Raw genomic sequence first — 144,179 nt, forward strand, 5'->3', positions numbered from 1 at the left:
AAAAGGTTGCGAAAGGAACAACGAAGACTACTAAATGTAGTGAAACAGCTCAGACAACAAATAAGGGTTTTAAAAATGGGGAGAATCTCAAAAAGAACCCCTGGAGAAAAGGATGCGGCCACCTAGACGAAACCCTAGAGAATGAAGACCAAAAGGATTCAAATTGAACCCATTATCATTCAGGACCGCAAGGAACAACATGCGGCTGTTACAAACACAGAGGCCCAAATAGAAAGCACACCAGTCTGTAATAAGGACGTCTAGACAAAGGCATTATCCTCTAGCATCACGACCGACCAGATAGTTCATGAGAAGGAAATGCAGACTATAGGAACCAGATGTTGCAATAAGGAGATCCAGGTAGATCTCTAGCCCAAAAATGTTTTGATGGACAATGATCAGAGGATAGTGAGACTTCAAAAGGATCTGGCACAGGCCCAGTAAACAATAGAAAAACTCACAGAGGAAATTGTCCCTCAGGAGAAATATCAGAAGTTACAGCAGCAAGTAAAGAACATCAATGCATCAGAGAGTGAGGCCTTCGATAAATGTCAGAGAGTAGAGGAAAAAGTTAAAAAGGTAACCAATAGACTAGACACAGTTATGAGTCAAATGGATACCCTATGTTCTCTATATACTGATGTTCTAGCATGTAGGGCACCTGCCAAAAATTACGCTTTGTTTTTGATGGAAAGGTACTTATAATTAAAAATTAAAGCTATCAAGGTAGGAGTACCTATAGAGTTAAACACTATTGATAATTTCATAAACTGCTGTAAGAATTCTGAGGTGAAAGTCCAGCGATTGCTATGTGAGTTTTATTTTCATAATCTTGTGTTGGATGGTGAAACGGAAGAGAACCCTAATCCTTTTGTGGGTGATATCTAGCTTCAGGCATTCATCTATTTTGTTGTTAACCAGATAAAGTTGCTTAAAGCCCATAATACCTTTCAGAGACAGGAGAACGGGTTATATCTATGGGTAAGGAGTGAACCAAGGAACCCATTACAACTGTGGAATAAGCATAGAAACTTAATGAGAAAGAAGGGTGTGATCCAGACATTGGGACCCATTCACACGATAGTTGTCCAGAAAGGGGTAGAATTCTTCCTAGCCATCAAAGACCTTGCCATAGCAGTAGCCAAACTTTGATACAAGACTTCCTATTGGAATGTTCAAGACAGAGATCCATTCAATTACGAAAATTTTAAGCTAGCTATTGATCGCCTGGTTACCTATGGTAACCTCATCTTGAGATAAGGTCCGTATTGGTTAGGCTGTAGGTTTCGAAGTCCAATCATATGGTATCCTGCAACATGATATAGGGCCCTATATGAATTGCCTGAAGGCCAGATAGGGCATATTTTTTAATCTTTAGCTAGAAATCATGGTTTTAGACCATTGCATGAAAATCCTTCTCCAGCCTATTCCCTAACTGCCTTGCATCTAAACTACAATGTTTTCATGAGGGAATGAAAAAGGGTAAGCAGGGGGGTGTGTTGAGCATTGGAAAAGGTATGTATTTACCATTTATTTCTTTATCTTTTCCTTTAAATCATAATCTTTACATTCTAAGATGGTAATATGTTAAAGAATTATGATAGAACTAAGGAGATTTTTGGTTGATGAAAAATGACTAATTATTGTCTTTTTCTATGCAGAAAGTGAAGAAAATGGAAAATCACTATTTAGGAGGAAAAGACAAAGCAGAACCAACTACAGTCCCTTTGACAGGAAACCGTATCCAGATGAGGAGATCAAGATCGGAGTGCGTGACCCAGGAAAAGGAAGAGGAAACACGATATCAGCGCAAGAAGACAAAACAATTACTAAATATCAAAGATATGGCGAATCCCTCAGGATCCTTTGATCCTGAGGGATTGCTACTTCAAGACTTATCTGCATTTTTGATACTTCCGCCTGGCCATTATAAAAAGGGACAATGCTAGTAGCCTAGGGGGAAGATTATTGTCAATTTGAAGAACTTATTGTTGTACTCTTAACTTTGATCATCGACTCTCTTTGAAGAGCGATAGTTGTAAACTCTGCCATTTATGATTAATATATAACCCAGTTGTTGTTCCATTATCTGATCTTGGAGTAACCACAACAGTGTTTCCTTGGTGGCTAAGGGCCCGACCCTAGTGGATCACTTGCTTCTTGTATCATTACTTTACGATTACAGTCGTGTGTGGTTTGATTTTCTTTGCATTTCCTTAACTTGCTTCACTCAGTAATCTTCTGTTCTAAACATTTCATTGAATTTCTTTGTTATATCGAAATCGTAATTAGATAGCAAGATTATTATTTACAACCGAAAATATTATGCTATTCCTTCTAAAACAATATTGCATTGTCTAATTCAGATTCTATTGTTTATTTACAATTGCTATTGTTGTTCATTTACAGATTGATATTTCTGTTCATTTACGGATTGATATTGTTGTTCATTTAGCTATGGTTCACTCACAATTGCGATTGTTGTTCATTTGATTACTGTTCCATTATAACTGCAATTGTCGTTCCTTTATAATTGTGGTTAATGTCCATTATGCTAGAATAAGATTACTGATTCTATCGTCGTTGTGTGTTTACACTTAATTAAGTTTGCTGTCCCATTTCTGTGGATTTAATTCGGTTTATTGTTCCTTTCTCAGATTGTTGTTCAATTCCTTTATTAGTTAAAGATTACTATTCAATTCCCTTTCGTTAAGATTGCTACTTAATTCATTCCTATAGATTAAGCTTTGATGTTCGATCTTTTCAATAAATTAGTTGTTGTTCCTTTTTTGTTAATCGAATTGTTATTTCCCGCATTTGTTGTGGTGTGGTAGAAAGATCTACAATTGTAACGAACATTGACTATTGTTGTCTAAGTTCTCAGATTGAAGATCTTGTCTATGATTGATTTTTATTTTCATCAATTTACAGGGGAAAGAGTTATCATTACTGTATCCTTGACTGATGATTGCTATAGTTTCTTGAGTGAATGATTTAGTTACAAATCATTTAAGTTCCTTGCCATTACAATTAGAGTTTGTTTCCAGCATTTATTTACTTTTGTAAGCACTATACTACAAACATTACTCTTGAAAAAGTGACCGCCTCAGACTGAGTACACTCTTGAGATAAAAAAAATCGTACCTAGATTGATAATTAATGTAGGGTAAATACGGGTTAAAAGACACCTTTTTATCGACCAACAACAATTACGATTTGACCACCATCTCAAGAAATAATTTTTATCCCTTGCATGAACAAGTATTATTTTGTCACTTTACTCATTTTCTTAATAGCTAAACAATATCAAGGTGCATAACTAGTAGTACCGCATACACCTTGTATGTTTTTCTGGATCCCGGATGGGACCTTTAGATTCATTATAAAACTTACACATTACATTCATCCTTAAGCACAAATTACAAATTGTGGAAAATAACTAGTCATGGCATCCAACCCATAACATTCATTGGTTTATCCCCACCAGCATTAATTAAATTAAGTTTATTGCAGTTAGCCTGGCCATGCATCAGGATCACAGTTCTACAAACATAGTCAAAACTCTTATACAACAAGCAGAATGGCTAAACATCCTTATTGAGTAAACATGCAATAAAGAATCTAACCATCACGGGCTATACAGTTGAATGAATTACGCCATAACTGATCTGCATGCATCTATGTCTCATGCACCAATATACTACCATTATCATTATCCCATTTCCTACAACGTAGTCAAAGGAATACTGACATATATCTTAGGCACAACAAGCCTTAGTAAATGAAAACATTCCAATAAGAAAAATGCATAGCATAGGTAATTTAAACCTTAAGTTACTTCATGTCAAGCGATATAACATAATTATATATAATTACTACTTCATGCATAGTTGTTCATCATAAGATGACAACATATCCATTATTGCCTCAACCCACATATTATGTTCCTCTACTAAATTTGACTTGGGCTACATTAATGTCACATGCATCAATATAAAAATATCTCATAAAAGCAATTAACACAGGTAATCTATTCATGCATAATGGGCACATGCAATCCATTATGTCCTTCTCATGGCGAGGAAACTCAATAAAATAGACTAACTGAAATTATAACATAGAGGGGAAGAACCAACATACAGAACATCCCATGCATATGGAACCAACTAGATCATAAGAAAGAGTGAACATCACTTGGAGAGCAGAGCACCACCACCCAACCATGAATCACCTCTGATTCCCCCTGAGTTGAGGTTCTTTCCATGGATCAATTGCCTCCAATTGATCTATGCAATGGGTATTTAATACCCTCTTTCATGATATGGTTTCCATTAGTGGCATCCCACTTTTATGGATTTTTATCCATTTGCCTAGGCCTTTCTCGTAAAATCTTGCCTTTATCTCCTGCGAGGCTTTTCCTCATAAAAGCTTGCCTTTATCTCCCACAAAGCTTTTATGTTTTTCTGATGTATATTTATCTCCAATCCATCTGATGGATATTTATCTCCAATCCATCCAGCTTATCTAGAATCACATCTAGGAGCTTTATCATGAAAGATTTATTCCCATCCCATTCCTCAATGGAATTTGGCAAGAATCTCATCCCTTGGTCTCTCGTTTTTACACATCACACCTAGCTTTCCCCAGCTTATGTTTACAATAGTCTAACACACAAGGGAGGGTTGTTACATTTTCGATGAGTATGTGTGGGGGTCTAAATATGAACCAGAATTTGTGATGAAGGATGACCTCCTTCCTCCCACGCCTCTTCCACATTATCCTGACGTTTTCCATGATTCTGTTACTCCTGTTGAATCTTGTGGAAATTCATTTTTTGTTGATGTTACTACTTTCAATCATTCTCAGAACACATGGAATGCCAATTTTTCATCTGAATGTGGAGAGGACAAATATTTTCTTCCTGATCCTCCCAATCTCTCATCTTATCTTTCTAGAAATATAGAGGGTGAAATTTCTCATTCTCCATCATCCCCTCTTTACGATTCATCGGATCATGAGGATGCCTCTTTTTGTAATCTTGAACATTTTTATCATGGTTGTCATGATATTTTCATTGATTCATTTGATCATGATTCTATTTTTTTCACTGTCGATCCTTCTAAGCCATCGGTCTTCGATGACCCATATTTTGATGAATTGGAACTTCCCCAAGTTGACGAGGCACTTCAGCCCCAGCTGATGGTTATGTCAAGTTCTCATAGTCTTGAGGTTAGTTCCATTTCTGATCCCAAATGTCTTGAATCTTTCCAGTGTCCTCATCACTTTGTTGCGCACACTAAAAATCAACCTGTTTTATAATTTTCACATCATCCACCTGTATCACATGATCCTTTCGCCTAGTCATTAGAGGATTCATATGTGGTGAGCACAGTTGCAAAGCGAAAATTTGTTTATTTCTTTATGTTCCCCAATCGAAACAGCTCAGTCGTACTTGGCTTGGTATGTGTGATGTCGATGAAGAGAATGGTAGGGACTATATCTTTAACTCAAGCTACGTAAAGAAGCCATGACAATCAATGAGTTGAAAAATAATTCTGGAAGAGTTAGACCTATTTTGAATATGAAAAGATCCATATAGAGAGTTGGAGTTCTACGAGTGTGTTTCCAGTGTTGTAGTGGCTGCAACCACCCTCCAAATTTTTTCATATGCTTCAATTTTGGAGCCCTCCTTCTTAGCCATAGCAACTAATCTTGCACTGATTCAGGTACTCATGCTTAGATTGAGACTTATCATTTTCATTTGTGCTTGTGTTAGTTTGTTTCCACACTTAGCTGATATTTCTAACTCACAAGTTGATTTCTCAACTTGGTTTCATACCAATTCTGAGCTTGCCTCTAGAAACTACACAATCCTTGTGGGGAAATGACCTTGATGATGGGAGTTGTTTAGTTATGACTGGAAGTCATCCTTGAGATGATAAACTATGCAGTCATGGAAGGAACTCCAATACTGATCCTAGAAACTATGCAATCCCTCACTGAGCTCAAAAACTGTGCAGTGCACTAAGCCAGAAAGTTGCCCAGTTCCCCAAAATTGCTCAGTATTTCCTAGTAGTGTGCATGGAAAGTTTCCTTAGGAAAAAGAAATCATTCCTAAAAAATAGGGATCTATTATTAGTATCCCGAAGGAGGAACTTTCATTATTTTTAGAAACTTCTACCAAGTGTCGCTTTTTCCTTGATTTTAGGCATGTGCGTCATAAACCTTAATTCTCTCAAATATATTTAATCAATGCCTCTAGATCTCATTTGAAAATTCGATCTTGGAGCTCTAGAATTCCCAAGTAGATCAAGGAACCTTCGACACAGTCCTCTTCGCTTTTCTGGGTGAGTTTCACTTTTTTCGTCTTTTGTCGTTGTTTCTATCGCTTTTTGTTGTTTCGCTTGTATGATTGTTGTTTTACTTATTTATCTTCATATTTGTTAGAGATTTAACTTGGTTTTCAGTTTTATACGTGTTTTTTTAATTTTTCATTTTATTTTCACAAGTGTTGCATTAATTTTCCTATTTTTGCATCGATGGTCGTCCCTACAGTGACTCTCTTCACATACTTGATTTTCCTTCTATTTGATTAATTAATGCACTTGATCTACATTGACTTAATAATACTTATTTAGTTTTGCACTCAATATCACATCATCGCTCACTTCTACTCGTTTTTCACACTTTCACTCGGCAGATATGCACTTGCTTTGGCTAGATATTTCCTTGTCCTGCTAGACACTTTGCAATACTAAGGCTCAAGCCATAGGCTTGGCCTTTGGAACTGTGCAATATAGGTTGGCCCAACTTCTCATTACACAATTCAAAGGCATAGCCTTTCACCTTGGCCACTAAGACTGCAAAATCTGCAACCTCTCCCTAGGCTGGGACTACACATTACCTAGTCTCAAGCCTCACGCTTCATCCTTGGCTACTAGGACTGCATAGTGCATAGTTCCCACAATGAGCTAGTCTCCTTTGTTGATAAAAATTGTGAAATCATTCTCTCTAGTTGCCCGGTTTGCTACTTAATTATGCTTTGAACGTAGATTTTCTAAAGCTAATGTTTGCTTTCCATGAGTGTCCTTTTTGTCCCACAGGTACCACACTTGTGAAGCACTTCTCCGTAGTAATCATTGTTACCATGGCACAAAAGAGAGTTGCTTTAAATAGACCACTGAAAGCAGTATTGGGGAAGCAATTGAGCAAACATCAGTAGACTTTCTAATGTATGTAGGCACTCAACTATTTATAGAAAAGGGGTCAACACTAACATGGAAACCAGTTCATGAATCCCTTTCAGCAAAGAGCCTTGAGGCATATCTAGAGTACCAAAAAGTGTATCTCAGTATCCGACAATCAAGACTCCAAGAGGTTGCATGCAAATATCCAGCCTTCCCAGGTGCAGATGTCATTAGCTGGATAGTCTCACACATTGGTGAGAAGACCATGACATTGAGAAGCAGCAGCAGACAATAGCTTGCCACCTTTCAGGGTAGACGATTATCAACACATGTAAAACTTGCCTAGAGGAGTGAAGCTCATGGAATCATTGTTCTATGCCACCAACAACTATGTGAACACAAGAGATATTGTCAAAGGCCGGTCAAAAGAGATATCAAAGTTTTGACAAACACCCACACATTTATACAAGAAAAAGTCCCTCACGAAGGCCTAATAGCTCTTGGTTATCTTATCTTGTAGGATCCATGGTCAGCAGAGCACAGAGACCTTTCCTAAAGGGTGGGAAGTCTTGTTGATCCAAGTTGTGAATGAGGGGAAGATGTTCAACTGGTCAAATCTGTTGGTTTGAAAGTTACGAGGCCATGTAGCACAGGCCGAGAGTCCTCCCGATGGTGAGAAACCAAGGTTCTATATGTCTGCATATTTGCTGGATGTGATCTATGCACAACATTAGTTTCCTGGCATGAGCTAGACATGGACACCAGGAGAATATGTTGTGCATATTTATTTCATTGCTTTCAGATCGCTGTCATCAAGGAGTAATTGAACAACTAACTGAAAACTTCATCATCTCACTTTACAAGCTTAGCTTTGAAGAGGATCCACCTTACATGTCGTGAGGAGAAATGGAGGCGAAAAAAGACACCACAGGTTGGTATGCCTTACCAGGTGGAATCTTCATTAGAGTGTTCAGTGAATAGAAGCCTCCACATGTTTTACCAAGGTATGCCAACGACAAGCTTTTCATGCAAGAAGTATCATATCATCTTTCCACAAGGTTGTGAGCAGCTTTGCACAAGAAGAAGAAAGAACCATGGCCCACTCTTCCTTTGAAACTTGGATTATACGAGATAAATAACTTGTAAGTTGCAGATATTAGGGAAAGAAGATAGTCAAACTTTCATTCGGTACTCAAAACTTTAATCCTTATGATCCCTGTGATATTTGTAGAGACCAGCATGTGAAAATTTAGTTTTAGTGGATAATCAGGGAATTTCATTGGCCAGAAGAGGACCCTTGGAGGAATTGCTACAATGCCTCTATAATCTTTGAGTTGGTCGGTTTATCAAGGACTTCATAGGCTACTCCACAGATGACAACAATTTCAGAAGAAACAATAGCAAAAGGCAGCAATACTAGGTAGGACAAGGGAAAGACAAAGATTTCTGACAATCAAGATGGAGAACAAAGCTACAAAATGAAAGCAGTTCCTATTCTCATGAAATAAGCTTTAGCATGAGAAGAAAAGAGAAAGTATAGGATATAAAGAGAAGAATGAAGGAAGGGATAAAAGTAGAGGTTATAGGAAGTAGAACTGCGGTTGGAGGAAGCATAGCATAGGTTGAAGGAAGAACAAGAGTGGATGAGGAGAAAAACAAGAAGAGAAGCAAAAGAAGGAGAAAGTACAAAGGCAAAACACACTAATAGAAGAGATACTTCTGATACAGGTTGAAGAGTAGGAACAAATCCAACCAACATCTAAGGGGGAAGGTGAACAGATGTAGGATCGGGAGATTTCTCAATTGATTGATCACTTGTTTGAAATGATAGACATGGACATGGAACTGGAGCCGCAAAATGAATATGTCGATCTAATGCTGAGTGTACCACAGGTCACCACTTAGTCTCCACCACTTCTAGTAGCAGAGCCAACCTCAAGTGAGGAAGGGGATGTTTTTCTCCTTGATTATGATCTAGTAATGGATGTGTACAATCTATCATTTGATGAGTTCCAAAAGAGGATTTTACAAACATAGAAAAATCATTTTCTGAATGATCTTGCATCACATGCATTTGTTATAGAAAGGGTGATAGTGGCAAACACTAGGAAGCATCCAAATGCCATTTCCAAAGCCAACTTGGCCTTTTTAGGAGAAACAAGATCAAACATTTAGTATTTAATGGAAGAGAATTAGAAATTGGCACAAAACTTGCACACTTCTAGTCAAGAGGAAGAAAACTCTGCGCAGTAGCACAAAGTGCAATTTCCGCACACATTGACTTGAAGGAGACGAGAGAAATGATACTTGCTGAAGTATTACCACTTGGAGAAACCATGTGGAAGCTCTATGAGGGGTTTGTGACTGTACATAAATCAATTGTCCATTTGCATGGCCTACAACATTAGATGAGATATTTTGGTAAAACTATGAAGAATCTACAAGCTACCATCATCTATGTGCAAGAATGGGCAATGTGATACAAAGGGGAACCACTTGACTTAGTGAAGAAAATGAAGCCACAAGCAGAGCTGGAGAAAGTGAGAGTTCAGATGTTGATTCAGAACAAAAGCGGCCTGCCTCATTTATTGGTAGCATTCAAGCCTCATATGTATGGTTGTTTAGTAGTTTGGATGTCTTGGTGAAAACACATAAGATCCCATCTGTCAGTTCAATCATCAAAGCCAAACCCAAGAACCAAGTTTGGTAGGAGATTTGAGTACTTGGAGCAGCTGAGACAAATTTCCACCAAGAAATACTTGGAGCTGAACAGACAGGATATGAAAAATTACATCAGTGGTCCTATCAAATCAGAACAATGTTATTCATGCTTCAGAATGAACTTGAAAATAGTTCCAAAAAATTGTACATGGATGCCATGGAGGCTAGAGTCTACTTCCAGCCAGACACCATCACGCAGTTTGGGGACATCATCGCACATTACCAAGCTTGTACCAATATGTGACTAAGAAGCAGCAAGCCAAGGTTTTTGAGCTAGATTTCTCCAAAACTCAAGCATCATAGTGTTATGTCTTGTTAGGTTTTCAAGTTGTCCCTACCCTATTTTGTATTATATGGGTACAAATTTAAATTGTAATATTATTTGTAATTATGTTGTAAGTGAAATTCCAAGTGTGAATATTAGAATATGAAGAGTCATGATGTAATGTAATGAGTCATTTTGTAAAGAATTTGAAGAGTCATGAGGGTAGTCTAGAGGTCACAAAGGGGAGTTGAAGAGTCACCCCCTCTTGTTATAAATAGAACCTCATAACTCATGTAAATGGATTTTGGGAGCCAATATTTTGGCTACGCTTAGGCTTAGAAGGAGATTGGAAGTATTGTGAAGAGCCTTGGCTTCTTTGTATCATATAGTGAGCATACTTCTTTGGATGTGCAGGTGTTATTGACTTTAATGTTCCACTATTGGGGCTAGTGGTTCGTCAATGGTGTATGTATGAATGGAACTTTCACTTATAATAGAGCCAGCACACTTTCATGTATATGTTTTGAATATAGTAGGACTATTCTTGTTGTATTTGTAATGTATGTTATTTAAGTTACACTTATGCTTATGAACTATTTCATTTGCATTTGTATGAATCTTGTTGAATGTGCATTGTCATATTAATTAATCACTTTACCTTGTGGACTATTATGCATCTTAACTTGTGATGTCATTACGCTAGCGTGTTCCTTTCAAGTTGCATACTATCATAGGCTTCTAAGGGGAGCACTTCCCTTTCCTTTCATGTGTTAGAACCTTCATGCATCACACTTGACTTTGTGCAAGTTCACATGCTTGATCTCACCTAAAGTTACCGTACTTCACCATGTCCGTTTTTGTAGTCAAGGCATAACATTACCACCCATTGTTGGGACTCCTACTCCAAATAGTGTGAGGTCTATTTGAGACTTCATATCGGGGAGATCCCTTGAACATTGGCGGGTCTAGCACCACCAACAAATCCAAAAAAAAAATTGACTTCTCACCATCATCGACTACACAACCAACTTTGACTCATCATATATGTTTAAGTTGTCAATAACTTTATCTTAACAAATGGGCATAAGGATGGTAGAAAATTATACAAAATTATTAAAATCCCTCAAAAGAAAAGAAACATGGAAAAAACCATGGATTTTGATTGTTGGTGGCAGTACAAGTTGGTAGGCCACTTGTCCAACCCTCTCAAGGATCTCAAAAGGCCCACAATACCGAGGTGCCTCCTTGGCACATGATCCAATTCTCAACGAGCTCCTCTTAGGCTTGATTCACAAGTACACATGCTCCGCAATATGAAATTCCTTTAGTGCTCTATGCTGATAGGCATAACTCTTCTATTTATCCTACAATGTCTTCAAATTCCTTCTAATGTCCTGAATCCCCTCCTCCATCTTAGGTATCATATCTAGTCCAATTATGACCCGGTTTAATATATCACTCTAGTTGGTAAGCTTATTACAATTGTGCCCATAAATAGCCTCAAATGAACTCATCTTCAAGGACTCCTAATACACATAATTATATGCAAACACTACTAGTGAAAGATACTCCTCACACTTCCTTTGTTAATGCATGACATACATCCTCAAAATGTCCTCAAGAATCATGTTAACCCTCTCTGTCTATCCATATGTATGTGGATGATAAGTTATACTGAAAGCTCACTGTGTCCCAAGTGTATAGATAAATCCTTCTAAAACCTGGAATTGAACTTGGCATCTCTGTCTGATATGATCTTCTTTGGAACACCATGCAATCTCATTATCTCCCTAATGAAAATACAAGTTACCTCAATATCTAAATTTGTAGACTTCACTACAGTGAAGTGAGCTACCTTACTTAATCTGTCAACCACAACCATGCTGGAATGATGCTACCTCGATGTACTCTAAAAACCTGTAATGATGTCCATGTAAATGACCTCCCATTTCCATTCTAGAATCAGAATAGGTTGTAACAAACCAAATAGGTGTTTACACTCAACATTCAGTGGTTGATATTCGAAGAAGTTCACAACAAACTTAGCCACCTCTTTCTTCAAGTTCATCCAATTATAGAACTTCTTAACAACTGTCAAAGTCTTATGGTATCCTCGGTGGCCTAAATACAACTTGACATGAAAGTCCCTCAACATAAGTTTCTTGAGCTCACTGCTATCTCACACATAAATCATGTTCCTGAATATGACCATGATATATGTGACAAGGTGATACTCCCTCACCCTATTTCAACCTCTACTTCAGCTACTGGTACCACTCATCATGTTTCCTTGCATGCAAGATCTAATCCTATAAATATGTCCCATAAGAGCTCATAGTTGAAATGTGATTCACCTGCACTCTCCTAGTGAGAGAATTTGCAACCTTGTTCTCCTTTCCATTGATGTACTTGTTGGGTGCAATATTTTAGGATATTTCAGGCATCCTTTTCCCCATTTTTTTCCATTTTCCCTCATTGAACCTACAATTTCCCTAGTACAATGTCACTCCCTCTGATATAGAATCAACCTTTTTATTTGACATATTATTATGCTATTATTTGCTAAGTATCGAATGAAACAATGCTTTCTTTGGGATCACTAACCAGGTTATCTTTGGAAGAGTTCTTTTGAATTCTTTTCTTTCAGATGTTTCGATATATGTTGATAGCCACGGGTGAAAAATTGTTTCTGTTACTTGCTATTACACGGTGTGAGTTATTGTTACACCCTGGGTTTACCATTTTCTGTTGATACACCACGAATCTCCTGTTACACTACGGATTGTCAAGACAGTAGCCTCCATTTTCAAAGACAGTTGTGAAGGGCCACATGAAGTAATTCCATGAAGACAGTTAAGAAGATCTAAGAAGTTACAATTACATCTAAACAAGAGTGGTGTAACCATAACAAATCTTTATTAAAATAAGTTTGTAACAATTTCTATCTTTTTATTTTTTTTGTAAGCTTAATCAACATGAGAATCACAGTTTCTCATGACTGATTTGTTTTCCTAATTTTCGGGATTTTTAAAGACTTTATAAAATATCTTAGTCTCATGTGATGGGAATGGAAAAAAGATAATACCAACATTTTTATCTTGTAATCTTCAACTAATTTTAATAAGAGCATATATCTGGTGATGTTATTGCTATTCGTGTGTTGAATCCTTAACTAGTTTTCATTTTACTCCTCCACGCTGCTAGGGAGGAAGGGCCCTCCTCTTTAGCATGGATCACAATATTAATAGGATATTTGTTTGTCATGTGTTAGATTTTATTTATTATTATTGTTTCACGCGTTTTATTTTGGGATATATACACTTATGCTTTCAGATTTATGGTGTGTTGTTACATAGGTTAATCAATTCTATGTTATTCAACTGTTGTTATATCTTTAACTGATAGAGTATGGAACGTCTATATCTATTCTAAAGCTTTCATGAAGTGTGGATTATTTCCCTCCCAAGTGTGTTCCATTTATGCAGTGTTCCCTTTAATTCCTGCAAGCTTGTATTTCCATTTTTCAAGAGTGCTTTAATTTCTGCAAGCGTGTTCAACGACATTTTTTTTGTTTTACCTGGATGTTACATGTATCGGTGAAAATAGTGCATACGCTTTTGAAATAAAAAGGCTTACCCTAGTTGATAATTAGCGATTATGGTTTAGTTACTTTAAAGAGTGATAAAATCACGCAAACATTTTGGTGTTGTCGATGGGGAAGGTTGTTAATGATACAATTAGCCAATGCTTTCTTTTGAAATTCCTTTTGACAGTGTATCTTTAATTTTATAGATGATGGGTGGTAAGAAGAGATGTAAGAACCAGCACATCACTCTAACATACCTGAGCGGGATCACCACTGTAATAATTAGGACTCTTAGGGTGTGCAAACTTTGGAATTTCCTTTTAATAGAGTCTTTAATTTTATAGGTGCTAGGCCGTAAGACAAGAGGTAAGAACTTGCACATCGCTCTAACATACCTAATCGGGCTCACACCTATAATAATTAGGACACTTAGAGTGTGCAAATAATTACACATAGGGTCCATGTGTAGGATGTATCAGTGAAGAAGAAGCAAAAAGTAGGAACTTTAATAAATCTACAAGCAAAAGGGGTCACAATAAGAACAAGAAAAATAATGACAAAGGGAGAGTAATGTTTATCCAAGAATTGATCTTAGAAATAGAAAGAGAGCAGTTAAAACCACACAAGGACGTGAGAAAAAAGGCCCACAAAAATTTGTTGCTTCTACATCAAAATCAGGAGTATCTATTTCCTTTGTTTTAGGACCCCATTTTCCTTAAACTAGCCTACAAACCCCAAAATCTGTAAACTCAACTCAGGAACAACAAGGAGAAACTAGTGGTCAGGATTTTGGATTAGAAGGACAATGGGAAACTAGTGGGAAATATCAAGAACTAGAATTGGAAGACCATTCTTTCACTTTCCCATACCCAGACTCAAGTAGTGCAATAAAATAACCAGCCTCGGAACAATCCAAACAATTATCAAAAGAATCCTTATCTAGAGAACATTTTCCCAAACAATATTTAGAAGGATACTCACTAGAACAAGAATTAAGAGAAATTGAAATTGGGGATAACAACAACAATAATGAGACAGATGCCACTATTACCACTTTTGAATTTCCAATAAGTGATATAAGGGGAGAATCCCATATGAAAAATATCCCTCTATTAGCCCTTCCATCTTTCCAGGGATTGACTGTAGAAGATCCTAATACTTTTATGATTGAGTCTGAAATTTTGTGCAGGAGTTATGACTACACTTCAGATGCTCAGAAGCTAAAACTATTTCCCACCACTCTGAAAGGAGAAACTTTAAGATGGTTTATGGGACTAGATTTCTCCACTATCCAAACATGGGGAGATATGAAGACTACATTTGTGGAAAAATACTAGGACTATTGTCAAACTAGATATTTAAGAGAAACTAGTAGAAAATGAGAAATTAGTAACTAGGTGACTAAAAAAGTTAGTCACCACAACTTTTCCAAGTGAAATACTACCAAAAATGAGTAAAATTAAGTGAACCAGCTAGAAAGACTAACATAAATGACTAATTTAGTCCTGGGTTAAAATATACAACTGGATAATAAGTATTACAACTAAAAATGACTAACGTGAATGACTAATTTAGTTTAGGAACAAAAATACGACTATGTTATCGGGAAATCTAGCGTCCACTCGGAGCTGCTAGTCCCACGAAGACTGGTAGCTATCTAGAAACAAACAAACTAAAACTACTTTCGTTTTCCTTTATGAGAAGTAGATAAGAGTGGAATGAAGGACACCAACCTCAGTCTTGCGCTTGGTTCCTTGCTCGGTTCCTCTCCCTTCTGACAGATCCTTTCTGCTTCTCCTTCATCTACCCAGCTTCAAAGAGCACCTGTGGAATCAAAGCATCATAATACTATCGAAGAACAGAGATCTACAATCATAAACAATATAGGACTATATATATATTGACCACACAAATGCATATATAATCAAACATACAAGAATGTGGAGGAAAACTTGAATAGCTTTATTAATATCAAGAATAGCAAAGAGGATTATAACCAATTGTTCTGACCCAGCGTCATCCTCCAGCATGAAATCCCTTCTTTCACCTCATGAAAAGCTTAGATCACCCAACACTATGATATTCCAACAAGAAACCAACATCACTTCCTTATAAGATACAAAATTCCAGCCCCTGGATCTCTGGGATGAGCGATCCATATATAGATGATTGCAGGGGGGTGAGTCAGCTTCTGGGATTTTTATTAGTGTCCTCTCTCTGATAGTTCTTGATTCCACTTGGAGATTGATGATCTCTTACTCATCCCTGGGCGAATTCAAAGAGGCAAGTGTCATAGGAGAAGTTTCTGGAAGATTCTATGATCATCCACCTCACAAACTGTCTCTGCCATTTGTCCACTCTTGCCCATCACACCCTACAGAAGGGCTTTTCAATATGCATCGCACCTTTTACACTGGGCAGGTGGGATGCATCGCACCCTTAGCACTGAGAAGCCTGTATGGTCCATTTTTGACCAGTTCTGAGCAGTTTCCTGTGGAGAACTTCTGGGAGATGATGTAATCAGTTGACCTTGTTCCTTTAGGGTATGAAACAACACTTTTAGGGACTTAGGAGCCCTTAGTTTATGGAAATGTATGATTGGGGTTGCAGTGCCCAAAAATGTCTATAACAATTGCCCCTAAAGCATGAGGTCGTTAATATTTTGATGTCGGGTGTGTTAGCGCTTGAAATTTCACCTCAGGCTGAAAAAGGTAAACTCCAAGGCAACATCAAACCACTTAGCCTCGTAGCTAGCCCTACGGGGCAGGAGAGGGCTCTCTCCGGTCTATCTCGGTAAATATCTTCAACGGGCGAGATAACCAATAAGGAAACACTGATTTTAGGCTAGTAAACTGATAAAAGGGTTTGAATTGGGAAGTTTTAGGATTTTGGTGGAAAATCGGGGAAAGGCAATTTTGGGTGCGGGGATTTGGACACAGTTTTTGCAGGGGGTTCTTTGGGGCAAGGTAGGAGACTGTATTGATGCCTTTGAATTAAGTAGATGGATAGGAATGACCGGTGAGGAGCTAAAGAGAGCAAGAAACCTTCAAGAGTTCTCTTTAGACAGATGAAAACATAAATATTAAGCAAACTTAAAAGCAGAGCATGGCAATCATGAATTCTACTTTAACACTTCATTTGCCTAATTTGCAGAAGGAAAAGTAAGAAGATGATTCACATAAAAAACTTACAAGTACAAAGAGAAACACACCATCAATACATGTAACCACAGGAATCCCAAAAAGGACTGCAAAACCCTGGTCTTTATTCCTTGGCCAAAACTACAGAGATACAATGAGTAATACAATAGAGCTTTCTCCCTCAAGAGTCCAACCTTCCAACCTCTGAAAATGACTAAGAAAATACATAATATAGGCAAGCCAACCTCTTCCCTTGCCTCTAGGGGTCGAGCTCACTATCTTAGGAGCTGTTTCAACCAATTCTAAACTGAGTACTAAAAACTAGGCAGTCAAAACAACCTCTACAAACTAGGAAACCAATTCATTCATTAAATTTTTACTATTTCATGAATGAATCTTCTAGAATAGGTAAATAAGTGTCATGTCAACATGAAAATACATTAATTACATCAAAGAGGGTGAAAAATCCCATCACAAGTCAAAACTGGTCAAAGCTGGGCGAATTCCTGAGCCGTAGATGAATTCCTGTGAAAACTGCCCAACAGGTCGCGCCCTCTTCCTGAACGGGTCGCGCTACTTTGGAGCTGATTTGGAGGTACTTCCAGGTGTTCAAATGAGGAAAAAGTGGGCTTGTTGGAAAGGTCTGGATGTCTAATTTCCAACCCAAGTGGAATTTCTGAATTTGGTGGTCATTTGCCCCTCCAAAATTGCAATCTCCCAAGACTGCTTCCTGTGTGTCAGAAAGGTGGCAGAAAGTCATTTTTTGCTTGTTTTTTGACTTTCTGGAGGCCCAAAACTTGGTGAAATTTCTTGGCAATGGTTGAGCAAGTGTATCTTTGCATGAAAAATCCAAAAAGGCTGAGTTTTCCCAAAAAGGAGTTTCCCAACGAAAAGGTCGCGCACGGCGCACGACCCGTTGGTGGAGAAAACCTGTTTTTTGCCCAAAAATTCACAAGTGACCAAAAATGCTCAATTTTTTTTGAAATTTGTGCTGGAGATAAGTCATTTAGTATCATGCTCCTTAAAGGAAGCCTCAGACAAGATGTGGAGGGGATCGGGCCTTTTCCTTCGTTTTAGTGCTTTGGCGAGCAACCTCTCCAAATGAGCATTGACCTGGAGAAGCATAGCCTCTCGAGAGATAAAATCCTCCCATGGGATACCCTGCTGTTTTGACTGTTTAAATGCTGCTCCAAGGGGACAAAAACACAAGGGAGATGTTAGGGAGGGGGACTTTTGAAGGGATTTAGGGAAAATACATATGAAAGGGGAATTTAGGGAAGCAATTATGAAACATATACCATCACATAATCATATTTTGTAGGGGTTTCATAGGAGGTAGGGTTTAGGGACTTTGATATTTTGGTAAGGAGATTAGGTGAAAATGACAAGAGAGGTGGTAATGGGATGTGGGGAAAAAATGGAAGTGGAAGGGATAACCTTGAGAGCAGCAAAACAAACCCTAGCCTTACTAACACTTTGAGTTTCTTAAGCAAATATACATTGGATTCATTATTTCAAAATGATGACTTTAAAATACATCCTCATGCTTTTCAAGCTTTGGCAAACAATGTATTTTAATGATGGGAGGCCTACCTGCAACCTTGAAGCAATCCGGAGTTGTTTTGCAGCTTGCAGGCGAATTTTGGTAGAAGAATCCCCAACAGGTCGCGCGCAAGGCTCAACGGGTCGCGCCTGTGTTGTTTTTGAACTGCAATGGGCACCCTGACGGGTTGCGCTCACCCAACAGATCGCGCGCAAGGCTCAACGGGTCGCGCGCGGGTACTCAATGAAATTTCGCCCAATTCCTCTTCAATCACTCTTCACTATTACTTTGAGGCACAATGAAGACTAAAGGGAGGGAGAGAGGAGCTTTATAGGTTTTGATTTAAATTAATTTCCTTTCAAACCCTCTTTCAAATGTTTTTGTCATGACACTTTTTCAAAATTTGAAAACTGCTGATTTTATGGTTTCCTTTTGTCCTAAAATTAGTTGAACTGATGTTTTTCTTGAAAATTTTTGCAGGGATAGCTTCTGAGGAATCTTGGCAAAGGGGACCAAGGCTGCATGCTCACTTTCAAAGAATTTTGAATTTTTACAATTTTTACAAAATTTTGAGAAAATGACCTTGGGCTTTAAAAACAGGGTTTTTAAATCCAAGGTAAAAATTAGTTGTACAAGATGAAATCTTTTGAAGAAACACTTTGATAATCATCCCTCTGGCCTGCTGGGCACTTATTGACTTTTGAAGACCTGACCTTAGAGACAAATTGGACCCAAACCCTAGACCTAGGACTTTTGACTTCAAGACAAGACATGTAACCTTAAAAGAGTTTATTGACTGAAACAACTTGATCCAGCAGTGCCAAGAGGGGAATAAAGACACCAGCTCCTCCATCAGGGTTATGGCATGCCTAATGGAATGCAATGAGATGACACTGATGAGACACCTACTTATGCAAATGCAAAGAGCTTTGATCGCTGATGGAGGGCTACTAGACCGACTCTAACATTGGCTCCAATGGGGATGGTAGCTCCTTGGAGGTGCCACGAACCGTAGATCTTTGGGAGAGCAGACCAGTGCTTTCATCCATTAGGCGATGGAGTCAAAAACTCAAGCTGCAATGCATGACTGAAAACTGATGACTTGACAACACAAATTGACTCTCACTCAACTAAAAACTGACTCAATACTTAAATGCAACCGACAAACTGAAAATCATGCTCAAAGAGGAGCTTATTCAACACAACCTACTCTAATAGTTTCATTCATCACTTGATCAAGTGAAATGAAACAACCAATGCAACCAAGTAAGTATTCTGTCTGCTGTTTGAATTCTCCACAAGTTCTTGCTTATGAACAACAAGAGAGAACTGCTGAAAGGCAACTCCCATGACAACTTAGAAACAGATCCGTTGAATGATATGAATTCTCTATCCACCTCCAAAAACACTACATAAGGATCTTGAAATTCAAGCACACTGGAACTTAGCTCATCCAATGGATTACTTCTCTTCTCCTCATACCATGAATGCAAACTTTGATCTGAGCCTTGTGACGAGACCTCTACTGAAAATGACAAAGAAACCGGCTGCTGGATCAAATTCATATCAGTACATGTTTCAAGCTCACATGTAGTCAATGGAGAAAGACTTTGACTGCAAACCTCATCCAAAACATCAGCTATTGGATCATGAAAAACCGGAAAAGACTGCTACAATGTATCCATTGAAAATGTATGACATCCTTCTCGTTGTTCATCTTTTTCTCGAGAGATTTTACGAAGATTCTGCCTTATAAACTGAAATGCTTCGAAACAAAAGGGTATAGAATCTTCCTGCATCATCAAATCATCTTCCACAGCTTCATCTGTAATCTGCCCTTCAATTTCATTTGGTGGCTGCAAATCTGATGCTACAGGTTGCTCAAGAATTTTGTTATCTGTCTCATCCTCAACAGTAACACTGAGAGATTGCTGTTTTGTTATAGGCTATTCATTTGAAGATTTACTATGCAATCTACCCTTCAAAAAATGAAATGATTCAAAACAGAATGGTACGGAGTCACCTTGAATCATTAAATCATGTGTGTCCACTTCCAAGTCTTCAGCTGCAACTTGACAATCAATGGCTTTCGGGGATTGCAAATCTGAATATGAGAAGTCTTGAACAAAATTTTCATTGCTCCCAAGATGATTCAAATCAAGACTTGTTGACATTTGATTTCTGATTGCATGGTAGTTATCTCTGATGAACTGAAACGAATCAAAACAAAAAGGCAAAGATCCTTCACTTACTTCAAACTTTGATGCACTTTCCTCGTCAATGTCATAGCTGATATGTTATGGTTGAACATTGTATTCAAGCTGCTGAAAATGAACTTCCTCCTCCCACAAACGAGCCGTTGGTTCGTCTGCAAGATTAGCGTTGGTTTGGAGAACATAATCATCATCATACTGATCAAACTGAGGCAAATCATTAGTATAAAACATATCATCAAGCATGCAGGTCATATCAACAGTTCTTTCTTCGCCAAGGTGATCTACAAAACAATCATTATCAGATCTACGACAACTAGGATAAGAAATAAGATGTTTTGGATCAGCAGCTTGTTCCTTTTCAATCAGCGCGCCATGAGCTTGAACATCATAATCATTCCTTGTGGTGATCCTGTGCATCATCTCTTCCACTGCACTTACCAAAACGTCAAGCTTTACCTCTAGAGATGTTGATTTCTCCGGATCTATGTTTTTCATCTCTTCTTCTTTCAACCTTGCCCTTCGGATCAGCAGATGCGCCTCTACATTTACTGCACTATTTTGCATCTCGTGAAGTGTTGCAATATCCCTTTCTCTCAGCTGAAACTCCATCTCCGGATCAAAGGCACCCAGATAGTGCAAGAGAGCAGATCTAGGAGAAGGTCTTATATCAACTGGCATCGAATAATAAACTTAGTTAAATCTGGCTAAAAACTGTTGTACTGTCTCCCCTGGCAATCTTTTCAGTTGATTATACTCTTCTACAATCAAGAAAAGGTTCTGCCCGATCATCCACATGTCGAGAAAAACTTTGACGAAGTGCTGGAAATCTGAGATGCTCGCATCAGGCAGGGCTTTGAACCAACTCTTCACTTTAGCTTGCAAAGAAAGAGCAAAAAGCCTAATACTAACATCTTCTTCATCAACTTCAAAAAGATCTAGAAAATTCTCAAAATTATGCACATGTTGCTCAGCGTTGACATTCTTACTCTCACCATCAAACCTCGGCAAGTATAGATCATAGTTTTTGGGAAAAGCATGGAGAACAGAGGGTAAAACAAGAGATTTATACCGATATGGAATTTTACAAGGTGTAGGGGTATGTACAGCAGGTATAGAATCAGTCTTGGTTTCTTGGGGCTCATAAGTTAGAAGATGGTCATCACAAAATTCGGAAAAAGGATCTTGATCAAGCTCAAAGGTATGCAAATCTTTGGTATTCACAATCTTCAAAGGGAAAGAATCAACTGTAGGCCGAGGATCTCCTCTCAAACATAGTATACTTTGCAAAGCCTTCTTGACATTCTTGGGAAAAGAGAAGAAATAATTTATGACAAAGAACAAAATGTCTTGAATGAAATTCCAACTTGAATACCTGATCTGTCCATGTTGTCCTTTCATGTTTCTGCTGGTCGGGATCATCCTCCAGTGGAGTCTTTGGATCTGATCTCAAAAATGATTTAGAGTCGCCAAGTGAATGATTTCAGCCTTTCAAGTGTCTGATCGTTGTCCACTATCAACAATCAGATCTGAACTTGATACATGTACTGGGGAAATTAACAAGTTAGATGTCACGATTACAAGCTAGACCGGAGATTGACTGAAGCAGCGTTTATCTACTTCCGCTAATGCAAAGCAAAAGTGGTTCGAAGGCTACCTGGCATAACTTCAGGCTCCGTCTGTAGCTTATAAAACAAATGACATCAACCAGCAAACCATTTTTTCTTCCCCAGTATGGTCGCCAATATTTTAGCGCTTGAAATTTCACCTCAGGCTGAAAAAGGTAAACTCCAAGGCAACATCAAACCACTTAGCCTCGTAGCTAGCCCTACGGGGCAGGAGAGGGCTTTCTCCGGTCTATCTCGGTAAAGATCTTCAACGGGTGAGATAACCAATAAGGAAAAACTGATTTTAGGCTAGTAAACTGATAAAAGGGTTTGAATTGGGAAGTTTTAGGATTTTGGTGGAAAATCGGGGAAAGGCAATTTTGGGTGCGGGGATTTGGACACAGTTTTTGCAGGGGGTTCTTTGGGGCAAGGTAGGAGACTGTATTGATGCCTTTGAATTAAGTAGATGGATAGGAATGACCAGTGAGGAGCTAAAGAGAGCAAGAAACCTTCAAGAGTTCTCTTTAGACAGATGAAAACATAAATATTAAGCAAACTTAAAAGCAGAGCATGGCAATCATGAATTCTACTTTAACACTCCATTTGCCTAATTTGCAGAAGGAAAAGTAAGAAGATGATTCACATAACAAACTTACAAGTACAAAGAGAAACACACCATCAATACATGTAACCACAGGAATCCCAAAAAGGACTGCAAAACCCTGGTCTTTATTCCTTGGCCAAAACTGCAGAGATACAATGAGTAATACAATAGAGCTTTCTCCCTCAAGAGTCCAACCTTCCAACCTCTGAAAATGACTAAGAAAATACATAATATAGGCAATCCAACATCTTCCCTTGCCTCTAGGGGTCGAGCTCACTATCCTAGGAGTTGTTTCAACCAATTCTAAACTGAGTACTAAAAACTAGGCAGTCAAAACAACTTGCCTCTACAAACTAGGAAACCAATTCATTCATTAAATTTTTACTATTTCATGAATGAATCTTCTAGAATAGGTAAATAAGTGTCATGTCAACATGAAAATACATTAATTACATCAAAGAGGGTGAAAAATCCCATCACAAGTCAAAACTGGTCAAAGCTGGGGGAATTCCTGAGCCGTAGATGAATTCCTGTGAAAACTGCCCAACAGGTCGCGCCCTCTTCCTGAACGGGTCGTGCTACTTTGGAGCTGATTTGGAGGTACTTCAAGGTGTCCAAATGAGGCAAAAGTGTGCTTGTTGGAAAGGTCTAGATGTCTACTTTCCAACCCAAGTGGAATTTCGGAATTTGGTGGTCATTTGCCCCTCCAAAATTGCAATCTCCCAAGACTGCTTCCTGTGTGTCAAAAAGGTGGCAGAAAGTCATTTTTTGCTTGTTTTTTGACTTTCTGGAGGCCCAAAACTTGGTGAAATTTCTTGGCAATGGCTGAGAAAGTGTATCTTTGCATGACAAATCCAAAAATGCTGATTTTTCCCAAAAAGGAGTTGCCCAACGAAAAGGTCATGCGCGGCGCGCGACCCGTTGGTGGAGAAAACCTGTTTTTTGCCCGAAAATTCACAAGTAACCAAAAATGCTCAAATTTTTTTGAAATTTGTGCTAGAGATAATTCATTTAGTATCATTCTCCTTCAAGGAAGCCTCAGCCAAGATGTCGAGGGGATCGGGCCTTTTCCTTCGTTTTAGTGCTTTGGCGAGCAACCTCTCCAAATGAGCATTGACCTGGAGAAGCATAGCCTCTCGAGAGATAAAATCCTCCCATGGGATACCCTACTGTTTTGACTGTTTAAATGCTGCTCCAAGGGGACAAAAACACAAGGGAGATGTTAGGGAGGGGGACTTTTGAAGGGATTTAGGGAAAATACATATGAAAAGGGAATTTAGGGAAGCAATTATGAAACATATACCATCACATAATCATATTTTGTAGGGGTTTCATAGGAGGTAGGGTTTAGGGACTTTGATATTTTGGTAAGGATATTAGGTGAAAATGACAAGGGAGGTGGTAATGGGATGTGGGGAAAAAATGGAAGTGAAAGGGATAACCTTGAGAGCAGCAAAACAAACCCTAGCCTTACTAACACTTTGAGTTTCTTAAGCAAATATGCATTGGATTCATTATTTCAAAATGATGACTTTAAAATACATCCTCATGCTTTTCAAGCTTTGGAAAACAATGTATTTTAATGATGGGAGGCCTACCTGCAACCTTGAAGCAATCCGGAGTTGTTTTGCAGCTTGCAGGCGAATTTTGGTAGAAGAATCCCCAACAGGTCGCGCGCAAGGCTCAACGGGTCACGCCTGTGTTGTTTTTGAACTGCAATGGGCACCCTGACGGGTTGCGCTCACCCAACAGGTCGCGCGCAAGGCTCAACAGGTCGCGCGCGGGTACTCAATGAAATTTCGCCCAATTCCTCTTCAATCACTCTTCACTATTACTTTGAGGCACAATGAAGACTAAAGGGAGGGAGAGAGGAGCTTTATAGGTTTTGATTTAAATTAATTTCCTTTCAAACCCTCTTTCAAATGTTTCTGTCATGACACTTTTTCAAAATTTGAAAACTGTTGATTTTATGGTTTCCTTTTGTCCTGAAATTGGTTGAACTGATGTTTTTCTTGAAAAATTTTGCAGGGATAGCTTCTGAGGAATCTTGGCAAAGGGGACCAGGGCTGCATGCTCACTTTCAAAGAATTTTGAATTTTTACAATTTTTACAAAATTTTGAGAAAATGACCTTGGGCTTTAAAAACAGGGTTTTTAAATCCAAGGTAAAAATTAGCTGTACAAGATGAAATCTTTTGAAGAAACACTTTGATAATCATCCCTCTGGCCTGCTGGGCACTTATTGACTTTTGAAGACCTGACCTTAGAGACAAATTGGACCCAAACCCTAGACCTAGGACTTTTGACTTCAAGACAAGACAAGTAACCTTAAAAGAGTTTATTGACTGAAACAACTTGATCCAACAGTGCCAAGAGGGGAATAAAGACACCAGCTCCTCCATCAGGGTTATGGCATGCCTAATGGAATGCAATGAGATGACACTGATGAGACACATACTTATGCAAATGCAAAGAGCTTTGATCGCTGATGGAGGGCTACTAGACCGACTCTAACAGGGTGAAATGCCTTATCATGAGGATCTGAAGTTTTTTTGAGCTGGAAGGTGACCTGTAATAAGATATAATACAAGACATTATCTTCATAATATTTTTCATGATCTAGCTAAGGTGGGGATTCCCATGCTCAGCTTTATAAATTCATTTTCATGTACATAAGACAGACAACTGTCTGTGCGGGAGACTGATGATTCTGATAGAGTCATCATCCTTTCATTCGGATGATCATCTGTGCAGCAACAATGTACATTTGATGTCTTTATTTTTCTGAATATATCATAGCCCGGATGGATGAAACTAGATCCAGGGTCTTCAAACTCGTCCAATCTTCACTCAGAGTACAAGTCAATCCATGTGAAAGATGTTCTGGAGTCGAACATGGAAAGACATCGCCTGATTATCAACCGATGTTGTAAGCTGTTAACAGCGCGAGAGGAATCACCAATAATGATGATGACCCTCAAGGTACTACAGTACAATTTACATGGTGTGAAAAGGGACTTGGCGTCGAACACCACGCAAAATCTTTCGGTCGAATGCCATTGATGTAAACCTGTCACCGGAAGTGAGAAACTTGCCATTGAGGCATGCAAGCTTTGAAGTATTGAAAGGGTTGTTCCTAAGTCGACTTCTTGGATAATGAGTTGATGTTGACAAGAAGCGACCCGTCGTAGGAGGCCTTAATGAATCCCACATCTACGACACGGAACGGAGTAAATTATTTTGGAGGTGAAAACGATCTGATGATACAGGGTTCAGGGTGGCGGTCATGAAAGAATGGAGCATGAATGTATTGCAGCGGATGAGACATAGGTGAATTCTCTGAGTGACTTCTCTTGAACATACCGGTGACACTGACATGGATTGGTAGCGTTAACCCCAAATATGGATGGTGCATTGGACCAATGGTGATATGACTGGTGAATGGAACAACCCAACCCGACTCGGATGCGGAGTGAAAGTGTCATGTTCAAGAGCGACTTGTTACCAATAAAGTTTCTTCAAGTTTTCTTCCCAATTTTTCTCCAGTCATTGCTGACCAGTACCTCTTAATTTTTGTCAAGCTTGAGGAGGATAACATATGCTTGTTCTATAATTTTCCCTTCGGGAAAACCCATCGCTATGTTTTAACGAGCCTAGCGACAGTGAAACTCATTCTTGTCTGTATGGACAAGTTTGTCGCTATTCGGTTTTAACGAGTTTAACGACAAAGATAACTCAGTCCTTTTCAATTTTAGAGAGTCTGAAAGGGACGTAAAGGAAACTCCAATAATCCTTTTTCATCATGTAATCCATTAAGTCCGAAAAAGTATAAAATAATACAAAAGGTATGAATTTTCGGTAATTTTAACGAGCCGAACAAAACAAGCGCTCGATCTTTTTGTGTAATAATCCCTCAGGTCCAAAAAGATTAAAATCTAGAGGAGGGATAGCACTTTTGGTCACTTTAACGAGTTGGAGAGGCCAATTGCTCAGCAATCTTTTCATGTTTTACAAGTTAGATGAAAAGAGCTTAAAGGAGACTTGTTTTTGAGGAACGAGTGATAATTTCAGATAGCAGGTGATTCCAAGTAAGGTTTGGAATTTTCCAATCACGACAGTGTCACAAGGATGGCTAACAGGATCACTCTTCACAAATGTTCCTCAAAAGGGGTAAACAATCAAATGGAGGTGAATGATCAGCTAAAACCGAGTGGAGGTGATGATGAGAACACAACCAGGGCTCAAAAGCTGATGATAATGCATTCACAATGGTTATTTATCAGAAATTGGTTCATTTTTTAATGGGCTTAAACTCTGGGGGAACGTTTTCTCATTGCTTATGTTTAATTTTTAACGAGCTTGAACTCCACATAAAAACTGCTCGTGCTAGTCATATAATAAGGATATCTCATCTAAGATGCCATTTTTTATGGAGCTTGCACCTTTCAAAGCTTTGCCCCGAATCCTTTATTTATGCAAGTTAGGAACGACCAATCCTACGAGTTTGAAGGGTTGAGAAACTACAAACTAAGAAAATAAATGGTCTCTCTTTGTTTGCATGAAAAAAGGTTTGCATGCCCCCAGGTATAGCGAAAAGTTTCCAGGCTACCATATGAAAGCTTTCCATCCGCGTTGCAGAAAAAATGCTTCCTTGGTGATGTCTACCGAAATAGACAAAGGTGAGTGGCGCGGTCGCCTCCAATCACATAAATTTGATGAGGGAATCTTATTCCAGTCTAATCCCATTTTCCTAAACGGACGGGTGTGTCAGACTAGTCATATATCCTCTGCGGAAACCTACCCTATACCCAAGGTTTTCCTACCGAAACAGACCATGGTGCATGCCCCCTGGGTTTCAATCATGTCCTCTCGAATCACTCGCACTCTTCAGGTGGACGGACTGGGGATTGATGAGACACTCCTTGCGTGAAAAGACCATTTAGGGATTGCATTTGACTATTAGTTATGTGTGAGCCGGGGAATGAAAGCTAGTCTACGAGCTTGACCACTTGGCCTTCATGCGGAAAACACATTACTCTAAAGAGTGAGGAGACAACGGCTCCCATGCTATAAATATAGTCGCATCCAAGGAGTAGATTATAATCTATAGGTCCTCGGACTACCATTACATTCACGTAAATGGTTTTCCTTCTCAATGTTATGGGTACATTGGGAAGGATCCCTAACGGTCAACTGGTTCCTTTGTCGAAGCCTGTCAAATTTCTCATCTCAAGCAGAAGCGATGGCGAGCCAAGCGCTTCCCAAGTAGTTGAGGAAAGGATAGTCACAGAAGCCCCTTCATCTACGATGGTACCAACCATGATCATTTTGTAAGATCGTACAATGATTCAGAATGGTACACTAGCCGGTACATAGGGTCTGCCTAGTAGATTCCAATCGAAGGAAACGACTAGGTTGCTTGGAGGTGGGACCGAATAGATGGCCGGATATGACTCTGACGAACCTCCTTCCTGTGGTAAAGGAACGGGTAGACTACCCCCATGTTCATCAGAGTCTGTGTTTACAAAAAGAAATTGAACGGTGTCGTCCTCATTCTCTTCGGTGATTGTGTAATCTGAAGATGGACCTTCCGAAGACAAGACTAGGTCGACTGCCGTCTCAACCTTTTGACTTTCGTCTGGTATGGATTCAGCGGGTTTATCTTCAATGACAGATGCTTCGACCAACCACAATGGCGTGTCAGTCGGATTTTCAACCAGTGACGGACTCGGTAAGAGTTTCTTATATCCAGGAGGAACCCGTAGCGGTGAAGCCGGACGGTCATCCAAAACTCTTTTAGCTTCATCTAGGAAGGGACAACGGTGGACGACGTGGTCGCCTTCACACTGTTTATAAGAAATTTGCATTTCCTTTTTTGTCCAAATGCTTCGCTTTCACTAGTTTATGGTGTACGTTCAACATGGTCTTCAAAGGTTGATGACACCGGGTTGTGCAAACGAGGAGACCAGTCCCTTAAGATCTGAGGGATGCAGGGACAATCTCGGTGATAGTGGTCTCCTTTGCAAATGACACATGGAGATTTAGGCTTAGATGGTGCAGTGTGTGGATTTTCACTAGACGATGCCTGGTTACCCCTTTTCGCCTTTGGCTCCTTCTTCTTCTTCTCTTTCTTCTCCTTCCCCTTCTTCTCCTTCTTAGTTACTTGATTTTTGGCCTTACCAGCTTTATCAAGCGAAGAGGAAGGAGGAGAGGGAGAATCGGATGAAGTAGAAGGTTGGGGGGTAACTTTAGTATCATCCAGTTGTTGACTTGATTGTTCAGGAATCACGGTGTTCTGAACAACGGAGGTCGAGAAGAGCCATATTGGCAAGCCAATAGTCAATCCTGGAAGTGACAACGTGGCCATATGAGGTGCACCAACATCTCCCCAAGAGGAGAAAGGACTAGGATTTCCTCTGAGGGGAACTCCTTGGTTGGTGGACTCCATTTTTCTCAACCTGAGACCAACACAGGAATGGTGATATTATTCCAATTGAAATAAATTTTAGACGCTTTGACACAACTTGTTTTTTTAATTTTTAAGAGTCGAGAAAAAACAAAAGGTGACTCTAGTCGCCTTCGATTTTTAATGAGCCTGAAGTGACAACTGCTCAGATGGACCTTTTCCTTTAAGAAGTCTGAAAAGGAACGAAAGATACTACTCTAGAAATCTAGAAAGAGGGATTACCAAACCAATTGCAAAATTGCAGAATACTTTTTACGGTACGGCAGTCAATCTTCCCGAATGTTGTGTTCAGTGCATTGCGATCAATAGGGCGGCAGACACAGCTTCCTATGGATAAAGGATATAGCCTATTGTGGTCTCCCAATATATACTCGACGGTACATGGGAGCACAAGTCTGTACTGGCACTTGTCGTCTTAGAGAGGAGGAATCACCCAACCAATAGTGAAAGCGACAATTACCAGGTTTTACGACGTCACAATACGTCTCTAGCCTAGACTTCTAGATGTTGTGCATTAGGTTCCAAAGCGTTTTTATGTTCATTGAATTTATTTACAGTTGATCTTTCTTAAGAAATTTGCCTTTCAGGTTCACCATGTGATTTAGATATACAATTCCTAAAATGCAATCTAAGATGATAAACAATTGTTTAATCTTCTTTTTGCAATGAAAATCCTAGCTACTAAAGAAAGAGAGACGGTATTCTTTCAACATAGAGCAGAGAGCACACACTAGATGCACTGTCCTAAATCAAACCAACAAGCAATCTAAATGCAAATGCACATGCATGTATTTGTTTTCAGATTTCTTAATGTGTGAATGACAAGAAGAATGTTAAGTACAAATCTGAATTATCTTTTCAAAGCAACAATACTAACAAATTTCTCTTCAAAAACGAAAGGAAGATAATGACGACACTTTACTATTTTGAATTGAAAACTGCTTTCGACACTTGAAAAACTACTAATTCAAATCAAATACAAGAGTAACTTTATAATCAACCATCAAGAATAATAGAATTCTTTTCTTTGACTGAAAATGACACTTGCGACACTTTCAAATCAAAAGACAACAGTTCGACTATGCTACTACTTTATAAAAGAGAACTGAAAATGGCGCAAAATACATAAAAACATTCACAGTTATTTTCACAATGGAGGCGGAATGATGGAAAGGAAGGGGGTTCCCACAGTGGTATACTGATCACAGACAGCAAAACTCTTGAATAGAGCTTAAGAGAGCGAACACAGAAACCAAAAACTGAGAGCAGAAGAGGTCTTGTCTGATCAGCGCACCTATAACACAGGGAAAGTGTGATGCAGCGCACCTACTGCACATAGGAAGTGCGATGCATATGGATTCCCAATAGTAGAAGGTGCGATGGTCCAGGGACGAGACTTCAACTGGGTTCCGGGTCACAGTTTGCAGCTTAGTTCAGGGATTTAAGTCGAGCAAGTGATGTACAGTAAATAGAAATCACAGGGACTTCTCTAATGAGGTTACTAGAGCCACCACTAGGGCAAATAGAAGGTTTGCAAATCGATTTTTCAGTTTATAAACAAAACCTAGAGATAGACTGAAGCAGCATTGATCTACTTTGCACTTGCATAGCAAATGCAGTTCGAAGGCTAGCTGGCTTGGCTTCAGGCTCCGTCTGTAAGTTTATAAAACAAACAAATATAGACAAGCAAACAATCTATTCGCTCCCCAGCAGAGTTGCCATTTTGTTATCGGGAAATCTAGTGTCCACTCGGATCTGCTAGTCCCACTAAGATTGGGAGCTATCTTAGAAACAAACAAACTAAAACTACTTTCATTTTCCTTTATGAGAAGTAGATAAGAGTGGAACGAAGGACACCAACCTCAGTCTTGCGCTTGGTTCCTTGCTCGATTCCTCTCCCTTCTGACAAATCCTTGCCACTTCTCCTTCGTCTACCCAGCTTCAAAGAGCACCTGTGGAATCAAAGCAGCATAATACTATCGAAGAACAGAGATCTAAAATCTTAAACAATATAGGACCAGATATATATTGACCACACAAATGCATATATCATCAAAGATACAAGAATGTGGAGGAAAACATGAATAGATTTATTAATATCAAGAATAGCAAAGAGGATTACAACCAATTGTTCTGACCCAGCGTCATCCTCCAGCATGAAAGCCCTTATTTCACCTCATGAAAATCTTAGATCACCCAACACTATGATATTCCAACAAGAAACCAACAGCACTTCCTTACAAGATACAAAATTCCAGCCTCTGGATCTCTGGGATGAGGGATCCATATATATATGATTGAAGGGGGTTGAGTCATCTTCTGGGATTTTGATTAGTGTACTCTCTCTAATAGTTCTTGATTCCACTTGGAGATTGATGATCTCTTACTCATCCCTGGGCGAATTCAGAGAGGCAAGTGTCATAGGAGAAGTTTCTGGAATATTCTATGATCATCCACCTCGCAAACTATCTCTACCATTTGTCCACTCTCACCCATCGCACCCTACAGAAGGGCTTTTCAGTATGCATCGCACCTTTTACACTGGGCAAGTGGGATGCATCATACCCTTAGCACTCAGTAGCCTGTATGGTCCAGTTTTGACCAGTTCTGAGCAGTTTCCTGTGGATAACTTCTGGGAGATGATGTAATCAGTTGACCTTGTTCCTTTAGGGTATGAAACAACACTTTTAGGGAATTAGGAGCCCTTAGTTTATGGACATGTATGATTGGGGTTGCAGTGCCCAAAAATGTCTATAACAGACTACCTAACAAATACTACAATAATACAAATTAGTCATATATGTTAGTCATTTTAATTGTGTCACTTCAACAATCTAAACCTACAAGTGATAGGGGGTTCAAAGGCTATTATAGATTGATTGAAAGATTATACTCCCTTAAACACTTCTTTATTAGATAAATGGATGATTAGAGTTATGGAGATGATTAGAATCTTCAGGGTTATATCCTTTGATCACATTCATAGAGAATTAAATTCAAAGGTTGACAAATTATCCAAAATGGGAGTGGTATTACAACTAGGTCAAATACATTATGAATAATATCTACAAGGAGAAGTTTTGTTAGTAGAGGACACATTTCCTTTAGTTGAAGACTTAAGTTCTCATGCACATCTACATATTTCATTATTATGGTCCTATCCATTGAGCTTAGGATACTAGTTTTTAACATGGATATCAAGTTGTTTATCAAGTTTCAAAGTACATTTTGAACATAGCAATATTAGACTCTTATGAAAAAAAATTGAATCCTTGGGGATTTTGATATTGTCCAAAAATTAGATGTTGCACATATTAGAATATCATGTCATATATGTGAAACATATTTAGAAAATCCTACTATAAATATCTTATAGTAGCCTGTAATTCCCATAAAGGATCTAATTTCCTCTACATTTTAGGGGACCGACCACTCCATTATTGCCTTTTTCTTTTTAGAATCAACAACAAGTCCGTCTTCTAATATAACATGTCCTAGATAATGATTTTGTTTGGGGTAAAATGAACACTTGTTGAATTTAGAATATAATTCATTATTGCTAAGAGTTTGAAATACCATTTTCAAATGTTGGTCATGCTCTTCTTTATTCTTCGAGTATACCAAAATATCACCTATAAAGAAAATTACAAACTTATCTAGGAATAGTCTAAGTACATTATTCATAAGGCACACGAAAGTAGTTGGTGCATTAGTGAGTCCAAATTGAAGTACCACAAATTCATAATGCCTCTAGCATGTGTGGAATGTTAACTTTTGAATATCTTCATCATTAATTCTAATATGGTGATATCCTAATCTTAGATCGATTTTAGAGAAAATAGAAGCTCCTCTGATTGACCAGACATGTCATCTATCCTGGGTAAAGGATATTTGTTTTTCATGGTCATTTTATTAATTTTTGTTTAATATATGCACAACTTATGCGTAATATCCTTCTTTTTTACAAACAAAATTGGTGCCCCCCAAGGAGACACACTTGGAGTTATATACATTTTATCAAAATGTTCCTGTAACTGAATCTTCAACTCCAATAATTCGGGAATACTCATTCTATATGGGTTCTTTGGTACTAAAAAAAGTCAAGGTATAAGATCAATGGTGAAATCAATATCCCTCCTTGGAGGAAGTCTTGGTATTTATTTTGGAAAAAAAATTGTGTACTATTCTAATATAAGATATTCTTCTAGCGATAGTTTCTAATTATAATAAAAAATATTTTGCACTTGGACAATGAAAATTTGACATCCTTTTCTAGCATATTTCATCATTTGTACTGTAGAGATTTATCTGACATAAATCTTTCTTTTTATTCCTTAGATCATGCAGGTTTCCCCCTTATCATCGACATAGGTAAAATAGTTTTCTAAATAATTTAATATCACTCTATGTGATTGCAACCAGTCCATACCTATGATAAGGTCATAAAATCCTAAGCGTAATATTTAGATTCAGTGTGGTATGCATTCTATTGATATTTATTATGTAATTTTTACTTATTTCAGTCACTTTTCTTTTAGTTTCGATGGCCAATGGTACTAACCAAGGCTTTCTTTGTTTCTCTTTTACAATATTACATCTTTCATCTGCAATAGGGGAAATATAACTTAATGGATATCCTCAATCTATAAGTACAGACACATCATTTTCAAGAATTTTCCTTGATCTTCCACCATGGTGGACTAATGATTTGCTTGCCTCCCATCTAATGCAACACTGATTCTAGGTATGTTACAGGAAACATCATTTAAATAAATGCTTCTTGAATAGTGTTTAATGCTACCTTCTTATTTAATGGATTATGTGGACAATCCCTCCATAAGTGATTTTCATTACAACCTCAACATTTTATTGGTGGTTTTACTGATTCACTAAAAAATTTATTTCCTCTTCATGATCCTCCTTTCTGCCCAGATTCTTTTGTTGCCTAACATTTCTAATATTTTTCCTGCTTGGATACTCTTAGAAAAGGTGAGTTTATTAAACCTATTTCTCTTAATATTGAATCTATCATATTTCTTTTCCACCCATCCCTTATAACTTTATCATTTTTGTTTTGTCTAATTAAAACAAAAAATTTCGTTTCTGGCGGCCTCATCTATAATCTTCAGGTTGTCAAATTCAATCCTTTATCTATACGAAAAAGATAGGCAGTTGATAAATCTCTCTATTTTTTCTTTCTCCTCTTTAAAATAAGGTACATATCTGAATAAACTCTTGAATTTATTAACAAACTCATCCATGGTAGATTGTCCCAATTTTAGTTCATGAAAATCCTTGGCCTTTTCATGAAAGTACCTCTCAGTCAAATAGCTCTCTTTGAATTCTTTCTTGAATAATTTCCATGTCACATTTTTTCTTCTGATCCTTTTTACAACTTTATTTTCTTCCCACCATCAAGTTGCCTTTCTAGTTAACTGGTATGTGCTTAGTCTTGTATTCACATTGTTAGGATAGTTATATACTTAAAAACGCTTCAATATATTTAGGAGCCATGCCTCCACTCCCTCTTCATATTCTAGGAGATAAAATTAGGGGGCATAATATTTTTAAAATCTCCTTGAAACTAAGAGATATACCTTCTTTTCCTAGGCATAGAGGTACTACTACATGATTTTTGTTAATTTTTCATAGGGCTATATTGTTATTTTCTTTGATAATTGTATTTATTCATTAAAACATTAAGTTCACCCAAAAAAATCATAACATTATTTGGATTTACATCATTATTCATCATCATATGAAACTATGCAGAAAGAAAAATATCATAATCATCAATGCAGTGAAACATAAAGGAACAATAGAATAAAAGCATGCACACATAGAGACACTAGGATTGGTTAGAAACTAGGGCAAAACCCACTATGGGGAAAACCCTTGCAAATTCTTCTTCTTAGATTGTCATCAAATAATTCAGCAAAAGGGAGTACATTGATCCATATCTTTATCTATGCAAATAACAAAAAAAAACAACTACAACATCCATGAAATGAACCGAACACTATATATACTCAAAACGTTGATTCTAAAGACTGTAATGAATTGTCACTGTCTGCAGTCAACTTCCAAACCCTCTGGTTGCTGAGGGAAATCTTTGGAAGACTAAAATTTCATATTTTAGATCCCGGTGACATGGAATAGGTGTCGTGTGAGCAACTATAGATTCCCCAGTCACTCCCTTAAGCCTAACATATGAGTGACTGGGGTCAAAAATGGACAGCGAAAACCCTAAGCTCTCAGCCGCATGAATGAAGGGTTGTTTGTGCCACTAGAATGCTCCAGTCACATGGATGAGCTTTTGTGCGTGTGGCTAGAGTTGAATAATTCCTATTATGTGCTTTTGACTGGGGCCCAAAACCCTAAATCAATGATATGAGCTTCAGACCCTGTAATTTCACCTCAAAGCGAACCTGATCCTCCGCAGACAAGTCTCCTACATGTGTGAGCCAAAAACAAGATATAAGTGTGTCTCATTGATGGTGTCCAAATAAGGTAGAGGTCACTTGTATTTATAGCCTTTCAAGGTGTTCCACTTTTCTTTAGGGCCGACCTTATCAAATGTGCACATGTGGGATTTTCTTCATAAGTACACTTTCCCTTATCCGATTTGAGTGATATTTAGGTCGATTTTGGTCTTGTCAAAAATAGGAATTCAATGCAATCATGATATCCATCAAGTGAGCTTTCAAAAGTGGAATTTGATCGTAGTTGCATAATTTTAACACTCCCTCTCAATTAGGGATAATTCCACTTGTATCATGTCATGTGTATCCTGTCATCAAATCATATCAAATCTCAAGTATCTCATCATCTCATATCATCACTGATCATCTCAATTCATCTCTTACTCATTCATGCTTATCTCTTGATTGTCCCTTCTCATATCCTAAATATTCTCAAATCTAGAAGAATAATTTGTCATAAGAGGGGAGCCTAAGCTACCACCCTCTATTCATCGAGCTACTATCTATAATCTTTATTTCCAGTGGGCTACTACCTAGTAATATCTGTCGGTGGGCTACTACCCTATAATATATGTCGGCGGGGAGTCAGATCTATGATCTGCATCATCATCGAAGAGCATATGATTAGGGAGCACGTCTCAATCTATAACGACATCAGGGAGCTACTACTCAACCTAGAATTTCATGGGGGAGCTACTACTATGACCACATATCGAGCAATAGGTGATATACGGGAGCTACCACTCAACCCATCCTATTTCCCACTAATCTTCCCAACAATGACCCTCAATAGTCATATGGTGGAACACCTACATCATAATCTAAACTTGGATGAGGTACCTGACTTACCAAGAGGTAAGGATCACACGCCTACAAGCCTCCTCAACCCGATGGCCAAACAAGAAGGGACAATCCCAACAGGCCATGCTTGTGGGTATGATGCCAACTGAGGTATACTCTGCAAATACCAAGACAGGGTGAGCTACTAGTCCAACCCTAGGGGTAATAGATAGGGGTGATACCTTATTGTCTAGAGTTCCCTCAACCCCAGTAGCCCTCTATCTCAATTCTACACCCTCGGAGCTCAGATAGGAGAGGAAGAGTTGGCTCAGTGTTCTTGATCCATCTTGCTATCTGCAGATCAAAAACATATCATCGTGCTCATATCTGGTAATCATCTTATCCCAATAGGATTTATCTCCTATTCATATAGGACATCAAATCAAATATGATATTAGAACATATATATATCACAAAAAGTATACAATATTCATCCTCCCTCTCAAGGAGGTGTTAATCACAAGATTGAGCATGTCTCATATAGCTGCATTGACCTAATATATGAAGGTATCTCATTCCCAGTTATATGTGGTATTCTCTACCAATCAGTTTCCACTTTTGTCATCATAATGTATCCATGTCATATCCAGATCTGTCTCTCTAAGGAGCTTCTTCATCCTGCCACATGGCTAGTCATGCTAGCAACATCGTACTCAACCTCGGTCATGCTACCAACCTCCCATCTAAGATATTAGTGAATATATCATACTAAGGAAGCATACAAATGTGCTCATATCACTAATAAATAACCTAATCATCATCAATACACCCAAGTAGTCACATATCATAGGAGGATTGTCCCATGCAAGTAATTTTAAGGATGCTAGGAAGAAACTCAATGTGAATGAAGTGGCTCAATCATGAATCAACTCAGGTTCTATGTACATCATGCATATACATGGATCGATGTTCTAAATGGAACATCAATTCTTCATTCAATTGTCAGTTTCCAATTCAAGTTCAACAATATATATTCAAAACTTCTTGAAATTCAATCAGAGTGTCCAAGGAATTTCATTTCCACTATCCAATACTTCTTCAATAGCTAAGCAATATAGATTTCTTTTCCCAAATTTAGAAATTGATTCATCATGCCATGATTTAGTATTTCTAGCTTTAGAAGCCATCTCCCTCTTACTTTGATCATCATAGGCTCATTTCCTATCAAGAATAGGTCATCATTATAAAACCAGAATCAAAGTCAAAGTCATACCTTGGAACACTTCTGAAGTAGAGGTTTGGATCAACACATCATCTTGGCTTCATAAGATAACTATCAATGCAGACATATCTGGATCAAGGAGCTTGCCTCATATAGTTCTCTATGCAAACATAACACATTTCCAAACCAATATGCTTAGACTCACAATATTATACAATCAAATCAATTAAGTCGGCTTATCAAAGTGTAGATGCTAGATCATAACCAATATCAAGATCATCATAATATCACATTATCAAATTCTTTAGACCAGGTGACAGGTAGAGCTCTCATCAAGGCATGACTTCATTTATTGTCATGCCAACAAGTTATCATAAGAAATATCAATCCAAATTTCATTAAGTCATCCTCATGATCATAATATAAGTCACCAGATGAAAATGAATACACTAAGGATAAGTCATGCAGATTCCATCCATTCATGGAGATAGCTTCATGTTGAATCACAAATGTCAATACTTCAACCAATGTGCTAAGAACGAGGAGGCCAATACAAAACCATTATCAAATAAAAATATTATTCATTGGAAGTTCATATATTAAGGAAAATAATCATTCTTCAAATCAAATCATTTGCCATCAAGTGAAATCCCAAATTTGTTATCATAGAGAGATGTATAGTCTAGAACATATCTCAACATGAAGTCAAAGTTCTAAGTCATTATCAAACATCGTGTAAAATATCCAAACACTGCCCATCTATATCAATCATCCAAATCATGTCAAACTCTTATAGAAAAAACTTGTATGCATATTCCTTCACTTGCAAACATAAGTTTAGTATATATATTCATATTATAGCAAAATTCGAACATTCAATCTCATATATATTTCTTTTTTCTACTATATGTATGTAGGACTAACATCTTTTAGGTGAACATCTGATTTCATGCACAAAACTTCATTTTTGTGTCCAACAGGTAGAGTCTCACCCATAGGCCTTCCTCTATGCAGTTGGGAGACTATAGTCGCATCGTTTACCTTACTTTTGTGAAACTGAGAGGATACAGTCACACCTATGAAGCTGCTTCTGTACGACTGAGGTTTAGGGTAAGGGAAAACTCTCTCTTCTCATATCAAAACTTTGTTGCAGATCAACAATGTCATATATTTGTCTATTCATGCCCATAAATCATACTTCAACAGTAAAGAATATACATATAATGTAAATGACAATAGGAGAAGAGATATTATGGAGAGATTCTCCCTCTGAATGGGAATCCACTTCAGTGATTTTCATTCATGCTAAAAACCTATCTATAATATTGTCATTTATCAGAAAATTTGTTATAAATTTAGACATATTCATCATGGTTATATATGTTAGCATTAATTACTTCACCATTGCATCATGACATCAATCTTTCAACAAGGTTTAGTGTCAAAGAGATAATAGGAGCAGACTTCAAGAATCATAATCACAAGCATTACTTCTTTGTCACATAACTCAATCCATTAAGTCAGGGAATTCAATTTTACAATATGCCATAATCACTAAGCACATCAAAAAACAACCATGGCCAACAAGAGATCCTGAATCAATCTCATTGTTATAGTTCTATGATCATGACTACCATGCATTTCACAAATAAATAGTGTCTAGTTACCACCTTCTGGAATCAAGGGACTAACCTTATTTATGGGATCAAGACATCCATAATGTTAGATGTTAGCCAAACATCGAGCATACCACTATATCAAAGATCAACACTAAGTAGCCTCATAGAATCAAGAAGTTCATCATGTTCAAGAAGTAAAATACTTGTTCAATATCAAGTGCATCATTTAATCATAAGAGCCATAAATTCAAATCACTTTCATATGCATGCATGAACCATTTGAGAAGGAGACATTCTCATCATACCTTAGGGCTTACCTTTCCATAACATTGAAACAATATACCATGCATACCTTGTAGTATTCAAATACTTGTGCATCCTTTTATTTGACATAGGTAGCATGTAGCACTTAGTCATCTTTTCATCAGGTGCCTCCTTACCTTTTCCAGCTCTAAATTTTCTTTCTTGCATCTCAAATGATCCTCAAGAAGGATCCTCTTATTACATCTCATCAAGGAGGTTAGAAACATCCAAATACTTAAATATACATGCAGGAAGTATAAGTAATGATCAAAACAATAATCAAATCTATAAGTCTAAACAAAAGTAAATACATAAAGGAGCATCATAAGTCAAAAGATACTTATCTTCAATGAGAGGTGATCCACCTCTTGAAACAACCTTCAAGAGTCATCATTGTCCATTATCCATATAAAAATGTTTCCTTCAATATTTCAACAAAATTTATCAACAACCAGGCCTATTAGAGACTATCCCATCTAGGGCTTCATTAAATCTATCACAAGTGCTTGAGAATCTTCACATTGACCATGCTAGATTTCATATCTCATATCTTTTGCATAAACCAAGGCTCTCAAACCCTAACCTCATAATATCCATCAACCCTAATACAGAATTTGCCTGAGGTTATCTTCAAACCTTAGAATTCTTTTAGGTCTCCTCCATCCTCTCTTACTTCCATTAAAGGTGTCTCCATGGGGGTGATCTCTATGACTTTTCTTCAGCCCACCTATGATACCATGTTAATTTTTCATATGGCTATATCATTCTAAGCTTTGATAATTTCATGTATTCATTAAAACATTAAGTTCACCCCAAAACATCATAACATTATTCATATTTACATTATTATTCATCACCATATTCAACTATGTAGAAAGAACAATATCATCATCATCATCATCATGCTAGAAAATTATATATTACAGAGCAATGGAACACATAAAATATTGCAGAAATATAAACACAGAAAACACATAAAACAAGAGAGACACAAATATATGTCGTACACCTAGTTTGGGCTACGTCCATGAAGAAATAGCCAGTCCTTCCTTTTATATTATCTAGCAAACTGAAGAGATACAACCTACAGCAGATCCGTTATAATTCCCTCTTTGCTCTCAATCTTCTCTCTCTTCCTCACTCAGAATACCGATCTGCGTAGATGCAATACAATTCCCTTATATATAGCGAGGGGTTTCCTTCTAGGGAAAAAAACCCTAAATTAAACATAACTTCTACCATCATATCTCCGCTTAATGAATAGCCCATATTGACTAAAAAATTACAACATTTTACAAGGAAATTTTACATCTACTTTTAGTTTCGGGGGCGCTGCCCCAATCCCCTGCCAAGGGGGGCTCCCAAAGGTCACAGCCACCCCCCCTGCACCCTCCCTATAGCAAATATTTTATGGGCATACCAACTGGGGTCCAATGCGGCGATGCCTTTGAATACAAAAGATAATCAGGCTCCACACCCAACAATATCCCACTTGGAGACTGATTATAGCAACTCCACCACTGCTTCATTTGCTGGACAATGACTCCACTCTAGACCTGGTTGTTTCTCATCTTCTTCATCATACTTGAAGACAAATTGAAACTGAGTATCCCTAGTTACAACTTTTGTTAATATATCTACAGGATTCTAGCTAGTGTGTGTCTTTTCCAGCTTCAACTGTCCATCTTCCAATGCTGACCATATGAAATGGTACTTGCGCTGTATATGTTTAGTCTTGGAATGAAATGTAGATTTCTTTGCAAGATGTATGGCACTCTGGCTGTCACTATATAACCTGCCCAACTTCTGCTTCTTACCTAATTCATCTAGAAACCTTTGTAACAAAATCATTTCTTTACTAGCCTCTGTAGCAGCAACATACTTTGCTTCCGTTATTGAGAGTACAACAACACATTGCAATTTTGAGACCCAACTGACAATTGTTCCACCTATAGTAAACACATACCCTGTGGTGCTCCTCCTGTTATCTCTATCACCCGCCATATCTGCATCAACATATCCCTATAGAGCAATGTTTGAACCACCAAAGCATAATGCTTGATTTGTGGTACCTCTCAAATACCTAAGAATCCATTTCACTGCCATCTAATGTTCTTTTCCTGGATTGTTCATGTACCTTCTTACAACTCCCATTACATGTGCAATATCAGGCATTGTGTAGACCATTGCATACATTAAGCTTCCAACTGCTTATGCATACAGAACTTTAGACATATGAGCCATTTCTTCCTGAGTCTTGGGACACTCCTCCTTACTTAATTTGAAATGCCTAGCCAAAGGTATACTAACTAGTTTTTCATTCTGCATATTAAACCTTTGCAACACCTTTTCTATGTACTCACTTTGAGACAATGTTAATTTGCGATTCTTCCTGTCTCTAGTTATTCTCATACCAAGGATTTGTTTTGCAGCACCTAAATCCTTCATTGCAAATGAGTTTGCCAATTTTCTTTTGAGCACATTTATTTCCTCCATGTTATAACCTACAACAAGCATGTCATCTACATACAATAACAATATAATATAGCTACCATCATTTTTCCTTTTGAGATAAACACAATGATCAGAGTGACATTTAGTATAACCTTGTTCAGACATAAACCTGTCAAATTTTAGATACCACTACCTTGGATCCTGTTTTAAGCCATACAAGCTCTTCTTCAACCTGCACACTAGTTTCTCTTTCCCTTTTACCTCATATCCTTGTGGTTGCTGCATATATATCTCTTCCTCCAAATCCCCATGGAGAAAGGTTGTCTTTACATCTAACTACTCAAGATGCAAATCTTCAGCTACTACTAGACTTAAAATAGTTCTGATTGAAGTCATTTTAACAACAGGAGAAAATATCTCATCAAAGTCTATACCCTTTTTCTGTGCAAACCCTTTCACAACAAGTCTAGCTTTATACCTTTTTCTACCTCCATCTTCTTCCTTCAACTTGTAAACCCATTTATTTGCAATTTTGTTTTACCTACAGGCAACCTGACTAAGTCCCAATTCTGGTTATGTGCTAAGGAGTCCTTCTCTTCTTTCATGGTTTGATCCCACTTCTTCCTGGTTTCTACCTGCATTGCTTCTTCATAACATTCTGGTTCACCAGAATCAGTCAACAATACATAATATAATGAAGGAGAGTATCATTCAAGGGGTCTACTTATCCTAGTAGATCTTCTAACACCACTTTCAGGTGTTTGAGGTGCTTGTTGTTATGGTCGTTGATCATTATGATTTTCAGGCACCATCACTTTTTATGTGATCTCTTCAAGCACTATGTATTCTCTGTTTTCTTTTTCCTATTTATTTTCCTGGAGTTGATCCTTATACAAAACATTTTCGTAGAATATGACACCTTTGCTCCTAATGATTTTGTGTTTTTCATAATCATAAAAGTGAAAACCAAAATCATTAACACCATATCCAATAAAGGTACATTTCTTTGATTTTGCCTCAAGCTTTGTTCTATTTTCTTTATTAATGTGGACAAAGGCTTCACAACCAATTTTTTTAAAATTGAGTAGTTTACCTTTTTACCTGTCCATGCCTCCTTTGGAATACCACCATCCAAGGAACTTGAAGGCCCTCTATTTATTAGATAAACAACAGTATCTACAGCATCTGCCCAAAATTGTAAAGGCAATCCTACAAGAAATCTCATGCACCTTGCACGCTCCTTGATTGTCCTGTTCATCCTTTCTAACACACCATTTTCTTATGGTATTCCTGGAACTGTCTTCTCTCTGCGAATTCCATTCTCTGAATAGTACCTATCAAACTCTTTGCTACAATATTCACCTCCATTGTCTAATCTGAGACACTTCAACCTTTTTCCTATCTCGTTTTCAACCAAATCTTTCCATTTCTCGAAAGTATCAAATACATCAAATTTACTTCGAATACAATAAATCCAGTTTTTTCTGGTTGCATCATCGATGAAAGTAACATAATAATGAGAGCCACCAAGAGATGATACCTGAGCAAGTCCCCATACATCTTTATGCACAAGCTCTAATTTTTCGCTCTTCTTTTCTTTCCCAACTCTAAGGAATCTGACTCTCTTCTATTTTCCATAAACACAATTCTCACAGAATTTTAAATCAACATGCTTCAAACCTGGCAACAAATTTCTTGAGTGAAGGATCTGCATCCCCTTCTCACTCATGTGCCCGAGCCTATGATGCCACAATGTCATATATTCTCCTGTAGAGGTTAAAGCATTAACAAAATTAGAAATATCGTTGCATAAATACAATGTACCAACCTTTTCTCCTTTTTCTATTACCAGGGATCCTTTTGTGACCTTCTAGGTTTTATCTGTAAAAGTAGTCACACAACCTTCACCTCCCAACTGCCTTGTTGAAATAATATTTTTCTTCAGATCTAGAACATGCCTTACCTCCTTCAATAGCCATTGATTTCCATTCTATTGTTTTATGAAAATTGTACCCATTCCAATGATTTTACAGGGCTTATCATCACCCAATCGAACCTGTCCAAAATCTCCTTGAACATAATCATGGAAATGTTTCATATCAGGTGTGGCATGGAATGAGGCCCCTGAATCTACCACCCATGCATCAATAATATTTTCTAAAGAAAGAATCAAAGCATCTTGCAACACATCACCTATCACATTCGCTTCATGATTTTTTTCTTGCTGTGTGACTCCTTCTTTTCCTTTCTAAGACTTGTAGTGTTTCTTCAGGTGTCATTTCTTCCCACATTTCCAACACACTATCCCCAATCTAAACTTGGATTTGCCTTTTCTTGACTTACTGCAATATCCAGGGCTCTTTCCTATTTCCATTTTTCTTCCCCTAGTCTCTGCAGTCAAAGAATTACCTGATGTCTCACTAGAGATTTTCTGTCGCATTTCCTCGCTAAGGATTGCACCGACAACATCATAAAACTTTAAATTACTAGATCCAGAGACAGAGTTACTAATGGTCATAACTAAACCATTCCAACTTTCTGGAAATGAGAATAGAAATAACAGAGCCCTAACTTCATCATCAAAAGTTACCCCTACAGAACTTAACTGACTGGTAACTATATTAAATTCATTTAAATGATCAGCAACAGATTAAATAAATGCTTCATAAGAAATACCTTATTTGAGGATGAGGCTTTTTCATATAGTTTGGCCAATGTCAATATTAAATCCTCTGTTGTCGTTTCCTTTGAAATATTAAACACTACCGACGCCGCTACACATAGCCGTATTATTCCGAGTGCCTTTCTGTCGAGAATATCCCATTCTTTGCCTATCATATTCATTGGCTTCTTTGCCTTTCCGCTCAATGGTTGGTACAGATCTCTCTGATACAGATAATCTTTCATCTGCATCTTCCATAGCTAGTAGTTTTGGCCATTAAATTTTTCAACCCTAAACCTACCATCTTCCGCCATTTCTCCCACTCGAACCAGGAACCCTTCTCTCCTATGAGTTTATCAGCCAAATAGACCTTCAGCTTTGATACCAGTTGTTAGAAAATTATATTACAGAGCAATGGAACACGTAAAATATTGCATAAATGTAAACATAGAAAACGCATAAAATAAGAGAGACACATATATACATGGTTCACCCAGTTTGGGCTACGTCCACGGAGAAACAACCAGTCCTTCCTTTTATATTATCCAGCAAACTGAAGAGACACAACCTACAAGAAGATCCGTTGTAATTCCCTCTTCGCTCTCAATCTCCTCTCTCTTCCTCACTCAGAATACCGATCTGCATAGATGCAATACAATTCCCTCATATATAGCAAGGGGTTGCCTTCCAAGGAAAAAAACCCTAAATTAAACATAACTTCTACTGTCAGATCTCCCCCTAATGAACGGCCCAAATTGACTACGAAATTACAACATTTTACAAGGCAATTTTACATCTATTTTTAGCTTCGGGGGCGCTATGTTGGCATTTTGGCACAGGTGTGGCGCGCTATGGTACAGGTGTTTTCCTTGATGGCAACTCTCTTTGAAGACAGATCTCAGTCCAGACAACAAGAATGAAGAGAAACTTCATATACGCAGGTTCATTAAGCCCATGTTGCGTATACACGCTGGGACGCTATATACTAAGTCGCGGATACGCAGGCTCGCTATATACGAAGTCGCGTATACACGCAGTTTCATGAACAGAAAAGAGCGTACATGTCGAGAAGCTTTCTTTTGGTCCGTGGTAGTTAGTCCTCGGTACTTGAGCCTATGTTTTTGGACCAAGGTATCTCGACAGTCGTGTTGATCCCGAGTTTTGAAGTTGATGGTATTGTGTTACTATGGTTTTGGACCGTGGTATTGTGAAGGGCCTAAGGCTATATAAGGAGAAGAAGATCATTAGGCAATTGTATCGAAAAAGTCTTGAATATCTAATGAAGAAAGAGATCTAGTATGCAGGTTCTGGGTTGATGATACATTGCTTGATCTGAGCTAAGGAGAGATCACACCGGTTGATGGAAGACTAGATCTAAGGATAGATCGGGATCAAATTGTTTGAAATGAACTATCTTTATATGGTTGATTATGCGTAATTTTAGATCTGCATACTGACGCAATGTTATGTTTTGGGTATGACTGATGTCTGGTTTCATTGAAGTAGTGTATATCTTTTGAAGCTTAATTTTTGGGGTTGCAGTTGGGTTTGACTGTTATTGTAGAGTTCTGTAGTCTGCTCTGTGTTCTGGTGACTGGGTGTCGACAGGGCTTCAGTGGTTCAGTGATTCAAAGATTGATGATGCTAGTATTGGTTGTTTTGTGCTTCAATGATTTGTGAATGAATCGTGGTCTTCAGATTGTAATGTTGTGCTTCAGGAGTATCCAGTCTGAAAATTGATGAAAAGTGGTACCTGAAGGAAAGAAGATTGTAGGCCAGCACCTATGTACTAGTATCTTAGCTAGTACAAGAGCAAAGGGGGTTGGAGCTCCCTTCCAGGAGAGCCTGGAAAATGAGAGAAGGTTGTAGCCTTCTGCAGGTTGTATCCTGTGTACTGGTATAAGGCTGCACCAGTACAAAAGATTGTAAACTGAAGTTTCTGATTAAAGAAAGATAGAGACGACTTGCAGCAGGTGGTTTTCACCCACATTGGGTTTCCACCTTATATCTTGGTGTTCATGTGTGTGGCTTTTGTGTGATGATCTGTTATGTTATACTGCACCTGTTTACTGTTAAAATGGTTAATAATGTTCTGATGCATTTACTGAAGATAAGCTAACTGAATCATAAGATTTCTGGATATACGCTAGTTGCTTTAGACACAGCAGCGTGTACACACGGGTTCACTTAACTGAAGTAGCGTATATGTTTCTGAATATGAAATTGAAAATTTTTTATTGATCTGATAATACTGATTCACCCCCCCCCCCCCTCTCAGTATTATTTTCAACAATTGGTATCAGAGCAGGTCCTTCAGAGAAGATTGATCGCTTGAAGGTAGATCGTTCATCATGAGCAACTACGAGAAAGAAGCATCAATCAGGCCACCGGTTTTTGATGGGACAAACTTCAATTATTGGAAGGTAAGAGTTACTGCCTATCTTCAATCTCTTGGTACAGAAGTTTGGGACATCGTAGAGACAGGCTACACTTTTCCTTCAGCTACTCCTACAGATTCGGCCGAGAAAAAGAAATATGAAACAAATGCGAAAGCAGTCAATACTCTATTGGGATGTATATCCCAATCGGAATTCATGAAGGTAATGCACTATAAATCCACAAAAGAAATATGGGACAAAATTGTCACGAGCTATGAAGGCGACGAATAGGTAAAGCGTGCTAAACTTCAAACTCTCAGGATTAAGTATGAGACTCTCAGAATGTATAATGATGAAAGTGTGGCTAACTATTTCCTTAGGGTGGATGAGATTGTTAATTGCATGAAAAACTTGGGTGAAGAAATAAAAGAGGCTATTGTGGTTGAAAAGGTTCTAAGATCATTGTCCCCCAAATTTGAATCTAAAGTGTCTGCAATAGAAGAAAAGGAAAATCTACGAACTCTTACTATGTCTCAACTTCACGGAATTCTAACTGCTTATGAAATGAGAAAGGGAGGTCCATCAGACAGAAGAGAAGCTGCTTTCAAGGCTTCAGGCAAAGAAGATTATTATGAAGCAAGTCACGTGCCAGAAGATGAAGAAGAAGAATCAAATTTTGTTAGAAATCTTCAAAGGGGTTCTGGAAGGTTCAGAGGTAAGTTACCTTTTAAATGCTTTGCTTGTGGAAGAGTAGGTCATTATGCTGCCAAATGTCCTCACAAAGATAAGAATGACAAGGGAAAGGAACCTGTCAAATGGAACAAGAAACAGAATGAAAAGAAGAAAAGCTACTACACTCATGAAGATAGTGATGGTCTTTCAAATAGTGACGAAGATGAACAAGGTAATAGATATAAACTTTTAATGGCTTTTGAAGATGATGACTACATGGATGCTATAGATGTAGAAGGCTTTTGTGAAGAAATGAATAATCTCAAAGTTTGCTTAGAAGAGAAAAGTGCTATTATTGATTCTCTACAATGTCAACTGGCTGAAAAGGAAAAACATCTTGAAAAATTGGAATGTGAGATTGTTTGTCTTAGAAAGGAGATTGAGAAAACAAAAGCAATTAATCTTAAATTTGTTAAAGGATCTGAAACCTTGGATGAGATTATCAATGTGCAGCGTTCTCCTCTGATCAAGACAGGTCTGGGATATAATGGAGAAACATCTCAAGCTTCTACCTCTAAAAGTTATCTTGATGCAGCAAGGAGGAGCGAGCAAAGGCCAAATAAAAGTCATCAGGTGAATCAGGGACAGTCTACCTCAAGAACAAATAAAGACTATCAAGAAATTCGGGAACAAGCTGCCTTAAGGACAAATAGAAGCTACAATCAGCCACAGGTAAAATCTTCCCAATTTGCCCCAAGAATGGATGTCAATAGAAGCTACAATCGATTGGATGATAGATCTGATTATCGCAGAAGCTTCTTTAATGGCCAATGTTTTTCTTGCCATAACTTCGGTCACAAAGCAGCTCAATGTGTTGCCTACAAGACAATCATGACTAGAGAAGCTCAAAAGCAAAGAAGTATGACTGGAACCATGAAAAGGACTTATAACAACTTTTCGGTTCTTGAAAATGAAGTTGAATGCTCTATTTGTAATAACTTTGGTCATGAAGACTCTGAATGCAGGAGCAGGTTCAGAAAGACAACTCAGAAGGAACAAACCTCAAATGTCAGAACATGGAGAATAAAGGAACCGCAACCAGAAAGATGTGGGATAGCCTTTTATGCAGAAGGTCAAGAAAGTCTATGGTACATTGACAGTGGATGTTCGAAGCATATGACAGGGGACAAAGAAAAACTTGAATCATATACCGCATTAGAAAAGGGAAAGAAAGTTTCTTTTGGAAACGATATCTCTGCAGCCATAAAAGGAAAAGGCGTTGCTCCGTTGAAAGAGAAGGTCAAAGCTGGAAATGTTTTGTATGTTGATGGATTGAAGCATAATCTTCTGAGTATCAGTCAGATGTGCGATCAAGGAACAGAGGTAATATTTAGATCAAATGGATGTTGTGTTCGTGATCTTGATACAGGTGAAACAGTGATCAAAGGAAGAAGGACTCCAAATAATCTATACATATTTGAAGAAAGACAACAACAATGCTATTTGAGCAAGAATGATGAACACTGGCTATGGCATCAGAGACTGGGGCATCTAAGCTTTTCACAAATAAGGAAAGCATGCAGATATCAGGCAGTTCGTGATCTTCCAGATATCAAAATTCCAGACAACACCATATGCAAATCATGTCAGTTTGGAAAGCAAACCAGAACTAATTTTCCTGAGAAGGAAGGATCAGCTAGCATGCCTCTTGAGCTAGTACATACAGATACATGCGGTCCATTCAGAAAAAGAACACCTCGAGGAGAAGAATATTTGATATTATTCATTAACGATTTCTCCAGGTTTGTCTAGTTAGGACTTATGAAGCACAAAGATGAAGCATTCGAAAAATTCAAATCCTTCAAGGCCTTGGTTGAAAATGAATCAGGACACAAAATTAAGTGCCTCAGATCTGACAGAGGTGGGGAGTTTACCTCGAATGAATTTTTCGATTTCTGTGAAGAACATGGGATAAGAAGAGAATTCTCTACAGCTAGAACTCCTCAGCAAAATGGAGTTGTGGAAAGAATGAACAGAACAATCCAACAAATGGCTCGTGCTATGCTTGATGAATCAGGTACTCCCGCAACTTTCTGGGGTGAAGTTGCACATGCTGCGGTTATTATTCTCAACAAAACAAATGTCCGAGTAAACAGCACTCAAACCCCTCATGAGCTCTGGTGTGGTGAGACTCCTTCGGTGAAGCACTTCAAAATCTTTGGGAGCAAATGTTATATTAAGAATACTGATGAGCAACTTGGCAAACTTGAACCTAGAGCAGATGAAGGCATTCTTCTTGGTTATTCTCCACATAGCAAAGCATACAAGTGCTACAATAAAAGACTTGGCAGAATTGTTGACAACATTGATGTTGTGGTTGATGAGAAGGGATACATTCCTAGGCAAGTTCATCATGAAGACATTGAAGAAGATGAAGGCTACCCTCAAAGACAGAATGATGAAGAAGAAGAACCTCAAGAAGAACCAGAGGAGTAGACAAGAATAGAAGAGAAGACTCCATCCAGATATGTTCAGAAGAATCATCCAAAATCTTAGATTGTGGGGCAGAAAGAAGCAGGAGTACAAACAAGAAGAACAATTGCAGAAGCTTCAAGCTACTTGGCATTACTCTCTTCCACTGAACCACAAAATGTGAAAGAGGCATGCAAAGATGAATGTTGGATCAAAGCAATGGATGAAGAACTTGAGCAGATCGAAAAGAACAACACTTGGGAATTGGTTCCTAGACCAAAAGATAAGAATGTCATAGGGACAAAATGGGTCTTCAAAAATAAATTGAATGAAAATGGAGAAGTAATTAGAAACAAGGCCAGACTTGTTTGTAAAGGGTATGCGCAACAAGGAGGAATAGATTTTGAAGAGACCTTTGCTCCTGTTGCAAGACTTGAGGCCATTTGAATGTTCCTTGCTCTCTCAAGCTTTCAAAACTTCAAAGTATTTCAAATGGACGTGAAATCAGCCTTTCTGAATGGAGACTTAGAAGAAGAAGTATATATTGAACAGCCAGATGGTTTCATTCTTGGGAATGATCCAAACCTTGTATGCAGATTGAAAAAGGCTCTCTATGGTCTCAAACAAGCTCCAAGGGCTTGGTACTATCGATTGGACAAATATCTTCACCAACAAGGTTTTTCAAAAGGGTCAGCAGATAGCAATCTCTATATAAAAGTTGAAAATAACAAATTGCTAATACTTGTTGTGTATGTAGATGATATTATCTTTGGCAGCAATGAAGAGGCTATGAGTCAAAACTTTGCCTTGGTTATGCAGAAAGAATTTGAAATGTCATTACTTGGAGAATTGACATACTTTCTTGGATTGCAAATCCAACAAAATGAAGGAGGTATTTTCTTGTCTCAAACCAAGTACCTCAAGCAGATCTTGAAGAAGTATGGCATGGAAGATTCAAAGCTAGTTTGTACCCTCATGGTTATAGGATGCAACCTCAGTGCAAATGATGAATCAGCAGCAGTTGACCAACCAACTTATAGATCCATGATTGGGAGTTTGCTTTATTTGACAGGTACCCGACCAGATATTATGCATGCAGTAGGAATTGTTGGAAGATTTCAAGCCAAACCAAAGGAAACACATCTTCAGGCAGTCAAAAGAATCTTCAAATATCTTCAAGGGACTCAAAACTATGGCTTATGGTATCCTAGAGATACAGATCTCACTCTTCATGCTTACACAGATGCAGATTGGGCCGGAAGTGTGGATGACAGGAAAAGCACAAGTGGTGGTGCTTTCTTCATGGGTTCCAGATTAGTATCTTGGTTCAGCAAGAAACAGAGTTCGATTGCTTTATCTACAGCTAAAGCAGAATATGTGGCTGCGGCATCTTGTTGCACACAACTTCTTTGGATGATGCAGACCTTGCAGGATTTTCAAATCACTTGCGCTCCACCAGTCTCTATCTTATGTGATAATACAAGTGTAATCAGCATTTCAAAGAATCCAGTCATGCATTCAAAGACCAAGCACATACCAATCAAGTATCACTTCCTCCGGGAACAAGTGCTTGAACAAAAGGTCAAGTTGGAGTATGTTTCTTCTAAAGAACAAGTTGCTGATATTCTCACAAAACCACTGCCCAGGGAGACTTTTGAATATCTCAGACAAAAGCTAGCAGTAGTTGATGCTTCATCCTGCTGTTGAAGCTTGTCTGTTCTAAAGAAAAGTTGGTATACGCGAGTTGTGTAAGGGATATCCGCGTACATACGCTGATTTATGCAGGTGAAGTCGCGTATATGGAGTTCTGAACAGCAAGGGCAGATTCTGGTTGGAGAAGGTCTGAGATGGGTATGCCAGAGTCCTTCAGGCACAGTTTCAGGGGGAGCAGCTTAAAGTCTAATAAAGCATTGTTGGCATTTAGATGCTTTTGGTTCTAGTTCACAACTGTTGTTGGTTTCAGGAGAAGGAGCACAGAAGGAAATCTTGGTTGCTGATCTAAAAGATGATTATCAGATGCTACTGGTGACTTTCATAAGTCTTGGTCTAGATTTTTCGTCTCTATGTCATGTATCTCTTTTGTGATATCTCTTCTATGGTGTCAAGGTCATGTAACGGCCTATGTTGGTTTCCCCACTATGCCTGGGATGAATGATGTAATGTAATTGGTTGTTATATGTAAATTTCTAATGTATCCCCTCTTGGTTGGGAGTATGGATGTATATATTGAGTCTTTTGGTGATAGGAAGGTCCTTTATGATGTATAAGTCTTGGTTCTTTTGAAGAACATCTTTTGTAGATCTTGCCTACAGTCAGGGGGAGCATGTTCAGCACAGCAGAGCAGAGATATCAGCATGTACTCAGGGGGAGCACAACCCTTTGCCCTTGATGACAAAGGGGGAGAATGATTCTAAGGATCTTGGGGTTGCCATCAAGTCCAAAGGGGGAGATTGTTGGCATTTTGGCACAGGTGTGGTGCGCTATGGTACAGGTGTTGTCATTGATGGCAACTCTCTTTGAAGACAGATCTCAGTCCAGACTACAAGAATGAAGAGAAACTTCATATACGCAGGTTCATTAAGCCCATGTTGCGTATACACGCTGGTACGCTATATACTAAGTCGCGGATATGCAGGCTCGCTATATACTAAGTCGTGTATACACACAGTTTCATGAACAGAAAAGAGCGTACATGTCGAGAAGCTTTCTTTTGGTCCGTGGTAGTTAGTCCTCAGTACTTGATCCTATGTTTTTGGACCAAGGTATCTCGACAGTCGTGTTGATCCCGAGTTTTGAAGTTGATGGTATTGTGTTACTATGGTTTTGGACCGTGGTATTGTGAAGGGCCTAAGGCTATATAAGGAGAAGAAGATCATTAGGCAATTGTATCGAAAAAGTCTTGAATATCTAATGAAGAAAGAGATCTAGTATGCAGGTTCTAGGTTGATGATACATTGCTTGATCTGAGCTAAGGAGAGATCACACCGGTTGATGGAAGACTAGATCTAAGGATAGATCGGGATCAAATTGTTTGAAATGAACTATCTTTATATGGTTGATTATGCGTAATTTTAGATCTGCATACTGACACAATGTTATGTTCTGGATATGACTGATGTCTGGTTTCATTGAAGTAGCGTATATCTTTTGAAGCTTAATTTTTGGGGTTGCAGTTGGGTCTGACTGTTATTGCAAAGTTCTGTAGTCTGCTCTGTGTTCTGGTGACTGGGTGTTGACAGGGTTTTAGTGGTTCAGTGATTCAAAGATTGATGATGCTAGTATTGGTTGTTTTGTGCTTCAATGATTTGTGAATGAATCGTGGTCTTCAGATTGTAATGTTGTGCTTCAGGAGTATCCAGTCTGAAAATTGATGAAAAGTGGTACCTGAAGGAAAGAAGATTGTAGGCCAGCACCTACGTACTAGTATCTTAGCTAGTACAAGAGCAAAGGGGGTTGGAGCTCCCTTCTAGGAGAGCCTGGAAAATGAGATAAGGTTGTAGCCTTCTGCAGGTTGTAGCCTGCGTACTGGTATAAGGCTGCACCAGTACAAAAGATTGTAAACTGAAGTTTCTGATTAAAGAAAGATAGAGACGACTTGCAGCAGGTGGTTTTCACCCACATTGGGTTTCCACCTTATATCTTGGTGTTCATGTGTGTGGCTTTTGTGTGATGATCTGTTCTGTTATACTGCACCTGTTTACTGTTAAAATGGTTAATAATGTTCTGATGCATTTACTGAAGATAAGCTAACTGAATCATAAGATTTCTGGATATACGCTAGTTGCTTTAGACACAGCAGCGTGTACACACGGGTTCACTTAACTGAAGTAGCGTATATGTTTCTGAATATGAAATTAAAAAAGTTGTATTGATCTGATAATACTGATTCACCCCCCCCCTCTCAGTATTATTTTCAACACGCTGCCCCCGATCCCCCACCAGGGGGGGCTCCCAAAGATAGCAGTCACCCCCCCCCATGGACCCCCCTAAAGTGAATATTTTATGGGCGGAGTTGCCGCCCCATTACGAACTGGGGTCCAATGTGGCGATATAATTGAATACAGAAGATAATCAGGCTCCACACCCAACACATTAATGCAGCAAAACATAAAAGAACAATAGAAGAAAATCATTCACACATAGAGACATCGGGATTGGTCAGAGACCGGGGAAAAACCCACAATGGAGAAAACCCTTGGAAATTATTCTTCTTAGATTGTCATCAAGTAATTCAGAAAAAGAGAGTGCAATGATACATATCTTCATCTATGCAACTAACCAGTAAAACAACTACAACATCGATGAAATGAACCCAACAATGTAATAAAACTATCACTGTCTCTAGTCAACCACTAAACCTTGTGGTCACTGAGAAAAATATTTGGAAGAATGATATTTCATATTTTACATCTTGGTCACATGGAGGAGGTGTCATGCGAGCGATTATAGTTGTCCCTGTCACTCCCTTAAGCCTGACATGCGAACGAATGGGGTCAGATCGGGACTACGGAAACCCTAAACCCCCGGTCACATGGATGAAGGGTTGTTTATGTGACTAGAAGGCTCCAACCGTACGGATGGGCTTCTGTGCATGTGACTAGAGTTGAACCCTTCATTTTTTGTGCCTGCAACTAGGGTTGAAAACCCTAAATCAGAGATGCAAGCTTCAGACCTTGCAATTTCACCTTAGAGTGAACCTAATCCTCCACGGATGAGCCTCAGACCTTTGCAAGACAAAAACAAGATAGAAGAGTGTTTAATTGATGGTTTCCAAATGAGGTAGAGGTCACTTGTATTTATATCCTTTTAAGGTGGTCCACTTTGCTTTAGGGTCGACCTTATCAAATGTGCCCATGTGGTATTTTCTTCATAAGTTCACTTTCCCTTATCTGATTTGAGTGATATTTAGGTCTATTTTGGTCCTCTCAAAAAGATGAATTCAATGAAATAATTATCTCCATTAGATGAGTTGTAAAAAGTTCAATTTTACCTTATTTTCATAATTTTAACAATTTTTTTTTGTTCTCCATGGTTACTAGACTCATTTGTTTGGCTTTCACTAGAAGTTAAGAGTTAGTTATATGAACATATTCACTTCTATATATTTTCCTTTGAGTTTCTTCAGATATTTTTCTACTCCTTTTTCCTTCTAGTTTTCCTAAGTATATAACCATTAATATTTTCTTGCTCCTCATTTTCTTTGGACAATCTTTCCTGATTAGCTTTAATGTTGTCTAAGTCTTCCTTCAAACTGTGAACAACTTGTAATATTTCAGATTCACGTTACACTTTATTAATATTTCCTCAACCCAACATTCCACAATTTATGTTGTCCTCCTTTCCTTCTCTGGGTGATCCTACAATGGTTTTCTGATTCATATCTTCAACCATACTCTAGGTTGTTCAACTTTGTATATCTCACAAAAAATATTTTTTTAGTTTAGGACCCATATAAGGCCCAATGTTGCAACCTACATCTCTGATACCACTTGTAATATCCCTCTTATACAACCCAATATCTATCTATCTATCTATCTATCTCTCTCTCTCTCTCTCTCTCTCTCTCTCTCTCTCTCTATATATATATATATATATATATATATATATATATATATATATATATATATATATCTGTGTGTGTGTGTGTTCCCCATCTCTTAATGTGATTTATTTCTAGTACTTCACATCATATATTACAATATGTAACCATTATCATCCTTTTTGAACTATTTAGTCTCTACACACATATGCGCACACACACACATACACTCACACACACACAAACATATTGTTTAAACCATTGGTAAAATTGTACCATCCTGCATTTCATCTCTCTATTAGGTATATTTATTGTTTATGTTCAATAGTTTAATATCCTATTTCCTCTTTCCTTAGGAAAGACTCTAATCACTTATTAGATATTTCTTTCATATATTATTTCATTAATGGAATTATCATATATCTAACTTGATCCTATCAAAATATATTCTTCCAAAAGTTTCCTAATCAAGTTATATATGTACTCATTCCTAGCACTATAATTTCCATGATTAGCCACCAACATCAGAATTGTTATTATCAACCTTTGTTATAACACTTTCCACTTTTCGAAAACACAACATATTACATATCTATTACCTTTGATATTATATACATCTTATTGAACTATATAAAGGTCTTTGTTGTGCCTTCCTTGTTTGAATGTGGGATTTCATTATTGTGTTTATTGAATTGTTTGTAAATATATTTATTGCTCTTACCAAGAACATTCTAGATTTCTCTGGGTTAACACTAGGGATACAAATGTGATACCACGCATGGTACTATTTACTTACCTGATAAATGGTTAGGATGACTTAAACAACATCTATAGTAGGGAATGTATCTAGGGTTTGTGAAACTTTAACGATAATCTTCATTTAACAATCCTTCCATTCATTTATACGCCTTGGTCCACCGCTTCTATCGCTCTGCTACTGCATTACCAGGTTTTTAGCAAAGTTTTCTTTATACCACTTTGGTGGAGTTTCTATTCAAATCTTGTATACAATGGATATCGGTTCATTGAAAGGAACAATTATTCCAAGTCTATAACCTCAATTACAGAGGTAATGGGGATTTAACCCTTCCTTAACATTTTAGTTCATTTTATATTCTCAAAATTTAAAGCTTTCACTTTCTCTGGGTTGCTATATGAATTTTATGAAATGTCGCTTGTCTAATTTGATTAAAAGAAACATGATGTCATATTTATCTCAGTTCTTCACCATGCGACATACCAAAATTATCTTTTGTTCATTTTGTGATACTCCAGAAGTTGTTTATTCCGAGTCATCTTTGATTTTATCAAAACCCTAAGGTAAGAATGGAATTTGTGATTTTCCTTTCCATTTTAAGCGAATGATTTCCTAATGTTTTCCTCTACTGACTCTAAAGTTGAAAATTTCTACTTGAATTCTACATGTGTTTGGATATTTCTTGGGGTTTCATTATATCTTAATTAATAAGGAGGCTTGTCTGTAGAGTTAAAATATCATTAAAAGAGTCTAATTCAACATGCAACTTTATCAATTGAGTTCATCTTTTGACCATAGGTATAAAATATTTCTCCTTGTTCCCTTCGTACCCCTTCAAACAATTACATTATTACTTTCCAATTCAATTTCTAGCATTGAAATATACAGTCACAGGAAACTACATACAATTCAATTTCTTCCTATTATTTTAAAACTTTTTTGTATACCACTTGGGGTTTTGTTCAACTTTTATTTATAGAATTTGAGTTTTATTTCTTACATAATTTGGGGTTTTTCTTTAAAACCCTAAATGCCAACTACCCATAGAGGTTTATGTTTATCCCTATATTATAAACTAGGGTTATAAACTTGACATCCTCACATGGTTTTCCCATCGGTTTTACGACAATTTATGTTATTGTAAATATGTGAAAACCCCAACAGGGTTGTAATACGTTATGGTCATTTTCCTGAAGTTTGTTTAGGAATATATCATCATAAATACTACACAAATTCTCTCTTAAACCCTGACCCTTCATTCTATATTATTTTCAAAATGCATTTTCTCTTCTGTGTTTTGTTCGTAAGTCTTATGTCTCAGAGTTTATAATATATTTGTATTCCCTATATACAGAAATTAATTTACTATCCCCTTTTTTGGCAAATGATTTACCATAAACCTAAATACTATTACAAGGTAAAGTTTTGAGTTTCTTTTCCTCATTTATTTCTTTACAATCAACACTTTGTTTAGATAATCTTCGGCAAAATCACATAACCAATCTTTTGTCGACGCGTTTCGAACCAACCAGTGTGGTTCATCGTCAGGACAAGTTGAAGAACCAATCCGGTTTAGCTGATTAAATAGAGTGTGCAGAGATTCCAACGGCTAATTTGACCTAATGCTCTTGGTCAAACCAATAATTCAGTTATTAACATTTCTATAAATAGCTAAAACAGATAAATATGTTAATTATATATAAGATCATTTAATAATACAATATCCATATTTATTATTTAAATATAATGGTCATAAGTTTGTTAAATAATCTATAATTATTATTATTTTAGTAATATTACTTAAGGATAAATAAATGTTACTCTTAGAATATAGTTATCTTAGGTAAAATATACCATTTTATTATTTATTATTTAAATATGATGGTCCATTCAAGAATAATATGTTTATTAATATATAGCTGTAATTCAAACCTCTAAATAGGTAAATTTGTTAATTATATCTAAGATTACAATCATTGAATAATCTAATATCCATGTTTATTATTTAAGTATAATAATCTATAATTGTTATTATTCTAATAATATTTAAATGTAAATAAATGTTACCATTTTATTACTTATTATTTAAGTATAATGGCCATTCGAAAAATAATAATATACGTTTATTAATAAATCCTATATATTTAATAATTCATAATTCTAATAATATTAAAAACAAACAAATGGAATTCTTAATAAATATTATAATTATTAGAATAAAATAATGTTCATGTTTATTAATACCAGAATAACTAATATTATTGTCATATCATATATATATTTATTTATACTACTATCTAATTATCTTTGAATTTGAATATCTTCTAAGTGTTTAAATATTTCTTAACAATATTTTTTGTGAGTTCCAGGTGGTAACTCTACACCTCGACTCTGTAGATTTTCCTTCGCTGGTTCCAATGCTTATATGCCTATACAATTTTGTTAACTATTTCAATAATTCCTCACTAGGTCAAAGACTTAAATGCCCTCTAGGCCCTTGGCTCCTCGTGGAATACATGCATTGTGTGAAGACACTTATCATCTCTTTTAAATTTAAATTTCCTTTCCTTATTAGAGGAAATTTGGTTTTCATGGCTTCGGCCTTTTGTAATTGTATATCAATTATAGTTATGCAATGTTTATTCTAGACGTTGGCATTATGAATTAAGCGTTGTCCTTGATGGAAACCTACTTGATAAGCTATCCTTGATTACAACCTACCTGATGAATGGAAACCTACTTAATGATTAGTCTCTTAACGGAACCCTACTTGTTGAAGATGTAAATAGGATGTGACAGAGTGCTTTACATATGTGACAGAGTGTTTTGGAAAAGGCATAGCAGTTCAAAGGCAGAGGTATGACAAAGTTGAAATTTCAAGAAGTATATGCAAGTTCTATTAAGCAAAGCCATGTACATAGGCGAGTTTAAAGAAGCAAAGGCACATACAATTTCCACACCATGGTATTCTAAATACCAAGGGTTCGTACCATGGTATTTCCCTGTTGTATTCTTCCCAGTAATGAATTTTTTGATCCCGTCTAAGAAAACCATCAGCTGGAGTATGGTTTTGACCTGTGGTATTGAAAAAGGCTAAGTTATATAAGGTGATGAAGGTCAAAGTGGTGTGATGCAATGCAATGTGTGCGAGTAATGGAAATCTTATGAATAGTTAGATCTGAAGCAAATATGCATGTTATGGGATATTTATTCTTTGCTTGATCTAAACTAAGTATGCACCCAAGAGTTTTATGATGGATAAGATCCAATAGATATGAGATGAAAATAATGATTATGAGATGATATGTTTGGTGTTAATGTGACTTTTCTGTGTATGTCGAGATCTTGGTATATCTGAAGTTTTGTGTTGCGGCAAAGATTTGACTCTGAATTTGCAGATATATACATGGGTTTTATAGCTTGCAAGGCATGTACACATGTGAACATGTTTCTATTAAATCAAGTACACCCAGTTTTGGTTCCTCAAAAGCATGTACACACCCAGATATGCTTTAAGTAAAGTGCATAGAGAAACCAGGGTTTTCATGAAAAAGATTGTTCGATCAGTTAATCCATTTTTTATGTGTTTCTTTTGTTCGCCAATGAAGTATTCTTAATGATCTGTGCCTAAACAGTGATGGTTTGATTGTGAATTGATTAATTGAAAAATGTTGAAGTTACTTGTTGATTGAGATTGAAGATTAGAGAAGTTTTTGTGATTGGTTCAGAATGTTGCAGTAGATCTGAATATGATTCTATTTTTGTTTCAGAATGGTAGTTTTTCAGTTTTATGTTTTCAAAGGTTTAATATTTGTATGTGGGTATGATTCATGAAAGGCACATACACACATGGGTTTGCTACTGTAAATTAGTGTATATATTTTGAGAGATGGTTGATCAGGGTTTACAGTAACAGGATCTGGTTTCTTTGATGCCCAATATGATGTCTGATATTCTGTTTATAGTGATCTAACCGATTGGTTGAGTTTTGATTGAGTTTCAGTTGATTGGTTGATTCAGTTGTGTTAGAGTTTCATGATTGAGTTACAAAGATAATTTTCAGTTTTGATGATTAATTTTGAGATTAAATGTTGCTAATGGGTCCAATCTCAAAATTTGATGAAATGTGGCCCACAAGTTATGATGTGTTGTAGCAAGTGGATCCAGTAAGAAAAATTATGAAACGTGGTCGCAGAATTTGAGGAGCTGGAGCTTCCTTCTAGCAGTAGTTGGTAAATCAGATCAGGGGGTTGGAGCTCCCTTCTAGTAGCAACTGGAGAATGAGTGAAGGTTGTAGCCTTCTATAAGTGGGTGCCTATGTACTGGTATGAGTGTATGCCAGTACAAGATCCAAGGGATTGGATCTCCCTTCCAGTAGGAGGTGGAGAATGAGCGAAGGTTGTAGCGTTTTGTAGGTGGGTGTGTGTGTACTATTATGAATCTACACCAATACAAGATTGTAAAAAGCTTTTCTTTATATTAAAAGAAGATAGAGACAACAACAACAGGTGCTTTTTTCTTGAATTGCGTTTCCACCTTAAATCCTGGTGTTCATGTGTGTTTCTCAGGTGTGATGTTTTATTTTGTTCTTAATGCATATGGTTAATGTCTATCTAATGTTGAATAAAGTACTGATGCACTGGCTGAAGATAAAAATATGATGAATTAACTGAAACATAAGTTTACTAGATGTATGCTAGTTGTCTTAAGAACAACCGTGTACACATGCGGGTTCCTTTCAGTGAAGTCTCGTACAGAAATCAAAATATGAAATGAAAAGTTTGTGATTTTGAAAATATTGATTCACCCCCCCCTCCTTCTAAGTACTTTTCCCAACTATTGGAATTATATTAGGTTCTTTAGCAAAAGCTTCATCGCTTGAAGGAGATCTATCAAGATAATGGGAAAGAAGGAAACGCAGATAATAAATGGAAGGAGATATTCAGAAGCATTATCAGGCATGGAATTTTGTTCTAAATGTGATCCATTTCCTTGTCTATGTAAAATGATAGTGATAAAGAAGATGAGTTTGATGATAATTTCATGGATGCCCTAGAAGAAAACTATGTTTTTATTGAAGAAATATCTCAGCTTAAGATTTGTTTAGAATAAGCTAAATTAGTAAAAGAAACTTTGAAGAAACAAATTGTAGAAAAACAAGAACATAATGGGAAGCTAGAATGCGAAATATTCAGTCTAAGGAAATAAATTGAGAAAACAAAAAGTATTAATCTTAGATTTGCTAAAGGATATGAAACCTTAGATGAAATCATTAAGGTTCAACACTCACCTCTTATAAAAATGGGTCTTGGACACTGTGAAGAAACATCAAAAACTGTAAATTCATCTACAAACATAGGAAGCTATCTCTGTGCAGTAAAAGGAAGGAATCAACATCACTCTGTCCTACTGAAAAAGAATAAAGGACCAAATACAGAGATAGGAGGCTATTTCAATGCATTAAAAGGAAGCAATCAACATCTCTCCATCTTACAACAAAAGAATAAAGGACCAAATACCTCCCAGGTAAACACTTCTTGGTTCAATCAAAATGACAACACTAGAAGGTACTATGCTCCCAGACGATTCTACTTTAATGTACAATGTTTTTCTTGTCACAATTTTTGTCATAAGGCTACTCAATTTGTTGCTTACAAAACTATCATGACTAGGGAAGCAAGAAAACAAAAGAAGGATAAATTCTATCACAATGCTTTATCTCCTTTGAAATAACTTTGGGCATAAGGAATCTGAATGCAGGAGCAAAGGATGATCAATATCTCAGGATAAGAAAATCGAAACAACATCTAAAGTATGGATGAAGAAAACTATTGAATCTCAGAACTATGGAATAGATTTATATGCAGGGGATCAAGAAAATATGTTGTACATTGATAGTGGATGCTCAAAACACATGATAGGTGATAAAGATAAATTTATTTCTTTTAATGAAATAAATAAAGAAAATAACGTAACCTTTGCTAAAAATACTCCTTCTACTATAAAAGGAAAAGGACTTGTGATGTTAAAAGGAAAGGTTAAATTGGAATATGTTCCCTCAAAAGAACAAGTTGCTGATATTTTTACAAAACCTCTTCCACGTGAGGCATTTGCATATCTCAGACAGAAATTACGAATGGTCTCTACTTCATCACTCAGTTGATTCTTCATGTTCAAGGGGAGTAATACATATGTGACTTGATGATGACTCCCATGGTTGTTTTTTATTTTCATGCTTCTTATACTACTAACAGTGTTTTTGGTGAAGTAGCAGTAAACATGTATAGATAGAACATACTCAGGGGAAGATGAAAATGTGAAATTTTAGTATTTCACTTTCTTTACATAGATATTATGAAGAAAAGGCGCATGTATACGTGATTTCTATGCTGCACAGTCACATATATTTTGGTTTGATAATGAAACAATGGGATAGACTTAGGAAAGGGGTCTTATATACTTCAAGTCAATTATCAATTTCCTTTTCTTTTCTTATGGTTGAAGGATAAAGTCTGTTTATGCTATTTTAAAGTGATTTTGGCTTGTATAAGTTTTTGATGACTGGTTGATGATGATGCCTTGATGATTCTTACTGATATATGAAATGATATGATCAGATTTGGCAGTGAATAGTTGGCAGAGGTTCAGGGGGGGGAATTTGCTATGCTTATAATAATGCATTGTTGGAATTATGTTTGCTTCATACTTAATGATTCTTTCGTACTGTTGCTTATGTTGATGAAGTTCTTGAATGATGAATTTTCCATGATGAACAGTTGATTATGTCGCATATTGATGAAGTGGTGTTGGTGTCATAAATTTTCTTATTAAGAATTTGGGGCAAGAAAATGATGTTGTGAAGACATGGTCATATGCTATTGCTGCATCCACTGAATGATACTTGGAAACATGACATATTGAATAATGAAGCTACATTATCCTATCTTATGAATATCCTCACTTATGATGTTGTGACTACATACGAGGTCACATGTTGATGATATTGAAGCTACATTGTTCTATCTTATAATTGATGATGAGTTGTTGCTAACAGATGTCTATGGTGTAGATCATATATGGAATATGATAATTGTTGATTACTATCATGGTATTTTTCAAGTCTTTGGTCTTTCTTATCAATGTCTTATCTATCATTTAATGTAAAGGTCATGTAAAGACCTATGATGTACTCATTGTAAAATTCAGTCATGTATGGACTATTGTGGTCAAGTCCTTTTGGACATATGATGTAATTTGTAACCCCACTGTGTTTGGGAAGTTGATGTAATAATGATGTCAAACCCATTGTGATTGGGTAATTGATGTAAGTTTGATTCCTTGGTGTTAGGACAAGTCTTATGAGTCATAGATTCATGTACTTCAATTTTCATCCTTTAGAAACTTCAACATGTGCTCAGGGGGAGCATGATCAGTGTTCATACTCAATAGTTCATATATGAAAGTCTTCATTCAGCATTGGTCATCCCTTTACCCTTGATGTCAAAGGGGGAGAGTAGCTTGGTGTTCGGAAATCTTGGTGCTTGGCTTAATGTATTTACAGGCTGTGGTGACCAAACACCAATGTGGTTGCCATCAATTCCAAAGGGGGAGATTGTTGGCATTATGAATTAAGTTTTTTCATTGATGGAAATATACTTGTTAATTTTTCCTTGATGACAACCTACCTAATCAATGGTAGCCTACTTCATGATTAGTCTTTCGATAGAAACCTACTTGTTGAATATGTAAAAAAGATGTGACAGAGTGCTTTACATATGTGACAGAGTATTTTGGTGCAAGCATAGCAGTTCAGACACAGAGGTATGATAAAGTTGAAATTTCAAGAAGTATACACGGGTTTGGTTAAGCAAAGCCACATACACACATAAATTTAAAGAAGCAAAGGCACATACAGTTCTACACCATGGTATTTCCCTGTGGTATTGAGCCCAGTAATGGATGTTTTGATCCCATCTAAGAAAACCATTGGCTAGAGTATGGTTTTAACCTGTGGTATTGAAAAACGCTAATATATATAAGGTGACGAAGGTCAAATTGGTGTGATACAGTGCAATGTGTGAAAATGATGGAAATCTTATGAATAGTTAGATCTAAAGAAAATATGCATGTTATGTGCTATTGATGCTTTTCTTGATCTAAACTAAGTATGCACCTAGGAGTTTGATGATGGATCAGATACAATAGATATGAGATGAAAATCATGATTATGTGATGATCTGTTTTGTGTTAATGCGTGATTTTTTTGTGTATGTCGCACTCTAGGTATATCTAAATTTTTGTGTTACAATGAAGAATTGACTCTGAATTTGCAAATCTGTACGTTGGTTTTATAGCCAGAAAGGCACGTACACACGTGGATGTGTTTCTGGTAAGTCGCGTACACGCAGGTTTCATTCCTAAAAAGTATGTACACACGCTGATATGCTTTAAGGAAAGCACGTACATAAACTAGGGTTTTGATGAAAAAGAATGTCTGATCAGTTAATCAAATTTTGATGTGTTTCTGTTATCTATCAATGAAGTCTTCTTAATGATATGTGCTTAAACAAAGATGGTCTAATTGTGAATTAATTAATTGAAGAATGTTGAAGTTACTTGTTGATTGAGATTGAATATTAGATAAATTTATGTGATTGGTTCAGAATGTTGCAATAGATCTAAGTATGAATCAGTGTTTGTTTCAAAATGGTAGTTGTTCAATTTTCAGTTTTTAGAGGTTTAAAATTTGTATGTGGGTATGATTCATGAAAGGCACGTACACACAAGGGTTTGCTACTCTAAAGTAGCATATACATTTTGACATATTGTTTATCAGGGTTTACAGTAACATATCTAGTTTTTTTGATGTATAGTATGATGTTTGATATTATGGTTACAGTGATCTAACTAATTGGTTGAGTTTTGATTGAGTTTCCGTTGATTGGGTTTCAATGATTGGTTGATTTAGTTGTGCCAAAGTTTTATTATTGAGTTACAGAGATAAGTTTCAGTTTCGATGATTGATTTTGAGCTTAAATGTTGGTAGTGAGTCAAGTCTAAAAATTTAATGAAATGTGGCCTACAAGTTATGATGTGTTGTAGCTGGTGGATCTAGTGTGAAAATTTATGAAATGTGGTCCCCGAAGTTGAGGGAGTTGGATCTTCCTTCCAGTGGTAGCTGGTAAATCAGATCAGGGGGTTGGAGCTCCCTTCTAGTAGCAGCTAGATAACGAGTGAAGGTTGTAGCCTTATGTAGATGGGTGCCTATGTACTGATATGAGTGTACTTCAGTACAAGATCTACGAGATTGGAGATCCCTTCGAGTAGGAGTTGGAGAACGAGCGAAGGTTGTAGCCATCTGCAGGTGGGTTCTTGCATACTAGTATGAGTCTTCACTAGTACAAGATTGTAAAAATATTTTCTTTATATTAAAAGAAGACAGAGATGACAACAACAGGTGGATTTTTTTTGCATTGGGTTTCCACCTTAAATCCTGGTGTTCATGTGTGTTTCTTATGTTTGATGGTTTACTTTGTTCTTACTGCACATGGTTATTGTCTATATAATGTTTAATAAAGTACTGGTGCACTGGCTGAATATAAACAAATGATGAATTAACTAAAACATAAGTTTACTGGATGTACGCTAGTTTTCTTAAGAATAGTCATGTACACATGCAAGTTCCTTTCAGCGAAGTCGCCTACATAAATCAGAATATGAAATGAAAAGTTTGTGACTTTGAAAATACTTATTCACCCCTCCCTCTCAGTAATTTTCCCAAAACTACAACTATTTATTTTAGAAGAGATTCGCTTAAAAAATTCTTCTCGAGCCAATAGTACCAAACTTTATATATTTTTATGCTTTAATATATATATGTTTTTATGCTATATATATATATATATATATATATATATATATATATATATATATATATATATATATATATATATATATATATATATATATATATATATATTTCTTTTACAAATGCCATTCAAATCCTAATTTTTGTATATACATATATATTATGGTTTTCTTTCAGCATGGTCACATCTTATTTCTTTTAGCCCTTACTTAACGCTATTTGTTCCTCATATAAAAACTGGTTAACATAACTATTTTATTCTCACTTATGTTTCCCGTTCATACTGAAAAATAAATTCTATTTATACGTATTCATATGCAAGTACTAATTTTTTTTACATAACAAAAATGAATTTCTTCCTTTTACAGAAACAAATTTAAACACAATTATCTTTTCGACCTTTACTCTTAAGTCATGTAATACCTTTCCTCATCCTCCACGCTTATATAATAATATAATAATAATATCTCCATGTGTTAGACATATATTGTCTCTTCTTTTCAAAGCGTACGAGTCTATATATATATATATATATATATATATATATATATATATATATATATAGAAAGAAATTATTCTTAACGTCCACGAGGCTAAAGATAGCCTATGGGACAGATTGCTTCTTCATTTTCTTGATGTATTCAGCCCCTTTTCTATGAAGCTTCAAAATAAATGCTCCTAGCTTCTCGACAAACCCCTCACTAAATATATTATTCCCAGAGCTATCTACTAGCATATCTGCATAACTTTTCCTATTGTCTTTGAAGGCCTCACATTCTAAAATGAATTTTTTTTTTGTTTCCACTTTTCTGGAAGAACAAAAAATGCATACTTTTTCCTCCCACACTTCCTTTGGCCTTTTCCAACACCCTGTTTCACAACGGAGTTGATGAGAATTAGTCCTTAACTGAGCAATAAGAATTTTGGCTCTCCAAGAGATATTTGCCTCTATGTATGCTTTTGGTTGATGACTATGAGTGGGATTAAACACTTCAATATAGTAATTTTTCTTTCTTCCTAGCTCCTTATCCCAAGTACGCTTCTAGAACTTTTCCATAACAAAAGCTTTTATCTCTTTGTTGTTTATGGGACACGCATTACAATACCCCATTTACTAAACCATTTGTTATTTTGTTGCATCCAATGTTTTTTTCTCTTGCACAATCTATCATTAAAGACAACCTTAGGCGATCTACCCTCTTCCATTTGCTCAATTTTTTTTAAATACCTTATGACTCGCATCATAGTAATTGCTTCAATAGGATCAATCCATGTTTCACTTAACAAGATATCATAAGGAACTACACTTTTAATCTTAAATTTGTTTGTAATCAAACGCTTTTGAATTTTCTCAATTTGTCTCCACTACATGTCGAATGTACTGCTGGCCCATAGTTCACAACCATAGAGAATCACCGGAATCACTAGAAGCTCAAAAAGAGTTTGAGTGGTTTTCCAATCCCATATATATATAAAAGGCTTCCTGCTATTATTTTTTTTTTGTATTTAACTCTAAATATAACATGTAGCATTTCTTACCTTTGTACTTGCCTCGTTTTAGAAGAAACAATTCCTATGTAAAAATAAAACAGCATATGGTTTATCTTTCCTAGTTATTACAACAAGAAATCATATTTATTCTTGAATCTTTCAACATAGCATTTTTCATATTTACATACATATATCTTTCTAGTTTCTTCTTTTCCATTCATTCTATTCTTATCATTGATAACAGAGTTAAAATAAATGGATTTCTTTTGTCCATTTCCATTCTACATCAATCCAACATAAATCACTTCACAACTAGTAAAATAAGCATAATACTAATCAATTTTTAAATAAACTTCTTTAAAACAAAACATGAGACAAGAATACCGACTTGCAAATAGCTATCTCAAAAATTAATATTCAAGTACTCGGATCCTCCCAAAATTGACATTGCAACTAGCTAATGTACCCCCAAGCATACAAGCCTGCAATTTTTCTCTGTATCTAATTATTGGTTCTCTTCAATCTATTTTGCTCGAAGAATGAGACAAAAGAAAGGAGAAAAATATTTTCATTCCAACCCATCTAACACTCTTTTGGTGGTTAATGAATGCCTCCACCTCACCAAGAAGTGGCAGGTAGTTATCAACTCATTAATGAGCTTTTGTTCCCACTCTTGAGGATAACTCCCTCTCTTCTAGGAAATAATTAATTGGCCAATATCACAATTCCTCATTTAAATATAATCATCTAGATTAGATGCCTATGAATTATTGATGGATAATAAATATTTCACAATAATTTGCATCCTTATCTCTTTCATCCATTTGTACTCAAAAACTGATTTCCCTGATTTTTTCTATTTACAAAAAGAAAACATCTTAATTAAAACTTTATAGTCATATTATTAGTAATAATTTAATGAGAATGAGAATTTCAAATGCTTTTTAGACCATCATACATTAACCAGAAATAAACGCATGCACATTTAATTACATAATTTATGAAGCCAACGAATATCACTGTGGCTGACTTGAAGAAGTTCATTTCGGATGAATTTCAAAAAATACCTTACTCAAGTCATCCCTAATACCAAAAAATGATCACTACTATCAAGAATATGTATTATTGGTCCAGTACGAAAAAGGAAGTTGTGGGGTACATTACGAAATATTTAGAGTGTCAACAAGTTAAGGTGGAATGCATATATCCAGTTGGACTATTAAAACCAATTCCAGTCCCTGATTGGAGCTAGGAAGTCATATCCATGGACTTCATTGTAGGTTTACAAAAGATGCCAAGACAACATAATTCGATCATGGTGGTAGTGGAAAAATTGAGCAAGGAAACTCACTTCATACATGTTAAGTCCACCCAAAATTCCATTGATATTGTGCATATCTTCATGAAGCAAATATTCAGGCTGCATGGTTTACCTAAGAAGATAATCTCAGATTGGGATGCCAAATTCACATCTAAATTTTAGAATGCACTATTTGTTGGATTTGGAACTCAGTTTCCATGTAATGAGCACAAAGTTTGACATGCATCATCTTACTCTGTGCAATAGGATTTTGAACAACTTGAGATACACTTTGAATTTGAAAATAAATAGTAATTATGGAATTAACATGAAATCCAAGCTCTCCCAAGAGTTGAAAAATACAATCTTCCACCATCCCTACATTAACATATTTTATATTCATATTTTGTACTCAAGGGAGAGATTACATGTTTTTTCTTGCATCACTAAATTACAAATCTAGGAATGAGGAAAAAATATAGTCAGAAGTGGAGTTTTGGTTATCACCATGACCTACCCACTTATATTCAATGAAGTTGACTAAAAAAATTGAACATTGATTGTATTTGATACCAAAATCAGAGGTACCCTTAGTGAAACAAACGATTTCTTTTGTATCTTTTCAATGGATTTTTTTGTGGATTATTCATAAATGGGAAACCATGCCAACAAAAAAGGAAATATTATGTTGAATGTGAGTTAGGCTACCAACTAGTAATCAATAAAAGGGTAGCAACAACTTTCAAGTTTTGACATTTTTTAGTCAACTTGACACCCAATTGAAAAGGTGTAGCACATGGCTTACAACCATTCATGTTAAAGTGTTCCAAAAAGTCCAATACATATTTTTATTAAGAGAGAAGAGACCATTATATAATGGTAAAAATTGAAGACCAAGGAATAAATAAAAAATACTAAGGTTAGTCATCTCAAAGATGTCAACAAGTTGACTCTTCAATTAAATAACTTGTTCAATGTTATTATTGGTGATAATCAATTCATCAACATATACAAAATCAATGAAAGTATCACCATTACAATGAAATACATATATAATGTGATAATATTCATAACATTTTAATCCAAGACTAAGAACAAAGCATACCAAATACTAGGGCTTGCTTCAAACCATGTAGATTTCCTTGGAATAGTCACCATGAAGGAAAGCACTCTTAACATCCATTTCATGAATTTCCCATCTAGAAAGAGAAGTGAAGGATAGGATTAGTCAAACATAATTGATCTTTGTGATAGGGGAAAGGGTTTTGGCGTAGTTGATCCCTTCTTTCTATGAAAATCCTTTTGATACCAAATGATATTTATGATCCTCAACAACACCTTCATAAATGAATTTGTTCTTATACACCCATTGAAACTTCATGACATTCTTCTATTGTGCTTGATAAACTAAGCCCAAAGTGAATAGAACTTAGATTTCATATCATATTCCCATTTAAATTATCATTCTACATAATCATAGGTATCTAAATCATAGGTCTCATGAACATGAGTCATTAATGCAATACTAGCATGCTACTTTTGACTAAAAGTTTGTTATTGTGAGGAATTATCACCAACATTAGGTCCAATAGCTTCAATTGTTTTAGCATCCCCTCAAGGTAAACAAAGATTCAATGAGATAACATTTTCTAAAGAAACTCAATTGGGAGAGGTTATAATTCCAATTAGATATGACCATTGGTTAGTCAACATAGTTGAGAAATTGGTTGAAACACTAAAACAAGGGACTCTCAATCAATAATATTAAACAACATCAAAGGGATCACTCTACACTTGTCTAATTAATTAAAAAACATAAAGCCAAAATAAGTCTCATCAAATATCAAATTTCTACTAATAATGATCTGTTTCTTGATAGGATCAAATAGTAATAAAATTTTGAGTCCTTCGACAATCCCATCATGATGTAAGCATGAATTTTTGCATTCAATTTCTTTTTGTAGTCATCAAAAAAATGTTCCCATGAAATAGATCTAAAAACTTTGAGGTCATTGACTCAGAGATTCTTGCCACAACATAATTCAGCTAGAGTCATAGACCTTATAACCCTAATTGGAGCATGATTTAGAAGATATTTGCCATAGTATATATATTTCACCCATTTTTTTTATCCAAGGAGAAAAATAGAGAAGAATCCTTCACGATATGATGAGTATAACCATAATCAATATGTTAGTAACCAGGATAATATTGAGAGGGGAGGTGGATTAACATTATTTACTTTTTGATAATAAAAGGTATTTATGTCACTATCAAGAATAACATCACAACACCATAAATCAAACATTAGATACACATGAGACATAAATGTTTAAGTGGAAACCCATAAAGGGAGAAAACCACAAATCTTATTTTTGTTCTTAATGCAAGTTTTAACTTTCTATTACATCAATTTTACTAGCAACAACCAAAAGGAAGCACCAACCCCATAATTTACGAGCATCCACATTCTAGAGTAACCAACCCTTTTTATCTATGGAAACACCAACTTTCTAAAATCTTAGTATCTAGTTATTTGCAGTGATGAACATGTAGGAAGAATCAACATCCTGATCTATAAAGGAACCAACCTAAAAGAGGCTCTAACCACTTGATATGCATGCACCTACTTAGAAAAAATTTCACATCCATCTTCCATTAATTTTCAAACTCAGATTCATAGCTATATGGTTGAAATATTATTGATTGTATTTGTCAAGTCATCAACCTATCTGTCCATGCTTTTCACTTACATGTTTCCTCTGATTACTTAATTTAATTGAATCGCCTAGATATATGATATATTATCTAAAAAGGTTATTTTATGCAACTTGAATTTCAAGTGTTTAGATCCATGATCCATTCCTCTGCAACTAACTATCCTTTCATTAATTCATTGATCAATTAAATATCCTTGAGAATCTCCCTTGCTAGACAATCTTTCCTTAAGTTTCGTTTTTGCAACTTGAGTCTTAAGCTTCGGGTTTTCACTTTTTGGTCTCATTTCCACTTCATAACTTCAACCATACCTTCTTTTTCTTCTATACATAATGAACTCTAACTTCTACACTTTTATTGGCAGTTTCAAATTTATCTTTGAACCACTTCTTTGATTTAGTTTTTTCCTTCTCTCCCTCTTCTCATTGAATTGCAGAGCATCATTTCTTGACCACGATACCTACCTTCTTAATATTCAACCCCATCATATCATGTTGATCATTCACTCTTATCTAAACAATACGGTTTTCTTGTTAACTATTAGATATGGTTTATTTAGATTTGTTAACAACCTTTTATTTTACAATTGTCAAATCCCAGATTCACGGAACTATTCCTTTACTATTTTTCCACAATATGAAGTTGACCTCAAGAACTTAACTCTTTTAACATCCACCTAACATGAGTACTTATCAAATCTTATTTTCCATAACTGACCACTACATTTGAAGCCACATCATCGTTATGACATTGCTATGGGTCATCACTTGAGAACACCAAATCATTATTTAAACCACATAATTGTTGTCTGGTACCATACGTACAACTTTATTAGCATCAAAATTCCATATTAGAAAAAATTTCCCATTAAACCTCAAATGTGTAGAGAGCTTGACATTAATCATATCCATCTAATCAACATGTTTTCAACTATTGGATCACATAGTGTGTGAGTTTGCATGTTAACTTCCACAGGTATTCACTTCCGATATAAAATTTGAACCACTAAAATGAACTCATATCCACTATTGCATTATATTTGGTTTTGTGCTAATCCTTAACTTCCATGCATGTTGATGTCCTATATTGGATTTGAATCATCGATGCAAAAAAAACTTGACCATTAGATTATCCCACATGTTGGACTAATGTTTAGCCTCCATGTAGACCAACTCCTAATATCAAACATGAGCATTTGATTAGACCATTTTTATTCCATAGGATTACATCATGTTGTAGGTTACATATTATCTCATTGTGCAACTATATACACAGTAATCTATCCACATGTCGCTAGATTAATTTTGAGATACCACTATGCTTCATCTTTCCTACGCTAATGTGATTTATCAAACAACTTGATGAGACTAGTACTCCACATAATTTAATAAAATCAATGGTATTGTCTACCACATGTATAACTCATTTTCACTTTAATCCGTGGGAGTTAAATTACTAGACATATATCATTGGAATGCTCTCGAGAAATAATTTCCAGCTGAACATGGAGCTTTCACATTAGGAATGAGAGACTAGAACATAAACTCCCACAAATAAAGTATCTGTATTTTTTACCACAACTATTCAACAACCATATTAATACAACCATGATAACATAGTAGTTGGTCTTCCCTTGAGATTTGACACAACTGCTATACAATAGCTTATTATAACAAGCTCCCCCTGAACTCTATATCGCTTGTCATCAATGACTTAACTTGACATCAATGACAATCAATCATTGCTTAGCAATCTTCCCCTTTAGAATTGATGGGAACACTTCTTAACAGTGTTGTTCATTGATCGAAATGTCACTACTTGGTAACATTCACTTTCATGCTAAAAATTTTCCCACTCTTTCTATTTACTCATATTCATGTCCACATTCATGTGTGACTTATTTTTTATTATGTATTCTACATCACCGATATCAACAATGTTTTCTCATTACTCTCCTTCTTTGACATTAATGGAAAAGGATGTGGAGTCTCCCCCCGAGACCATTCACTGTTGCTGAGACCAACTATACACCAATTTGTAGGAACAGACTGCAGGGGCTTTTGTGTCCTAATTGAGACCCAAGTGAACCTATTTGTAATCTTCTTCTATGCATATTATGTTAAACGAGTTGTAAATGTTGCATCGAAATTGGGAATGCTAAGTTGCTCCTCATAAATCCTTACTCTTCCTGTTGATATTAAAAATTCCCATGAATTTGATATTATGTATTGTCTAAAATTTCTATAGCCATCCAAGTTCATCGGTCGACAATCACACTTTTTGTTAGTAAATAAAATTACTAGAGAGAAGAGAGAGATAGAACTACTACCTTCTTCCTTAAATACTTGAAAGGTTCTTTGGCAAGAATCTTGGTAAAAATATCAACAACTTGTTCTTTTGTTGGAATATACTCCAATTTCACAATCTCCTCAACTATTTTTTTCTCTAAGGAAATGGTACTTGACAAGGATATGCTTTCCTTTGGAATGAAAAATTATAGTATTTGATATACTTGTAGTGATTGTATTTCCACAAATGATACGAATGAGTTTATCATATGTTGCCTTCAAGCCTTGCAATGTTCATTTCAACCATGAAATATGAATACAACTTGCGACAACTATTATATGCTCATCTTCAACAATATAAAGAGTCATAGATGTTTTCTTTTTGTTGAACCACTCCACCAAGCTATTTTCGAGGAAGAAAGAATCACCACTTATGCTTTTCTTGTCACCTAGGCTTCCATCCCAATCAAGATTTTTGTATGCAATTAATTAATTTTTTTACCTTTTGGATACCGATGACCATAATCCATTATAGCTCTTAGATATATAAATATTCTCTTGGTAGCTAAGAGATGACCTTGTTCGGGAGTTGATTGATACCTTGCAACAACACCAACAACTTGCTCAATTTCTAGTTGATAGGTTGTTAGATACAAAATACTACTAGTTATGTATCTATATATATTTTTGATTTACCTCTAGTAACTCATCATCCTTTCTAAGCTTACGTCTAGTGACCATAGGGGTACTAACAAGAGAGCATTCTTCCATTCAAAATTTCTTCAATGTTTCCTTGTGGTACTTGCACTAGGAGATAAATATACTTTTTTTAGATTGAGTAATAGTCAACCCAAGAAAAAATGAGATTTATCCAATCCTGGACATCTCAAATTCACTTTGCATGTTTGTTGTAGATTTTTGGTCAAGTGGATCAATAAAATTGATATCATCGACATAAAAAACAATGATTAATAAATTATCATTCTCATATTTGATATATAGATTATTTTTTCTACTCCTATTTTGAATCCTTACTACTATAGGTACTTGCCTATTATTGAATACCATCCATTAGGTGCTTATTTGAGTCCATATAAAGCATTTTTCATCCTCCACACTTATTTAGGATTTTTAGGTAGTTAAAAACCTTTAGGCTATTCTCTGTAAACTTCTTCTTCGATATTACCATTCAAGAAAGTTGATATTACATCATATGATATACTTTGAAACTTTTATGACATGTAAATGCAAGGCGCACCCTTATTGCCTCCAATCATGCTACAGGTGCAAAGGTATCTTCAAAATATATTCCCTCAATTTGAGCATAACCTTTGCATACAATTATAACCTTATTTCTAACAACTCTCTAATGCTAATCCATTTTTTTCGAAAGTCCAATTTAGTGACAATGACATTTTTATCTACTAATCTTGGAACTAATTCCTATGTCTGATTTTTCTTAATTTGTTCCAGTTTCTAATTCATGGATTTTACCCAATGTTTATCTTGACTTTCTTGGGGAAAATATTTTAGTTCTCTCATAAACAACATTAGGATGTGTATTTAACTAGAAATGTTCATTAATCTTCTTCAATTTTGAACTCCATCTTCCTTATCACCAACAATCTGGTTTGCAGGATGATGATTTTGTGCATAACTTAAGTGATTTTTGGGTGAGAGAATTTTTTTCTACTCTTATTCTTATTTTTCTTTTGATTCTTCAGTTTGATCTTCCTCATCCTCACTGGTTGTCTAATTAGTTCTCCTAATAAATCTTGACTTCTAGCTTTTGACTAGTAATTCCTCATCAACATTGATGTCAATGTAGTTATCTATTTTACAAAGCCTTATATTATTGTATTTGTATCCCTTTATTTTTCTTGGATATCCTAAAAATATTCCTTCGTCATCCCTTGCATCAAACTTTCCTATTTTATCATCATTATTTTTATGTATCATTTACTACGGGGGACTCTAGAGTTCTTTATTGTGGCTAGCTTTTCATTCCACTACTCATATTTAGTTGTATCATTGTTCAATCTAAGATGAGCCTTATTTAACATATGTAGTGTTGTATTAATGGCTTCAACCCAAAAAAAATTTGGCATATCTCTTTCATCCATCGTTACCCTTTCCAATTGCCGTACTAACTTGTTTTATCTTTCTTCCACACCATTTTGCCAATGTGTGTTAACATTGATGAACTGTCTCCTTATATCATCTTCTTCAAAGAATTTATTAAAATCATTTGAAGTGAATTATCCACCTCAATTTCACCTTACACACTTTATTTTGCAACCAATTTTCTTCTCATCTGGGGGTTTTGTTTTAAACTTTTCGAATCCTTCATACTTCTCCTTTAAAAAGGCTACCCATGTAAGTCCAATATAATCATCAATTAGTAGCATGAAATATATCTCACCACTTGGAGTCTTGGTCTTAGCAATCCCACATAGGTCCATGTGAACAAGTTGAAGTGGTTTGGTAAATGAATTCTCTTTTTCTTGAAGGTAACTTATACTTACTTATCAATTTGACATGATTTTCAAATACTATTTACTAGCTTCATAATATTTGGTAAATCCCAGCCCACGGGGCTTTGGATTGACGGTGAATGGGTGCGCTGTTAAGGCACTCCTTGCGATAGGTCACCGGTTCAAATCCCCCGTGGGTACGTAGGTTAGTCTTAACAAGCAAAAAAAAAAAAAAAATTGGTAAATCCCTGAAAATTTCCTTTATGTTGAGTTTCAATAGGTGATCAAAATTCAAGGGACCAAGTCTCCTATGCCATAACCAACTCTCATCAACTTTTCCAAGATAGTAATTTTCATTTTCTTCCTTGAGTATGTATACATTATTTTAGGTTATCACACCTTTTGTTATTACTTCCCTTGTGTTTTTTAATTTTATCTCATAACCTTTGGATCGAAAAGTAACAATATACACACATTTGACTCACACTTAAGATATTATGCTTAATTCCTTCTACAAAAATAGCATTATGGAATTTACTTCTTCCATTGTCAAAACATAATATTCATTTTCCTTTAATATTGCTTGATGCCTCATTTCCAAAAATAAGACTTGTTGTCTTATTTTCATTTAATGACAGGAATTTTATCCTATTTCTAATCATATGCTTAGATCATCCACTATCCACATACCAATGACTCCCTTCATTTTGAGCATATAGCACAATGCCACATTCTTCCTTCTTCTTACCTTTTTTCTTTTTTTTTCAGATCTTTTAATCCTCTTGAGGTTGTTTAATCTAAGGAGTTCTTTTCAGATTGCTTGTCCTACACTCAACAACTATGTGTCCATAATTGTGACCATTGTAACACTCTACAACATAAATTAGGGGTTCAAATGGATTGTTTTCCTTGAAACTATTTCTCTATAGATGTACAAATATACCACTCCTATGTCACTGATAGTACTCATTTCTGTTATTTCTTAACTAATTTCTTTTAAGATAATGTCTATAGTGTATAGCTTTGTGTCCAAAATTAGTACAAGAAAGAAAATAACCATTGAAAATTATTTGGTACCTAAATGCAATTTTCTTTGTAGATTTGATCTATAGATTCTTGAATAACTCTCTCTGTGATGGAACTGATGCCTTTTTTCTTTCCTTAAATGTTCCTCATTTAATTATTATGATATTTTAATTATTATTGCTGAGATGAATTATTGTCCACATCTCTAGGTTGTTGATTTATTTGGGGTGAATTGTTGAATAAACCTTTGACTATTTTAGCATATCTATATGTTCCTTTTTTTAGCTTCCTTGTTGCCCCAATATGCTTCATATCCTAGGCTTGTTTTAATGAGAGGATATCTCTAGATACTTAGAATATCATCTAGCTTATTTCATGTTTAAATAAACTATATGTTTTGGTTTAATTAGCCCTTGGTCTTTCCCAATTCTTTTATGAGGGAGACAATTTCTTCTTGTCTCTTTTCACACTCCTTAGTTTTCTCCTTTAATTATTGTAATAGATTATCTTCAACTTTATTTGATTCTTTTAGCTTTATTTTTAGAAAAAAAAGTGATGAATCTTCTAAGTCATCCTTTTCAAAATTAATTATTGCAAGCATTTCCTTATGTTTTTTATTTTTCTTTCCCATTATTTAAAGTTATATTAGAGAACTTATTAGCTCACCTTCTAGGTCAACTTCTTCCTCTTCTTCATCAAATTCATTTTTTTTAATCTAAATTATCCAAGGCCATATGCATAAATTCCTTCATTTATTTTTCTACTTGTTTTGTTTCTTGTTCGCTAAAGGATTTCTCATCATCTTCTTGTGAGGAAGGGTTGTCTTCTTGAGTATAGAAACTCCTCTTCTTGTGTCTCTTCTCCTTCTTCCTTTTTCTATGTTTGTTCTTCTATTTAAGGTCATTTTCATTCTGTTCGTTTTTGTAGGGATATTCTGATGCATAATGACCTACTTATCCATAGTTAAAACACTTAAAATGTAACTTACCTTTGTATTTTACATATCCTCTCTTTAACCTACTAATGAAATTATCATCTTCCTCATCAGATTCACACTTATAGACTTCTTCTTGTTCCTTTATCTTCTTATCTTCATTAAATATTACCTCCCTCGAAACAAATTTACCTTTGGAATTTTTCATTTCATAGGCTATCAGTGTTCCATTCAATTGATCCAACATTAGCATGTTGAGATATTGCATCTCTTTTATGGCTAATATATTAGCATCAAATAAAGTTGGAAATGATATCAATACTTTTTTAATTATTAAGGAATCCTAAATAGTTTCTTTAAGTCCTCTGTTTGTATTAAATATTTCATCTACTTGAAGGAAAAAATTAGATATATCCTCATCCTCCTTCATCCCCAATGCTTCAAACTACATTATGAAGCCTTGGATTTTTTCTTTCTTCACTTTATTGTCACCTTCATAACTACTCACCATCTTAATCCATATGTCTTTGCATTTCTTTCAATGCACAACATTTACCAACCCAGATTCAAGCAATCCACTTAGGATTGCATTCACAGCTTTGGCATTGTTGGTGAACACTTGTTTATCATATTTACTCAATAGTATAGGTGGATTTTCATACCAATTTTGTACTATGTCCCAAACATTTGCAATAAGATATGTCACTTAGGTTCACATTCAAACCTTCCAAAATGAATAAGTTTTTCCAGTAAATATTAGGGATTTTTTGGTGTAACTTCCTTCCTAGTTAGCCTTTTTATTAGATCCACCTTCTAGTTATTAGAATGTTGACGAAGGAACCCATTATGCTACCAATTGTTTGTAACCAAGTTAATACTGAGAGGGGAGGTGAATCAATATTATGTACTTTTTAACAATTCTTACAAATATTTAAGTCACAATGAATAATAACAGCACAATACCAAAAATAAAACATTAGACACGCATTAGACACAGATATTTACATGGAAACCCATAAAGTAATAAAACCACAAATATTCCTTTTGTTCTTAATGCAAGTTTCAATATGATATTACATCAATTTTACTAGCACCAACCCACTAATTTACAAGAATCCAGTTGCAAGAGGAACCAACTCCTTTCATATACACAAGCACAAACTTGTTAAAAGTTTTGATTCTATATTTTTGCAGGCACCAACCTGTAGGAAGCACCAACCAGAAAGAGGCTTTGACCCCTTAATCTCCAAGAACCTACTTGCAAAAACTTTCATATCCCTCTTTCATCAATTTTTGAACTTGGATCTTTAGCTATATGGTTGAAATATTGTTGATACAATTTGTCAAATCATTGATTTGTCTCTCCATGCTTTGCATTTACATGCTTCCTCTAATTCTCTAATTTAATTGGATCACCTAGAAATATGATATGTTCTCTACTAAGTTTATTTTATAAAACTTGAATCTCAAGTGTTTAGATCCATGGTCCATTCCTATGCAACTAACTATAATTTCTTCAATTTGTTGATTCAATTAAATCTCCTTAAGAATCTCCTTTGTTGGTCAATATTTCCTTCAGTTTCTTTTCTGCAACCTAAGTCATATGTTTTAGATCTTCACTTTCCAATTTCCACTTCATAACTTCGATAATACCTTTTTTTTCTTCTATACATATTGAACTTTGGCTTTTACACTTTTGGTCGCAATTTCATATATGTCTCTAAACCACTACTTTGATCTAGCTACATCATTTTCTCCCTAATCTCATTAAACTAAAGAGAATCATTTCTTGACTGCAATACCTACCTTCTTAATCTTCAACCCCATTAGATCAGGTTGACCATTCATTCTTATATAGAAAATATGGCTCCCTTGTTAATAGTTAGATCGAATTTATCCATATTTGTTAAAAGTCTTTTATTTTAAAATAGTCGAATCCCAGATGCCTATAACTATTCCTTAATTTATTTTCCATAATTTTAAGTTTAACTCGAGGACATAACTCCTTTGAATTCCACCTGGAATGAGTACCTATGACATCTCATTGTCCATAACTGATTGCCACATGTGAAGCCACATCATCGCTATGACAATGCCATGGTAATCATTTGAAAATGGCAAATCACTATTTTAGCCATGTCATTGTTGTTTGGTAACATATGTGTAGCTTTGTCAGCATCAGAATTTTGTATTGGGAAAATTTTTCTCGTTAAACCTTGAGCATGAAGAGAGCCTAACATTGATGAGAACCATCTAATCAACATGTATGAAAACATTGGATCACATTGTGTGCGGGTTTGTATGTTAATATACTTGATTATTGGAATTAGATTTCAAATATGAACCATTAAACTGAACTCATCTCCAATATTAAATTATATTATCTTTTGGACTAGTAACGAGCCTCAGTATTGCAACAAGAATGTTGCAACTCCCAAGGCTGCCACCTTAAATTATCTATCTGGGGTTCATACAAACTTAAGAGGTGTCGGCATTATATCTCCAACATGAAATGTGTCTTTATTTCGTTGATCTAATGTAATGGAGTGAATATCATGAAATCAAATCCCAAACTAATTACAAAACGGAAATGTTACTCTATTTGCAAGAAATGGGAATGCTACTTGCTCAAATGTAAACACTAGTCCTAATTGAAAAAAGTTAAAGGTTGTGTTATTTTCAGGAATGAAAAGTAATTTTCTATTTTCAAAATATAAACCTTGTGCTACTTTGAATCATTACTCTGATTTTAGAATGTGAAAATTTTCCTTCAACAGAAATGAATCCTATGCAAGAACAACAATTTGTAATTGAAATCCGAAGAGCATAAATTCAAAGTAATAAGCCTAATCTACTTTGTAAAAAGGAAAATCATAAGTGGTGTTTATTCTTCCCCAATCATGTATTTAGAGCCTAGGGGTAATTATTCAAGACTAAGAGACAAAAACCAAGCTTTTGGAGCAAATCTGGTCAAGTTTACACATGCTACAGGAGTGCTTCAGGAGGTGCTATAAGAGACCCTGTTTTGCTATAGGAGGAAATAAATTTATGAATGCCCAAGTAAATCAAGTGAAAATGGGATGGGATTTTTTTTTTTTATTAATTGGGATATCTTAGGACTCCATTCCAAGTGGAATCACTCCAAAATATGCATGTTAACATGTGTAAAAAATAGCAAAAAATTACTACTCTAAAAATTGGAAATTCAAGAACTAGTGAGTTAGTTAATCTACCAAGTACCTAACCTAATCAAGTGAAAACTCTAGGGGGTAATTTTTTTATTAACTTGAACATTTTTATGACCTAATTCAAGTGTAATCAACTCAAATTAATCTCATTAACACATTCTAAAAAATAGAATAAAATTATTACTATTTTGCTACAAGGGACTTCGAGAAATTCTAGATTTTTGAACTAGTAAACCAATCCAAGAAGCTCAATGATTAATACAAATTTTCAAAGCTATTGTAAGGATGTATCATTCTTTTGAATTTGTAAATAACCTACATAAAAACTACTTCAATCATTTAACTAATGTAACCTATAACAAAAGAAGCATTAAAAGTAAATGCAGAAACAAGAAAAGCAAGTGAAAATGACATTCAAAGGAAATAAAAAAATTGTACAAGAGGGCTATGAGGCTCCTGGGATGGCCAAGACCAAGGAAAATCAGATCCCTATGAAGGAAACCAAGCTTTAGAAGCTAAAAATTGCACCAATCATGATTATTTGAATTCATCCAAGTACATCCCTACTAGAAATGAAAGTGGAGCTGCTAAATAACAAGTTTCTCCACAAGAAGACTAAGAAATGCATGCCTGTAGAGCCAAATTCGAATTGGTACTTATAAAAATATATGAGGAAGCATTATCCTTGAAAGGAAGCATATTTCCCCTCCAAAATCCCTCAAAAAGTGGATCTGGCTCCCAACACTAGGAATCTTCATTAAATGATAGGGAACACATCCCTAGATTTTCTCAATCAATGGAGCTCCAGAATTTACCAATAATTTCATGATATTCAGTTCATTTTATCAAATATTAGTCCATCCTGTAGTAGGGAGAAATTCTCTATATTATCTCATTCATAATTTACTCCATATTCTCTCAATATTTTGCAAAAATAAATAATATTATGCACATAATATGCAGTTATCTCTAAACCCTCCTAAAAACATATTAAAGCTAAAGAAACATTATTAAGTGTAGAATGAGAGATTTAATATAGCCTTTATGTGCCTAGGAAAGGTTAGATGGTCCTTAATTTATGTCTAATTTGGAGGCCCGTCAACTACTACTTAACTTTTGTGCATGTTGACATCCGATATCGAATCAGGACTATTGATGCAAAACAAACTTAATGATTGGATTTCATCACGTGTTAGATTGATGTTTAGCAAATGTGTAGGTCAGTTCCCAATATGAAACTTGATCCATTGATATGACCCTTTTTCCACCATAGGATTACATTGTGCTATGGGCTATATATTATTCCTTGTGCATGTTGTTGTCTGATATTACTCCTTGACTATCAAATCAAAATGATACCTGCCATTGGATCTCATTATGCATTTTATTCACATGGTAACCTATGTATATGTAGCCCAATTGCTTTTGTGATGTCACATGATTCATATTTCCTACACTAATGTGATTTATCAAGAATTTGGATGAGACCAGTACTCCACATAATTCAATATGACCAAACACTGGCACATGTATAACTCCTTTTTGATTTAATCTATGGGAGTTAAATCATTATCCATATACCATTGGAATTCTCTTGGAACATGGAGCTTTCGCATTTGGACTGAGACATTGGAACATAAATGATTACAAATACATTATCTATATTCTTGGCCATAGTTATTAAACAACCATATTAATATGACCATGATAACATAATATCTAGTCTTCCCTTGAGCTTTGGAAAAACTATTGTGCAACAAATTATTCAACCAAGTTTCCCATGAACTTAATATTCCTTTTCATCAATGAATTAACCTGACATTAATGAAAATCATTTCTCAACATGATAATGCATTCATTCTCCATGGTGCAAGAATACAACAATTGAATTACAATGGAAGAAGTGAAGTAATCAACCATATGGCTGATTGATTTCTCAACTAACGCATTTCCTTCAAGCATCCTATCCATTTTCTCCAGCTCACTACTCTTATTCCAACATGTTTTATCCATATGTCCTATATTCCCACAATAGTGTAATATATTCATCTTTCAACTCTTCTTGGTTTATGTTATCCATCACCTTTCTCTTTAGCTTTCTACTTGAGGAATTCTTGCCTATTTACTCTCTTCTTCTTACTCAACCTTCTCTTTCCCTTGAGAAAGTGTTCTTGGTTCATACCACCAAGCTTTCCTTCATCGAGCAGCTTCTATTGGTCCTTGATCAATAATTCACAATGTGCATCAGTCCTTACCATCTTCCTTGTGTTATCTCTAATTGATGTGGAATGAGGAACATAGAAAATCATAAGGTGTTCTCATATTAATTAGGACTTGTTCAATGACTTGTTGATATTTCTTTGCAAAATTATTGCCAAATTCTTCCCATTACAATCGTATCTCCTTAACACGAGCTAAATAGTCCTCGTTCCAAAGGAATGGGAATCAATATATACCAACTCTTTCTTTAACTACATAACCTGACATTATCAAAAAGTGTCTTCAACCTCTTATAAAACTCATGAGCATAGTCAATATTTCTCATATGAAAATGAATCTCTTAAGCAATACAAGTCATAATGATCTCAATGACCTCTTCTTTCTTTCCATCAATGATAAGCTTCATTTGGGCATCTTTCAGATCTAGAATAGTGGTCTTTGTATGCTTCAAAAACTATTTTCTCTTTAGTATGGTTTCCATGTATGGTGCCTAAACAACATAATTTTGTCCACTCAAAATGTATGAATCAATAATGGAAGTTGATGGGTCCCATTAATGGGTATATTTTGAAGTTCATTATGCTATCCTCTAGCGCTTGAAACTATCATTTTCCCACATTAATTTGCAATTTTAGTCATAGTATGCTTAGTAAGAAGATTTAAAGTAGTTTGTCATATTGTGAGGCCTAATGTGATTAAATTGCAAGAAAAAAACTATTTTTGAGGCATTTACTATGCAGGGGCTTGATGGAGACAACTAAGAGAGAATATAGGGGGGATTTTCCACCTCCTTAACTCTCTAACATGGATTAGGATCACATGATCCGCCCTCATGAAACGAATTCACTAGCAGCTGAGGGACTCCAAGAACATGTGAATATCAAGGAGAACCAAATCCACAATTCTCAAGATCTTGGAGGGAATCATTCCTATTTTCAAGGGAGTTTCCATCAACTACCTTTTTGTATAAATAAACTAGCTGAAAGGCTCATTAGGATTCAAGTTTTTTATTCAACTAAGAGTAGCTACTGAGCCTAGTGCTTGACATTGTTATTCTTAAATTTCATGTGATGTATGAGACTACTATTTTCTGCTAATGAGAAGTTTTCCATTGATCTACATTTGAGCTAGTTTTAGAGGGCTGAAACCCTTGGGTTTGGGCCCAACCCAAAGGCTTTAGTCCCTCTTTTGTATTTCTTTCTTGTTCTTATTCAAATAATTTCATGTATTTCTCTTGTTTCAGTAGATGTTAAGCTATAAAAACTTGTGATTGCAGGATTTCCTATCACCACTCTTGTGGGAAGAGTGATTGGAAAGATTTACAATCTCAGTCCAAAAACATTTGTTTGTGATTTCTTGGAAATAGATAAATTTTATCTCTAATCCTTTTGCATGTTTATTCTCTACAACTTAGGATTTATTTCAGTGATCAGAGTAGTTTTGTGGAAGAAAATATATTTTAGTCAAATTCAACTCATCTTTTCCATGATAGTTTATCTCAATGTGGTATTGGTCACATTTGATGCATGTATTTAGCTAGTTGTAGAGTTGTGTTGTTCTGCAAGTGTGGGAACATCTTTCCATCTACACCTGGACCTTTCCAGCTTCTTCCTCTGCACCTCACACTGATCCCAAACTCTATTGTCAAATTCATTCTATTATGTAAAATAGAGGACATTGTGGCCATCACCCTTGGTGCAAGATAGACCTCTAAGAGGACCTATGCTTGGCTAGGGGGATCCCCCAACCTTCATTCACTTCCTCCTACCTTCATCCATATTTTCTTGCCCTCAAGACACCATTTCTACCCCCAAAGGCTCTTAGAACCCCTCCTGTAGCAAAATAGAGCCTCTTGTAGCAATACAGGACCTCCTATAGTATCCTCATGTAGCAACCCTCTAACAGTGCTATTTTGAACCAGTTTATCTCCCCACTTCATTCCTATCCCAGTTAATTTGAATAATGGCCCCAACGTATGATTTGACAATTAAGGAAGGCTCTTAGACCACTCCAACCTCCTCCTTTCCTCACTGCAAAACAGAGTTAGAATTAGTATTTTTTTCATAAGCATGTTAAAAGTTAGATTCCTTATTTTCAAGAAAATGTAAAGTAGATCAATGATACATGCAAGTAGGTTACTGGTTTGATTAAGAGTAGCTTTACTTCTACAAGTAGACTATCCCATTCTCTTTCATGCAACGTTAATTACCATCTACAATTGAATGAATGGATTTTTTACTTTCATAGTTAGAATCAGGTTTAATTATGCTTTCATAAAAAACATTCACTATAGATAGTGGGAGGAATGGTATGTGTACACCTTGATCTGATTTCATGACTAAGGGTGACATGAGTATAACCTAACCTACTGTGCATATTTCATTATCACCTCTAATTTTGTATGAACCCAGGGTTGGTAATTTGAGTTGAGGAGCCCTTGGGAGTTGCAACACTCTTGGTGCAATACCAGAGCTCACCACTTTTTGGCATCGTTGTTGGGGAGGTGTCTAAGTAGCTGTTGTTTCTACTTAAGAATTGCTTGTTATTTTTTTTAATCAATCTTATTTCTTTCAAAATTGTTAAAAAATAAATAAAGAAATAAAGCTATTTCTTTCATGCCTCATAGGAGTAGGGATAACCAAGGGAAATTCTTACCAAAAACCCCCACCCCCTCAAGCAGTCAACTTTCATTCTTCTTCGATGACTGTGAACTTCCCTCTCTAACTACAAGGGATTTGGAAAACCCTTTAGAATAAACACCTAAAAATTTTGAAGAACCTATAGGAGAAAAATAACCTATAACACCTACCCAAACTATGGTTGAAAACTAGAACAATGAGCTTTTCTCTATCAGAGAAACCAATGGAGAGGCTAGAATGGAAAATATAATCCTTGTTTCCCTTCCACATTTCGATGTCCTAACCTCTGAATATCCTAATGCCTTCATGTATGAGTTTTTTGTTGTCTGTAGGAGCTATGACCATGCCTCTGATGAGTAGAAGCTTAATTTTCTTCCTTATACCCTCAAAGATTCAGCCTTGTGCTAGTTTATGAGTCTCCCTAGAGCAAGCAGCACTACCTAGGCCCAAATTCAATAAAACTTCAATGATAAATATCAGGATTGTTGTAGGTCCAAATAAACAAAGGAGGAAATATTTAGGATGACCCTTTGACCTAATGAATCTTTGGAGGACTATGATGAAAGGTTTCAACTTAATTATAGGAGGGAAAATAGTACCCTTGATACTGAGTCACTCAATCTAGTTCTTCTCTGAGGGATCAGGAAAGATGTAATGGAAACCATCAATATGCTATCTGGAGGAGATATCTATTAATTTCCTTATGATGACATAAAAAAATTATTCAATAATTACTCTAGGGCTGCTAGGAAGAAGGGCAAGTCTAGCCAAAGCTTGGTTAATTCCTCTCCCTCGTAACATCCATCAAGCATGAGATAGGGAATACGTTGGAGGATTTCAAGATTGAAATCTTGCATACCTTTTCCCTACAAATGGATACTATGAAAAACAAAAGAAAACAAGAGGAAGAAAAAAAGGAACTAGCTATTTTCTGCCCTAGATGTACTAAAATATATCCAAGGAATGAATGCCCACTAAATGTCATAGAATTCTACCTAATATGTGAAGAGAATCATGCAATATAAAAACGTCCCTCCCTACCAAGCCTAAGGTTTGTATACTAGGGAGGAGTAGAGAGTGGGTCAGAATAATTGTGCTCCATTAACCAAAGGAGATCCCGAGGACCTCGTCCATATCAACAAGGCATGCAAGATGCACATTATCCTCACTAAAATCAAAATCAGAATGCACCTTTCCAACCTTGGTACCCTTCGACTAATCCATCATGGTCCACACCTCCTCCTTGGCCTTATGATCCTCCATATCCTCCTCAGCCTGTCAACCATCCTTTTCAGCCATGTCCACCCCAATCTTCCCAATGGGGCAACCCCTCACAAAGGTCGAGGCCTCAAACAAACCAGCCTCCTGCCTTACTACGTCCACTCTAACCTCAACCACACTTAACTCATCATATCCAACCTAAGCAACCTCAAATGCCTTCTTAACCCAATCTGAACCCGAACAATAAGCAGGCATAATAGGTAGACAATGCACAAACATCCTATCTTACTTATGTTGTGGAAATCTAAGAGGTCAACCTTTTGTCTGGGAAGGTGCTCCCAGATAATCATCCACCTTCTCCCCCTGAAGAGCTTGGAGAAGAGAAGGAAATGAAAGGATTTCATCCCTCAATTTGTACTCTCGTCATATTTACATCAAAGAGGGATGCAATCTTGTGCACCAACCCTAGAGAAGGATGAACCCAACTCTTAAGGACATTGTGAAAGAATAATTACAAATTCTATTGGATGTAGGTTTCATATACCCCATTTTAGATAGTGAATGGGTGTCACCTCTTGTTTTAGTTCCTAAGAAGAATGGGAAGTGGAGAATATGCATTGATTACGAGGAACTTAACAAGGCTACAAAGAAGGACCATTTTCCTATACCCTTGATTAACAAAGTCCTAGATGGCCTTGCAGGAAATAAATTATTCTCCTTCTTGGATGGATTTAGTGGATAAAACCAAATCCAGATCAACCCTGAAGACCAAGATAAGACCACATTTACATGTATTTGGGGTACCTTTTCCTATACAGTTCTTCCATTCAATCTATGCAATGCCCCTACTACTTTTCAAAGGGAAGTTCTGAGTATTTTTGCTGAACTTATTCGTGACTTTGTTGAGATATACATGGATGATTTCACTACTTATGGATGTGACTTCCATGAAGCTCTTTCTAATATGTGCAAAGTATTGTTGAAATGTATTGAAATGAATCTATCATTGAGCCCAAAGAAATGTGACTTGTTAATGAATGCAGGGACTATCCTTGGCCATTCGATATCAAAGGAAGGAATACATGTTAACCCAAACAAGATTTCCATCATCAAAAGGATCCCTATCCCTCAAAAGAAGAGAGATTTTAGGAGTTTCCTTGGATTAGCTAGGTATTGTATAAGGTTCATTAGAAATTTAAGCAAACTGACTTCACCCTTATTTGGACTACTAGCTAAAGATTCAGATCTATTTTGGACAAACAACTATCAAGAAGCCTTTGAAATACTAAAAGAAAAGTTGACCATTGCACCCATCCTTAGGGGTCCCAACTGAGCATTACCTTTCCATATACACACAGATGCCTCAAACAAAGTTGTAGGGGTTGCCTTAGGACAAGTAGAAGACAAAATTCCTTATTCTATTGATTTCATTAGTAAGAACCTTTTTAAAGTCGAGTTAAATTATATTATCACCGAAAAGGAACTCTTGGTTGTGGTGCATTCTTTGAACAATTTTAGGCATTATGTCACTAGTTATCAAACTTTGGTTCATATTGATCATGCAACCATTAAGTATTTAATGCATAAAACTGATGCCAATTCTAGGATAATTAGAAGGTTTTTATTATTGCAGCAATTTGAGTTTACTATTATTGATAAACCTTGGAAAGAGAATGTGGTTGTATATTTGTTTTCAAGACTAACCCTACCTGCAGGAAAGGAAGAAATGATAGATGATCGACTTCCAGATGAACATCTATTTTCCATCTCAGTGCTTTCTCCTTGGTTTGTTGATATATCTAACTATTTGGTTGTTGGAAGGTTCCCTCATAACCTATCCTCCAAGGAGAAAAGAAAGATTGTCAGGAAGAGTGCCCCATTCACTTGGATTGGGGGAAATCTTTTCATATTTGGGCCATATTAGATCCTGAGAAGATATGTGAGGGAAGAAGAGGTCTTTCACATCCTTTTAGCATGTCATGATGGATGTTGTGGGGGTCACTTTGATACTAAGAGGACATCCTTCAAAATTATACAATCAAGTTACTATTGGTCCACTTTACATCAAGATGCAAGGAGGTACACCAATAGGTGTGATTAGTGCCAAAGGATGGGCAAGCCAACACCCAAGTATGAAATGATCTTACAACCTCAAGTGACTCTTGAGCCATTTGAAAAGTGGGGCATGGATTTCATTGGACCTATTGAAGCCCATCAGGACAAAAAAGGTAATTCATTTTATGCACTAATTAAATGACCAAATGGGTTGAAACAAAAACAATAAAGGTAGTAGCTGAGTAGAAGGTGGTTGAATTTCTGAAGGAGAACATCTTCTACAAATTTGGTTTTCTAAGGGAATTATTCAATGATCAAGGAGCAAAATTTACATTATGTTTGATTGAAGATATTATGAAGCAACACAACATCAAGCATAGGACATCTACTTCCTATCATCATCAAGCAAATGGGTAGGTGGAAGTCACAAACATAGCATTGCAGAGCATTCTTACCAATTTTTTTAGCAGCAGCAGAAAATATTTGGCATATAGACATGTGGAAGCCACCTTGACCTACAACACCACTTGGAAGACCACCACTGGATTCACTCCATTTGAGTTAGTCTGTGGGAAGAAGGCCCTATTGTTTATTGAATTTGAATACAACACCTTGATGATGGTAGCTCATTTAGACTTGAATCTCATTATAGCACAACAGGAAAGGTTTCTACAACTCAATGGTCTATATTAATTCAGAATGCAAACTCTCTTGCACACTAAGGTAATCCAGCTACAAAGGAATATTTGGCATCATAACCACATCAGAGAAACTAATTTTCAAAAATGATATTGGGCCATGTTGTATGATTCCATATTTAAGGATTTCAAGGGGAAGTTAATGAAAATATGGTTGGGTCCCTATCTAGTAGAAAAGTTTCATGAGAATGGGTTTTTCCAAATCAGAACAATTGATGAGGAAGGGATTCCCTTACTTGTCAATGGTCATAGGTTGAATTTGTACAAGAAACCTCTGTCCAAGGAAGAGTTTGTTAGTTTAGTCAGCAGAGAGTTAAATGTGATTGGGAGGCTCATAGCCCTCAGTCCACCAAATTTCTAAAAAATAATAATAATAATAATAATAATAAGAGGGCCTAGATGAAAACCTCCATGAGGCATTTGAGGCCAAATCCTTAGCTAAAAACCTCTATGAGGCAGGCCAAGAGCAAAACAGAGAAGAAAATAAAAAATAAAAAAATGAAAAGATCCTTAAGTGAAAACCTTATCTAAGGCTCCTAGGGTAAGCATGCAGGTTGAAAAACTATGCAAGGGAAGCCTTCTTGTCTTAAAAATAAAATAAAATTAAAATAAAAGAGAAAAAAGAAAAACACAAGGAAGGATTTCTTACACCATTGTTACTAATATATTTTCTTTTCGACATTCCAAACTGTTGACAAAATCATGGCTATACGGTAGCATATACAAGTGTAATCCTCCATTTTTATGACCACACATCTCATTTCCACACTCCCCACTCACATACCTACCTCTCTCCATCATCCAGCCAACAAATGAATCAAATTATGCCACCTCGTTGTAATGCTACAAGAGGATCCTATAATGCTACAGCAGGATCCACAAATGATACATGAGGGAGATATGATGGGAAAAAGAGACCATAGGGTCATACTTCCATTAGGAAATGAACAGAGAGGTCCTTCAATGTCAAATTCATCACCCATCCACTCCATCTAGCCAAAGTTAGCTCACACTTCCTCTCTGTCATGCATCTAAAAGAACACAGAAAACAATTTTTTTTTCCATTCTTCCACTACCTACACCACTTCCTCATTATCTTAATCATATCCTCATACCTTCCATGACTTTCCCTCAATCTGACATGCAAAATGAGGTCTTAAAAAATGGGATTAAATGGCTACTACATTAAGGAGACTGCTCCTATAAAAGCCTGTACATTCATAACAGAACACCTTAAAATTATTTTTTCCACCCACAGGGAGCATCATGGTTCCATTTCTGAAGTAGATGAGAGGCACATCATCTTTAAGAAGAAGTCCATCCACTCCACCACCAGCAAATTGGACATAGTGAAGGGACCTGATTACACAACAAAGTTATTAGTGAAAAGGCCATCAAGTTATGAATACTTGGACAGAAACAAGCAAATAAAATCAACACCCTAAAGATCACAATGTTATGAGATCCAACTCCAACATGCAAGCACCACCAGTAATTTGATCCACATGTAGGCTCAGGTATGACAACCCTCACCTCTTCCCTATGCATATGATGCTCAAATGTGTTAAGAGAAAAGAATTTTAATGGGTTGGAGGGGGCCAGTGAACTTGGCCACCTTCGATTAGTAAACTAAAGTTCATCTCAGTCACACATGCACGTGGGAAAATCAACTCAATTGAGGTGGTGATTACGAGTGAGGTGATAATCACAAGGAGCGGGGTAATGATTGCAAGGAGTTGGGACAATGGTTCAAAAAAGGAAGTTTGTGTATGATCCATGTCATCACAACGCTCTGAGCCTTTACCAAAAAAGGAATATTAAGTAATAGGATCAACTCCATTTGCACCATCGCTCATTTCTAGAAAAAATAATTAGAGGAAGGACAAGCTAGTGCTATCAGATTGTCTAGGGTGCTACCAAGCTGCTTCAAACTGTGGTTGCAGGTGCTAAAGGAGAAGCTACAGGAGGAGCTATAGGAAGGTCTGTACTACTACAGGAGGGTCAAGAAGAAGCTACATGAGGAAATTGAAGGGAGGAAGGGAGCCAAAGTGACCCGAAGTTCTCCTCAAACCCTCATGCACATAACAAAGTTATTTCAAAAAGCAGTAAGTGCCTTTATCCATCTTTAATTTCTATAGAATTGCATGGGAAATTATGCCTGAAGTTAGTGCCCTGTAATAGACAATTGAGCAGTAGTTCCTTTGGAAATTGTTGTGTGTAAAGGCAATATAGGGACAAAAAAAAGAGCTTGTTTTGATATTATTTCTACAACCAAGGCTGCCTTGAGGAAATATTGAAATTTTCATATAAGTAACATTAAGAAGGAGAATTAGAAGAAATGGGAGGAGGATTCAATAAAAGAGAGCCCACAAAAACAAAGATAATTCACCAGCACCCTCCTGTAGTAAACATTTGTCTAAGACATCAATGGATGGGTTTCTTTAAACAACTAAAAGGGTATGATGATGACATCACTCAAGAATTTTCCATGGCATTACATTATCAAGGAGAAGATAGTGCCACGATTATTTTCAGAGGATTGCCCATCTCCTTAAGTCCTAAAACCATAAGTAGAGTGACCATCTTACACTTAGGGATTCGATGGAGCAAAGAGGAGAAAGAAGTGTTACAACGAGGAAGAAATTTTTCATTCAGAGAGAGAATCCTATAGAAGATAAGAATGGAGTAAGAAGAGAAAGCCTACGTTACCCCTGGGATGAAGTGGCCTATCACATTCTCAAGTATATATCATGTGAGGGGAGGTTGAGCGTTGTATATTCCTATCATTTAAGGTTACTCCATGAGTTAAGATTCAAAGCAGATTTACCAATCCCACAGAGATTAAGTGTTCCCCATTTCCTCCTACAATCAATCATTGAAATGAACCTCAATAAATTTCACACCATGGCTTAATCAAGTTAATTGTGATGGATGCTTTAAGTCACTTAAGGAACCCTCTCTTATTGATTGATTTCATAGACATAGACAAGAAGGTATTCATTGAAGACCAAGCCATCACACTTGGAGAAACACCAGCCTCTAACATTGGACGTGGGGGAGGAAAAACAAAGGAAGAAGAGGTAGGAAAAACAGAGGAAGAGGAAGCAAAGATTAAGGAATAATAAGGATAATTTAAACAAGTAGAAGAAAAATAGAGCCTTGAGGAGACTTCTAAGCCCCAAGAGATAGAGAAACAAGGACATCAAACTAGTCTCTCTCGCATACATACTGAGCAAGAAGTAGTTGAAACATTGGCTACATTTGGCACACCTGTCAAGCTCAAAAGGAGGCAGCCCAGGCAAGGTCCCCTATACTTCAAAACAAGAAATAGAAACATGATTAGGAAAGGGCAACCATAGCCTCCTTAAAAAATCCCTATCACTATTGATGAGTCACTCTGCAAAAAAGGAAGAAATAGGACCTAGTGAAGGGAAGATTAAGGAGATTACCTCTCCTATGGAAAGAACCAATCCACCTGTGATACCTATGGGAAGGCCCACCACTAGGTTAGTCACCTTCAAGAGACTCAAGACACAAACTTCCATTGGACAAGTAGAAAGAGAGTATTTATAGGAGGAAACGGAGCATCTACAGGAGAAACAGTTGATGTTATAAGAGAAACAGGGGATGATTCAAGATCAACAAGAGGAGCTACAGGAAGGAGGAACCACCTTAAGAAAGGATGAAAAAGGCATACAAGAGCTACAGTAGCGTGAGCCATAGCCTAGTCTATAATCCTACTACAAGTTTGTTGAGGGAGGTAGGATTATACCTCAAAAGTTCACCATCTCACTCTTCTTTGAATTAGAAAAGTAAAGAGCACGGAAACATATATGGATGTAGATTTCCAAATCTAAAAATATAGATGTGGGACTAATGGAGGAAAAGATCAATGAAATGGGAAAGGATTTAAGTGACTTGAAACTAAGGGAGTCAACCATGAGGGAGAAACTACAGGCATAAAATGCAAGACTAAAAGAACAGTTGCAAGAGAAGGAAACACAACTTGCCACTATGGCAAGTCTCTTTATGGAAGCCATACAATGTCGAAAACCATCCAAATCCTGTGCTCTTTCTCTCAGGGATAAATGGCTCCAATTTCAAATTAAGACACTAGCATAATATAGTTCTTTTCCTTTCCAAGATTACAGGAAATTTTTTGAGTTTTTCAAAAAGGTAAGTATGGAGGAGAGGGAAAAACTAGCTAAGTTTTATATGTATAATCTGATCCTAACAGATCTGAAATTTTGGGACCCCAATTCAAGATTCAGAGATATGAAACTCATGGCATTAGAATCTTGTTTAACACATGAGCATATAAGGGTTGAAGAGGTAAATATGGTGATGGAAAAGGAAGAGAAAGAGCCCTTATATATCAGAGAAGAATTGGTAAGCCCTACAACTATCATCAACAATCACAACCTCATCTCATGATTTATAACCTAAGAACATAGCAAGACAAGAGAAATCCATTATACATTTTGAGGACACTTTTAGGATGTTAGGAAGAGAGACTCTACAAGCTTGTCAAAGAAGGTGGCATGTCGTACCCCGCAATCTGTAAATCAGAGAGTATCACTCTCTTGAAAGGCTAAGGAATTCCTTGGAAATAACCCCATTGTACAAAAGAATCATGCAAACACTGAAGATCAAATGTACAAGACTCAAACTTAGTCCACCTTTGTTGTTGGGCTTACTCGAAGAAAGAAACTAGGCAAGGAATAAAAGGTATGGACAAAGATAGAGGAAAATGCATGTTTTTATCCACAAGAGCGCACACAATCTGAGGTGCATTGGGAAGTCAGAGAGGCTACCACAGCCATGAATGAGCTTCATATGGATGACTAAGTTTCTCAGAGGATGCGAAACACCTTCAGCAAGGGGTAATGATGGGTCCCATTAACAGGTATATTTTGAAGCTAGTTATGCTATCCTCTAGCCCTTAAAACTATCCTTTTCTCACATTAATTCATACTTTTAGTTATAATATGCTTATTAATAAGATTAAAATGTGTTTGTCATATTGTGAGGACTAATGTGATTGAATTGCAGGAAGAAGTGGCACTTTTTATGCATTTACTATGTAGGGGCTTGATGGAGACAACCAAGAGAGAATCTAGGGGGGCTTGTCCACCTCCATAGCTATTTAACTTGGCTTAGGATCATAGTATCCTCACTCATGGCTAAAACTCACTAGCATCCAAGGGACCCCAAGTCCATGTGAAGATCAAGGAGATACAAATCCACAATTCTCGAGATCTTGGAGGGAATCATTCCTTATTTCAAGGGAGATGCCATCAACTACCTTTTTGCATAAATAAACTAGCTGAAAGGCTCATTAGGATTCGAGTTTTTTATTCGTCTAAGAGTAGCTATTGAGCCTAGTTCTTAACATTGTTATTCTTGTTGTGTGTGGAGCATGATTGTTCAGAGGTCTTTGTTTCAGCCGGATGTATACCCCAGGAAGTTTTGTACACCCCTCCACGGGGGGGGGCGGCTGCGGGGGGGACTTGTCCCCCCCGTGGGGGTCCAAGGGGGCTAATCCCCCCCAGCTGGGGGGTCTGAGGACCAGCGGTCCCCCGACGGGGGCTCGGGGGCAGTGCCCTCGAAGCCAAAAATAAATGTAAAATTGCCTTGTAAAAGTATAGTAATTTCTAGTCAATCTGGGTCGTTCATTAGGTGGATGATCTGACGGTAGAACTTATGTTTAGTTTAGGGTTTCTTCCCTAGAAGGAAACCCCTCTCTTTGTATGAGGGCATTGTATTTGAGGCTATAAAAATCGATGTGTATTCTGTGAGCAAGAAACAGAGAGGTGAGACTGTGAGAGAAAACAGAGGATATTACAGCGGATCTGTTGTAGGTTGTGTCTCTTCATTTTGTTGGATAATAGAAAGGAAGGACTGGTTGTTCGAGGTGGACGTAGCCCAAATTGAGTGAACCACGTATATCTGTGTCTCTCTTGTTTTATGCATTTTCTGTGTTTATATTTCTGCAATATTTTATGTGTTCCATTGCTCCGTAATATATAATTATCTAACAACTGGTATCAGAGCCGAAGGTCTATTTGGTTGATAAACTCGTAGGAAAGAAGGGTTCCTTGTTTGAGTGGGAGCAATGGCAGAAGATGGTAAGTTTAGGGTCGAGAAATTTAACGACCAAAACTTCTTGCTATGGAAGACGCAGATGGAAGATTATCTGTATCAGAAAGATCTGTACCTACCATTGAGTGGAAAAACAAAGAAGCTGACGGCGATGACAGATGAAGAATGGAACCTTCTCGATAGAAAGGCACTCAAAACAATACAGTTGTGCCTATCTGCGTCAGTCGCCTTCAACATTTCGAAGGAAACAACGACAGAGGGTTTGATTCAGGCGTTGTCGAAACTATATGAAAAACCCTCGGCCTCAAACAAGGTATTTCTTATGAAACGGTTATTTAATATGAAGATGTCGGAAGGTGGATCTGTTGCAGATCATTTAAATGATTTTAATACAGTTACAAGTCAGTTAAGTTCTGTAGGGGTAAACTTTGAAGATGAAGTTAGAGCTCCGTTATTCTTGTGCTCATTACCAGAAAGTTGGAATGGTTTAGTAATGTCCATTAGTAACTCTGTGTCTAGATCTAGTACTTTAAAGTTTGATGATGTTGTCAGTGCTATCCTTAGCGAGGAAATGCGACGGAAAAGCTTCGGTGAAACATCGGGTAATGCTTTGAGTGCAGAGTCTAGGGGAAGAAAAATGGAAAGAGGAAAGAGCTCAGGATATCGCAATAAATCAAGGAAAGGCAGATCCAAGTCCAGATCGGGGATAGTGTGCTGGAAATGTGGAAAGAAAGGACACCTAAAGAAAGACTGTAGATCTCAGAAGGGAAAAGAAGGAGATGCACAGCAAGAAAACAATCATGAAGCAAATGTGACAGGTGAGGTGTTACAAGATTCTTTGATTCTTTCTTTCGAAAATGTTACTGATTCCTGGGTGGTAGATTCAGGGGCCTCATTCCATGCCACACCTAATAAGAAATACTTTCATGACTATGTTCAAGGAGATTTTGGACAAGTTCATTTGGGTGATGATAAACCCTATAAAATTGTTGTAATGGGTAAGGTTCTTGTAAAACAACGGAATGGAAACCAATGGCTACTAAAGGAGGTAAGGCATGTTCCAGATCTAAAGAAAAATCTGATTTCAACAAGGTAGTTAGGCGGTGAAGGTTGTGTGACAACTTTCACAAATAAAGCTTGGAAGGTCACCAAAGGAGTCCTGGTAATAGCAAAAGGCGAAAAGGTTGGTACATTGTATTTATGCAATGGTATTTCTAACTCTGTTAATGCTTTAACTTCCAAAGGAGCAGATGCAGCATTATGGCATCATAGGCTCGGACACATGAGTGAAAAGGGGATGAAGATTCTTCACTTAAGGAATTTATTGCCGGGTTTGAAGAATGTTGATTTGGACTTCTGTGAGAATTGCATTTATGGAAAACAGAAGAGAGTCAGATTTCTCAGAGTTGAGAAAGAAAAGAAGAGCGAAAAATTAGAGCTTGTGCATATAGATGTATGGGGACCTACTCAGGTATCATCTCTCGGTGGCTCTCGTTATTATGTTACTTTTATTGATGATGCAAGTAGAAAAACTTGGATTTATTGTATTGAGAATAACTCTGATGTATTTGATACTTTCAAGAAATGGAAAGCTTTAGTTGAGATTGAGACAGAAAAGAAATTGAAGTGTCTTAGATCAGACAATGGGGGTGAATATTGCAGCAAAGAGTTTGATAGGTACTGTTCAGAGCATGGAATTCATAGAGAGAAGACAGTTCCAAGAACACCACAAGAAAATGGTGTGTCAGAAAGGATGAACAGAACAATCATGGAGCGTGCAAGGTGCATGAGATTGCATGCAGGATTGCCTTTACAGTTTTGGGCAGATGCTATAGATACTGTTGTTTATTTAATAAATAGAGGGCCTTCAAGTTCCTTGGATGGTGGTGTTCCATAGGAAGCATGTACAGGTAAAAAGGTAAACTACTCCTTTTTAAAGCCTTTTGGTTATGAGGCCTTTGTCCATATTGATAAAGAAAATAGAACAAAGCTTGAGGCAAAGTCAAAGAAATGTACCTTTATTGGATATGGTGTTAATGATTTTGATTATCGCTTATATGATTATGAAAATCACAAAATCATTAGGAGTAGAGATGTAATATTCAATGAAAAGGTCTTGTATAAAAATCAGTTGCAGGAAAAGAAGCAAGAAAAAGAAAACAAGGAATATGCAGTTCTTGACGAAATCACTGAAAAAGTAAAGGTGCCTGAAAATAATAATAATCAACAACCACAACAACAACAACCACCACAACAACAACAGGCACCCCAAACACCTGAAAGTGGTGTTAGAAGATCTACCAAGATAAGTAGACCCCCTGAACGATACTCTCCTTCATTATATTATTTATTGTTGACTGATTCTGGTGAACCCGAATGTTATGAAGAAGCAGTGCAGGTAGAAACCAGGAAGAAGTGGGAGCAAGCCATGAAAGAAGATATGGACTCCTTAGCACATAACCAGACTTGGGACTTAGTCAGGTTGCCTGCAGGTAAAACAGCATTGCAAAATAAATGGGTTTGTAGGCTGAAGGAAGAAGATGGAGGAAAATAGAGGTACAAAGCTAGACTTGTGGTAAAGGGGTTTGCACAAAAGAAAGGTATTGATTTTGATGAAATATTTTCTCCTGTTGTTAAAATGACTTCAATCAGAACTATTTTAAGTCTAGTAGCAGCTGAAGATTTGCATCTTAAGCAGTTAGATGTAAAGACACCCTTTCTCCATGGGGATTTGGAGGAAGATATATATATGTAGCAACCACAAGGATATGAGGTGGAAGGGAAGGAGAAACTAGTGTGCAGGTTGAAGAAGAGCTTGTATGGCTTAAAACAGGCTCCAAGGCAGTGGTATCTAAAATTTGACAAGTTTATGTCTGAACAAGGTTATACTAGATGTCACTCTGATCATTGTGTTTATCTAAAAAAGAAAAATGATGGCAGCTATATTATATTGTTATTGTATGCAGATGACATGCTTGTTGCAGGGTCTAACATGCAGGAAATAAATGTGCTCAAAAGAAAATTGGCAAATTCATTTGAAATGAAGGATTTGGGGGCTGCAAAACAAATCCTTGGTATGAGAATCACTAGAGACAGGAAAAATCGCAAATTAACATTGTCTCATAATGAGTACATACAAAAGGTGTTGAAAAGATTTAATATGCATAATGCAAAACTAGTTAGCACACCTTTTGCTAGCCATTTCAAACTATGGCAATGTGCCCAAAGACCCAAGAAGACATGGATTATATGTCTAAAGTTCCATATGCATCAGCAGTTGGAAGCTTAATGTATGCAATGGTCTACACAATGCCTAATATTGCACATGCAGTGGGAGTTGTAAGAAGGTACATGAACAATCCAGGAAAGCAACATTGGATGGCAGTGAAATGGTTCTCAGATATTTGAAAGGTACCACAAATCAAGCATTATGCTTTGGTGGTTCAAACATTTCTCTACAGGGATATGTTGATGCAGATATGGCAGGTGACAGAGATAACAAGAGAAGCACTACAGGATATGTATTTAGTGTTGGTGGAACAATTGTCAGTTAGGTTTCAAAAATCCAAAGTGTTGTTGCACTTTCAACAACAGAAGCAGAGTATGTTGCTGCTACAAAGGCTAGTAAAGAAATGATTTGGTTACAAAGGTTTATGGGTGAATTGGGTAAGGAGCATGATATGGGCACGTTATATAGTGATAGCCAAAGTGCCATTCATCTTGCAAAGAACTTAGCATTTCATTCCAAGACGAAACACATACAGCTCAAGTACCATTTCATATGATCAGTGTTGGAAGATGGAGAGTTGAAGCTGGAAAAGATACACACTAGCCAGAATCCTACAGACATGCTAACAAAAGTTGTAACCAGGGAGAAATAGAGAAAATGCTCACTTTCAATTGGTCTTCAAGGATGACGATGAAGATGAGAAATAGCCAGGTCCAAAGAGGAGTCATTGTCCAGCAAATGAAGCAGCGGTGGATATTCTACAATCATTCTCAAAGTGGGAGATTGTTGTGTGTGGAGCATGATTGTTCAGAGGTCTTTGTTTCAGCCGGATGTATACCCCAGGAAGTTTTGTACACCCCTCCACGCAGGGGGGTGCGGGGGGGACTTGTCCCCCTAGCGGGAATCCGGGGGGGCCAATCCCCCCCGGCTGGGGGGTCTGGGGGCCAGCGGTCCCCTGGCAGGGGCTCGGGGGCAACGCCCCCGAAGCCAAAAATAAATGTAAAATTGCCTTGTAAAAGTATAGTAATTTCTAGTCAATCTAGGCCATTCATTAGGCGGATGATCTGACGGTAGAACTTATGTTTAGTTTAGGGTTTTTTACCCTAGAAGGCAACCCCTCTCTTTGTATGAGGACATTGTATTCGAGGCTGTAAAAATCGATGTGTATTTTGTGAGCAAGAAACAGAGAGGTGAGACTGTGAGAGAAAACAGAGGATATTAGAGTGGATCTTTTGTAGGTTGTGTCTCTTCATTTTGCTAGATAATAGAAAGGAAGGACTGGTTGTTCGAGGTGGACGTAGCCCAAACTGGGTGAACCACGTATATCTGTGTCTCTCTTGTTTTATGCGTTTTCTGTGTTTATATTTCTGCAATATTTTATGTGTTCCATTGCTCCATAATATATAATTATCTAAAAATTCTTAAGTTTCATGTGATGTATGAGACGACAAATTTCTACTAATGAGAATTTTTCCATTGATATGCATCTGAGCTAGTTTTAGAGGTTTGAAACCCTTGGGTTTGGGCCCAACCCAGAGGAATTAGTCCCTTTTTTCTACTTCTTTCTTGTTCTTATTTCAAATAATTTCATGTCTTTCTCTTATTTCTATATAGGTTAAGCTATAAAAACTTGTGATTGCAGGCTCTCCTATCACCTCTCTTGTTGGAAGAGTGATTGGAAAAATTTACAATCTTAGTCCAAAACATTTGTTTATGATTTTTTGGAAATATATAGATGTTAGTTGTAATCCTTTTTCATGTTTATTTTCTGCAACTTAGGAGTTATTTCAAGGATCAAAGTAGTGTTGTGGAATAGAATATATTTTAGTCAAATTCAACTCATATTTTCCATGATAGTTTATCTCATTGTGTTATTCGTCATTTGATGCATGTATTTGGCTAGTTGTAGGTTTGTGTTGATCTTCATCTGTGGGCACATATTTTCATATCCACCTAGACCTTTCCATCTTGTTTCCACAGACATTCTGTTAAGGAAAATAGAGGACACTGTGGGTGTCACCCTTGGTGCAAGATAGACCTCCAAGAGGATCTAAGCTTGGCTAGGGGGCTTTCCCAACCTTAATTCACTTCTTCCTACCTTCATCCATCTTATCCTACCCTCAAGACACCATTTCTACCCACAAACGGCTCTCGAAACCCCTCCTGTAGCAAAACAAAGCCTCCTGTAGTAAAATAGAGCCTCTTGTAGCAATCTAGATACTCATGTAGTAGCCTCCTTTAGTAACCCTGTAATAGTGTTCTTTCAACCAATTTTTCTTTCCACTTTGATCCTAGCCCAGTTAATTTGAATAATGGCCCCAACATGTGATTTGACTATTAAGGAAGGCTCGTAAACCACTCCAACCTCCTCCTTTCCTCATTGCAAAACAAAGTTAGAATTAGTATTTTTTTCATAAGCATGCTAAAGGTTATGTTAGTGCCTAGATTTACCTCAGCCTGAAAAGGTAGGATCCAGGGCCAACATCAAACCATGCTCAGCCTGGTAGCTAGCCCTACCAGGTCAGGAGAGGGCTCTCTCCGGGTCAATCTCAGCAAATAATGATCTATGGGGCTTGAGATCACTGAAATATCTTCTTATTTTAGGCTAGGTATATGTGCAAGAGAGTTGATTTGATATAATAGTATTTTGTTGGCTCAAAGGGAAACGCACATTTTGGGGTTCCGAGGATTAAGGCTCAGTTTTGCAGAGATCTCAATGGGGCAAGGTAGGCAATTGTTTTTGGCACTTAAAATTGAATGAGATGGAAGAATAGACAGATGAGGTGTTGAATAGGGAAAGAGAAATCATGGATCCTCCCCAAATAGATGAAAACATCAAATAACTAAAGTAAACTTCAAGTAGAGCACTGCACTTTCAATGAATTCTACTTACACTCTTGTTTATTTAGTTCAGAAGAAATAAGATAGATAATGACATGCAATCACATAAACAAATTCACAATTACAAAGAGAAGCACTATACCTAGACAAATTGCCACATGAATCCCAAAGAGTGCTACAAATCCTGGTCTCAATTCCTTAGCCAAAAGGAAAATATGAGTGTACAATGAAGCTCAATGCTTTCTTTAGAGTCCAACCATGCTAATGACTGAAAATTAACATAATATAGACAAACATAGCTCATCCTTGCCTCTAGCGGTCGAGCTCACATGTTTAGGAGCTGATCCAACTGATTCTAAACTGAGAACTAGAAACTAGGCAACATAACAACATGCCTCTAGAAACAAGGGAACCGATTCATTCAGTTTCAAACAACCTTTAAATTGATGAATCTACCTCTACAAGTGAAAATCTAACATATTTACATCATGATCCATTAATTTTCATCAAAGTACATCATAAATTTTCCATTAGGAAAGTGAAAAAGTCAAACTAGACAAAATTGGGCGAGAAACAGAGCAAAACTTGGTCAAACTGGCAATTTTTCCTCTATGTGCCACGCCTGATTATCTATGCATCGCGCCTTTTTTGACCCACTTTTGGAGGCCTTACCGATGTCCAAATGATCTCTAGGTTTTCTTTTTGGAAAGTTCTGCCTGTCTACTTTCCAACCCAAGTGGAATTTTTCAATTTAGCCTCCATTTGCCCCTCCAAAAGTCCATTCTCCCAACACTGCTTCCTGTGTGTCAAAAAAGGGGCAGTGAGGTCATTTTTTTAGTGTTTTTGACCTTTTTGAGGGCTCAAAACCTGCCCAAATTTCTTGGCCATAGGTAGGCAAGCATAATTTTTCATGCAAATCCAAAAATGCAGAGTTTTTGTGATTTAGAGGCCTCTAGCAAAAGCAAGCACCACGTGGCGCGGCGCATAGGGCAGAAAAACCTGTTTTTTGTGCCAAAAATTTGCAAAATGAAAAAATTGTTCCAAATTTCTTGAAATTTGGGCTGAGTCTTCTCTATCAAGCATGATGTTGGGCCAAGGAAGCCTCAGCCAATATCTAAATTCCTTCATCCTCTTTTTGCCTCCTTGATTCTCTCTTTAACTTTGCTTTCAAATTCCTGATTCTTGCTTGGCACACCAAGTTCTGGGACAAATAATGATAGGACAGGTTTCTAAGCATATTCTTTTCATTGATGGCCCTCTCCAGCTTCCTCTCCATGTGGACATTGACTCTTTCAAGCCATGACTCCCGGTCGGCATTGATCTCTTGCTCCAATGAAGTGAACTCCACCCTCCTCCTTTGGGTAGCTTGGCAACTCCATAATCACCTGCTAGTCCTCAAGCTGCTTGTTCCTCTGCTCCAGGTACTGTATAGTCCACTGGGCTCCATCCAAGTTGGTAGACAAGGCATCAATGTCTGCCTACTGATCCTTAATGATTTCTTTAAGATTTGTGCCCATATCGGTATCATCACCCTCGATGAGGATGAAATCAGTCTCCCGCTCACCTGATGGTCCTTCCTCCTATAGTGGCCTCTTGCCTCGGTCCTGAACCTGTTATGATGACGATGGAAGCGAGGCACCTTCCACCCCAGGTGGAGATAACACTCGCTTTGTTTCTGCAAACAACCATCTAGTGCCCTTCTGATAGGTGATGAACACTAGCACACTAGCGGTCTGTGTCTCATGGCCCTCATGCTGATAGGAAGGTCCACCTATCTCATGCCCAGCCTCTGAAGGTCCTTGTGAAGCTCTAAAAAACTCACGAAAGATGAAGTCATCCCAAGTGATGAACTATAAACCAAGCTGACGAACGACCACAATTTTGATGAGAGCAAAATGATAAACTATTGAACTGCTGCTGAGGGGTCTTGTGCTGCACAAGAGTGGTCATCTTCTCTATGTTTCGGCATATGAAGTAAGGAATGTTCATCATCCGTACCCAGGTAAAATGCATCAGCAGCCTAATGTGATAAGCATACAAGCGGGAGAACCGACCCTCACAGCTGAAATACTTCATGATGAGTTTCATTAAAGGAGCATATTCATCCTTGAGGTACCGAAAAGGAAACATTCTCTTGAGTTGTCTCAAAAAACCGGGTTTGATGTATGGTTCATAATGCTGCCGGTCAATTTTCTGCCTCTTGTTCCATGGCTCTCCAATGCTAGGTATGCCGGTTGCTAATGAAATGGATTCTGGTGTTAATGTGAAAGTGACACCAGCAAGAGTGGCTTGATCACCATGTAAATGCAACACAAATAAGCGGACCAACTCATGATGAAATTGAATGCTAGCAACCTTCTCACAAAATTCATAACATGATTGATGTTGGAAACAAAAGATGGCAAGAGGGCAAGCCTGTAACTCAACAAGAGTGGTTGGTTCTTCTCTGATATGTTTTCCACCTCTATGAGGCCTCCTGGGTGCATGTCCCTCTGTGGGTGAGTCACTTTGGGTCTCCTCTTCATAATCATATGAAGGATCAGATGCCATGGCTGCTGGTAAGTAAACTGTCTTGGATAAATAGGTGTTGATGTGTCAAGCTGTCTTGGACTGCCTTTGATGATGTGTTTGACCTTTGCCCCCAAGGGAAAACAGTGAAATGAGGGACTGTAAGGGGAGGGAAAAATAGTGGGGAATTTAGGGGTTGTTGGGATAGATTCTAGTTAGGGAAATATGGGATGTTTTGGGAGTTTTTGTATAGGATTAGGGTTTGGGGATTTTACAATTGGGATATTGGGAAAGGGAACTTGGGATAGGGGATTAGTGAATTTAGGGTGTAGGGAAACTTAGGGAATAATGAAATCAAGGGACAAATGGAATAAGGGAGTGATGGAGGAATGATAGACTTGGTAGCAAAATAGTTAATCAAACCCTAGCAGCGAGTTTCTTTGAGGAATTTCAAATGGTAGGGTTTGATTATTTTTTAGAGCACTCACCATGTAACACACTATCAAACAATGATCAAACTTGGATAGAAAACAGCATTGAAGGCTCTACCTACTTGTATCAAGATCGATCCATGCGATTTGGGGCGATTGGAGCGAGTTTGGGCAGTGTTCTGGCTCTTTGGTTGTATATGCCATGCATACAACCCAATGCGCCGCACCCCATGTATGCGTCGTGCCCTTGCAAAGTTACACAGGATTCTGAGGCCTAGTGCGCTGCGCCTGGTGAGTGCGTCATGCCTCCTGCTCAGTGCACCGCGCTGGTCAATTTTCACCCAAACTTGTTACTTACTCACCAAAATCGCTTGCCTTGCTTCTCTTTGCTCTTGGAGTACAAATGAACTTCAAACATTTGGAGAGATGACTTATACATGGATCTTTTCAAATTTAATTTTGCCAAACCCACTTTCATAATGTTTTACAAATGACTTTATTTCAAACTCTGTTTTTGGACTTTTTCACTTCTTTTTGGGTTTTGTGATGAACTAAATATCTTGAGCTTTGCTTGTTTTGCAGGTGATGGAGCTTCTGGGCTAAGGAGAGAAACCAGGGTGCAAATGAAGGAATTTACAATGAGGAAAACAACATTTTCATGATTTTTGTACAATAAATGCTAAATACTCTGTTTTTTCCTCAAAACAGAGTTTTGAGGAAAAACACATTTTCGAACACTTGGCGATGAATTTTATTGATGTTGAAACCTCCTCATGTCCTGCTGGTAATTATTAGACACTTTGAAACATTTTTTGACGAAACCCTAATGAAACACTAGACCTAATTGACAATGAAACCCTAAAGACAACCTTTGCAATTCTAAGATAAAAGAAGACTGTATATGTTTTTTAAATGATCAAACATGAGCCAGAAGGTAGATAACATGAGGGAAACTGGAGGAATGCCACTACCATTAGATGATCTATGCGCCTAATGGAATGCAGATGATTGGGCGGGACACCTAATATGAAATGCAACAAGAGGATTTGATCTCTGACGGAGGGATGAAAATACTGTCTCTAGCATTGGCTCCAATGGGGATGGTAGCTCCTTGGAGGTGCCAAGAACTATAGATCTCTGGGAAAGTAGGCAGTGCCTTCATCCATTGGGCTATGGAGTCAATAACTTCGACAAAACAAAACTGAACTCTTGACTTAAAGACTCAATTTCAGGACTGAACGTGACTCAAATGGACTCATTTTCAAGACTGAAATTGACCGAAAGACCTGACTCTAACGAACTAAACCAAAACTGAAATCAAACCTTAGCTTTATAGCCTTCACCTCTGGCCCCAAGCTGAAGAATGAAAACAGCACACTCTTGCAATGGAATTTAAACAAACCGGTATATACAATGATGAATAAGACAGCAAAAAACAGTTCACACAATATACTGTTTGAGGAGCCGACCATTGACCGGCCCACCAGGATAGCCTTTGCCATTCAACTCTTGCAAAAGGAAAGCATTCTGGCCCCGATGTGCAGCAATCTTGTACGGTCCTTTCCAAAGATTTTCAAATTTTTCGTGCTTACCCTTCTCTTCATTCCTTGCATCCCATTTCAGCACTATGTCTCCGATTTCAAACCTATCCGCCTTTGCTTTCCGGTCATATATCCTCTTAATTCTTTCATGCAGCTTGGAAGTGTTCCAAAATACCTCCTCTCTAGTTTGTTGCAAATGTATCATTTGATTGATCCTTCGCTGCAAACTATCGTCCTCGCTGCCAACTTCTTGCAACAGTTTAACCACCAGGACAACCAAAGAGGTCGGGAAGATTGTGTCCACACCGTACACAAGCTCAAAAGGAGACATGCCAATAGATTTCTTTTGACTTACCCTGTCTGCCCAAAGTGCATTGACCAGCTTTTTGTGCCAACTCTTCTTGTTAGTTTCCAGCAGCTTTTTGATGATGTTGACAAGAGATTTGTTGGAGGATTCCACCAAACCATTACCTTGTGGGTAATAGGCAGTCGAATGCCCCAAAGTGATTTGATACTTATGACAAAAGTCAATCATTCTTTTCGATTTAAAGGCTACTGCATTGTCAGTGATCAACTTATTTGGACATCCAAAACGAGACAAAATGTTGTTTTCAAGAAATGAGATAATTACCGAATCGGTGGCCTGCCTTGTAGGAATTGCCTCAATCCATTTGGTGAAATAATCCGTCGTTGTGAGGATCCATTTATGCTGTGCTGAAGAAGAAGGATGAATCTCACCAATAAAATCCAAGCCCCACTGTTGAAATGGAGCGCTTACTTCAATGGGCTTGAGTGGTAAAGGCTGCAACTTCCGCTTAGCTTGAAAAATTTGACATTCGTGACAATTGGCCACTATTTTGTATACATCAGCAAATAGACTTGGCCAATAATACCCCGCTCTCAAGATTTTATTGGTTTTTGTTTTCTAGAAAAGATGGCCTCCACAATCTCCCTTGTGAAAATCTTCCATCACTTGTCTCACCTCTTCTTCTACTAAACAATTCAGCAGAACACCACCGGGATCTTTCCAATAAAGTGCACCATTCATGATACAAAATCTTGCAGCTTTCAATTTTAGTGTTCTACTTTTGTTCTTGGCCATTCCGGGAGGTGATGACAAATTTTGAAGTACATAAACAATGTCTGAATACCAAGGAGAAAGGAGGAAAATTTCTGATACCTGAGTGGGCAGATTTTCTTCATCTTCCTCGGACATAGCAGCAATTAGATTAATGTCCAAGGCGTGCAGATTTGACTCAGCCATTAGTTTTGCCAGCCCTTGTCCTTTAATGAGCTTCGTTGGTTTGATTTCCACATCATATTCTAGCAAGGCAGCGATCCATTTGCCTCTCCTTCCCTCTGGATCTGTTTGCACTAGGACATCCTTAACAGCAGCATTAGGAACATAAGCAAGGATGTGAGAATGCAAAATATAAACTCAAAAATCTTTCAATGCTTTTACCAATGCAAGGGCCTGTTTTTCAATAATATTATACTTCAATGCCGCATCCCTTATGGTTTTGCTGAAGAATGCAATTGGTTTCTTGAGCTGGTCTCTTTTCTGCATCAAGACCGCTGCCATAGTATGATCCGAGGCAAAGGAAAACAAAATAAAATCCTTAGTCCGAGCTGATAAAAATTGGAGCTGAAGAAAGAGCTAATTTCACCAAATTAAAAGACTTAACTGCTTCCTCGGTCCACCTTACTGCACTATCCTTTTTTAGCATGTTTGTGATTTCTCTTAAGTGCTCTGCAAGATTGGGCACAAAGCGACGCAAGAAATTGATCTTACCATTGAAGGATTGGATTTCTTTCTTATTTCGTGGGAAGTCAATCTTTTGAATGGCCTCCACCTGAGCTGGATCGATTTGGATACCTTCCTTTGAGATAATATGCCCGAGAAGCTTGCCTTCATCCATGGCAAACAAGATTTTCTTTAGATTGAGTGAGATGTCATACTTCCTACACCACTGAAAAACGATATTCAAATGATAGAGGTGCTCTTCATCTGTATTAGAGAAAACGGTTAATTCATCAAGATAAACAACTAGAAAACCATCTTTTTCATTGGAAAATGCTATATCCATCGCCCGCTGAAAGGTTGCACCAGCATTTTTCAATCCAAACGGCATCTTTGCATAATGAAAAGTTCCCCATGGAGTGGTGACGTTGTTTTGTCACGATCATCCTCATGGACCAGAATTTGGTTATAACCCTAATAACCATCGAGTAGTGACATCCATGATGCTCCAACTACACGCTGAAGTATGTGATCCATCTTGGGAAATGGATAGTTGTCTTTCAAGGAAACTTTGTTCAGATTTCTAAAATCAATGCATAACTGGATCTCATCTGTTTTCTTGCGGACGGACACCAAGTTTGAAATCCAATCTGAAAATCGTATGGGGACTATGATACCAGCTTTATACAACCTATTCACCTCTTTCTCAATTGAGGGCAACAACTTTGGATTTATTCTTCTTAGCTTTTGACGAAAAGGCTTTTGATTTGGTTTGATCGGGATCACATGCTGGATTATGCTTGTGTCATAAGCCTTCAAATCTGAATAATCCCAAGCGAATACATCAGTAAAAGAGGATAACAAACTGATATACTTTGCTTTTACCTGTGGGGGCAGCGCCTTTGATAATTTCACCATCTTGGGATTTTCAGCTGATCCAATGTTCACATCTTCAACTCCCTTTTTGGTTGGCAGCAAGGTCGGTTTTTTAGCCACATCGTCCTGATCGAAGAGCTCCTCTAAAGGTATTAGACCCTTAGGAATGATGTTGTCTTTGAGCTGCAAAACTTCCATCTAATTGACTTCTACATTCTCATCACCATCATCATACTCGATATCAATAGAAATGTCCTTGAATTTTCCTTTATTTTGCAAAAATTCATCGATCTCATCATCATCTTGGAACACTTGCCAATACCTTTGATTGTTGAGGATAGCCAGGTGATGCTTCACGTGAATCTCAAACTTGTTGTTTGAGTTCATGGGAATCTTCAAATTACTTGCTGCTGTTGCAAGTGAATCTGCAATGACATTCTGAGCACGGGGCACACAAGTTATAGTGTAATCAAAAAATACCTTCAAGATATCCAACACCGCATTGTGGTAGGCCCGCATTCGAGGATGCTTAGCTTGGTACTCGCCTTTCACTTGCTTGATAACTAACTTGGATTCGCCATACACGGAAATCCTCTTAGCATTTAATTTTCCAAGAACTTTCAAACCAGCAATCAAAGCTTCATATTCAGCCTCATTGTTTGAACAGTCAAAAGCTAATTTATAAGAGCAAACCCTTACATTGCTTGGCACTTTGTTTGGGGTGAAAACCGGGCTGCGTATCCAAATACCAATTCCAACACCTTCCCTTCCTACAGCACCATCAAAGTCCATACTCCATAGACCTGTTTCATCCTCTTCCAAATGCTGAAATTCTTTTTCTTTTCCTTGTTGTCCATCATTATGTTGTTGCTGTCGGACTGCTGATTGCTCAGTGGTACCATCAAGTCTTTGTCGTTCTTGTCTCAAGACTTCTCTAAAATTTTCAGTAATCTCGGGAATGTCTTCTACTTCCACTAGTTGACTATTTACATCATTAAAACTATCTGAATACAAAACAAATGACTCTAGATCAGTATGTACATAGTTGATTGGATGATTTACCAGTTTCTCCTTGCTAGTGATCATGTACTTCATTTTCTATTCCCAGTATAGTTTCCTCATCTGACCAAACACGGGAATTGTAGCATAGGAGAAGTCAAGTTGCATTGTCCCTTTAATTTTTTCTCCCAAAGATCTAGAAAGAAGCATGCCAAATCTAGGAGGTATATCCACCACCACCACGTCCATCAAAACATTTTTAGCCGGAATCTGATCCAAACTAACCACCAAATATTTGATAAGCCCAATACACCTTACTCTACTAGAATCGAAAGAGTAAAGGTCATGGTATTTCCTAGTGATGTCCTATCCCAATTTCTCCATGATGGCTTTCGGCATGAGATTATGAGAAGCTCTGGAATCAAACATAGCATTATGTAAAACAAAGTCATGCACCCTGAGACTGATATAGAAAGGAGCGACGTCGCTATCTTGGGACTGACCTTCCAACACTGGCCCAAAGATCAGCTCGGGACTGTCATCTTCCACATTTACCATGTCGAATGATGGATCTAAACTCAAAATTTTAGACACCTGACTTTTATAATTGCTATTCTTCATCAACTTGGTCAAAGGAATGGATATTTTCAACTTACCAATTTCATTTTCTAATTAAAAACTGAAACTTTTTCTACCTATTTTGTTGGAACATCCTTCTTTTCCGTTTTCTCCTTTGACACATTTGGCTAATTTGGTCTTTCACTTGCTGATGTCGTTTTGTTGGTGCTACGATCAACTGTCTCTTTTCCCTTTTTCTGCACATTAGGAGGATCATTCTTTGACGTTGTTGCCTCCTTCCTCTTCTGAATTGGATTTATAGGAACATCTCTATTCCGAAGTGAATATTGCTGCTGATGAGCTGATAGAGCATTCATGTATCCTCTTTGGTATTCATCAGACTCTTCCGCAAGCACTGTCTCATTTGCCAAGATAAAATTTTCATCCCTTTGTTCAGCTGGATTCTCGGAGTACTCCTCATCTTCAGTGATGTAAATTGGCATGTCATCAAGCATAAAGAAATGATTTTCTTCTCTAATCACATTCTCCTCCTCTTCTGATTCCAGACCAAGTACAACATTCTGTTGTAGAGGTGTCTGCACTTGCTGCTGCGCTACTTGATCTTGGGCTCGCTGCTCTCTTTGTTTGATCCTATATTAGGGCTACTGGCCACGGAAGTTAGGATTTCTAATTTGTGGTTCAGACTTGTCAAGCTTCATTCTATCAAGCATTTGCTCCACCATTCGAAGCACCTGATCAGACGAAGAAGACTCTTCTTTTATTTTGACTTTCTTTTCGGCTCTTGCTCTAGCTCTTTTAGCCAGCAGGTTTGCTTCAACGCTGACCGCAATCTTCTGCATATCTTCCAAAGTAGTTGGATATCTCTCTCTTAATTGATAAGCCATATCAGTATCAAAACCATCTGGAAACTTAATCAAGGCTAGCCCCATGGGTGGCTTTATATGATCAGGGATTGCATTGTAAACTGAATTGAATCTAATACAGTAATCTTGAACAGACTCACCAGCATTTTTCTTGATGTGCTCATACTTGGAAAGGATCTGAAAGGGATTTTTCTTCACTTCCCAGCAGTCTAAGAATTGTCTCTGTAGATTGGCCAATGTAGTGATGCTTGCAGCCGACAAGGTCCTGAACCATTTCCTTACTTCACAGCCAAATGTTTGTACAAAGAGTCTCATGGTTACATTTTCTGCATCAATCTCATGGAGGTCGAAGAAATCCGTCATTCTATCCACATGTTTCTGAGCTGTAACGCTATGAGGAGTGCCATTAAACAAAGTAATTTTGCTTTGATAATCGGCGGGCATATCATCCAAATTTTGAGGCAATACAAGAGGTGCAAAATGAGCAGCCATTGCTCTTGGTGGATTTGCAATCGGTCTTGGGGATGTTGGGGGAGTGGGTGGAGTTGATGTATGAGGGGTATGAGGAGGTGTATGCGGAGGGGAAGCAATCTTGGATATTTTAGGAGTAGAAGGAATAGATGGAGGCGATACTACTGCAAATTTTTTGATCAGAAATAGTAGGCTGCACAGGAATGGTATGAATGAAAGGATGTTCAGTAGGAATTCTTGAGCTAGACGCAATTGCAGATGACCCAAGGGTTGCAGAAGCAGTCTCTAAGAAATCAGCGATATTAGAAGCCACAATTGTAGTCTGGAGCTGGTTCAAAATATAATCATCAATAGATTTATTGGCCCTTTCAGTTTCAATATTTCTAACAAACTCAGGATTTAAGGCAGTTGAAGCAACAACACTTTCAGATTTGGTTTCAAACAAAGACAACTCAAAATGCTCATCAAATTTAAGATCCTCAAGATACTGAAAACCAACAGGACACGATTAAGCTTTGAACACAGGAATGATAGAACTTCTTTGGCGAACTATTCTTGGAATAAGATTGGGATTTTCGTAGACAGGATGGGGATCAGGATCTGAATTTGCTCTGGTATGTCTTCTGGAAGCCAGTGTGCTATTATTTGCAAGAAATCAAATGGACATTAACAGCTTGTTCAGCCTATCAAATCCTAAACTTATCATCCAAAGCTTAGAATTCTGAGATGTAATAGGGTGATTTGTAAGTTAGATACTCCGTTTATAAGACTAGATCAGAGATTGACTGAAGTAGTCTTTATTTACTTGCACTAATGCAAAGAAAAAGCATTTCGAAGGCTACCTGGCTAATCTTCAGGCTCCTTCTGTAGTTTATAAAACGAAGAATACCAACAAACAAATAATTTAATCCCTAGTTTGGTCGCCACTATGTTAGTGCCTAGATTTACCTCAGGCTGAAAAGGTAGGATCTAGGGCCAACATCAAACCATGCTCATCCCGGTAACTAGCCCTACCAGGTCAGGAGAGGGCTCTCTCTGGGTCAATCTCAGCAAATAATGATCTATGGGGCTTGAGATGACTGAAATATCTTCTTATTTTAGGCTAGGTATATGTGCAAGAGAGTTGATTTGATATAATAGTGTTTTTTTGGCTCAAAGGGAAAGGCACATTTTGGGGCTCCGGGGATTGAGGCTCAGTTATGCAGAGATCTCAATGGGGAAAGGTAGGCAATTGTTTTTGGCACATAAAATTGAATGAGATGGAAGGAATAGACAGATGAGGTGTTGAAGAGGGCAAGAGCAATCATGGATCCTCCGTAAACAGCTGAAAACATCAAAGAACTAAAGCAAACTTCAAGTAGAGCACTGCACTTTCAATGAATTCTACTTACATCCTTGTTTGTTTAGTTCAGAAGAAATAAGATAGATAATGACATGCAATCACATAAAAAAATTCACAATTACAAAGAGAAGCACTGTACCAAGACAAATTGCCACATGAATCCCAAAGAGTGCTACAAATCTTGGTCTCAATTCCTTAGCCAAAATGAAAATATGAGTGTACAATGAAGCTCAATGCTTTCTTCAGAGTCCAACCATGCTAATGACTGAAAAATAACATAATATAGACAAACATAGCTCATCCTTGCCTCTAGGGGTCGAGCTCACATGTTTAGGAGCTGATCCAACTGATTCTAAACTGAGAACTAGAAACTAGGCAACATAAGAGCATGCCTCTAGAAACAAGGGAACTGATTCATTCAGTTTCAAACAACCTTTAAACTGATGAATCTACCTCTACAAGTGAAAATCTAACATATTTACATCATGATCCATCAATTTTCATCAAATTACATCATAAATTTTCCATTAGGAAAGTGAAAAAGTCAAACTAGGCAAAACTGGGCAAAAAACAGAGCAAAACTTGGTCAAACTGGCAATTTTTCCTCTATGCGCCGCGCCTGATTCTCTATGCGTCGCGCCTATTTGGACCCACGTTTGGAGGCCTTCCCGATGTCCAAATGAGCTCTAGGTGTTCTTGTTGGAAAGGTCTGCCTATCTACTTTCCAACCCAAGTGGAATTTTTCAATTTTTCCTCCATTTGCCCCTCCAAAAGTCCATTCTCCCAACATTGCTTCATGTGTGTCAAAATAGGGGCAGTGAGGTCATTTTTTGAGTGTTTTTTACCTTTTTGAGGGCTCAAAACCTGCCCAAATTTCTTGGCCATAGGTAGGAAAGCATAATTTTTCATGCCAAATCCAAAAGTGCTGAGTTTTTGTGATTTAGAGGACTCTAGAAAAAGCGAGCGCCACGTGGCGCGGCGCATAGGGCAGAAAAACCTGTTTTTTGTGCCAAAAATTTGTAAAATGCAAAAATTTCTCCAAATTTCTTGAAATCTGGGCTGATTCCTCTCTATCAAGCATGATGTTGGGCCAAGGAAGCCTCAGCCAATATCTGAAGTCCTTCATCCTCTTTTTGCCTCCTTGATGCTCTCTTTAACTTTGCTTTCAAATTCCTGATTCTTGCTTGGCACACCAAGTTCTGGGACAAATAATGATAGGACAGGTTTCTAAGCATATTCTTTTCATTGATGGCCCTCTCCAGCTTCCTCTCTAAGTGGACATTGACTCTTTCAAGCCATGACTCCCGGTCGGCATTGATCTCTTGCTCCAATGAAGTGAACTCCACCCTCCTCCTTTGGGTAGCTTGGCGATTCTCTCAAATTCTTTGCAACTCCATAATCACCTATTGGTCCTCAAGCTGCTTGTTCCTCTGCTCCAAGTACTGTATAGTCCATTGGGATCTATCCAAGTTGGTAGACAAGGCATCAATGTCCGCCTGCTGCTCCTTAATGATTTCTTTAAGATTTGTGCCCATATCGTTATCATCACCCTCAATGAGGATGAAATCAGTCTCCCGCTCACCTGATGGTCCTTCCTCTTGTAGTGGCCTCTTGCCTTGGTCCTGAACCTGTTGTGCTGACGATGGAAGTGAGGCCCCTTCCACCCCGGGTGGAGATAACACTTGCTTTGCTGCTGCAAAAAACCGTTTAGTGCCCTTCTGATAGGTGATGAACACTGGCACACTAGCGGTCTGTGTCTCATGGCCCTCATGCTGATAGGAAGGTCCACCTATCTCATGCCCAGCCTCTGAAGGTCCCTGTGAAGCTCTGAAAAACTCACGAGAGATGAAGTCATCCCAAGTGATGCCCTATAAACCAAGCTAACGAACGACCACAATTTTGATGAGAGAAAAATGATAAATATTGTTGAACTGTTGTTGAGGGGTCTTGTGCTGCACAAGAGTGGTCATCTTCTCTATGTTTTGGCATATGAAGTAAGGAATGTTCATCATCCGTACCCGGGTAAAATGCATCAGCAGCCTGATGTGATAAGCATACAAGCGGGAGAACCAGCCCTCTCAACTAAAATACTTCATGATGAGTTTCATTAAAGGAGCATATTCATCCTTGAGGTACTGAAAAGGAAACACTCTGTTGAGCTGTCTCAAAAAACCGGGTTTGATTTATGGTTCATAATGCTGCCGGTCAATTTTTTGCCTCTTGTTCCATGGCTCTCCAATGTTAGGTATGTCGGTTGCTAATGAAATGGATTCTGGTGTTAATGTGAAAGTGACACTAGCAAGAGTGGCATGATCACCATGTAAATGCAACACAAATAAGCGGGCCAACTCATGATGAAACTGAATGCTAGCAACCTTCTCACAAAATTCATAACATGACTGATGCTGGAAACAAAAGATGGCAAGAGGGCAGGCCTGTAACTCAATAAGAGTGGTTGGTTCTTCTCTGATATGTTTGCCACCTCTATGAGGCCTCCTGGGTGCATGTCCCTTTGTGGGTGAGTCACTTTGGGTCTCCTCTTCATAATCATATGAAGGATCAAATGCCATGGCTGCTGGTAAGTAAACTGTCTTGGAGAAATAGGTGCTGATGTGTCAAACTGTCTTGGACTGCCTTTGATGATGTGTTTGACCTTTGCCACCAAGGGAAAACAGTGAAATGAGGGACTGTAAGGGGAGGGAAAAATAGTGGGGAATTTAGGGACTATTGGGATAGATTCTAGTTAGGGAAATATGGGATGTTTTGGGAGTTTTTGTATAGGATTAGGGTTTGGGGATTTTACAATTGGGATTTTGGGAAAGGGAACTTGGGATAGGGGATTAGTGAATTTAGGGTGTAGGGGAACTTAGGGAATAATGAAATCAAGGGACAAATGGGATAAGGGAGTGATGGAGGAATGATAGACTTGGTAGCAAAATAGTTAATCAAACCCTAGCAGCAAGTTTCTTTGAGGAATTTCAAATGGCAGGGTTTGATTTTCTTTTAAAACACTCACCATGTAACACACCATCAAACAGTGATCAAACTTGGATAGAAAACAGCATTGAAGGCTCTACCTACTTGTATCAAGACCGATCCATGTGATTTGGGGCAATTGGAGCGAGTTTGGGCAGTGTTCAGGCTCTCTGGTTGTATGTGCCACACATACAACCCAATGCGCCATGCCCCACGTATGCGTCGCACCCTTGCAAAGTTACATAGGATTCTGAGCCCCAGTGCGCCGCGCCTCCTGCCCAGTGCACTGTGTCGGTCAATTTTCACCCAAACTTGTTACTTACTCACCAAAATCGCTTGCCTTGCTTCTCTTTGCTCTTGGAGTACAAATAAACTTCAAACATTTGGAGAGATGATTTATACATGGAGCTTTTCAAATTTAATTTTGCCAAACCCACTTTTGTAATGTTTTATAAATGACTTTATTTCAAACTCTATTTTTGGACATTTTCACTTCTTTTTGGGTTTTGTGATGAACTAAATGACCTGAGCTTTGCTTGTTTTGCAGGTGATGGAGCTTCTGGGCTAAGGAGAGAAACCAGGGTGCATATGAAGGAATTTACAATGAGGAAAACAACATTGTCATGATTTTTGCACAAAAAATGCTAAATACTCAGATTCTCGAACACTTGGCAATGAATTTTATTGATGTTGAAACCTCCTCATGTCCTGCTGGTAATTATTAGACACTTTGAAACATTTTTTGAAGAAACCCTAATGAAACCCTAGACCTAATTGACAATGAAACCTTAAAGACAACCTTTGCAATTTTAAGATTAAAGAAGATAGTATATGTTTTTTAAATGATCAAATATAAGCCAGCAGGTAGATAACATGAGGGAAACTGGAGGAATGCCACTACTGTTAGATGATCTATGTGCCTAATGGAATGCAGATGATTAGGCGGGACACCTAATATGAAATGCAACAAGAGGATTTGATCTCTGATGGAGGGATGAAAATACTGACTCTAACAGGTTAGATTCCTTATTTTCAAGAAAATGTAAAGTAGATCAATGATACGTGCAATTAGGTTAATGATTTGATTAAGAGTAGCTTTACTTCTCTAGGTAGACTAGTTTTTTTCTCTTTCATGCAATCTCAATTAGCATCTACAATTGAATGAATGACATTTTTACTTTCATAGTTAGAATCAGGTTCAATTATGATTTCATAACAATTTTTCACTATAAATAGTAGGAGGAATGGTCTCTATACACCTTGATATGATTTCATGATTAAGGGTGACATGACTAGAACCTAACCTACAATGCATATAGCACTATCATCTCTAAGTTTGTACAAACCCCGGGTTGATAATTTGAGTTGAGAAGCCCTTGGGAGTTGCAACACTCTTGGTGCAATAGCAGGGCTCACCAGAAGTTGTCTTCAAAAAATTCTAATAGATCTATACACTCCAAATAGGTTATACTCAAAAAATAAATTAGCACAAAGTTAATCATTAATATATCTAACTTTGCATGATTTGAAGAGAACAAGGATAGGAGAAAAATCATAACTATAATACCATGTTTGGAAAATGAACTTAAGTAGAGAACGTGGAGCATAATCTAAAAGAAATAAACATAAGAGTAATATCATTCCAAGATGATGGGTATTATCTAAAGACACTATTACAACACTTAAGTAGATCACATTGTGATCGAAACATCACAATGCATGGTAATGGGATAATACATCACCACATGATCGATATGAGCCACCCTTATTTATATTTGGCCCATAGAGTCCTTTATTTACAATGTTGAAATCTATCTATCTCCCTTGGATTGCGAAATTTTTCTTCCGTAAAGGTGAATTAGTAGTTCTAACCATTTCCATGAAATATGCCTATTTTGTTAGTTAGTTGATATTCTACTCAACACATATTTCATTGGCTAGTTGGCTACTCGATTCAACTTGAAAATTCAGTCAATATCAACTACTCAGTCAATCGCAAGGTCGACTACTTTGCTAGTTGAATACTCAAATGAATGTCTCATATTATTTGATCCTTTGTTGCTTGATTATTTGATTGAATATCTCGAAAATCTCTAGAGATATGATGAACCAATAAGACCATAGGTTCCAACATTATATTGTAATTTAGGAAAAGGGAAAATTATGGAATTTCAAGATTTGTAACTACTAATGGGAATTCCAAAAGTCCCAAGAAATAATTTCAATCTCACGTATATATATCCAAGAGAACCCATTATAAAATCTCTTTCTTTTTGCAACTTCTGGAACTATTTCTAAAAACATTTATGAGAACAATCATCAGTTCTAAAATTATTAATGAGAAGAATCCGTCAAGGCCATTTCATTGAAGAAGTGATTACTACTATGTGATGTGATTTCTTTGAACTACTTTCAACTTTTGTAATGCCATCTTAATTGTTGTAATGCTATATTGTTCATCTGATACACTATTCTTATGTGAGTATTGTAGCTTTTCTTCTAGTCACCTTTCAAATATTGTTTTTGAGATGTTTAATAGATGACCAATGAACTTATTGCTTATGCTCACAAATCAATTCATATGTGTCATTCATTATTTACAACAATTCCAGTTTTCTTTAATAGGTAGTTGTTACAATTTTGCAAGCAAGAATTATGCAATTTATCTTCTATTCATTTCCTTAGTTACTCCTAGTCTAACATAGATTAGAGTAGTTTTTCTTTTTGTATTTAGATTAATTCATATTTCATTCTACATCTTACATTTCAATGACTCCACAGCCATTTATTTCTATTAATGGTAGTTTGAATAAAATCTTAAATAGGTCTTTTATATTTAGTAATATAAAATTTACTTGGAACTTTACATTAAATAATATCCCTATTTATTGCCTTATATGTTAAAAAAAAATTCCTATACCAATAATCTAGGTTGGAATTCCCTAAAATTACAATAAGATTATGAAAATACCCCAATAAATGGCTTATAAGTCCACAACCTAACAAATGAGCCAAAACAATCATATAACTTCAAATGGAAGAAAAGGAAAACCTCGAAGTAATGGGAAAGAACACTTATATTTTTTCATTTTATTCAACATTGTAAAAGTTAACACTATTATTATTAAAAAAACATATATTTTTTAAGTTTAAACTTTTACAACCCTTTTTCAATTTTAAAGTGAGTAAATATATACCACATTAATGCAAATTTGTAGTCATTGCACATTTCCTACTTAATAAAAAAAATAGTATATGATGCAAATTTGTAGTTATAGCATCAATAGAAAAACATGTATGTTTTTTTTTAATAGATTAGGAGAAATGAGATATTGTAAATTTACATCAACATAGTATATAATTACTCTTCATATTTACTCACATTAAAATTAAATGATATTAACTAAAGACTTACACTTCTTCTATGTATTTAGAAGAAAAAAAAGTACTCATTAATCATAGATAATTACCTAAAATTTAACCACCTTAATTTTTTACATATATAAGTTTTTCAAATTTAAAAGTGAGGTTCTGTAAACCTTTGGACTTAAATTCTTATTGTTTCTATTACGAGTTAAGTAGGGTTATGTAAACCCTTGGACCTAAATTCTTATTATTCTTAAAGTGAGAAATAAGCGACAATCCATTTGATTCTTATTGTTGTTGTTGTTTATTTTTTTCTTTTTCTTTTTCTTTTTCTTCTTCTAAAAGTGAGAAATAAGTGACAATCCATTTGATTATAGGACCATTATAAGTAGCCATCATTTATCCAAGTTAATTTAGGAGAGAAGATTTAAGTATGGCTAAAAAGCAATGGAAAATTTGTGGACACCCAAGCCATATTTAGAAGCTACCATTCAACTATAGACCACATTGTTATTATTAGGATTATTGTAAAGCAATTTCACGATAATAAACCAATCTCATGTGTTTCATAGTTGAATTTAGAAAGGCATTTAATATAGCGCCTACAATTAACCATTGAAATGGATCATAAGAGTTAAAAGTTGCAGTTATAAGTGTTTATGAGAATGTTATTCCAAGTTTAAGTATAATGAGGGTCGATTAAAATTAATTAATTATAACAAGGAATTCAACAATGGTTTCCATATCCCCCTATCCTTTTTGGCATATATATCAAGAAGTTGAAGGATTTTTTTGGAAGAACTAGGTTGTGTTGCCATGAATCTAGCTAGTATAGCCATCACTGTCCTTCTTTATTCTAATGATATTGCTGTTATGGTGAGGATATTCTAATGATATTTTTGTTATGGTGAGGAATCCCTCACCATCCTTCTTTACTCTAATGATATTGTTCTTATGGTGAGGAGTCCATCTGATTTGAACAAGCAACTAAAATTTCTCAAAAAATTTTACTCTAGTATTAGTATGACTATTAATAATGACAAAGCAATGTTTATGACAATAATCTAAAAATATCACTTATGCTAATTTTGTGTATGACCATAAAAACTTGGAGGAAGTGACATCATACAAATATTTTGGACTCGATTTTTATCACAAGTTTATTTGAATGTATAACATTTTGAAAAAGATAAATGGTGGGTAGAAAGCTTATTACTGTCTTGCAGATAGTTGTAAACCAATGAGTTGTGAATTTGGGAAAAGAAGAAACCCGTTTTTGATATTCTCTCTTCTTAATGGTTGTCAATTTTGGGGATGCAACATCTCTAGAAAATCATGGAAGAATATAGATAAAATAAAAGAGCATTTTATAACTTGTAATTTTAAAATGAAGGGTGTTAAAATTGGCAACCAGGGAAAAACTTCATGTGGGTCATCTTATTCATGGCTAATAATATTTTTATTAGATTCCTCTCGCCGAGAGGTGTAGGATTGATATAAATATCATCCGATTCCGATAAGTATTCATGGAGATATGAATTTATTTTGATTATGGAATTATTATCAAGCCGACCTACAACTCATGTAGGCTCAGAAGCCCAACAGTCACATCTATTCAAACACCAACGTTGTCTATAAATATAAGAGGACTTTTCCTCATTTTCACTCACTCATCTCATCACATCTCTCTCTCTCTCTACTGTGCAGAAATGAGTCTCTTCTCTACTGCGCAGAAATGGGTCTCTCTCTCACACATGTGAAGCCGGAAACTGTTGACCCTGAAGCTGCAATTGCAAAAGTAAAGATTGACTTGTGTGGCCTAGAATATCTCCTCTTTGGAACTGCGTTGTAGGTTCATCTGAACCTCCTCTGAAAGCCGCAACGTTTGGTGGTGGAATGAAGTCAATCCGACAAACGGTTTGCAAGATGTCGACTGCCCTAGTTTGAAGCCGGAAACTATTGAACCTGAAGCTGCAACTACAGAAGTAAACATTGACTTGCATGGCCTAGAATATCTCCTCTTTGGAACTACGCTGTAGGTTCATCTGAACCTCCTCTGAAAGCCGCAATTTTTGGTGGTGGAATGAAGTCAATCCGACGAACGGTTTGCAAGATATCGACTACCCTAGTTTGAAGCCGGAAACTGCTGAAACTAAAGCTACAATTGCAGAAGTAACGATTGACCTGCGTGGCCTAGAAGATCTCCTCATCTGAACTACATTGTAGGTTAATTTGAACCTCCTCCAGAAGCTGCAACTTTTGGTGGTGGAATGAAGTCAATCCGACGGTTGGTTTGTGAGATATCGGCTGCCCTAGTTTGATAATGAAGCCGCTAATGCTGATGCTGCTAATCTAGGGTTTGCTACTGCTAATATGAATCATATGTATTGTACTATTTCTCTCTGCTGAATTGTTGAAGATAAAAGAAGATTTGATCAAATGGTTTCCCCACACATTGTGGGGTTTGTCCCTGGCTAGCCACCACATCTTGTGTCTCTTGTCTTGGCTTGTTTTTTGTCGATCGTTTAATGTTCTATTTGTACTTTACTTTATGTACATGTGATTGCTAATCTGTGGAATATAATAAGAAAAAGAAGTAAACTGTTATAAGCATTGAACATACCATAACTTAACATGGTATCAGAGTTGAGGTGAAGACAAAGCCTGAGCAAGAGAAAGAGCAATCACTGAAGAGAAGATTGGCAAGGCTATCCTAAAAGAACTATGGGGTCCTCAACACTCTTTCCTGCCGAAGACAAGCTCCGTGAGAGAGATGACTATCACACATGGAAGATGTCTATCGATCTAACCCTAGAAGACCCAGGAGTGTTGGACTATGTAAGAGGCAATATTGTTGAGCCTCCATCAAATGCATCCGCTGCTGCATGGAACAAATGGAAAACCAAAGAAGTCAAAATAGAAGATCATCCGAGACTCTATCGACAAGCACTTGGTGGCCTACATCTCTAAACTAGACACCTCCAAGGAAATCTACGATAGACTGGGAAATGGCACTCACGACTCTTGGAGGATTACCATCCGAATGGTACGTGTTCAGGACTACTCTTCTGAACTATAATGTAATTCTTGGTTTTGAGGAATTAATGGCTAGATGCATTCAAGAAGAAACAAGGGAAGAAGAGCAAGAAATGCCCATGCCTAAAGGTCCTCCTGCTGCTTTTTCTTCTCATGCTAAGAGAAGAAATAATTCTGGGTCTAAATCAAAAGGAAAGGTTGGATCTAAGGGTGGAAGAAAAGGACAATGTTTCATCTGCGATGAAGCAGGTCACTATGCAAGGGAGTGCCCTAATAGAAAGGACTCACACTGGGACGATGATCAAAATCCCTTTGATGGCAATCAAAGGAATGACAAATTCAATAGCAAAGGTAAGAGGAGAGCTGGGAATCAAGGAAGAGGACAACCATTCAAGAAGGCTAGAAAGTCCAGGATGTATTAAATGCACCTGACCTCAAAAAGAACCTAGTGTCCATCTCGGCAATGGAAGACAAAGGCTACAAGGTAACCTTCAGCAATGGCAAGGTATGTATATGGAAAAATAATGTTAAAGATGCCTTTACTCTTGGGTTTAGTGTTATATCAGGTCGATGGAAGTCCGCTAGGTGTCATGTCTTGTGACACAACTCTTCAGTCTGAACTTTGGCATCGGAGGTTTGCCCACCTTCATTACAAAGCTCTACCCGATGTAAGATAGATGGTAACAGGGATGCCCGAATTCCAAGTAGAGAAAGAAGGTATATGTCCGGGATGTGCCGAAGGAAAGCTCGAAAGGGGACTGTTCCCCTCAAGCAAAAGCAAGACCTCCAATATATTACAGTTAGTTCACTCAGGCATATCTGAGGTTGGCATTAAGAGGGCGACTACTACACCACATACTCCTGAGCAGAATGGTGTGGTGAGAAGGAAGCACCGCACGATTGTGGAAGCTGTCCTGGCCATGCTACATGATCAAAGACTTTCGAAGTTTCTATGGGCTGAAACTACAAACACTGTCGTATATGTACAAATTTCGATGCCCTCATCAAGCATTGGATTCCAAGACTCCTAAATAAAAGTTCACTGGTAAGAAACCTGATGTTTCTCATTTTAAAATTTTTGGAAGCCCTGTATATTTTCATGTGCCGAAAGAGAAAAGAAATAAATTGGGTGCATCTGGAAAGAAGGGAATTTTCGTGGGCTATGGTGAAAATACTAAAGGCTATAAAATCTATGTAGCCAGTCAAAGGGAAGTCGTAATTAGTCATGATGTCACCTTTGACGAAGATATGGCTCTTAGCAAGGTGAACAATCTTCCGACTTTGAGGAGCTCTCAAGAAGCCAACACCAGGGAACCGAAAGAAAAAGATGATGAATCAATGCCTGATGTAGAAGAACCCATGGATCTGATTGATCCTCATCCACATGAGCCTTCCTCTTCTAGGAAGAGGCCCTCATGGCTTAGGGGGATACTTGATGATGCTGAAGGACATGCTGCACCCTGAGGAACCTTTCGTTAAAGTAAGAAACCTAACAAGTATCAGGGATACCTGACCAGCATGAGCACGATCATACAAAATGAACCTTCATCATTCTCAGATGTCGTCAAGCATTAAGTGTGGAAGGATGCTATGACCAAAGAATACGAGTCTATCATGAAGAATGATGTCTGGGAAGTAGTTCCCAGACCCCAGGACAAGACAATTGTTACTTCCAAATGGCTTTACAAGATAAAGCATGCAACAAATGGAAGTACGGAAAAGTATAAGGATCATTTTGTTGCTCATGGTTTCTCCCAGAAGGAAGGTATAGACTATGATGTGATATTTGCACTTGTTGCCAGATATACGACCATCTGCTCAATCATAGCCCTTGTTGCTTCACAAGGATGGAACCTACATCAGATGGATGTCAAGACTGTGTTCTTACACGGCTCGATCAAAGAAGAGGTCTACGTGGAGCAACCCGAAGGATTTGATTGAAAATATCATGTATGCAGGTTGAAGAAGGCTCTCTATGGGCTGAAGCAAGCACCCCGAGCATGGTATGAGAGGATTGATAGCTACTTGATGAAGCTGGGATTCACTAGGAGTGAAGCCGATCCTAACCTTTACTTTAAGGTTGAAGATGACAAGCCTCTCATACTAGTGATGTATGTGGATGACCTCTTTCTAACAGGTGCAAACCCTCTCATTCACAAATGTAAGAGGGAGTTGGCTTCTGAATTTGAAATGAAGGACCAAGGACTTGAAGTGTGGTAGAAGTCGGGAGAAATTTTCCTATCTCAAGGAAAATATGTGGTAATGATATTGGAAAGACTCGGTACGATGGACTGCAAGCCTGTGACTACCCCGAGGATCTTAACTTTTAGAAATTATATGGTAGTGATGTCGGACCAGATTTTGGAAATGCCTCTGAGTTTCATAAACTCATTCGCATTGATGTTCTTGGTGAACCTCCATTCGAAAATATGTTTTGCAGTTAGCATTGTGAGCTCATATTTGGTTGAGCCTCACTGGATTGATGCCAAGAATCTTCTAAGATATCTTCATGGCACAATGGGTTAAGATACACTGCCGAAGATGTGAGACTACTTGGATATACTGATGCTAATTGGACATGCAGTGTGGTGGACTGTAAGAGCACTTCCGGGTGATGTTTCACCTTGGGATCTGCTTTGATATCCTGGATGAGCAAGAAGCAGAAGTCGGTGGCTTTGAGCACCACCGAAGCAGAATATCTTGCTGCTAGCATGACCTCGTGTGAGGCATTCTGGTTGCGAAAGCTCTTCAGTGAGATGTTTGGATTTACATTGAATACCACTGTGATTCTCTGTAACAACCAGAGGTGGGATTCGATTATTGAGGAATCTCGTATTCGTCGATTGCTCCAGCAGATAGACATCATCTGGAATATGGTAAGTCGATGAGCAAGGATGCTCCATCGCATTAAGATGATGTACAGGTCGATACACCTTGTCAAAGCCCCGAGGAAAGATCTAATCTGTGATTTTCCCAAACAACTTGGAGTCATCAAGAAACCATTGTACAAGGGTCCTGCATGTTGCATACATTGAGCTCTGGGAGCTCTAAGGGCTTGCGGCTATTACTGGAGCAACATACGACCACAGGGTGACTCATCCTCCCCTGGTGGTGCGCACTGGAACAAGATGATTCGCTCTCTTGTGGACAAGATGATTCGCTCTCTTGTGGAATAGGATGATTCGCTCTACTGTGTAGCAGGATGATTAGTTCTCCTGTGAGACCTGGATTGATGTGTTCTCCATGGCGATTGTAGCAAGATTGATGTGTTCTCCTGTGAGGCCTGGATTTATGTGTTCTCCATGGCAGCCTGGATTAATGTGTTCTCCATGGCAATTGTAGCAATATTGATGTGTTCTCCTGTGAGGACGGGATTGATTAGTTCTCCTGTCGAGGCATCCTACCCATGCAGTCTAGGACTCATGAGAAGTACCTCTCATCTTATCAATGTGCAGGGACATGAAGTTAGGGACCATAGTAGTACCGATGGACGCATCGTTGTATCTACCGTACTCCCTATGCTAGGATGACCTCCATTCATCTGGGATCAATGATACTGGTCTGGGACTAGTGGTAGGAGTTGTACCATACTATGACGTTGACTTCGGGTCGGTTGAGACTGGTCTGGGACCAGTGGTACATACTCCGAGACTGACTTCGTGTCAGTGCAGTACTGGTCTAGGACCAGTGAGAGTGGTACATACTATGACGCTAACTTCGGGTCGGTTGAGACTGGTCTAGGACCAGTTGTACACTCTCTAAGACTGTGATACTGGTCTGGGACCAGTGGTAGGAGTTCTACCATACTATGACGCTGACTTCAGGTCGGTTGAGACTGGTCTAGGACCAGTGGTACATATTCCAAGACTGACTTCGTGTCAGTGCAGTACTGGTCTAGGACCAATGAGAGTGGTACAAACTATGACGCTGACTTCGGGTTGGTTGAGACTGGTCTGGGACCAGTGGTACACTCTCTGACACTGCGATACTGGTCTGGGACCAGTGGTAGGAGTTGTACCATGCTATGACGCTGACTTCGGGTCGATTGAGACTGGTCTGGGACCAGTGGTACATACTCCGAGACTGACTTCGTGTCAGTGCAGTACTGGTCTGGGATCAGTGAGAGTGGTACATACTATGACGCTGACTTCGGGTCGGTTGAGACTAGTCTGGGACCAGTGGTACACTCTCTGAGACTGCGATACTGGTCTGGGACCAGTGGTAGGAGTGGTACTTACTATGAAGCTAACTTCGGGTCGGCTGAGACTGGTCTGGGACCAGTGGTACACACTCTGAGACTGACTTTGAGTCAGTGGAGGATGATACTGCTCTAGGACCAGTGGAGTTGTACTCACTATGACGCTGACTTCGGGTTGGTTGAGACTAGTCTGGGACCAGTGGTACATACTCTGAGACTGACTTTGAGTCAGTATGATACATCCTCGATCATTTCTTCTTCTTCATAATTCGGACAAAAGCATAGCAGAACAAAACAGTGCAAGAGCAGAGCAGAACAGAGCAAAACAATACCGATCAGTACAGGGCAGAACAAGACAAAGCAGAATAGGCAGAATAGAGCAGAGCAGGGCAAGGGTCAGGATGTACAGGGAAATGCATTTGATGGATGAATAGTAATGATCGATAGACAGATTGCAGATGAAGTTCTCCCTGGTTGAGAGGGAGTGTTAAAATTGGCAACCAGAGCAAAACTTCATGTGGGTCATCTTATTCATGGCTGATAATTTTTTTATTAGATTCCTCTCGTCGAGAGGTGTAGGATTGATAAAAGATCATCCGATTCTGATAAGTATTCATGGAGATATGAATTTATTTTGATTATGGAATTATTATCAAGCCGACCTACAACTCATGTAGGCTCAGAAGCCCAACAATCACATCTATTCAAACACCAACGTTGTGTATAAATATAAGAGGACTTTTCCTCATTTGCACTCACTCATCTCATCACATCTCTCTCTCTCTACTGCGCAGAAATGAGTCTCTTCTCTACTGTGCAGAAATGGGTCTCTCTCTCACACATGTGAAGCCAGAAACTGTTGAACCTGAAGCTGCAACTGCAGAAGTAAAGATTGACTTGCGTGGCCTAGAAGATATCCTTTTTGGAACTGCGTTGTAGGTTCATCTGAACCCCCTCTGAAAGTCGCAACTTTTGGTGGTGGAATGAAGTCAATCCGACGAACGGTTTGCAAGATGTCGACTGCCCTAGTTTGAAGCCGGAAACTGTTGAACCTGAAGGTGCAACTGCAAAAGTAAAGATTGACTTGCGTGGCCTAGAATATCTCCTCTTTGGAACTACGTTGTAGGTTCATCTGAACCTCCTCTGAAAGCCGCAACTTTTGGAGGTGGAATGAAGTCAATCCGATGAATGGTTTGCAAGATATCGACTGCCCTAGTTTGAAGCCGGAAACTGCTGAAACTGAAGCTACAACTACAGAAGTAAAAATCGACCTGCGTGGCCTAGAAGATCTCTTCATCTAAACTACGTTGTAGGTTCATCTGAACCTCCTCTGGAAGCCACAACTTTTGGTGGTGGAATGAAGTCAATCCAACGGTCGGTTTGTGAGATATCGTTTGCCCTAGTTTGATAATGAAGCCGCTAATGCTGATGTTGCTGATCTAGGGTTTGCTACTGCTGATATGAATCAGATGTATTGTACTATTTCTCTCTGCTGAATTGTTGAAGATAAAAGAAGATTTGATCAAAGGGTTCCCCACACATTGTGGGGTTTTTCCCTAGCTAGCCGCCACATCTTGTGTCTCTTGTCTTGGCTTGTTTTCTGTCGATCATTTAATGTTCTATCTGCACTTTACTTTATGTACATGTGATTGCTAATCTGTGGAATATAATAAGAAAAAGAAGTAAAATGTTATAATCATAGAACATACCATAACTTAACAAAGGGCTATACACCTTATCCTCTTATCGTCATAGAAGCAAGTCCTTCCCTTGATGGGTAGATATCTATGAATAATGGTACATAATGTACAAGAACAAGATAAACAACATGGAAAACAAGGGAATTGCTAAGATTGCTTCAAGCTCTAGTCAAAACCACTTATTGCTCAAGTGGGGTTACGATAAAGATGCAAGTTGGGTTAGCATAAAGATGATTGAGGAATCAAAGAAGATGTCACTATACAAAATAATGTTGACATTATATATTATTACATCTAAATTTAAAGAGAAATTGTTATGAGATGAAGAATGAAAGGGTAAGAGAAAATTTAGATACTAGAATTTGGTGATCAACCCTAACCTAAAATATCAAAAGTATCTTTTGTATTTTAACTAGTGTATAAAAGAAAATAAACATCAACTAAATAAAAACAAACTCTGATCTAATCCATAATAAAATATGTTGTGTTTAATGATTCTTGAAATGTATATGGAAAAATTTCTCATCTTTATGAAACTAAAAAATTTGAAAATAAAAACCAAATTCTCCAAAAATATTTACATATACCTATATTAAATTACATTTTCAAAATATTTATCATTATAATCAAATTCTAAAAAAAATCAAATAACCTCTTACTTTTTCTAAACAAACTTATAATAATAATCATACTTATTATTTCTTAATGAGTTACAATCAATCAATCATATTCTGGAACAAAGTGAATAACCCTTTACCTTTATCGAATTACTATAAAATATTATCTGCATAATATGTGCATCTGGTGTAGATCTAACTAGCATACACCTAACTATAAAGGACATAAAGAACATGTGTGTAGAGATAAATACATGCACCTGAAAGGTCAATTGTGGTCCAATGTATCCAGTCTGGTTTTACATTGTACCACTATCCAGCTGGCATATAATAAATCATATTAAGATAACTTCGTAGAGATCAACGTATGCACCTGAAAAGTCACTCGTGATCTAATGTGCATAGCCTGGCTTTACACTGGCCCACTATCCAGCTTGCATGTAATAAATTATATCAAGATAACATTAGTGAGATTTTAGTCTAAATTTCTATAATTATGTTGAAAAAAATATGAGTTCCTAGTCCTTTCACACCTCCTTGAGTTTTTCTACGTGGATATGAACTACTCTGGTAGCGACCTACCCCAGTGGTTTTGTGTTCTTCCATTTATTAAATTTGAGGTTCCAGGCTGCCTATAAATTGACCACATATCAGCTACCAGTCATTTATGTCATTTTTTCAGGATCTGAATTGGGGTTTCTGGTTTTCAAGGCAATGGAGAATAAACAATCGGGAGATTATTATCCTCTGATGATGGCAAGGCCTGTTACAGGCGCTGGCACAGGCCATGGAAGCATGGCTGGGCTTCCCCAAAGACGAGGGAAAATAAAAAAGGAGATATTTACTTCCATGGCTGCATCAATACTCCAGGCCCTCAAGAGGATCGGAACAACTTTGGTCAAAGCGATTCATTATGCCATGGCGGCCGCTTCCTGCAATATTTTTCTGCCTCAAAAGGCCACTTCCAACTGCTCTGAACTGTACTTATTGCGGGGACAGAGGCCATGAATTACAGCCAGCACTGCAAGGGTTTCTCTGAATATACAGAGACTTCATTATTAGTTTGGAGCTCCTCGGCTTCACATGTGTTGTGTAGGATGTTAATTGTGAGTGAGTAATTTTGTTGATTACTCTCTTCCATGAGCATGACTGGCTGGTTGATTTTGCAGTGTTTGCTTCTATGCCTGCAATTAGTATTGTGCTCCACATTCAGTAGAGCCATGATGGCTTTTGATGGTACAGAGAAGCGTAGATATTAAAAAGGAGTGAAATGTAAAAGGTTGCCTTGCAATCCATAAATTCAGTGTGCTACTTTGTTTGGAATTCGCCATTGTTTTCTCTTTAGGAAAGATACATGTTAAAGACGCTATTAAAAAATTATGAATCAATTTTTCTCAATGTTTATTAAATTAGATTAAATTAGTGACAAGTGATCCTTTAGATAAATCTCCCCTACTTCCACTAATAAAATCTATAAACTGCATTTTAAAAAAAAACAAATTCACAAAAGACATGTTTATCTAGCGTAGGACCAATTACATTCACGAAATGACATGTTTATCGGTGTAGCCCCAAATCATCTGTTGTAGTCCCAATTGAAATCAGCTATGCAGTAAGCCAAAGCTCAAGGTAACCGAGATTATCTTTGTTTCTCAATATCAAATTAATTATAAGGTTGTTTTGTTTTCCTACTATCACATATAATTTCATATAGAATTGTAATTTTATTATATTTAAAATATATTTTTAGATATATCGATAAAAATAAATTTAAATTTAATCTTTCAACAAATTCCTACTTAATATCAAATGAAATTGACAAAAATATCTGAAAAACCCAGAAATTCAAATTATGACTCAGAAAGTTATAGAATGCTCATATATACTAATGAGCAGGTGAATTTGTTGTAGACGCTTATATATACTGAATGAGCACCGTTAGTGTAAGGGTTGCTACATGTCAATCAAAACTTACCAAGACAAGATGAAGAAACAATTGTCACTCCTATCTGCAGCGGAGGGTTTCACATTTATCAAACATAAGGAGACATTTCCTAGCAACCTAGAACATTCAACCTTTTAGCTATAATTAATTAACTGGAGATAATTAATCATATCAAGAATAATTTAATCACATCAGCAACCTCATTCTTGAGGGATGCCCATATATTTCTCAATGCCTCCTAACTTAGGATCTAAAGCTATCAATTGTTGTTGCATGTGATCCAAAGAGAGGAGAATGTTCTTTCTACTATCATTTCTATCTACCAAGATCTGACAAAGAAGGAACTTAAGGTGCCAATAGATGTCAATGGTATACATGTATTGATTGTAACACCCACTATTGTTCTTGGCATCAAAAACCCAATCAACACCTTTTGCTAATAATTTCGTGTCTGCAAGGATGCGTTTCTAGTTTACCAATTCTCACTCAACCTAAGAAAGTTTCTCTTGAACATGTTGAGAAGTGATTTCTTCTAACCATGTAGTAGAAATTTCAGCGCTCACCTACCAATGAGTGAGCCCATGTTCTTGCTAATCAATTGCTCCTCAATGAACATGGGCCGTCTAGGGTGCCATATTGATAAAACCAAATGAAATATAGATCGAGAGGAGGATATGGGTTCCCTAAAAAATAGGACAAAAATAAGACAGGATGACATATTTGTGTGTAGCGCACTCCTCATGGGAAGCCTTATCCACCACAAGAGGCCAAGGAGTTGTCTGTAGAGACCATGAAAAAATAGCCTCAAGATGGGGAAGGTCATCATGAAGAGGAAGGAGATTGCTTCTGTGTCTTTTACTTCTGACACTAGCTAACACCAAACCAAGGATGATAAAAAAGTATCAGAATGCCCAAAGAGAGTTAAGAAAACTTGCACCTGCTATCACTAAGGATAAAAAAATTATCAAAATGCATAGAGAGAGTTAAGAAAACTTGCACTCGCTATCACTAAGATTGTTTGCATACAGAGAACTAGACTATAGGAGACGATCCTACCCATTCAGAATCCAACTAGAAGAACAATAGCAACTTTATTACTTTTCTTGTGAGCCTCCCCCAAGCTAGAGCAAAAAAAAAACTAAAAACTAAACCAACAACCTATTAATCTTCATTATAGGAAAAATCACTTCCCACATGGAGAGAACAAATAAAATTCATCTACAATAAGAAAAAAATTATTCTTTGACCCCATGCCAATGCCAATGCCCTTAAGCATGAGAAGGAGAAGAGATCCCATAATTCCAATTAAAATTAATAAAGAGCATACCATTGCCAACCTTCCTTGATTGATAATAATTGAATGCTCCCTTAATGAGCCAATGTAGAGAGAAAGGCGCTCTATGTAGATGAATTTCATTAGGGGATGCAATATCCCTTTTCTTTGTATAAAAATTCATCAACTAAAGTTTGCAACGGGTGAGGGATGATTCATATTAGTTGGAGGATAGTGAGATAGGAGGTTCCCTCCTCCATCATGCATGTTAACACTAAAACCATTATGGGGGAATGTTGCCTTGTCCCATGACATGTGGCGTAATGGGATGGCGGTAGCATGCCTCTACCCTCTCTCGATCCAAGCATCCCATTAGAGGATATATCAAGAATATTATCGTTGCACATAAATTATAGCATTAGAATTTTACTATTGATAGAAACTATTGAATTTAATATAATAAAATATAATAAAAATATTAAATTATTAACTTCAAAATTATGAAGATAATTAATATTCAACAAAATCATAATTATTCAATTAAATTTTAAAAAAGGAAATAGTTTACTTGTATTTATTTAGAATCAAATTTTTCTGTTGAAAATACATTAATAATAGTGTTCCAAGATCACCACACTTTTTATGGATTGGGAGGTTAGGAAGGTAACTTAGCGTTGTGAAAATATTTTGAAAATGTGATCTAATTTGAGTATATGCATGACACTCTATGAGAAAGTGTGTTTCATCTTCAACCCTCTTAGTGTCACAGAGATGACATATTCTTGCAACCCATAGTATTTTGTGAATTGTCCAATCCCAGTTTTGCTATGTAGTTCACAGGAGTTGGTTCAAATTTTAGCAATGTTGGTTTTCTTTATTGTGCTAGTCAAGACCAAGAGATACTTTTGAGTTTCTAGATTGGGGTTGACCACTTCCTTGTAGTACCATAGCTTGCTTTTATCTTCTAGTTCTTTATCACACCATGGATTCTCTTAAAATTTAGAAGTGTAATATTTTTAAAATTATTGGTATTATATAGAATGAAGTCTTTCGATGTTCCCCAATGATTTAACCAAGATTTTACTTATTGATTCCATTCTCGCTTGAGCTATTAGTGGCTTTGGTTGGAGTTTGAAGCAATTTTCGAGAGCCTCTTATTTTCCATATCATTTATCTTGTTCTTGTACATTAAGTACCTAAACATGGTCATGTACTCAATGGGGGAAAGACTCACTGTTATGAGGAGGATAGAATAGGTTGTATTGCCTTTAATTTTGAAATTATAAGTTATAAAATTCTTTTGTATATTCTCTATATTTATCCAAGATTCTCTATAGATACTACATCCTAAAGCTTTAATCCATAAAAGATAATATGAGTGACAAGTACATCAAAGATAAGCTTTTTCTTATCACATAGCTAGAGGTTTCCTAATTACGCTTGTTTTCACACCCATAATAAATTTTGCACTCTCCATTTATCATTTTCTCAACACTATAGTTCTAGTTGAGATTGTGATGAATATCAATTCCAGGATATTGATATGATGTCACTTCCTCCATGCTATTGTTTCCATATTCAAAGGTGTCATTAGTGATCAATTTGGACTCAATTTTCATACAATTATTTTTTAGTATTCATAGTCATACCCATACTAGAGCTGAATCCATTGATGATTATTGGATTCTTTCTAAGTTCATATGAATTTCTTCCAATAAGAAAAATATTGTCTCGATACAAAAAAAGGATGATGACTACACTAATAAGAATTCAACTAGCACAACCAACATATTCAAATCCATACTCTAACTTATCAATGTCTATTCCAAAGAGAGTGGGGTGTAGACGAAAAACTTGATTGGCTCCAATATTGTAGTTACATTCTTTTGAACATCCCTCAATGTTTGCAAAATTGGCAATAAACCTCCCATATAACCTTATTGTGGAATCTCTTATCTTGAAAGGTATTTATCTCTTTTAACTTATTCTAATGGTTGGTCCACAACACATTGTCGAAATATTTTCTAAAATCAATGAAAAGACAAAGGATAGTGGTTTGTTTTTGTGGAACTCCTTGACAATGATCCTAAATAATAAGATGGTCTAGAGTTGAATGATAGAATCTATGTTCAACTTGGCATTAAGCTCTCTTCCATGGTTTTCAAGAATACATTGATCTTATTTTACAAAATACTCCCTTAAATCTTGGCTAATATGAGGCTAATCAAAATGGTCCTATAATTAGAGGGATTACTCTTATCCACACTTTTAAAGATAATGAGAATGAGGCTTTGCGTCCAGGATTTAGGGAGGCCCTACTTGACTGCTAAACTGAAGATATTATGTATGTGAGGGATAAAGATTGGCCCTCCAATTTTTAAGATCTTAGATTGGTAGCCTTCAATTTCATTATCTTTCACCTTCGCGAGTCACTTAACACTAAAATTTATGTATTCTATATAAAATACTTCATCATCTATAGAAAAACTTGGAATGTCGTCCATAACAATACAAGATTCATTAAGTCTATTGAGGTAGGAGTTCTATTCGTTTGGGGGAATCATATTATTTTCTTTAGATTTATGAGTCAAAATTTACCTCTAGAATCTCCTAGGATCAAGTTTTGATAGATGTAGAAGCTTCTCTTGCTTTCTATTTATGTATTTATTTTTTTCCTTTTAATTAAGGCTTTGCATATTTTTACCTTATCCAATTTTAAGGGACTATTAACATGATATCTAATGGATCTTTAAGTAATTTCACTCATTTTGATGCCAAGGGTTGTCTATCCTATTTAAACTTTTGCTTAACACCTCAATAGATAATTTGTTAATTAAAGTAGAGAAGGTTGTTGTAAAAATATGATATAGGTCTTCAATATTATTCTTATATGATAAGAGATTTAATTCACAATTTAAGTGTTTTAGGAAAATATTATCTTTATTTTTGTCAAAAAGCAAGTGCCTTTGGTTACTAGAGTTTTCTTCAATGGATTTTCATGCATGGCAAAGTTTTGAGTTAGGGCTAATGGTATATGGTCAAAGTCAAGCTCATGATCACTTGAAAAATCAAAATTTACCATTTGGTTATATATGAGAATATTTGATATTCCATAATCCATGGCACTACTACCCAACCCATGTTTAGAAGTCACCGGGTTAGATTTTGGCCACTTCACTAGATTACTAAAAATAGCATATCTTGATAACTATAGAGATTTATTAACTTAGTACCAAATAAATTCTTTGTGAAATCTTCAAAGTTTCGTTTTTAATTGTTAGCTAAAGTAAGGTCCTCATATAATGAAAGAGAATTTTGGTTGGAATGATTTTTTAGAAGAATAACTTGATTAATTGAAGTTTTGGTACTAAAGTTTCTTAGTAGGTTGATATTACCTCCATTTATTAGGTTGTAAATATCTTTTCTTAAGTTCTTGCAAGGAAAACCTTTATCTACGCTTTTATTTTTCTTATAGAAAGTTGAATTGGAGGGATCAAAGTAACACAGTAAATATTCTTAGCCCTAATATTTGAAATATTGGTCCCAATTTACTAATTCAGGGGACCTTTCTTATCCTAATGTGAGGAGAAATGTTTAATTTTATGTATCAAGATATGCCTCTAATCCCTCTATGAGATTTTTATTTTTTTTCAAGATGTCCAAAATATATATAATTCAATGTTAGGGACCTTAATTCTTCATGCCCCAAAGTTTAAACGAAAAATGTGATATCAACGTCAATAAAGTTCCGACATAATATAATCCATTTGCTCCATGGAAAACTATGACAACCCCATGAGAGGATTCAAGGTGTACCAAATTCATATTTATTAATATCTTTCTCATATCTATCCCTATAACGGCTTTTCTACTTTTAATTATTTCCCATTTTCCCTCCTTCTTAGATTCTTTTACCTTTGGAACTTTGTTCCTTAATTCCACTTAATTGCACTTAGTCTTATAGAATGAAGTCTTTATTTATAAATATTCCTAATCTTTTTAATTTGGATTTTTTTTAGTATGTCATATTTATGGTCATTGAAACTTACCTTAACATAAATTGCAATGTTCCAAGTGCCTTAAAAATGATGGAAATTCAATCAATTCAATCTAGTTCGAGGGGGGTCCTCCTCTTACAATGAATACAATAAAAAATCAACATGAGATGCACCTAATAATAGGCCTCCTAAGTATATAAATAGGAGACAAAGGGTACAATTATAATGACAACGCATAATGAAATTTTTTAGCCAAACTCCTAATATAAGAACAGAAATGTAATAACCCAATAGCTAGGGCTTAATAAATGATTTTATGTGCTTAACATGCCACTCCCCATCAAATATGTGTTTCCCTTAACACTTCAGTAGCTATCAGTGTTTCTGCATGGGTAACTCATATTCTAATGTGACATTTTTTTCGTAGGTTTTTCCATTTAATTAGGTAATAAAAATTGCTTGATTTTGCAGTTGCTTAATCCTTATTTCTAGTTCTAGTATTATTTTTCGTTCTTCATTGATTTTTGGTAAATAGTTTCAATTAGGAACTTGTCGCAAATTACCTTATTTAAGAAAGAAACATGGAATATTAGATGCACACATGAAGATGGAGGCAATTACAATTTGTAAGCCATACTCCCAACTCTCTAGAGAACCTATAGGGGCCATAGTACTTTGGTGATAATTTATTATCCTTCTATATTTTGTTGAGGTGTATCTATTTATATGCTTGTAGCATCAAAAATATCTAATACACAACTTCAAATTGTTAATTTTCCTATGAAACTAGTAGCCAAAAAACCACTAAAATAGTATATTATAGATCTATTAAATGAATGAAAAATTGTGTTCTTAACTTAAATAAATGGAAGAAAAAACATAACTAGTCCCATAAAATGACACAAGAAAGTATGCCAAATCAAATGAATTCATCATTAAATTGTTTTAGAACCTACTTGGTCTCTTGTCATCAGATAATGGCCCAACTAAGGAAATACAAGTACAACAACTCGATCTGATCCAACTAATAAAGCCCTCATTGATTATTATGGATCTCCTCATTGTCCCCATTCCTCAAACCCAATACACTAGAGTATTACACTCCTTATTTAGATGCCTCTTTCAATGTTGTGTTATTGTATGGTGTGTCATTTCCTTCTCCTTAGCCTTATTTTTATAACTTTTCATTAAGATAAATCCATAACCCTAATCTCTAAAGTGATTGATATTCGAGATTAGATCTCACCTCACTTGAGATCAAGGGTTGAAATTAAAAAAAATGACTAAAGTAAAAAAAATAATTTTTTTAGTGTTTCTTTAGCTCAATAAACCAACATAATAGATATGTGTTCTTCCTAAGTTAAAACATAGCCTAAATGAAAAATGCAACTTTCTCACACTAGAGAAAGTGTATAAGGATAGTTTGGGAAACTTCTATTGGGAATATGACTATACTAATGGTGCGGGGGGGGGGGTTGGGGTGGGTGGGCGTCTAAATCAGTATAATGGCTTATTTTAACCAATGAAAACAATTCAATGAATATATAATGTGAATCACATCACCAACATAATAATACATGAGATATGTTTGAAACTTCTTTTATTATAAATGATCCTTGTAGAAACCAACCTACTATTACATTGATTTACTAGCACCAACCAGAAAGAGACATCAATCCCCTAAAATGCTTTACTCACACCAACTAGAAGAAGACATCAATCCTCTAAAATGTTTTACTAGCACCATCCAGTAGGAGACACCAATACCTTGATAATTGTAGAACCAACATGATTTTCCTATAAGTGCCCCTTTTCATAACATTTTGAAACTTAGAACCATATGATTTCCAATTAATATTGCTTATCAAAATTTCTTGATCCATGATCCAAATCATTCTTCCTCAAGATCCATTTTTCTTTTTCTTATCACTCCCTACTCTCTAAATTTTACTTCATAAACTATCAACCTATTTTTTCAAACTTCATCCTCAAACACTTCTTCAATCACACATCTTTTGTAGACTTCATTCTTAGACTTCTTCCACTTCTGTTTATGAAGATATTCATTCACCTTCTCCGTACTTTCTCACACTTCACTAAATAAAAAAATGTACCCATGAGACATAGTGATGCCATTTCCTATAAATTCTTTCAAACTTCTCTAGATTATCTATACTTAATTAAGTCAACAAATTCATAGCAGGGCCAATACTCCATGGAAAACCAATCCAAAAACCCTACATCATTATTTTATTTTTACTAGTAGAAATTTAGTCTGGATATCCATGATAAGTCTTATTTCCATGTCTCCCTAGCTCCCTTAGGGATTAAATTTAGACTTATGAAACCTTATGATCATTTACGAGACGAAAACCACTTTATCATATTAGCTTGTATCTAGGGATTTTGGTCCACATATGTAGAAGTCTATGGCCACAATATCTATCATACCAAGACCTTAGAACCTTTTCGACCTTTATGTCTCCTAATGTGGCTAAAATATGATGATTCTTAGATGTCATACACTACCTCTTAATGCCTCATGACCGAGGGTTGTGATTGAGCAATTACATATCATGCACATGTCACATTGGAGGCTCATGGTTGTTTTGCATCCCAGTCCCTGATACTTTGGTACCTACCAACTATTGTACTTTTCAATTATTTTTTCTACTAGAGGAAATTTCTTCATCACACTAAGACATCACATACTAGATAACTATACCATGTCGATCATCCCAGGGCTTGGTATCCAAGTATGGTCCCACAAGCACTGACCATTTGATATATACTATGATGGCACAAAAACTTAGTTTTTGACCATTTTTGTCAAAAGGAAATGTACCACTAAACCTCACCAAATGTAATCCCAACATAGATCCCGAGTCCAAAATTAAATGTGCAAAAAACATCACAAAACACAATATTTTCATAGATCTTGAGAACTCTTGGTCTGCCATGTTAATCCACGATGGGCAAACCATGAGATTCCACATCTTCCTTCTACCACCTCATCACTGCCACCTATCATCCATGTTGAAATTCCATGTCATACCGGAACCATGTCATATAGGTTTGGGGGATCAGGTACCCAGATGCAATTAATTTTTTGTAATCTGATACAATAGCCACCTAATCATGTTTAATTAGCATTAATGATGGACTAATGGTTGTGATTAAGGTGGGTTGGGTTCGTGGTGAGATGATATTTTCCAATTATATAAAGAATGACCCTTTTTAAATTTTCACATACCAAATCAGGCTATGTTCCCTTCTACGGTCCATAGTCAACTAGGCATGTTCATATGAACTTGTGTCTATGGGTTCTTCTACCGTACTACGATCATACCAATCCATGATGTACTAGGCTAGTCCATAATGGTATATACTCAATGCAGACTGGTCTAGCCTCATACCAAACCTCTACTACTAGGTTAATCCATACTTGTTCGAGCTTTAGTCTACAATATTGAAATTTTAAATAGGTTGGAACTTTTCATGATTTTCCTTTCACTTCAAACAAATTTTTCTCCTCATTGCTTTGGAGTTTGAAGAAGTTTGATATATCATTGGAAAGGTCTCAAAATAAGCTATCAACCATACACTATTCATTCTCATTTGGAGCAAGGAACTAGAGAAGAGGTTTCTTGAGAGATAGGGTATCCAAAGTTACAAATTCATTCAATCTCTCGTGCTTCTTTTGTTGCTTAATCTTGGTTTCGTGCCCCTTAATATTCCATGTGCATCAATGAAGCTACAAACCGCATCCTTTCACATCAATGAAAATGTAGTTGAAATTAATGACAATACTCCCCTGTAACCAGCCCCTCCCACATTTACCCAATCTCATTGGCCTATCAGGGTAAACATGAGATGAAGAGTTACTATGACGTGACCTGACCTCCAAGCTTCAGTTATGGAAGTGAGGACGACAACTAACTTCTCATAAACATCACTCAGGGTTACAAGATACTCAGGGATGAAAGCACCACCCCATGTAAACAAACCTTAAGTTGGGGTTGCACAACAAAGAAAGGGTGTGGTTATGGGGCTCCATCTTCACACTTGACACAACTTCCATTTGGTTATAGCCCAAAATCTCCAACTCATAAGGTGCGGTCCCAAGATCTGAGCCACTTTTCCAGGCCAGTCTCCAGACCACTTCTCATAATTTCCTGAGACTTTCCAAAATCATTATTGACATGAGGAAAAAACTAAACATTCAAACTCAAGTCAAAAACTTGACCTAGACTACCTATATTACACTGGACATTTCATCAAACACATGGCAAATGAGTAAGTTATAGGTCATGAAATCATAGTTGATCACAATAGTTTGAGATTCATTCGTGAATCACCAATAAGGCTCTGTGTGCTCTCCACATAGTTACAACAATTCTTATTAGTCCATATATTCATCAACCGGTCAATAACTAAACAATTCATGACAAGATCCATAGATAATACACATCATATAACTAGAAAATAACCAAAATAGAAACCATGGAAAATCAACCATAATATCACCAATATAATCATTACAAATACCCATAGATCATAATAATATTATGTATCATATTAACATATGAAAATACCAACCTAGTTAGGGACTTCCATGTACCACCCAACCATAGATTTGACTGAACCAAATCTCTATTTCAGCCAATCACCCTCACACCGTATTCTAAGCATGAATGTACGATATCATGGAATAAACCAAGACAAAAACAAACCAGGGATTCTAGAGGCCAAACCACCTCAACCCTCAACCATAGTGATTCCACCTCCATAGTCAAACATCACTAACACCAACCAGATCAGTCTCTACCCAAAATGTCTAGGGCTCCAGGAACTAGGAACTCAACCCATAACCTTCCAGGGCTCGAGAGAATTTATTCAACCCGACTCCAGGGACTATTAATTCAACCCAGGAAGGGCTCCAGATCATTTGTCTCAACTTAGGCTCCAACACTAGTAGCTCAACCCAGGTTGTTCTAGAGTTTTTGTTCCAACCCATAACCATAGGGAATTATGAGAACCAATAAAAAAACAATCAAGTGGAAAAACCCACAACACCATGGTTGTCTAGGAAATGGCAAGGTAAGGCTAAAAAAACTATTAATCTAGGAAATCTCCATGCCAATAACAACAAATCACATGCACATAGCATGCATCCATAAATCAACAAGGAAATCACACATGCAACCTATTACCTACAAAGCAATCCAGTTGTAGTTATTGATCCACCTATTCCCTTGAACTTGCCTTGTTTGTTTTTCCTTATTTCTCCAAATTGAAGTGAATACTAGAGTTCTCCAATCATGCTTCAAGAATGCTCTAGCCTCTATGTGTGCAAGTGTATGAGAGAATGAGAGAATGAAAGAGACTGTGACCCAAAACTGGCAAAAGGCTCAACTGACAAAAACCATGAACTGATCCTTAGAAGCCTTTTTATCATCGAGGCCTCTATTTTCTTCACTTTCCTTCATTTTTCTGTAAATTTCCCTCTCACAAAAATGTGTGACTCATCATCTTCCTTTTCTCCTATTGTCCTTTATTTCATAAATAAAATTCCAATTATTGCCACTTTTCCTTTGCCAATGCCTTTGCCAATTTCCATAACCATTAATTAATCACAAGTGATACCTGTCACTATGTTTTTCACAACATTGAGCTTGGAATACGTGTCCCATGACCTTGGTATTATATTTTATTTACATGAAAATCAACTTGGGGATATTAAAAACCCCTCCCCCTTGGGTAAACACCATCCTCGGTGTTCAATGAGACATATGACCAGCAAACTGTTGAAAACAAAACATAATAGCCATGGAGCTTTATAACATAACTCGATGTACTATTTATAATAAACAACTATTTCAAATCATGACCAACATAACAAACTTGACAATTATACTGCTTATTAGAGCTTAATAGCATAGCTTGATGTGGTATTTACAACATACATAGGCATATATATTTAAAAAACACAACATGAAACACATATACTAGAATACATCCGCTCAACTGGTGAATGGAGAAGGATACATAGCCCCCATTAGATCAACCATGTCCCATGTAGCTTCATCATGCCCAAAGTGCTTCCATTGCACTTTAACCTACTTGCTTTCTCTATTCCAGAGCATGAGTTATTTCCACTACAATATGCATTGTGGTTTTGGATGGAATTCTCCCTTTGGTTCCACCTGCAATACAAACTAGTCAATCACATGATTAACATCCTAGTCATACTTCTTAAGCAATGAAACATGGAAAACATCATGGAATTTCACTGTCGGAGGTAGTGAAAGTGTGTATGTCACTGGTCCAATCCTCTCAAGGATCTCAAAAGGCCCAAAATATCAAGGTTCCAGCTTAGCACATGACCCAATCCTCAAGGAGCTCTTCTTGGGCTTGATGCGCAAGCACACATGTTCCCCAACTTGAAAATCCTTAAATACCCTGTGTTGATCTACATAATTATTCTACTTGTCCTTTGTTGCCTTCAAATTCCTCTTGATAACTTACATTTCCTCTTCCATCTCTATTAACATATTTGGTCCAATCAGTACCCTGCTCATTAGATCACTCCAACTAATAGAATTATTACAACTCTTCCCATAAAGTTCCTCAAATGTACTCATCTTCAAGGGCTCATGATACCCATTATATACACAAATCCACCAGTGTAAGACACTCTTCCCACTTCCATTGTTGATGCATAATGTAAATCCTCAACATATCCTCAAGAATACT

Source organism: Pinus tabuliformis, chromosome 3_1, assembly GCF_031772625.1.
Source record: "Pinus tabuliformis cultivar Carrire ecotype Pingquan chromosome 3_1, CPIR1, whole genome shotgun sequence".
In the NCBI taxonomy this organism is placed as follows: Eukaryota; Viridiplantae; Streptophyta; class Pinopsida; order Pinales; family Pinaceae; genus Pinus; species Pinus tabuliformis.